General features: G+C 42.2%; 7 protein-coding genes across 10 annotated transcripts in view; 4 read left to right on the top strand and 3 right to left on the bottom strand.

Annotated features, from left to right (window-relative positions):
* Nucleotides 1-956, top strand: part of fis1 (fission, mitochondrial 1) — a 5578-nt gene extending 4622 nt beyond the window's left edge. The window contains exons 4-5 of the mRNA XM_015946834.3: nt 77-182; nt 268-956. Of these exons, the coding sequence (XP_015802320.1) occupies nt 77-182; nt 268-371 (210 nt within the window). The 3' untranslated portion in view covers nt 372-956. The remainder of the gene's footprint in view (nt 1-76; nt 183-267) is intronic.
* Nucleotides 957-22407: 21451 nt separating this feature from the next.
* cldn15a (claudin 15a) lies at nt 22408-26355 on the top strand. Its single transcript, XM_015976289.3, has 5 exons — nt 22408-22771; nt 22982-23146; nt 23369-23450; nt 23528-23635; nt 25941-26355. The coding sequence occupies exons 1-5, from the start codon at nt 22555-22557 to the stop codon at nt 26035-26037; spliced, it is 669 nt and encodes a 222-aa protein (XP_015831775.1). The 5' UTR covers nt 22408-22554; the 3' UTR covers nt 26038-26355.
* Nucleotides 26356-29465: 3110 nt separating this feature from the next.
* On the top strand, nt 29466-35720 carry dnajc3b (DnaJ (Hsp40) homolog, subfamily C, member 3b). Its single transcript, XM_015976284.3, has 13 exons — nt 29466-29604; nt 29779-29915; nt 30719-30829; nt 30953-31077; nt 31161-31235; nt 31313-31456; nt 31528-31709; nt 31799-31918; nt 33778-33883; nt 34022-34142; nt 34219-34351; nt 34437-34585; nt 35056-35720. Exons 2-13 carry the CDS (start codon nt 29828-29830, stop codon nt 35193-35195), a joined length of 1494 nt encoding a protein of 497 aa, XP_015831770.3. The 5' UTR covers nt 29466-29604; nt 29779-29827; the 3' UTR covers nt 35196-35720.
* Nucleotides 35721-36304: 584 nt separating this feature from the next.
* On the bottom strand, nt 36305-37729 carry naa38 (N-alpha-acetyltransferase 38, NatC auxiliary subunit). The gene is made up of 3 exons (XM_015976285.3): nt 37613-37729; nt 37007-37196; nt 36305-36666 (listed from the first exon to the last, which is right to left on the bottom strand). Exons 1-3 carry the CDS (start codon nt 37649-37651, stop codon nt 36542-36544), a joined length of 354 nt encoding a protein of 117 aa, XP_015831771.3. The 5' UTR covers nt 37652-37729; the 3' UTR covers nt 36305-36541.
* A 3935-nt stretch (nt 37730-41664) lies between these two features.
* chd3 (chromodomain helicase DNA binding protein 3) lies at nt 41665-97526 on the top strand. Of its 2 annotated transcripts, none has more exons than XM_054747743.2 (40): nt 41665-41988; nt 48175-48299; nt 48376-48570; nt 48638-48762; nt 48897-49135; nt 49238-49371; nt 49473-49602; nt 52165-52340; nt 56771-57040; nt 57150-57353; nt 57435-57655; nt 57739-57870; nt 58443-58539; nt 58647-58838; nt 58913-59110; nt 59210-59347; nt 61420-61541; nt 61645-61818; nt 61912-62053; nt 62370-62501; nt 62592-62709; nt 65309-65433; nt 65516-65747; nt 65828-66012; nt 68991-69168; nt 69255-69341; nt 69656-69741; nt 72992-73125; nt 73200-73344; nt 74536-74701; nt 74775-74902; nt 74986-75157; nt 75238-75342; nt 75423-75560; nt 77741-77849; nt 84943-85075; nt 87969-88164; nt 90094-90257; nt 90565-90691; nt 97108-97526. In XM_054747743.2, exons 1-40 carry the CDS (start codon nt 41820-41822, stop codon nt 97368-97370), a joined length of 6306 nt encoding a protein of 2101 aa, XP_054603718.2. In that variant the 5' UTR covers nt 41665-41819; the 3' UTR covers nt 97371-97526. The 2 variants fall into 2 exon arrangements, with proteins under 2 accessions (XP_054603718.2, XP_054603717.2); XM_054747742.2 differs by having other exon boundaries at nt 48635-48762.
* A 22569-nt stretch (nt 97527-120095) lies between these two features.
* On the bottom strand, nt 120096-128742 carry tnfsf12 (TNF superfamily member 12). Of its 2 annotated transcripts, none has more exons than XM_015946837.3 (6): nt 128373-128742; nt 126232-126310; nt 124681-124737; nt 124509-124532; nt 124284-124414; nt 120096-120507 (listed from the first exon to the last, which is right to left on the bottom strand). In XM_015946837.3, exons 1-6 carry the CDS (start codon nt 128577-128579, stop codon nt 120247-120249), a joined length of 759 nt encoding a protein of 252 aa, XP_015802323.1. In that variant the 5' UTR covers nt 128580-128742; the 3' UTR covers nt 120096-120246. The 2 variants fall into 2 exon arrangements, with proteins under 2 accessions (XP_015802323.1, XP_015802324.1); XM_015946838.3 differs by having other exon boundaries at nt 124284-124411.
* Nucleotides 128743-132527: 3785 nt separating this feature from the next.
* LOC107377312 (thialysine N-epsilon-acetyltransferase) lies at nt 132528-139008 on the bottom strand. Of its 2 annotated transcripts, XM_054747748.2 has the most exons (5): nt 138926-139008; nt 137647-137709; nt 135038-135139; nt 133220-133260; nt 132528-133097 (listed from the first exon to the last, which is right to left on the bottom strand). In XM_054747748.2, the coding sequence occupies exons 3-5, from the start codon at nt 135087-135089 to the stop codon at nt 132930-132932; spliced, it is 261 nt and encodes an 86-aa protein (XP_054603723.1). In that variant the 5' UTR covers nt 135090-135139; nt 137647-137709; nt 138926-139008; the 3' UTR covers nt 132528-132929. The 2 variants fall into 2 exon arrangements, with proteins under 2 accessions (XP_054603723.1, XP_070402876.1); XM_070546775.1 differs by lacking the exons at nt 137647-137709; nt 138926-139008 and having other exon boundaries at nt 135038-135313.
* Between the last annotated feature and the right edge of the window lie 3800 nt (nt 139009-142808).

Raw genomic sequence — 142808 nt, 5'->3', positions numbered from 1 at the left:
ATTACCGTGAACTATCTCAGTGACACGCTTCATCCAATCTGCTCCAAGTTTAAATCGAGTCTCATTCATTTTCCAGGAGTACGAAAAGGCCTTGAAGTACATCCGGACTCTCCTGAAGAACGAGCCGGGAAACAAGCAGGCTCTGGAGCTGGAGAAGCTCATCGACAAGGCTATGAAGAAAGGTAAACAGGGAGGAATGTAGAGCCACTAGATGGAAAACTGCTTCTTGAAGCCGATGTCTGACTGTTTTTGTTTTATTGTCTTCAGATGGTTTGGTTGGCATGGCGATCGTCGGGGGGATCGGTCTCGGCGTGGTTGGCTTAGCGGGCCTCATCGGCTTGGCGGTGTCAAGGGGAGCAGCCAAATCCTAACCAGGACTGGTGCTTCATGCTGGACTTATATACTGAGCTGCACAAAACACACATAAAGTATTAAAAGTGCTAAAAACAAACCTAATGGGTTCTGGTTTGGAGTTCACAGATTTTATTTTGGATTCTGGTCACCCACTAAAAGCTTTTTCTACTTAAAAACTCAGTAGGAAAGGGACAGGTGTGCTTCTGTAAATGTGACTGAAACGCTGAAGAAAGTCGAGTTAGTCAGCTGGAGCTGGGAAGCTGTTGTCATGGGAACAGTGAGATTTTAGATCTATTATTTGTTTGAAGGAAGATTTACAGGAATGGGAGGCGCTAAGATATTGTCTTTTTGTGTTAAAATCATTCCTAAACATTTACCTTTGTTATATTTAATCACTTTGTTTTACAACTTGTTGAATAAAATAACAGCAAATCTGGGTTTTTGTTAGTGTATTTCACCCTTTTTAATCTCTTCAAGATAAGTGAAACAGTTTTGTTTACTAGTTCTGTGGCAGAACTAGCTGATTGTTGTTTTTTTGCTTTACCAACAATCAGTAATCCAAAGGCAAAATAAATAAATATATCTGCTGCATGGATGCATCATATCTAAAGTGTTGTTTTTATCTAAAATAACTTTAACTTGAATGTTTAAGGGACTTAAAATAAAAATACAGCAAAGGCCTCACGAATAAATTACAGACATGACATCACTGGCAAGACAAAAAATACAGTTCCCTGTTTGAATCCTTACCCGTCAGACTTCTACCAAACAGGATTAGGGGAACTGGAATAAAAACATTTTTAAAAGAAATCTGACTTTATGATAAATGACCCACACTTGCAGTGAGCCAAGGATCAGTGGACTCAGTGGTCTCCTTTAAAAAGCAGCTGAAGACTCACCTGTTCAAGCTGGCCTTTGAATGACCTTCTTCACCACTCTCTTTATTCTGCTCTCCCCACCTATTCCACCTTCCTCAGGATCCACTGATTTCCCTCTTCCCTATTCACTCTACATTTTTAATCACAATTTTCTATTTTTGCTAATTTTAAATACATTTTTAATTATTTTCCAAATTCTTTTTTAAATTTTTTGTTTTTGTGAAGCGCCTCGTGATTTTTATCTTGAGAGGCGCTATTGACATGATATTTTCTTCTAAGAGTCAGAGGACTCCAAAGCGCTTTACACTACAGTGTATCATCCATACACACATTCACACACTGATGGTGACGAGCTACAATGTAGCTACAGCTGCCCTGGGGCGCACTGACAGAGGCGAGGCTGCCGACCACCACCAGCCGGCAAGGTGGGTTAAATGTTTAGCCCAAGGAGCCAGGATCGAACCTGCAACCTTCTGATTACTGGACAACCCGCTCTACCTTCTGAGCTACTACTGTCCCACTAAGATTAATAATTCTGAGAATAAAGTCTGAATTCTCTTTATTTTCAGTGGCCCTAACTCGCCTAAGAAGGTTACTAAAAGTACATTTTAATATCTGCAAGTTTTTTTTCTTTTCATTTATTTTATTTTCTCCTTTTTAATTGTCATATTTTTTTAATTAGAATTTTTTTTACTTTAGTCATTTTCGTATATACCTTGTGATTTCTATCACAAGAGGCACTTTAACTTCTAAAACACATTTATCATAACGGGGTTCTAACTCCCATTAACACAGGCTAAAGTAAACATGTCTGAAGCACAACCTCCAGTTACGTCCAGCAAGCTTTTGGTGTAAAGTCACATGTTCTAACTTTTTCATGTGTAGATTTTTTACTAATATGCCCGCTTTGGGCCTTTTTGGAGGAGTACACGTGGATAAAAATCACCATGAAATCATTAACACATTTTTTTAATTAAAAAATGGGACATTTTTGTGGCCCCTGAGGACCTTTAACTTGATCCTTTTGGCCCTCTTCGCTAAAACTTTGGACATCTCTGTGCTAAAGACTCACTTAACCCTGAAATATGTTTGATATAATAAGTCTGCATTAAAATTTAGCAAAGGTTTTGATTTGACTCTTTAAAGCACTTCTCAAATGAAAACAAAACTAAGTGCTTGAATAAACTGATATAATAATACATAATTATAAAAGGCAATATTAACACGAGACATAAAAACATAGTAAAAACCAAAATTCACAACATATTAGAATAGTAAATATTTACCTTTACGCATTTGAACATCTAGATAAAACACTGCTAAAATAAAAAATTAATAAATATCAACTATTCAAACATATCTAGTAAGTTTAATGTTGTTTTTATATGTAGAAGGTGTTTTCTGTATTATATATATGTTTAAAATCTAAATGAACTAATCAGCTTTAGTCTGGTTGATAAAGGATTTAGTGGAATTTTACTAAATACTTTGAAAATGATTTGATTAGCAGATTTTTTGTGTAAATTTGCCCCCAAAAAAGTACTTTGCATGAAACTGAAATGTGTGCATTTTCATCCAAAGTCTTCAAGGGGGAGGAGGATAAGGATCAGCCTGTCCTCGCGCTGAAGTTCAGAACAACTTGGTACTGATCTGCTGTGTCCTTTTTCTGATAAAGTGACTAGTTTATCATCATCAAAGTGCTCCTGATTGTGTAAAAAACACTGGATTCTTTTGTTTTGCTACAGAAGTTTTATTCTGATTCTTTTATCAGCAGAAAGTGAGAATCCAAAAAGTGGACTTGTTATTATCCCCCTGAGAAACTGCAGCTTAAAGACTATAATTGTTCTTTTTATTTTTAAATTATATCTGTATGATAAAAATACTTGCATTACATGTATTATTTTATTTTCGCCAGAGCTGAGTGACACAAGATAAAAGTGCTATTTAGGGATGCGTTTTGGTGAAATTCTGGCGATACGATACTTATCACGATACAGGGGAGACGATACAATATATCACGATATATTGCGATACATTCAGTCGGACGATATTGGCGATTTTTTAGACTAAAATTAATGTGGGAAAATTCTATAAACGGTCCAAACTGATACTTAACATGATTAACATGAGGTATCTGAACCATAATAGAGGGATTTACATTTCAATGGTGGAAACAAACTCCATTGCACACTACTGCTGACTAGCGGACGGCATTTGATTTGCACCAAAAGAAAAGAAAATACACAAATGTTTGCACGTAAATTCTTCCAGAAAAATCGATACACAGCTTTTGAACATCGATATAATATCACAGGAAAAAATATCGCAATATATTGCTCTATCGATATTTTCTTACATTACTAGTGCTATTGTTTATAAAAGAAATGGAAAATTCCCATTTATCTAACCCAGCTTCCACTCAATTACTATGTAATTCCGGTCATTAGAGCCCTGATGAGTCGAAAGTCCAAGTTATGATTGCTGTTATTGTGTGTAGGCTGAAACGTGTTGGAAAGACTTGAGATCGGGGTGAGTGTGATGGAGAAACATGGCCTCCTGGTCCTGCTGGACGTCCATCAAACACATATCTTGATCCAAGGAGAGATTCAAGCTGCCGGCGGTGCTTTTACAACACGATGGCTATCAGCTGTATGTGGCGTTATCAGCTTCATGAGGCGTTACTCATTAACCAGCGTGACGCGACCGAAACTCCCCACAGAGAGGCTGACCTGGTGAGAAACGTGCCATTAGGACACACCAGTGAAAACCTTATTATTAAACCTTATAGTAACAACAAACCTTCCAACAACTCAGGCCTGAGTGAGTTGTGTAATGCGGATCAGCTCCAGTGAGTCAGAGGTACAGCGCCAACGTTCACTGGCTTTAACCTCCTGTCTGCGGGATATTAATGTGTAATCAGAAGTGGAAAAAACGTCTGAGAACATCGTGTGTTAACTAAGTTCTGCCATCACACTGTCATTTAGAGTTACTGTGTAATCCGACAGAGCTTTATTGTGTGTTGCCTCATATGGCTGAGGCTGTCATTTTCATCTTCTCTATGCGTCAGTTCTCCTTTTTTATCTTCTTCTTTGAATCAAATCAAAATAATGATGTTTATAATATTTCAAAAGGGTTTTGCACCAGCTACAAAGGTTGATATCATTGTTGCACTAAGCTAAAACACACACACTTTTATTTTGGATACTATTCATTTTTTGGTATTTTTTCCCCATGTCCTGTCTGGCTGTGAAGCAAACAGAACTGATGTCTGAATGCAGGTGGAGCAACAAAGTTTCTGCTTTTAATGTCATGCCTGATACTTAAAACTTTATTGTTATTGTTTTTTTTGGATTCTTTTTAATTCCGACCAGACACGGCGACAGAGGTGAAAGAGGAAGGAAGAAACAAAAGGAAGGGAAGGGGGGGGGGGGGGGGGTCCACAAAAATAATCAATCACTAATGAACAAGAGTCTGCTTCTAGACCTGCAGAAAGAGAAAAACAAACAAACAAATAACGGGGGACACACAACAATACAACAGGAGCAAGCTATCGCTGCATCACCCTGATGAGGAAATATAAAATCAACATTGTTTTACTGAACAATCAAACAATAGTAAATCACAGTGCATTTAGTGCCAACCACAGCCTTAAGACATGTGTGGAACGTGCCCAAGTCCATACTTATGAGAGCATCATGTGAGCACCTGTGTGTGTACACGTGCTTGTATATGCAGGCGCGTTGCAAGCTTTTCAAAAGTGTGGGGGATGTTGTCTGTGCCTAAAATAATTTCATGTTATTCATCTTGTTAGTTTAATTTCCATAATAGCGAAGCAGGTGCGAATTTTAGACGCATGTCTCAGTTTTAAACATGTTTAAGAATACAAATCCAGGCTCTGTCTCGTTAGATTGGTGTAACTAAAGTTTGTACTGAATGAAACTTTACATTAGACCATGTTGAAAAGAAAAGGATCCGATTAAATTGTTTTCCCCTCATTTTACAGTCACGAAGTACAGCGCAGTGCGCATGGCTCTGGTGTTAATCAAGTTTAGTTGTTTCTCTTTGCAACAATCTTCTGATTTATTTTCTTAAACTTGTCCAGTTGACAGTTTAAGAAGTTTTTGGTAAGAAGGTTGGTATGAAGAATCTGATACTCCTCCTGTTGTGCAGTTTACTGTATTAGATTTATGGTACAACATCTCATTATATTGATTAAAACAACAAGAGATTCTAATCATATTTATTTAGTGCAGTGATGGTGCCCGTGGGGGGGGGGGGGGGGGGGGGGGGCTATAGCTACCCCTGGATTAGTCATAGCACCCCCAAGTAAATATTAGATTTTTTTTTTTACAATTTAATTTTAATTGAATGTGTGGATGTGATAATATTTAACATACAAAACAAAAATAATCAGGAATTTATCATATAGATAGTAAAAACTTAAACCAAAACAGGAAATTGATGTTAACCTTTGACCTCATTTTCCACCTGCGAACGAGTGAAAGGTAGAGCTAGTGGTAAAATGGATCGTTTTTTTTTTGCCCAAATTTCCACGGGTTCAGTCAGAAACGAATGAATGTTTGGAAGTGATCTCAGACCCACAAAAACCTACGAATCTGGATGAAGAGAGTCAACCCTCAACCGCCGCAGCAGTCGAGGGTTTTGCTGCTGGAAATGCTAACACTAACGTTAGCTAACCTTGCAACACTATAGATGGTTTTCTGTGTGGCTGTATGTGTTTATGATTTCATGGAAAAGTCAGCGATTGTTCATATGTTTATGATGTATATTAGTGATTGTTTCAGGTGTTGTTGAGGTTTTGTGCACGCATGTGTACCTGCTAGTGTTGAAGGTGTTTTAGAGAACAATAGGTACACATGACCACTTCCTTCATAGCACCCTCAATAAAAAGACTAGCTCCTTCATAGCACCTGCAGAAAAACATTTCTGGAGCCGCCACTGATTCAGTGGAGAAATTTCACCTTTAAAGTATTGATTACCTTTAATTATGCTGACATAAAATTACCTTAAAAACGTCAAGGCAAGACTCCAATCATTTGGCTGTAGTTATATGCAAGTTCATAGAAGCTGTACTGTCAAAATGAAATGTATCCCTCTGATTTGGTGCTGACTCATAAAATGAGAAAATATATATAATTAGAGCAAAACCATGAACCTATTACAGTCTAAAGCAGCTAAAGTGCTCGTCTCCCTTTTTGCAGACATGACTCGTCAACATGTTTATGTCCAACTAGTGAAGATACAACTCTGAGTTTACATTCAGATGAAACTAAACCTATCACATTGGCCCCAGACACCTCAGATAACTGATATCTATACAACAGATTGTAGTCATCACCTTGACCTGCAGCCCTACATCTGGAAAAACCAAGTGTTTTTTCCTACGTCTGGGTTGATGTCATTGATAATCCTCCTGTTGATCTAAAGGGCTGAGTTTTTTTTAATCTTTTATTTTCATTTATTGACATTAAAATAAAAATACAGTCAGAACTAAATTGCTGCAAGCCAAAATGAAAAAGGGGACAGAAAGAAGAAAAACTTATGTTGTCTGCCCCTTTTAACTAAAATAGTGTAGGAGAAACTGGCTTGGCTCAGCCATATTGTAGTGTTGTGGTTTTAGGCTCTTTTATGAAAGAGGAACCATGCTACGTATTAATTCGGAATATTAATTTTTAATAAATCAATAACCAAATTTTATATTGTTAAGAAGACTCAAAGGTTGTTTTCATCGATAAACTGACGATAATATCTGTGTGTCTGTGTTTCAGTTCAATGAGGAAACCAGTTTGACAATTAAAAGTTTTAATTCTTCAAACTAGACTAATGATTTTGAAATTGACAAACAGGAAATAACAATCAACATTGGCAACTTGTGGGACAATCTTTAACAGTTGATATGATCAAATAGACCTTGTGGTGAATTTATGAAGATTGAGAATGTTGTGATATGAATGCGTGTGTGAGTCTGATTTTGCTTCAGGAAGAAACAGGTGTCTGAGTGAAGTGATGGTTTGGATAAACTTAGGTCTTATCAGAGAACTGCATCAAACGCTAAACACCGTGTTCTGTCTCACCAAACTCTTGTGGACCCTCTTTCGGATCCGGGCCGTGGAGGATGGTGATGGTTCATCCAGATGACACCAGCGGCTGACAGGGGAGACGTAGGTGTCGAACGGAACCGGTCCAGAGTTGCCCTCGGTACACGTTGATGGTAAAGCGTTTTGTCGATGCGCTTGTTAAGTTTAGTTCACTCAGAAATCAAAGACTCTGTATGAGTCTGCGTTAGAAGTTGCGATTCAGCTGTCCTGTCTGGCTGACAGGAACAGCGTGAGAGTGTGTGTGTGGGGGGGGGGGGGACGAGCCAACCGGCTCCCCCCTTTTAGCGTTTATTCAGGTCCTCTCTCTTTCGTTGTCAAGCACAAACTGAAATCATAAGACTGAAACTTACCAAAAACCTTTCTCTTCTCAAAGCAAACGTGTGCGTCAGCAAATGTGTTTTGGAGTTTACTGTGAGAATCTGTGTGTGGGTGTGTTTGAGTGTGTGTGTGAAGGTCAGTAACAAACATCCTCAAACATTATCTAATTAAGTGTGGATTCATTAATCCATTATAATTACCCAAAGCATAAGAACCATTCATTTGATCAAACACATTTATAATGAGCAAAATGATAATGATTACTTTAACATTAAAATCAAGAAAGGACGTTTTAAGACTTGTTATGACTACTTGTCCATGAGAACTCCTTCTTCTGGTACTGCAGGTGGCAGATGTTATGGTTTCCTCCCAGACTCGCTGGCGTTCAGGTCTTAATCTGTGGGTGAAAATTCTCAGCGACCCAGCTTTGACCCAGCTGAGTCCAACACCACCTTTGTGACAGAAAACCCACACTTCCTCACGTTACAATAGCATTAATACAAATGAAATAATCATATGATTCTTAAAGAAATTGAACAATATAGTTCCTGGACCTGTTGGCCGACAAAATCTCAACCCATGAATTTGAGAAAAAAATAGAAAAAGAAAACAATTTACACAGAAAGAAGCATTAAGTTATTGATCTATATACATTCATATATACACATACAAATACATCCTAGGTTCTTTTTTTTTCCTTTCACCCCCCCACCCCCACCCCCTCCCCTCACACATTTATGTAACAGATAAGTTACATATAACTATAACTATATAAGTTAATCGTTTTATTTTTCATCTCTTTTTTGAAAGTCAATATTGTTTTTGCATTCTTGAGTTCAGTATTCAATTTATTCCACAATTTAACTCCATATATGGAGACACAATGTTCCTTTACGAGTATCCGATGTCTAGGTATGTTAAATAATTCATGTCCCTTTAAATCATATTTGCTATGTCTTTTTGAAAATCGTTTAATTAATCCTGCAGGTACGTTCTTTTTGTTTGCATTATACATAAATTTTAAAATATTGTAGTCCACCAGATCATAGAATTTTAGTGTTTTTAATTTAATAAATAATGGATTGGACGGATCTCTGTAGTTGCTCCTTTTGATTATTCTTATTGCTTTTTTCTGTAAGATGTAGATCGAATTTGTGTAAGTTTTATATGTTGTTCCCCAGATTTCAATGCAGTAGTTCCGGTATGGTATGATCAGTGAGTTATATAACAAATATAATGAATTATTATCAAGCAACCCTTTTGCTCTATGTAACAGTGCAATAGTTTTAGATATTTTAGTTTTGACACTGTTTATATGCAGTTTCCAAGACATTTTTTCCCAGATACTTGACTTCTTTAACTCTTTTAATATTATTCTCATCTATATTTAATAAAATTTCATCATTTGAATTTGTATTACTAAATATCATAAAACAGGATTTATCACTGTTTAATGATAGTTTGTTTCCATCAAGCCATAGTTTAATTTTTTTCATCTCTGTTTGTATCACTTCTATCATCTACTCAACACTATCTCCTGAATAGTAAAAAGTTGTATCATCTGCAAATAAGGTGCATTTTAATATTTTGGATGCCTCAACAATGTCATTTATATAAATGATAAATAGTTTAGGGCCCAATACAAACCCTTGTGGTACACCACAAGTAATGTTATTTATATGTGATTTTGTGTTGTTTATTTGAACATACTGCTGCCTATTGGTAAGATAACTAGTTATACATTTTAGGGCCATCCCTGTGATGCCATATTTACAAAGTTTTTTAATAAGAATTTTATGATCCACTGTATCGAATGCTTTTTTTTAAATCAATAAAGATACTTATGAGATGATTTTTTTGTCAAGGGCTTCCGATATTTCTTCTGTTAAATCCATTAATGCCATGGATGTTGAATGATTTGTTCTAAAACCATACTGACTGTCATTTAATATCTCTTCTTTGATCAGGAATCGGTCCAGCCTAGCAATATATAATTTTTCTAATATTTTTGAGAATTGTGACAATAAAGATATTGGTCTGTAGTTAGAAAAGATATGTTTGTCTCCACTTTTATGAAGTGGTATGACTTTTGCAATTTTCATCCTGTTAGGAAATGTCCCTGCTGCAAAAGATAAATTACATATGTAAGTCAATGGATGAATAATACTTTCTATTATATTTTTTATTAATGTTATGTATAAACTGTCACAGTCAGTACTTCTTTTGTTGATGCATTTAGCTCTTTGTGTAACAAAGAATATTAAGTAATCTGAACTAACTTTAAAGAGATAGCTCAGATATCCTCAAGTAGGGTTCTGGAGTTGTAATCAGCTGTCAGTATCTTGCCTGCAGTAGACTACGGTGGCCTAGAAGGTTCAGTGAAATACAAAAGCCACATCACAACAAAACCTACAATAGAAGTAATGATAAAACTGAAGTAAAAACTAAAATAAAATGGGATTAGTGGAATTTATGCAAAAACAGAAGCTATTCTCATACCATGATCTTGCCAAAACTAAATTAGTAAATACTGTTCGTAGTTGTGTTTGTGGTGTAATTACGGTGTTAGCATAACTTTTGTTTGAGCATAAGGGCCAGCTGGTGACAGCTTCAGTTTTATGCTGTTTTAGTTTGGATTTTTTATTTATTACATTGTAAATATTATTACTTCTATTGTGTTTTTTTGCTCTGTGGCTTTTTGAATTCGTTTTGTACTTTTTACATTTCTCTGAACCTCCTGGACCACCATAGTGGACAGAAGTCAGAAAGATCTCACTTTAGAGAGGACATTCATGGTTAGTGGGAGGCGATGTTAATTTAAGCAGAAACAAACTACGTTGCTATCATCTCCAGTCTCAAATATAAGTTTGCAAACATTTTCCCTGCTGTGAATTTTGCATTGTAACGGGGCCTTTCCACCACACATGTAAGCGTGGCGTACCATCCACTAAGCACACTACCCAGCCATTAGCTACCGTTCTACTAGATGGGTGGGTTTCAACTGACCACAAAGCGCTGCTTTAAGGATGCGCCCCAGAAGCGTAGTGTTGTGCTGTTCTACTAAACTTTTGCTTCGTGTCTGTTTTTTACGAGCTACGCATCATGCGTCAGGCTCAGCAGTTCAGATCAGAACAGACAGGAAGTCAAATATGAATGCTGCGTTAAACATGCGGAAACTTTCGAAACAAAAACACATGCCGATGTATTGTTACATATATGAAAACAACATAACATGAGCATAATAGTAGTGAGAGAATGTGTTTTCACTGTTTGTTTGTTTTTTTTTTGGCTAGAGGAGCCCATTCATGAAGAAGAGGCGTTGCTTTCGGCTGCAAATACGGAAGTGAAAGTAAGTCAAGATGTGACACGCGTGTCAGCCACTAGATGGTGCCATCAGATAAAAGAAATAATCTGGACAGCGACTTTAACTAAATAAATATGTAGTTACTTGGGATGCATTCGTAACTGAGGAAAACAGAACAGAAAATAAACCACAACTTTATATAGTGTCCTGTTTTTGTAAAGCATCTTCCTAGGGTTCTACAACCTCCCAAGGTGCTTTACAAAACAATCAATCATTCACCAATTCACCCACTCATTCCTATGCTGGTGGTGATGAGCTACGATGTAGCCACAGCAGCCCTGGGGCGCACTGATGGAAGCGAGACTGCGAACACTGGTGCCACCGGTTCCTCCAAGCACCACCAGCAGGTTAGGTGAGTAAAACGTCTTACCCAAGGACACAAAAGCTGCATCCTCCTGTTTTCACTGAGATGCTGAAATCACTCAAGCTCTTGTAATTCTCTGGTGACTCCGTGACTTTGAGGGACCAGCTGCGCGGCACAATTTTCCCACTGATTCACATCTGAAACACTTGCAGCGGGAAGAGACGCACAAGGGAAAGTGTGTCTTTTACATTACACGCCACTTCCGCATCCCATCAAAAGACCAAACGTGGCTAATTATGCTAAAGTATGAATTGTATTATAAGCTGTTTAACGGCTTCTGTGAAGAGTTTTTAAAAATGAAACATGTTACGGTCAACTTACAGATAAGTTATCTGATGGAAAAGTCACGTGTGACCAGTGAGAAAATAATACAGCTAAGAATCAGGAATGGCAGCAGCAGCAGAAGAAGAAGAAGAAGAAGAGGAAGAGGAGGAAGAAGAAGAAGAGAAAGAAGAAGAAGAAGAGGAAGAAGAAGAAGGAGGAGGAGGAAGAAGAAGAGGAAGAGAAAGAAGAAGAAGGAGGAAGAAGAAGGAGGAAGAAGAAGGAGGAGGAGGAAGAAGAGGAAGAGAAAGAAGAAGGAGGAAGAAGAAGAAGAAGAAGGAGGAGGAGGAAGAAGAAGAAGGAGGAGGAAGAAGAAGAAGGAAGAAGAGGAAGAAGGAGGAAGAAGAAAGAGGAAGAAGAGAAAGAAGGAGAAGGAGGAAGAAGAGGAAGAAAGAGGAAGAAGAGAAAGAAGGAGAAGGAGGAAGAAGAGGAAGAAAGAGGAAGAAGAGAAAGAAGGAGAAGGAGGAAGAAGAGAAAGAAGAGGAAGAAGAAGGAGGAGGAAGAAGAGGAAGAAGAAGAAGAAAGAGGAAGAAGAGGAGAAAGAGGAAGAAGAAGAAGAAAAAAGAAGAAGAGGAAGAAGAAGAAAATATCATTTCTATAGCGCCTCTCAAGTTAAAAATCACGAGGTGCTTCACAAAAAATATGTAAAAATATAAAAAAGAATTTAGAAAATGATTAAAAATATATTTAAAATGAGCAAAAATTGACAATTGTGGTTAAGAATGTAAAGAAAGAGAGAGTGTGAATAGGAAAGAGGGAAATCAGTGGATCCTGAGGAAGGTGGAATAGGTGGGGAGAGCAGAACAAGAAGAGGGTGATGAAGGTCATACCAAAGCCAGCTTGAACAGGTAAGTTTTCAGCTGCTTTTTGAAGGAGTTCACTGAGTCCACTGATCTCAGGCTCAGGGGAAGAGAGTTCCAGAGTCTGGGGGCCACAGCAGCAAATGATCTGTCACCTTTGGTCTTTAGCCTGGTGCTGCACAACCAGTAGGCTTTGATCACTGGACCTCAGGGACCTGCTGGGGGTGTAGGGACTAAGAAGATCACCAATGTAAGATGGTGCTTGTCCATGTAAGGCCCTATAGACCAGAACCAGGATCTTGAAATGAACCCTGACGTTGACTGGCAGCCAGTGAAGCTGGAGGAGAAGCGGGGTGATGTGGGTGTGTTTGGAGGACTTGGTCAGAAGGCGAGAACAGGCATTCTGAACCACCTGTAGACGGTTCAGGGAGGTTCTGCTCAGACACGTGAAAAGAGAGTTGCAGTAGTCTAAGCGTGAGGAGATGAAGGTGTGGAGAACTGTCTCAAGTTCAGAGCGGGGCAGAATGGGACTCAGCTTGGCAATGTTCCTGAGATGGAAGAAGGAAGGTCGAAGAAGAGAACTGACATGAGAATCCAGAGTGAGAGCTGGGTCAAAGGTCACACCAAGATTCCTGACTGAGGGTTTGGTGTGAGAAGCAAGCTGACCAAGAGAGTCTCTGACTTTGGGAACCAGCTTGTCTGGGGCACAGATGAGGACTGACATGAAGAAGAGTTGTGCATTGAAACAAGTGTCATCCAGGTCATCTGTTCTTTATGAATACATTCTTGATTATTTTGCAGACTTTTGGTTTTGTACTATAGAACATAATGAATGATTAATTTAATCCATAGATTTCAACACTACAGGGCAGCTTTAATGCCCTAATCCCATCATGCACGTGTGTGCCTGTAAAAAACGTATCAACACAAATCAGTAAATGTTCCCATCTCTAACACGAGCCGCTATGAAACATCTGCCGGTTTACTAGTGGCTCTTAAATGTAAACTTTCAGGGGGATCCTAAAGTTTAAATTCCTTTGCAGCAACTCATCAGATGTGTAATGTTTAAATGTCAAAGCTCAGATAGTTTAGACCATGTTCAAGTTTCAGTAATGGTTATAAAGCAGCTGATCGCTGTGGGAGTGTTTGGTCAGAGTTGACTGTTGCCTGGTAATATTTATCATGATTTGGAAATTCCTCCAACCTGATTGGTTTATGATTTATGTCCCATCATTTATTTTCCTTGTGTGATCCTCGCGCTGATAAAACCACAGCTCAGACCTTTGAATCCACGTGTCTGAGTTCACTGAATGGGATGAAAACCCAGCTCAGCAAATCCGTTTCTAGGTGTTTCACTTCTTGAACATTGAGTTTGCGTATTATCAAGATTTAGTCTGTCCCGGTGAATGCTCAAGCTGTTACAAAAGCCAACAAGGCTCACTTTTACTGATTTTTATCGTTTCCAAGTCTCCTTGAAGAACGCAGTAAACCTCGTCTGAGTAAATGTCCAAACTCCGAGTTCTTTTCAAACATTCATCTGCTCACACCTCCATGACGAGCCTCATCATTACATGTTGATCTTCTTCCACTTTAATGACCTCTTCCTGGAAGTCTAGTGAAAAACATACGGCTTCTTCCCAAGAAACGGCCCATAAAGCACATACAGTTTGGTTTTCACAGACAAAGGGTCAGTGAAATTTGTGTTTAAAATGCATAAACTAATGAGCAGCCAATCATGCAGCCAAGTGGGCTGTAAAACGGGCTTTGCAAACAGTTTGGCTGTAAAAATGTAGCCTTTACTGCGGGTCAGGATCCAGTTTTCAGGGCTCTTCAGGTGTTGTTGACCCGAGTGAGGTCGTTTATATTGTGACAAATGTCTGCTTTTGTTTTAAATAAAAAAAACGTCGGCAATTTGTTTTAGAAAAGCTGCTGCAAACAAAACAGCACCATCCGTAACTGTATTAAAATATATTTCTGAGGCACATTCATCTGAAGAAAAACATGAAAACTTTCACTGAACCAGTAAAATATATGTAAACGCAAATAAAACACTTTCTAGAAATAAAACAATAATAAAAAATAACAGAACACTTTGAATAAAATAGTGTTTAATTTCTGTTTGATGTTTTTGTAGTTTTGTTTTTTTATTGTTTATTTTTCTGTTTATGTTTATTTATTTGGCAGACGCTTTTATCCAAAGCGACTTACCATTTATAACCTACAGGGCATGTTGTGATCTGTGGGGGAAACCGGAGTACCCAGAGGAAACCCACGCATGCATGGGGAGAACACGCAACTCTACGTAGAAAGGCCGCAGCTGAGTTTCGAACCTGCAACCTTCGTGCTGCGAGGCAACAGTGCTAACCACTGCGCCACCATGCGGCCCAGTTTATCTTCCTAACCATGATTTTTAGAAACCGAAAGGGAACTTTTGTTTGGATTTCAGCTGCAGATTACGTAATATTCTAACTTAAATAAAAAGCAAATGTCTTTCATCCCCAGGACTTTAAATTGTATCTTTAGTTACTATTACTGTCTTTGGTTTGCCATAATATCTAGAATTAAAGTCACTGCAGGTGAGAATACTCGAATTATAAGAAGGGTGAACATGTGTGAAAAGTGAGTTAACAGGAGTGAAGGATTAACAGATGAACAGGTGAGAACAGGGAACAGTTGCAAAGAGTGAACATGTGCAAAAGGTGAACAAGTGAAAACAGTGTAAACGGTAACAGTGACGGGTAGACGGGTAACAGTGATCAAAAAGGTTTGTATGAAAGAAGGGTGCGCAAGTGTGAGTGAACTGGTGAACAAGTGAAAGAATGAATAGGTGTGAAGAGTGAACATGTGCAAAAGGTGAACAAGGGAAAAAAGTGAACAGATGGAAAGGGTGAATTGGTAGATGGGTAACAGTGATCAAAAGGTTTGTATGAAAGAAGGGTGCACAGGTGTGCAGAGTGAACAGGTGAATGAATGCATGAAAAGGACAAACTGAAGAAGGGTGAACAGGTGAGAAGCACTAACATGTATATGGGGTTAACAGGCAAGAAGGGTGAACATTTCATAAAATACATAATAAAAAACAATGTCAAGATGATTTTTTGGTGATTCACAAAAAATGAATTGAACAGTTTTTGATTCATAGGTGCAGGCGCGTTGCAAGCTTTTCAAAAGTGTGGTGGATGTTGTCTGTGCCTAAAATAATGTTATGTTATTCATCTTGTTAGTTTAAGACTCAAGACAACTTTATCAGTCCCCAAGGGGCAATTCCAGACAGCATTGTGAAGCAGCCGGCACTAAAATCTCTAAATTCTAAAAACACAACCAATTTACACATTTGTAAAACCCATAAAACCTATATACGCATTCATTTAATTTCCATAATAGCGGAGCAGGTGCGAATTTTGGACGTGTCACGCATGTCTCCGTTTTAAACATGTTTAAACTGTTCAGAATGCAAATCCAGGCTCTGTCTCGTTAGATCGGTGTAACTAAAGTTTGTACTGAATGAAACTTTACATTAAACCATGTTGAAAAGAAAAGGATCCGATTAAATCATTTCCCCTCATTTACAGTCACGAAGTACAGCTTAGTACAAGTGGCTCTGGGGTTAATCAAGTTTAGTTGTTTCTCTTTGCAACAATCTTCACAAGATGGCAAAACATGGCAGGTTACAGATATTTCCATTTGACTGTTTATTTTTATGTTTATGTGCTTAGCAGACGCTTTTACCCAAAGCGACTTACAATTTATTTATTTTTTTAACCTATAGGGCATGTTGTGATCTGTGGGGGAAACCGGAGTACCCGGAGAAAACCCACGCATGCATGGGGAGAACACGCAACTCCACGCAGAAAGGCAAGTTTTGAACCTGCGACCTTCGTGCTGCGAGGCAACAGTGCTAACCACTGCGCCACCATGCAGCCCACGGATAAACTCAAGGATGTTGGTTGTTTTGAAAGAATTACCCCGACACACACTGATGCGCACACAGATGAGCTGACATTTTAATCGTTACGCACATCGCGGAGGTAACTAAATAAATCAAGAAAGGATTCCCATCAGAACATCAGAGCTTTATACTGGACACTGTGTTCAGTGTGGCTCAGAGCGCCCACGGTGGACAGTGAGCTGAAGATCTGCAGAGGGGTTTGCAGCGCAGAACCACGGTGCATGCGGTAAGATTTCCTCCCACTGAAGCGGTCTGAAAACCCGGTCTCTCTGAGGGATGTGTCACTTGGAAAAATGTTCTCTGATTATGAAACTTTGGCTGAACAGCGCTTGTTCCTGTCTCTAATATGGAGACGCATGATGCGTAGAGACATTTGGTCACGCACAAAGTTTATGTGGAGCAGAAGCGGCCGGGCCACGGCAGGTGAAACGTTCCTAGCCTACATGAAGTGAAACTGTTTAATTGTAACATTAATATGTTACTGGACACGCTGGTCTGGTTGGTTAGACCAGTGTTTGATGTGGAAAACACACAAACACACACACACACGCACACACACACACACACACACACACACACACACACCAATTAAAATAATGCTGATAGCGTGGACTAGAAGACAGGTGAGGGTTTATGTATTTAAATGATGATCAGGCTGCTGTAAAATGTAATCTCCATCCACATCCAGACAGAATTATCCTCTATTCTTTCTCTGTTTGCTCTGCTCTTGTCTGGGCTGACGTAGCTGATGGTGCGCGCGGCACGCCTAACTAGCGGCTGATGCACATTTTACGCATTTGGAGAGGTGGGCTGGATGCTTTGCTTTTACTGGAAGATGGTCCACTTAACGCACGGGTGTAGACTACATATTAATGACAAATGAATGAAAATTAAATTGTGAGTTTTTACTTCATATTTTAGAAATAAAAATGACGGGGGAAAACATTTATGACATCTTTTTAAACTAAATTTTCTAGCGCGACCTGCCTGCTTCACTTAAGTCACTGCTTATTAAGGTCCGTCCAGAATTACCGTGGCCCACCCGAAAATGAAAAACTGGCGCCGCGCCAGTTATAACCTCTGCAAATTGTTGTTCTTCACTTTATCAAACTCAGACTTTGTACAGCTAATGTCAAAATGTAAAATTATGAATTCAGTCGAGCTCTTCCGTCCCTCCCTCTCCTGCTCTCCTTGAACCCGACATTGGCTGTCAGAAGCGGGAGGGGAAGAAGGAGATGAGGCAAACAGAGTGAGTGCGACATAGAGAAACCAGACTGGTGTGGAGGTGAGCAAAACAGCTGGAAAAGTGTGGGTGTTGAATCCCCCACATCCCCCACGGGTGCGACGCCCATGCATAGGTGCACCACATATTTTAAGATAAAAGTCTATAAATTTGAGTAGGAAAAGAGTTTCACAATATGTGATTAATGTGGCATTTTCATTAAATTGGAGCAACTTCCTGAAACTTTTAGCTGAGTCATGTTCACCACTGCTCTGTTCTTCCAGCTCGATGACTGACCTTTAACCAAATGAGTTTGCTAGATTATACATTTTCCACCTTTACAAGTTTTGGCTACACGATGGTTTTGTCTAAAATTCAGATTGCAATTTATCTTAATATTGTCAGCTGGGTAAACCTGCTCTTGTTGGCACTGAGCCAGAAGTCATCATGAGCCCAAACATAAAATACCAGATGAACCAAGTTAGTAACTTTGGACCTTTGTGTCTGATTATTTTTGTGCCTTTAAAGGGACATTACGGACTTTTGAATTTTTATGCTTGCGATTGCCCCCTCAGGCCAAAAGCGTAACGGCAGCTTCAATAGTAGGCTCGTGCACGAGGCGCACATGCTGTACGTACACACTCCTTAACGACAATAACAGCTGAGACAGTCCTGTGTGTGTGTGTGTGTGTGTGTGTGTGTGTGTGTGTGTGTGTGTGTGTGTGTGTGTGTGTGTGTGTGTGTGTGTGTGTGTGTGGCCGGGAGGACAGGAGAACGTGCAGCTAATTAATTAAATAATTTGGTTCTGTACCTTTCTCTTCAGCACAGCCGACAAAGGTTTATGATGGGTCAGTCCTCCTGCATGCTCAGATCATTCCCTTCCCTTGCTTGAAAAATTGTTCCAAAATGAAAGTTGAACCCACATCTTTTTTATCTGTGAATTCAATGCCGTTCGGCGAGTCTCAAATAAAAATTTGGGCATCTTACTGTAAAAAAATATACCATTAATGTAAAAAAGAAACTCCAAATGACAAATTATGTTCCAATCCAATCCAATCCAATCCAATCCAATTTTATTTATAAAGCGCATTCACAAGGCATTACAACCAAACAAGGCGCTGTACACTAAAAATGTTGGTTAATTAAACAGGCGTTATATAAACATGTCGAACACAGATAAAAGATAAAAAGGAAATACAAGAAAATTCCCAAAAATAACAGGTAAAAATCATTAAGACACAGGGTGAAGTAAAAATAGGGAAAAAAAAAACATTTTACAAAGAACCTCAATAATACGGAAGTCGATAATTGTGGAGTCAGTTTATAAACAGTGCAGATGTCAGTGAGGTTCATAATGTTCACACCTGGAGTTAAACCCAGGTCTTCAGCATGGGAGGCGGACATCTTACAAGGTGAGCTAAAGCACCAGTAACATTCACAGTATCTGTAACTTTTATATCCTTGATGACACCTGAAACAACGTCAATCCAAAGAACGGTTCGGAGCGAAAATGGCTATTTTGTTGCTAATTTGCAGGAAATATCTAGAAGAAAGTTCTACAGAAAGTAGCTAAGGGTCCTCAGAAATGTAGCTAGGTTCATCACTAGGTGTTAGGAACAGCGACAAAGTCGCTGAGTTGGCACTACCTCACTCTCTGCTGCTAAAGCTACGGATAGCAAATGCTACGAGCTATGCCTGAGCGTGAACGCGCGTGAAGCAGCCTGCTCGACCCGAGCATCTCTCTTTTTCTGTGATTTTACAGAAAAACAGGCAATCACAGTAAAAATGCCAGGACTCATTCTACAGGACCAGGGCATTGCAGGAGAATGTATGAAGAAGAAATGTATTATTTCTATACATGTTTTGGCTGTCAAACTTCCTTAAAGAGCAAGACACCCCCAAATAAACTTTTTTTTGCTGATAAACTAAATAAATGAGTGTCTAATCGTGCTGCAGACTCGTGTCGCCAATAATTTGGCACTTCAGTGCATCTTAGTTAAAATTTAAATATTCTGCCTAAAACTGGCAGTGTTGTGCCGTTGTCAGGTAAAAACTCTGCACTGTATTCTAATTTAAATCAGCCACTGCTATTGGCTAAGAGGTATGATATGATGTCATCTGGTACATTATGATGTCACAATGCTGTCGTGAGCCTGTGTGTGTGTGTGTATTTGTTAGCAGCTCCGCCCTCTCGGTCTGCCAGGCAACAGCATTTGTTGCATTTTTCAAACATGAAGTGAGAGTGGAGTTAGAATCTGGTAGGGGTTGACTTGCTCTTTAAAGTTCCTTTAAAATAAATCAACTTGTGTTCATATTGTTCCATTAAACTGGGCTTGACAAGAAGTGATTGTCCTTGTGTCCTTCAAATATTCAAATCACAACAATAAAAGCAAGTTTGCAGTGATATTTAACTCCTCGTAAAGGTAAAATAGCAACATGTGTTCTTTTTTCTGTATATGTCACAACAACAGGCCATCTGTTTTTGTTATTTATTTTTCTATAAAAATTTCTATAAAAAGAGCAGATAACATACATTTTTCTTCTTTCTGTCCCCTTTTCATTTTGGTTTTTACTCAGTTTTGTTTTTGATTTTAATGTCAATAAATGAAAATAAATTGATAAAAAATAATAATAAATTAAATCTCAGATTTCTATTTGCTAGATTTATTTCAGCTCATTTTGGGGAAATGTGAAGTTAGGTTCTAACCAATCTGAAACTAACAGGAAGTCTGAGCTAATAGCTTGTCTGTGAGTTTGGGTTCGGGTTAGTATGAGTCACTTGGATTAGCTAAAACTTATTTCAGCATAAAAAATGTCGGCGGTTCATGTAAACAATTTACAATGTTTACATGGTTGTCCCTTCTGTATGACATGATTAGTTACATGTTTACATTATTTAGTTAGCAAGGCTGTAGCTGTTCCTTTGGCACTTCAAAAAGAAACATAAGATTTCTGCCTGAATGACAATGAAAAACACTCAGATTTGTTAAGCGATACTTTGCAACTTTTTCATATGTTTTAATCATTTTCTTGAGCCAGTATGAGATAAAATGACCCTTTACATGGTTATTCAAATGTCACTCAGACCCCCACCGCCCTCTGTGACTAGAACACTGCATTTGCAACTTCAGAGTGCCAGTCTGATCTGTTGGACTGTTGAGCTGACATACCTGGTGCTGCAGTCTGCTTCCAGCACGTTTTTGATCATGAACACAGCTGATTTGTTTAATGTACTGATGAATCACTCCTGTAGACACTAATGAAGGCTGTGGAGACCTTTCAGCTGTTAGATTAAGGTGTCAAAGAGCGAGTCACCCCCAAATCAACTTTTTTCTGATAAACTATATAAATGCGTGTCTAATCGTGCTGCAGACATGTGTAGTTAATAGTTTTGCACTTTCGTGGATTTTAGTTCAAATTAAAATTTTCTGCCTAAAACTGTCAGTGTTGTGCCGTTGTCAGGTAAAAACTCTGCACTGCATTTGAATTTAAATCTGCCATCGTTATTGGCCGAGAGGTACCCTAGAACGTTAGCTGGCACCATATGATGTCACAATGTCGTTGTGAGCCTGTGTGTGTGTGTGTGTGTGTGTGTGTGTGTGTGTGTGTGTGTGTGTGTGTGTGTGTGTGTGTGTGTGTGTGTGTGTGTGTGTGTGTGTGTGTTTGTTAGCGACTCTGCCCTCTCTGCCTGCTAGGCAACAGCATTTGTTGCAATTTTCAAACAGGAAGTGGGAGTTGAGTAAGAATCTGGTAGGGGGTGACTTGCTCTTTAAAAAGACAAACACACAGTGAGGAGATAAATTTCCCTTTGGTTATACTAAACAGACACTAGGAGGTGCTAAAAGTGCCTAGTCTCCCATTAACATCCTCATTACATGGCACTATTCGGAAGAAGGATTGTTTGTTTAACATATACTGCATGTTGCATTCATTCTGCAAACATGTTCTTGATCCGCATCTTTAAATTTTGAACAAATAACAGCTTGTTAGACGAGATTAAAAAAGTGCACTTATTTCTTTGCCTTTAGATGAAATGCTGGATAAAAAATTTGGGTTCACCTGTCAAGACAGTTAGTTTTTATTATTTTGCAGTTACAAAAGTCAAGAATGGGTAGTTGTACAACAATGTGGTGAAAACCAAGTGAATTCTGACAAACTAAAAACACGTAGTTTGATAAATACACAACGATAAATGTATGATAATAAAAAGAGGGGAAGGACATGTTCTGTTGATTGTTTAAAATTTTTAAATGACAACTATGGGTTAAATATAGTGGTGCTAAATGAAGTCCAACTGCCTCTAGAATAACTCAACAATACAAAATTTTCAATGGTACAACAAAGACGTGAAAGTGGTGTTTTGTAATCCACTTTGGCTTTTTACTAGCCATTAGCTTATCAATCCTATCGAAAGTAAACTATATCTGTGAAATGATGTCCTCCATAGGTGTTTACAATCAAAGATAAGTATTAAATCTTCTGAATGTTTCCACAGAACCCGCTTTAAAAGATCTGAACTATCCCTTTGAGGCTGGCAGGCGACCATTGGACCCTGAGAGTGAGCCGATAAACACCTGTTCCGTTTCGGAGGAGTAAAATTAGAGAGAGAAAAAAAACCAGAAGATAAAGTGTGTGAAAGGGAAAGAAGTAGGAAGACAAGAGGATAGGGGGAGGAGAAACAGCGAGTCGTATAAATCATTATACATATCCGGACAGCCGGGCACTCCCCGTTGTGCTGCAGGAGACAACACGCGCTCACATCCCCAGATGGTCCAACTTCCATAACAAACTTCCCAGATTTGGAGGATATAAGAAAATTCAGGATATTCTTGTTCTTGTTCTAACCACTGGACCAAGAAGAGGTCATGGATCCAGTTGTGGAAGTAGTAGCTCTGGTTTTGGGGTTCGTTGGCTGGGTGATGGTTGGGATTGCTCTGCCAAATCGCTACTGGAAGACCTCCACTGTGGACGGGAACGTCATCACCACCTCCACCATTTATGAAAACCTGTGGATGTCCTGTGCTACGGATTCAACCGGAGTCCACAACTGCAGGGAGTTTCCGTCACTGTTGGCTTTGAACGGTAGGCTAAACGTCTCTACTGGCATGCACAGAACAGCACATTTAAATAGAGTTTTTCTTATTTAATCCATCAGTTGCCATTCTTGTCTACTTTAAGGTCAGAACAATAAAGGAATCCTGTCATTAAAATCCAAGATGAAAGGGCGGTTTGATGATTTCAAGGACCTCCTTAAAAACAAATGTAGGCTCATTTTTGGGTTTCTCGCTCCAGGTTACATCCAGGCCTCCCGCGCTTTGATGATTGTCTCCATCGTGTTGGGCTCCTTTGGGTTGATGGGGGCTCTGATAGGAGTCCAGTGTTCCAAAGCTGGGGGAGAAAACTACACCCTGAAGGGGAGGATCGCAGGCACTGCTGGGGTCCTCTTTTTACTCCAGGGTAACAAAAGCACACATTTACTTTAAGTCATCCAGAGGCATTTTTACTTTCAGAGCTCTCATAATCATCACCTGCTGATACCCATAAAACCAGGAGATAAAGGAACGTTTCCAGAAAGATAATAAATCATGTTTTATTGCACATTTTAAATCAGCCCCACATAAATTTCTCTTGTTGCCGTCTCAGCCTGTGAAGAACACGCTTTTATTTCTCTAAAAAAAGGTTTGTGCACGATGATCTCAGTGTCCTGGTACGCCTTCAACATCACCCGCGACTTCTTTGACCCTTTGTATCCCGGCATAAGGTGAGTGTGTGTCCCATGCAGGTGTGTTGAGAGCCTTAAGCGAGATGTTGGCTGACTCTTACGGCTCTGTGCGGCAGGTATGAGATCGGAGAAGGACTTTACATCGGCTGGTGCTCTGCTGTGCTCGCCATCGCAGGAGGAGCGTGCCTCACCTGCTCCTGCAAAATGGCCAAAAAGGAAAAATAGTGAGTCCTCATTGCTGTTTAGCAGAGATTTGAAGGGAGTATCCAGGACTAGGAAGTTACTATTTGACTAAGTCGCCCACGGATGTGTTGCTGATTCACTCCATTTAATCAAAGCTTCATTTCTTTGATATGTATATAACATATGGATAGGGGTGAGTTCAGGTCATTCCCAGATAAACATGATTCCTTCTTCCAAGTGGAGAAAGAGATGGAGTGTGTGGTATCTGAAAGCATCTGGGAAACAGTGCCATCTAGTGGTCAATTTTTTAAACAGCTTAAAATATAAGGGAAGCCTGATAATGCCAAAATTTAAAAAAATCATTAAAATATTTAAATAAAAAATGAATGATTAAATAAATTCCTAATAAATAGATGAGGATATAAAACTAAATAAATGAGACAAATACAACTAAATAAATTGACTGGATTTATTTCCAAAACAAACAATAGTCAAATACAAAACAAAAAAAAAAAAGTGACCCAGAAGTAGTAAGTAGAATATAAAACTTAACCCCATTAGAGCTCGTTAGCTATTTACTCCAAAACATTTTATGAGTTTGTGTCACAAAAATGTTGATGCAGTTCAGATTAGTGGTGACTCTTTGGACCTCGTTCTACCAAAACTCTACATGGATCGTTTCCACACCTCCATCATGGAAATGAAAGGAAACATTTTATATTTAATGGGGAACCGTGAAAATATACAATTAGATTTTATTTGGATATACAGTATATATATATATATATATATATATATATATATATATATATATATATATATATATATATATAGATAGATAGATAGATAGATAGATAGATAGATAGATAGATAGATAGATAGATAGATAGATAGATAGATAGATAGATTGATTGATTGATGATAGATAGATAGATAGATAGATAGATAGATAGATAGATAGATAGATAGATAGATAGATAGATAGATAGATAGATAGATAGATAGATAGATAGATAGATAGATAGATAGATAGATAGATAGATAGATAGATTGATAGATTGATTGATTGATTGATTGATTGATTGATTGATTGATTGATTGATTGATTGATTGATTGATGATAGAGAGAGAGAGAGATAGATAGATAGATAGATAGATAGATAGATAGATAGATAGATAGATAGATAGATAGATAGATAGATAGATAGATAGATAGATAGATAGATAGATAGATAGATAGATAGATAGATAGATAGATAGATAGATAGATAGATAGATAGATAGATAGATAGATAGATAGATAGATAGATAGATAGATAGATAGATAGATAGATAGATAGATAGATAGATAGATAGATAGATAGATAGATAGATAGATAGATAGATAGATAGATAGATAGATAGATAGATAGATAGATAGATAGATAGATAGATAGATAGATAGATAGATCAATCCTCTACCAAATTCCTGGGGGCTTGAGGGTTCTGCAGTATCTTAGCTGTTCCTAGATCTGCACTTTTCTGGACTGAGATGTCTGATGTGTTTTCTGGGATCTGCTTCAGCCGCTCCTCCAGTTTGGGGATTATTGCCCTGACTGCCCCTTGTCTGGTGTGGTAGATCTTGTTGCTCTGGTTTTCAGGGTCTGTTCCTTGACAGCCATGACAAGTGTCTCTGTGCAGTCCTTCAGCTCTTTCTAGACATTGATAGGATTTCTTGATATCAGCCACTTCAGTTACCTGTCGGTGGTACATCCCATGTAGGGAGTTGTCCTCCCATGATGACATTTCCAGCATCTTCTCCTCTGTTCGTTATTGTCTGAAACATTCACTGACCACGTCATCTGTTGGGGCCTTGTCCTTGATGTACTTATGGATCTTGGATGTTTCATCCTGGACAGTGGCTCTCACACTCACTAGTCCTCGTCCTCCTTCCGTACAACTAGTGTACAGTCCCAGGGTGCTGCATTTAGGATGGAACCATCTATGCATGGTTAGGAGCTTCTGTGTCTTAACATCTGTGGTCTGTATTTCTTCCTTTGGCCAGCTTATTATTCCAGCAGGATATCTTATTTCTGGCAGAACATAGCTGTTTATTGGCCAGATTTTATTTTTTGCCATTGAGCTGACCTCTTAGGACTTGCCTTACTCATGGTCACACCAAAGTGGAGATGTATGACCGTGTCTGATAGGAACCTGTCAGCATGGTAATGGAGGGCTGATGGTTTGGGCTTGTTTTTGCAGTCACTAGAGACCAGTCGACCATCTGTCACATCTTACAACAGAATGGCTGAAAACAAAAGTTGCTGACCGAACCTTTGTCTCACGATGGTCTCTTTTTCTTTGCAGTCCAGTGACTTATCAAACCAGGGGGACAGCGTACTCCGGAGCAGCACCGAGCAGAAGTGCCGCCGCCAGCACTTATGGACGAAATGCTTACGTCTGAAGTGCTGGAAGTGCCCCAGTACCTTTGCACCACCAGTGTTTCCTGTTGATACTGTAAATATTGTACACAGCTTTTCTGTGCATCGCTGCACAGACTGAAATCCGTCAGTAATTCTGTTCACATTCCACTTACATCGCTTATTTTCTTAGGAAAAAAAAAGAGAGAGAAGGTAATCATGCGATGATCTGTGTAAACACGGATGGACATTTCTGAGGTCAAAGATTGTTTTGTACAGTTTCTTAGAACAGGATGATGGGTTTTTATTGTTTCAATTGTCTTTTTTATACTACTGAACACAATAAAATGTAAAATGCTAAACACTGTGTTTACACATTACACTTCTATATCAACCACATGATCTTGAGAATTGTACAGGTTTATTTAGGCTGCTTATCAGAAAGTGTACAAATGTCTGATTTTAATCAGATTACACAATTTTCTTTCAGGATTGGGTTTTTAATTACAGTCTCTCAACAAAGTTTAAAATCTAAACTTGCTGCAAAAAGAATAAGTGTTTGTGTGGCAAGCCATTTCATTACATAATACTAAAACAATTGTAAAAAGTTTTTATTGACAACACATCATGATCTGTCTTGTCTTAAACTTCAGTAGTTGTATTTTTTTTTTTTATTAATTATGTCCATTGCTCATAGAGTTACAAGTGTCATTACAAACACCCCAAATTAAAACTTTCTGGACATAAATTATTTCAATTTGAACAATAAAAATCACTTTAGAACGATTTAAAATGTCCTTAGGAAGCTTGTGAAATCTTGAAATTAAAATAATTACAAATAACAACAAATACCTACCTCAAGTGGAGGAGTTGAAGTATCTCGGGGTCTTGTTCACGAGTGAGGGTAGGAGGGATCAGGAGGTCGACTGGCGGATTGGTTCGGCGTCTGCAGTGATGCGGACGCTGAGCCAATCTGTCGTGGTGAAGAGGGAGCTGAGCCAGAAAGCCAGGCTCTCGATTTACCGGTCGATCTACGTCCCAATCCTCACCTATGGTCATGAGCTTTGGGTAATGACCGAAAGAACGAGATTGCGGACACAAGCGGCCGAAATGAGTTTCCTCCGTAGGGTGGCCGGGCTCAGCCTTAGAGACAGGGTGAGGAGCTCGAACATTCGGGAGGGACTCGGAGTAGAACCGCTGCTCCTCCGGATCGAAAGGAGCCAGTTGAGGTGGTTTGGGCATCTGGTCAGGATGCCTCCTGGACGCCTCCCCGGGGAGGTGTTTCAGGCATGTCCTGCCGGCAGGAGGCCCCTAGGTCAACCCAGGACACGTTGGAGAGGTTACATCTCCAATCTGGTCCGGGAACGCCTTGGGGTCCTGCCGGAGGAGCTGGTGGAGGTGGCCGGGGAGAGGACGGTCTGGAGCTCCCTAGTTGGGATGCTGCCCCCGCGACCCGGACCCGGATAAGCGGAGGAAGACGACGACGAGACGAGACAAATAACAAGTTAGCACATGTGACGTCACCACACAATACCTCCCCTCCATCCCTTCAGGGATATTATGTGTTAAATCCAGTTCACAGAAGCAGAATCAGAAATAACTTTTATTGGCCTATAGACTCCCATTCATTTTTTGAGGGCAGTAGTGGACCCCTGGAGTAGAAGTAGATGGGAATGACTTAAGTTCCCTATTTTGTGTTATTCTTGCAATGCATTGTGGGTAGCAAAAAACATCAGCTTATGTTGATCAACACATAGGCCCAATCTCAATAATATACAAAAAAAGTACACTTGGAGGATGTGCACGATAAGGATCACGATCGTGGTACACAAGTGTGCCAAAATGGGACGTGGAGCATTGCGTCATCAACTGCAACGTATGCCAGGATGCTGGTTGCTGTTTGTGCAACTTTTTGAAAAAATGTTTATTAGCAAATTTCAAACAAATATTTGAGAACATTTACATTAAGTGCTGGCCACATAAAATCTTAGTCTAAAACATTCACAGCATGATTAAATATCATTGATTGTTCTAAAACGAACTTCCTTCATTTGAAAATACATATTTTCTGAAAGGACATTTGAGCCATTGCTCCTTCATCTTATCAAAACTCCCACGCAGAAATGGATTGTGGGTAATACCCTTCGCCAAAGTCCGTGTTAATGCAGACTTGGGCAAAGTGCGGATCAAGGGTGCAAAAGGGACGTGGTCAACTTCCAAAGCAGGACATCCAACGCACCCGTAGATGGGATTGCACAATTGAACTGGAAGGATGGAAGTGTGAGTATTAAGATAGGGCCATAGAAATGAATACATAGATGCCCCATTGGGCATTGAAGAGCGTAACAGCGTCGCCACCATATTGGATGGGTCCCTCACTCTCCAAACCCAACTAGACTCAATGCAGAAGAGCAACTATACCTGTTTTTGTTTTGTGCAGCCTATGGTTGAAACCGCCAGTGTACTATTGAAAGCAGGTCATGTGGGATTACTATTGACTTTTCTAGCCTACCTGTTGGATTTTTACTTTTATTTAATTTTATTAGATTTATACTTTAATTATCATGCCATACCATGTGTATGATTTTGTGAAAAATCATAATAAAATGTGTTTTAGTTGGGTAAACACCTTCTTCAGTAGAAATAAAGGCACTGGGGGCAAATGGTGACCCACCCAAGTTGGCGGCCGGCCAGCCAACGGCATCTCCAATAGGCATTGGTGGTCCACAGGGTGTCTACATAAATGATCTGTGGATCAACATTCATTACTCATTTTGTTATTAGTTAAAGAGCAAGTCACCCCTTACAAGAAGCGTACTTCACTCCCACTTCATGTTTGAAAAATGCAACAAATGCTGTTGCCTAGCAGACCGAGAGGGTGGAGCCACTAACAAATACACACACTCACGACATTGTGACATCATAATGTACCAGTTTACATCATAGCATGCCTCTTAGCCAATAGCGGTGGCAGATTTAAATTCAAATGTAGTGAAGAGTTTTTACCTGACAACTGCACAACATTGACAGTTTCAGGCAGAAAATTTAAATTTTACCTAAAATGCACTAAAGTGCAAATCTATTGACTACACGTGTCTGCAGCACAATTAGACACGCATTTATTTAGTTTATCAGAAAAAAATAGTTGATTTGGGGGTGACTTGCTCTTTAAAATGCTAGCTATTCCAGTAAATAACCAGTAAAAGTGTAACAATAAATAAAATATTGTGAATTTCTCTCAAGACCTTGTTAGTACTACATTTATTGTAAAACTGGTAAATTTTAAATTATTACTGAATACAATTAGATTACAATATTATTTCAAATCAGTATTTTGCAACGACTGTGGAAAAGGTTATTATGTATGTGATATTTATGTTACAACGGCATGCCACATGAAACTAGAGCCGGAGTTAAAACGGTCCACCCAATCAGAGTGCCCCACGCCTGTTGACGAAACCGGATGTTGGCTGTCTCGACCAACCACAGAATGTAGGCCAGATAGGAAGGATACGACTAGACGGGACAGATAGGTTTCAACTTTGGGAGTATATCACCTGTCTCTGCTTTAGATTATTAAGTTAGGCGAGAAGACACGGATTTATCACAAAGTACGTAATTGTTTACGTTATTTTTTTAGGAACCTTTCAGTGAATCCTCATTTCCCACACGGAATTCTGTAGGAATGGGACCGTAAATGTACCCGTCGCGTCTCTCTGTTCCTTCGGTCTTCCGGAGCGGATTCAGACATTTTCGATTAAACAATTGATTTTCTGTCGACGCAGTGGCGTGAAGCTGCTCCGTTTTTGGGTCCCGGTGTGAGAGAGTTCGGAGATGGAGTGGTGTCGGCGGGCAGGAGGAGCCAGCGGGTTGCTGTGCTCCATGTCTCTGCTCTGTGTCCTCCTGGACATTCAGCTGGACGGTAAGACACCACTCAGCTGTTTAAAAAGCGTATACAAACAGCAGCCTGGAAATCAACACACTGTCGCTGAATAATTATCCTCACGTGGGTTACTTTTTTGTATTTGTTTAAAACAGCATTAGATTTTTGCTAAATGTGGCAAACACAAATAACCCCAATAAAATAAACTATTGCATTTCAGTAAGTGTTGGAGGAGTCCTTGAGGTTACCCTCGGCTACGGGGGCTCTAAAGTGTCAATTTAAAAAAATATCAGAAAACGTAAACAAATATTTTGCTAAAAGCAACAAAAATATAGTTAGCCTGCTAGCTAAATGTAAGAGATTAAAGCATCATTTATGGAACCATAACAATATGTAACTTTTTTCTGTATTGTGTTTCCAGAAAATTTTGATTTCATAAATAATTTTATTCTGCTAAAACTAAAGTTTCTTTAATACCAGTGATTATTTTTCAAATATACAGTGAACAGGTTTTTTTTTTTTTTTACATTTCTGGCACTAGTTTAATATATTCTGGGTATATGAACGTGTTCAGAAAAATTCCACAAATAAGCAAAAATTTTTTAAATTATAAAAATGTTTTTTAATGCATTTAACAACAATCTTCTTATTTTGGATTTCTAAAAGTACTTAATAGATTAAGCCGAACACTTAATCTTCAAACTTTGTAACTGAGCAGCTTGTTGTTGTAACTTAGATTTTAAAATGATTTGATGATCAGTTCCAACGCTTCAGAAGGAGCACAGGTTTTGCTCCTTTGTGTTTTCGGAATTGTGTTTCCAGGTTCAGCTTTGTCTTTTCAGGTGTTCTGGGGGCGACTCAAGCCGAGATCGAGCACCATTTGGAGATGGGTCGCAAACTGTTGGCCGCCGGTCAGCTGGCCGAAGCCTTGTCTCACTACCACTCAGCTGTGGGTAAGATCTCTCTGACTGATGCATGTTTCAGGGATCTAAATCACCATTAAATGGTTGACTGGAAGGCGTGTTTTCGTTCTGTTTTTAAGTCACATATAATAACTAAAGATGGCTGTTTTCCAGAGGGAGACTCTAAGAATTACTTGACCTACTACAAGCGAGCTGCGGTGTTCCTGGCAATGGGAAAGTCCAAATCTGCGCTGCCTGATCTGACCCGAGCAATCCAGCTGAAGCCGGACTTCCTTCCTGTAAGATTCTCTCCAACCGCAGAGGAGCTAAATCCTCTTCAGTGAGGTTTCTCACCTCTTCCATCCACGTTTTGACTTTCCAGGCCCGATTGCAGAGAGGAAACATCCTGTTGAAGCAGGGAAACACACATGAGGCCAGAGAGGACTTTGAAACAGTGGTAAGACTTCACATCATGTGGGGTTTTAGAGCTTTAGAGGATATTCCACGTCATTAAAGGACTGTTTCTTTTTGTAGCTGCAGCGCTCTTTGGATCACAAAGAAGCTGAGGAGCAGCTGATGAAGGCGAATGAGCTGGAGGAGCTGCAGGAGGAGGCGCACGCTGCCTATCACCAAGGAGACTACAGCGCCACCATCTCTGTGCTGGAGAGGGTGATAGAGGTAGGTGGTTAAAAAGAATCGCATCATTTAAAAAACAAGTTAGTTGGCTTAGAATCGTCTCTGTGTCTCAGATCTCTCCGTGGGATCCGGAGTCCCGGGAGCTCCGTGCAGAGTGTTACATCCGAATGGGGGATCCCCAAAAGGCCATCCTGGACCTTTCGCCAGCAGCAAGGCTGCGGAACGACAACCGTGCCGCGTTCCTGAAGCTCAGCGTGCTGCAGTACAGCCTTGGAGAGCACCACGAGTCTCTCAAGTGAGCGTCGGGCCAACACCAATGTCCACATGCAAACATTTCCCTCCCCGAACTGGACTTATGTGTCCCTCCTTGTTGTTTTTGCACAGTCACGTCCGAGAGTGTCTGAAGCTGGACCAGGATGACAAAGACTGTTTCAGCCACTACAAGCAGGTGAAAAAGCTCAGCAAGCAGCTGGACTCTGCAGAGGAGCACATTCAGCAGGAGAGGTCAGTTCAGGGGACGTTTTATAACGTCACACACCTTTTAAATAAAGCTTCTGCTGCTTTCATCTCTACTTCATAGGTAAACATTTATAGTTTTTTTTTTATCAGAAAGAAACGCAAGAAATATCAGAATGAGTCAAAGTCTTGTTCTTCAGCTGCTCTGTCTCCTCCAAACAGACTCGCATGCTTGCTGCCCGTCAGCAGTTTTAATTAGCTTTCTAAGTTTGGAGCACTCTCCAGGCACGTGTGTGTGTTGGGGTTAGAGAAAAAACGCCGTTATTTAGTTGTTTTCGCGTGTGATCGAGAAGTAATCTAGTCTAATCAACCTGATTTTAAGGGATGTTTGATCATTTTAAGGTTTGTTCCTGTGGGGAAAGAAAGTGTAGCTGACTTCCTGAGCAGTATGGTAAATGCAACACCCTGCCCGACATGGTTATCTGCGATGCCTGCAGCAGGGTTGTTGGTGACGGGTGGAATTCCACTTTCAACCAGTAGGGGGAGAAGTGGGACACTTAAGTGTTTGCACTGGAAATGCCATATTTTTTGCTTGACATTTGAGCTTGTTAGTAATCATAGTATTCCACGTAAATAAACCAGGTACAGCAGTGTTTTGATATTTCTATGAACTGAGGCTGTTCAGGTGGCTGTTTGAAACACTTTAAAGGGGCTATATGTAAGAATTCTACAGTGAAATAATCGCAAAACACTCTGAATCATGTTGGACGGAAGGTTACACTGAAACAGATGTCATTTTCAGTCAGCTGGGGGGGGGGGTTCCTTTAAAATGATCAAATAGAGACATTGTTACAGTTTACCGCTAATGCTGCAGCACCAGCAAAACCCAGCTGTTTTAAAAAAAGCCTGTAAAAGGAGCGGTCCTTGTGCGTCTAAAGCCTAATTTATACTTCTTCGTCAATTCGAGTGTGCAGTCATGCACACGCGTCGACGGATCTGTTTTCCTCCAGACCTCTTCTTCACCTGAGTAGCGTTGAAAAGTAATTCCCCACCAGGACAACAGAGGGCGTAGCACTCTTCCGGGGTATCCTGCCACCCTTACAGTTGTGTATCTGGCCCATGATTGTGTTTATAGTGTTTTCGCACCTCTAACCTACGTTTCTCATCATTTCCGTCTACGAAGAAAATTCTTGCTGCGTGTCTTTGTGCAGATGGGAACCCAGAGTCCAAAAGTTAAAGGAAGCGGTGTCGTGACCAATCACGGGTTGCGCGTGTCGGAGAGCCCTTACGCAGGGGCACAATGGCGTTGGGAGTCTCCGTACCAACGCAGACAAAGAAGGCTCAAGTCACAGCCTCTTTATGTTTTACTCTAACATTGGGTGAAGCGTGCTGGAGGCTAACATCAAGCTAACTATGCTAATTGTGAATGTGAAGCACGTAATCAGCTGTAAAATATCTCAAGCTGCATTTTAAAATACCAACAAGTCTAAATTACAGTGAAATGTATTTCTTTATCAACTTACTGTGCACGAGTCCTCTTCACTCGTCATCTAGAATCTTCTGATGCCGACCCGTAGCCGGCTACAGCCATTCAACTCTGTCGTCAGCAAGTTATCTGTGTGCTTGAAAATGGGCTTCGGCACCCAAAACTGACCACAGGTCATTCTCACTCCGTTCTTGCATAATCCATCTTTTAAAACGGCTCAACTTTCCTTTTTAAGAGAACAAACTGAACCTTTTCGTCCCGTCTGACTTCTGTGTTCCAACATTGAAATGTATCCAAATGAGGAGCGAATCGAACCTGCGGCTCGCCCCGCTGCAGCTCCACCTGTACACCTGAACTCCAGCACCTGCCGCATCGTTCAGTTCCACATTAAACTCGTTTTTCCATTTCTGCTCACCGTCAGGTATCGGGAAGCCATCGATAAATATAAGTCAGTGATGACAACAGATCCAAATGTCCTGTTCTACACCAACCTGGCTAAGGAGAGGATCTGCCACTGTTTGGTCAAGGTGAGGGAACAAAAACGCATCCGATTCAAGTTTTTATTCACGACGCGCTCCGTTTTGTGCTTTCAAGGCGTCAGATGTTTATTTTAAGCTTGTTTTAATATGTTGAGGTAACTTATGCTCGTTCTTCATCCGTCCCAGCTCGGGTTGGCTTTGGAGGCGATAGATTCGTGTTCAGAGGCGCACCAGAGGGACCCTCGTAACACCAACGTCCTCCGAGACCGAGCGGAGGCCTACATCCTCAACCAGGACTACGAGAAAGGTAAGGAAGCAAAACGAAGGAAGAAACAGTTACACGGTCGATGGGCTTCATCTTTTCGATTTATCTTCTATTGCAGCTGTGGAGGACTACCAGGAGGCGCGGGAGTTTGACAGCGACAGCAGCACCATCAGAGAGGGGCTGGAACGAGCGCAGAAGCTGCTCAAAGTCTCCCGGAAGAGGGACTACTACAAGATCCTGGGTGTTGGCAGGTAGCCGGTCCAGCTGAGCTCGTCACATTCGGACTCTGCTGAGATCGAAGGTGTTCTCTAAAACCTTTGTCCCACTCTTCCTCAGGAGCGCTAACAAACAGGAGATCATCAAGGCATACAGGAAGCTGGCGCAGCAGTGGCACCCCGACAACTTCCAGTCCGAAGCTGATAAAAAGGAGGCGGAGAAGAAATTTATTGACATCGCATCAGCAAAGGAAGTCCTTACCGACCCAGGTCAGGAGCACCTGAAATCTATGTGTTGTAGTAGCTGTTTATTTACTATCTCATCAGCTTCCTAAACAGCCTCAGTTCAGAGAAATGACAGACTAGTGGCTTCCGTCCCCAGAATTCCTCGGCGAGTTTATTCAGAATCGTTTTATAAATGATCCATTTGGCGTTTCAGCTTAAATATTAACGAGTTCCTTCTGAACTAGCAGCAGAGGTGCTACGCTTTGCTGATGATGGTGATGTTTTCACTCCTAAATAACCACAAAAGGATAAATCAACAGTGGTGTAAAGGACAAAGTTCATGAATTGTGATTAAATTTAGATTAGAGCTGTTTTTAAGGTGGCAGCAGTGTACTCCAACTAGCCGTTAGCTTATCAGTCCTTCAGCAGCTGATCAAAAAGGTATTTTAGGCTAATTTTTTATGGAGAAATGAGTATTTGTGTGAATAGTTGTTCTTTAATGTGTCCTCCAATAGAAATGAGGCAGAAGTTCGACGCCGGCGAGGACCCTCTGGACCCGGAGAACCAGCAGGGCGGCGGACAGAGAGCCTGGCCTTTCCACTTTAACCCCTTTGAGTCTGGAGGCAGCTTCCACTTCAAGTTCGAGCAAAATTAAGAGACCCGACGGAGACCGTGTCAGGGAATATTTATACACGTCTTCCCCAGAACTCGTACGTCAACCCGGACTCCTTTTCTTTAAATAACCGGGGACTTTTCGCCACAAGCTCACGCTCCGACGGATGAAAGTGAAGAACCGCGTTGTGGCTGCAGCTCTTTGGGTGTCGTCTGGAAGCGGTGGAGGTTTCTAATTTATTTGTGCCATTTTTTTAACCTACACTTCTTATTAAGGACATTAAAGAATGTTTTTCCTGCAGTATTCAGAGGATCTCTGTTTCTGATTAAAGTAGAAGTTGTGACTAAAGCTGAAAACAGCGAGCAGATGTTCGCAGAATAACGGCGAGCAGCTGGTGGATGTACGCTGAATGAAATCTTTAATTTGATCCTTTAAGTAGGAAATTAGCTTCAAATCAAAAACGTGTTAAACACCGAACCAAATTTGGTTTCCTAGATGAAAATGAAGCACGTCATAACTGAACTTTTCCTTTATTTTGTTGAAGTTGCACCTTTTTTTGGCTCCACAGCTTCTCCTCTCCTGAAACGCTACTGTAGGCCGTTACTTGTTAAAGCTGTTCTACAAACCAAGCGTCTTCCGCAGCGATCCGAGAGCCTCGTTTATAAATAAACGCTCTAGGCTGAGCTGGAGCTTGGGTTTCAGCATCATGAGTAGAATGTTTGGATAATATTTATCTGAAGTGTGGAACCAAACCACAGAGCAACACCTAAAGTAATAAACTGCTGTCTGTAAACGAGATTCGGGCATTGCGGCCGTGTGAGACACATATTTTCTGTTATGCTATTTTACGTTCTTCTTTGCACAAACTTAAGTTATTTTATAACTAACAGCCTTAAGACTGTAATAGCTTGTGTGTGAACCAAAATGTGACGGGTTCTTTGTTTTTAACTTGAAAAGATTTTGTTTTCTTTTTTTCCTTTGTGGCAAAAACATTTGTGGCCAAACTAAATCAGCTGATGTGCTCAAATGTATTAAAGTACAGAAACAATCCAGCTTAGCTTCTTTCTTTAAAGTAAATAAATCATTCTTGTTTATTTAGCTTTTTCCCTGATCTAAACTGACTTTTACACAAGCTTCACAGCAACAAAAACTTCAAGTAAACGTTTATTTTAAAATACTGCAACAAAACAAGACATTTATGCAAACACATACTTTCCCCCAGAGGCCTTTTCCACTTTTCCACTGTTCCTGTCAAATTTCTTTCAGTCATTATGGGAATGGCTAAATCCAGAGTGCAGTCAGGTTAAAATCCTGCAAACATGTCCCGATTTCTCCAGAACTCGCCTGACTAGGCAGGACCCAGTGAGTCCCAAGAGATTGCCAAACTGTCAGTGTGTGGCTCCGAATCCCTGTGTGTCCTCTAGAGTATCCACCTCTACCTCGATGGACACAACATGGTGACCGGGAATCATGGCTAGACCCAGGACTCTGGGTTCCCCCTGGGAGAATGTGTCTGAGAGGTAAACAAAGCAGGAAAAGATTATACTTGTGTAATAATATCATTATGCGGTTGTTGATCAACGTTGAGGCTTTTTCTGATGCTGTAAAACCTGAAATTTCTTAAGAGGTCACATTTTAACATGTTACCAGTTAACATCAAAGGGCGACCAAGTTCAGCTTGTTTGGTTACTAAAATAAAGAGAAAAACTGCTTTAGATGCTGGGATGAGCAAACAAAGTGAGTAAACAAATCAAGTTTGTGCATTTCAGAGGAACAGAGATGCTATTCCCAGGTTTTGGAATGATCAAAGTCTATAAACGTGTGCCCTAATTGGAGGAAACCCTAATTCATACCTGTAGATTTGAGAAATTCCTGAGCAGAACCCAGGATGACGTTACAGTCCCGATCTGTACAGAGGAAAAGGCCCACCAGAGTCCTTCCGTCTGTCATCCGGATCCTCATGTTCTTGTTGAGGAGTCCCTCTAGTTTCTGCCTAGCCTGGGAGGAGGATGACGAGGATGAGGAAGACACTTCAGATTGCTCCTGGGTGAGGGCAAAAATAAAAACACGGATAACTATTAAATCAGTTTAATTTTATCAAGAGCGTCAGAATTGTGTTATGTGCATTTAACCGTCTAAAAGCTTGCTGGTAACGACACTCATGATAACTCGGTAGCTAATCTAATATTTTATGTCGTTAGTTAACGACACTTAATTATTAATTATGTTCAGGTAAAATAATCAGTATTATGTTAATATCTGATAACGTTAAAACGATTTAACCAAATAAATTAGCTAGTAACGATAACGTGTGTTAGCTGCCAGCTAACATTTAGCTCCATTCGAAGCTCTAAAATAGATGCACTTTCTCTGTTTATAACCTTTTTGTTCCTCAATAAATTAAATAGAGAGCGGCAAAAACATCAGTGTGAAAAATAAAAGCTTCTTTGGAAACATACACGAGTTGAAGGTCCATTTTCCTCAATCATTGTTGCCATAACCTCGTCTCCTGCTGCTGTTGTTTACGGAGCGGTTTTACTGACGGACAAGCTTAACCGGAAGTTGCCGTACTTTTGTTTCTTTTTTTCTGAAACTGTTTACGGTTTGGTTTTAGGAAATAAAATCAATGCATGAAATAGGATTAGTCGTGTATTGTTTAAATAAAAATATATATCATTTTGGGGTTTTAATTGAAACGGAAACAAATTGGCATGAATTTCAAAATAAAACTCAAACTACAGCCTGTGAAAGTCCACGGTGATTTTTGATCACTTTGGTTTTTCTGTATTTTAGGGAAAAATTGACGTTTTCAAACAACTTGACTTTCAAAATGTTGTCTACCAAATATATCAAATAAACAGTTTATGAGTAACAGGGTCACACAAATAAATATGTTGCTCACTGAGGAAGTAAAGGCTTTAAAACTTTTAAAATTAGAATTTCAACGGGAAAATGACTTGTAGTTAATTTTAATATAAAAACAGGAACATTCAAGTGTTTAATATCAGCATGAATATCAGTGATATTTGTAAACTACGGGACACCTGAATGAACATTTACAAATGTTCTTGCAATATTTACCACAAGAGGGCGATGTAACATAGTTTAAAAGTCAAGCCTAGTGATGCGTCCACTGCCAGGTTTAATTCTACTTTCATCACTCGCTTCACAGTCTGGACCAGATTCAAATCCAACGTTGTTGAGTCCAATTCAGTATTATTAACTTAACTTTTTTAATATTTATTTTCATAATTTCAGTTCAGTAATTTTTGCTTTTCAATTTCAATTCAAGTCATTTTGGTCAAACTATTTAATTTTTTTTCTTCATTTTATTTAAAATAAAAAAAAATTGAACGTTTTATTTATTAATTTATTGATCTGATCCAATTCAAATCACTTTTGTTAAATATGATTTCATTTAGTTTAGTTTCCATCCATGCATTTTCCGCCGCTTATCCGGAGTCGGGTTGCGGGAGCAGTAGCCTAAGCAGGAAGGCCCAGACTTCCCTCTCCCAAGCCGCATGGGCCAGCACCTCCGGGGCATCCTAAGGTGTTCCCTGGCCGGCTGAGAGACACAGTCTCACCAGCGTGTCCTGGGTCATCCTTTAGGTCTTCTCCCAAGAGAGGAGTTTAAGTATCTTGGGGTCTTGTTTACGTGAGGGAAAGATGGAGCAAAAGATCCACAAGTGGATCGATTCTGCGTCTGCAGTGATGCGGGCGTTGTACCGGTCTGTCGTGGTGAAGAGAGAGCTGAGCCAGAAGGCAAAGTTCTCGATTTACCGGTCGATCTATGTTCCTGCCCTCACTTATGGTCACGAGCTTTAGGTAGTGACAGAAAGAACGAGATCACAGATACAAGCGGCTGAAATGAGTTTTCTCCGCAGGGTGTCTGGGCCCTCCTTTAGAGATAGGGTGAGAAGCTCGGTCATCCGGGAGGGGCTCGGAGTAGAGCAGCTCCTCCTCCACACCAACAGGAGCCAGTTGAGGTGGCTTAGGCATCTAGTTAGGATGCCCACCCTACATCTGTGCTGAGTGGGAGAGAACTTCCGTGGGAAGGAGGTTCAGGGATGTAGCTTAGCATCTGGGCCATGGTGGGATAGGCCAGGCCCAGGGAACACCTTGGGATTCCCCAGAGGAGCTGGCCCAAGTGGATAGGGAGAAGGAAGTCTGGGCCTCTGCTTGGGCGTCCGTCTCCGCGACCCGACCCAGGATAAGTAGAAGATGATGGATGAGTGTGTAGGTGATTCCCAGCCTGCCCCCCTCTCTGCTGTTATCTAATCAGGACCTGCTCCCTGGGCCGCCTCGGCTCAGACAGCCAGTGTCTTCCTCTGTGTGTCACACTGCATAAAATCTGGGTTAGCTGGAGCTCAGCACCCAGGGGAGGCACTTTTCCTCTCTCATCCCCGACACGTCTCCCTGCCAAACGGACACGGGGAGGAGGAGGGAGGCGGCAGAGGGTAAGTCTCTAAACTCGCAGCATCTCTCTCTCTCTTTGCTCCGGTCACAGTTATGACTGCAGTGAAGAAAAGAAGAAGAAAATATCATTTCTATGGCACCTCTCAAGATAAAAAATCACGAGGCGCTTGTGGGCGAGGGGCATACAAGCTGCTCACTAAGCGAGGTCGTCTCGCCAGCCTCTCAGTTTGGCACCGGCTGACACCTCCGTGGCCAGAGGCTCAGTGAGGAAGGGAGGGGGAGGGAACGGGGTCTTCCTCTTCACAAACGTCTGCTCTCCTCACGCGCCTTGTCGTGCACAGTTCCTCTCTCTTGGCAGATGTGGAGGTTGGATCAGACGCCAGCAAATTCCTCAGCCGAGCCGGAGCAGCTCAGGCACCTGTTGCTGCAGCAGGCGGGGCAGGGTGATGCAGAAATGAGCTGTCAGAGAGGTCACACCTAAGGTCGCCTTTCATCTTTTGCTAGACTGATGGATTCTCTAAACTCACCAGGCGTTTTAGGTCTCTATGGGATTATTTGTAACCTGTACCGGTTAAAAGCCCGTCGACTCTTCACCCTCCTTCCTTCAGGCGAGACTGTTGATCAGCCTCTGACTGAAAAGTTGTTTCATGCTTTTTATTTTCACTTCCATCTGTTTATCGCTCACTAATTCTGCCACTTATAGCCAACACGTTACCATAGTAACCGCTACTTTTCAGCTTGCGGCTGGAGCACGGTTAAATCTGACCTGAAGTCAGTCCAGCATCCAGTACAGTATGCTGTTAATAAAGCAAATATGAAGCACTTTTTACTTCTGTTGTTGTCCTAGACATGAACAGTTTTAGCAATATTTCAAAATAAAAGACTCTGCAGATTGATTTAAATGTATAGAAATTAGATGTGTTGTTTTTAAAGGCGGTTTTTGTTATTTCTATGTGGTTTGCACAAGTTTTTGCCTGTTTTTGTTGTTTCTGGTTCATTCTCTACATAAACTTGCCAACAACAACAACAACAACAAAAGAATAAAAATAAAATGTTAAATTTTTGTGTTTTTTGAATTTGAATGTTACGGAAGAAGATCTGGGCCACTGAAAAGAAAAATTGAAAAGAGAAAATTCTGACTCCCCCCCCGAACTCTGAGAAAAAAGTCAGAATTTTATCTTTTCAGTTTTTTCCATGTGTTTTCTTTAAGATTCAGGAGGTTAGCGTGAAGATTGATTTAAAAAACTGCCCAGAGCCTGCATCAGTCCATCTAGGGACGGATTTATTCCCATGGCCTTACCGCTATCCAGCTGCTAATGAGAGTTCAGAATAAAGTGTTCAAATTTAAATAAAAAACAAACACAAATCTCGACTCTTTGCTGTCAAGTCTCATCCTGATGTTTAGTGTTTTTGAGTCCATGGGGATGGAGAAGCCTAGTTAGCATTTTGCTCAATTGTTTTCATCCTCACCACAAGTGGTTAATTTTTAAGCAATACAATCTGATGTAAGTCTGGGCATGGCTGCGGCAGATTTTCCCAACCCCCCTTCCCTCTCTCTCTCTCTCTCTCTCTCTCTCTGGATCCCTCCCCAGCACTCAAAATGCTCCTGCTCCAAACAAAAAAAAAGGAAAAGAAAAATGTTGTATTTATCCAGCAGTTGGGGGCTCTGGAGAGTTAAAGGTGGCCATATTTGATATATTTGTGTCGGGCTCTGCAATGCAGACAGACAGAGCTGTTGCTGTGTGTGATCGCGGCACCGACAGTGACACCAAAGGCTGCACAGTCTGTCGGATTTGGAGAAAACAGAGAGGAGGGGGCGACTGAAAAGAAACAAACAACTAACAATGCAACTTACATGCACTCACACACCCCTTCGTCTTGTAACAATGTGTAGGTTTTTTAAGGAGGGAGGGGGGCGCGCGGAGGCAGAGACACGGAGAGAGAGAGAGAGATAGAGAAAGGGAGGAGGGGGGTGCGTTCTGAAATAATATAGTCAGCCATTTTTATGTAAGGGGATTTTTTTTCTTATTGGGGGGGTTGTTAAAAAATAAATATAAGAGGGCGGCCATCTTTGTTGCTCAGCCTTAGTGTAAAATATTCCAAAACGCCCCCCACTTTTTCTCCCCCTTCCTCGTGCCGATTTGAATATTAAATAAATATAATTTTCGCGCCAGTTTTTATTTAACTGTTATTTTTTTTAATTTTGAGATGTATATTTTTTAAGAGGACGCGTCCGATGACGGGAGTATAATGTCCTCTCCTCTCCGCTCCTGCGAGGAAGAAGAGGGCATGGTGGTGGTTAATTCCGAGGGAGGAGATTTTGATGAAGAAGAGGACGACGACGGAGACCTAGACGAGAACGCAAGCGACATAAACTCGCCGGCGGCGCTAAGGGAAACTGCAACACCGGCCGCGCCAGGTACGGTAAAACAGCGGTGGACAGTTCGGGAGCGCGCGCTCGATTAGGGAAAAAAAATCACTTTTTGACTCGCAGAAACCGCGCAGGTTAGATTAAAGGGCAGCATAAACTGTGTCACGATGTCCAGGCCGGTACAGAGTGTGCGCAAACATTAAAAAAAAAAACATTCAAAGTAGTTTGGCTCGCGCGCTCCATATTGCAACAGAATGTGTTTTTTTTAAAAGCGACATCGCGTGCCCAAATTATGTCCTCAGTTCACTTCCTCCTCACCTCTTCACCTCTCCTCAAAGTTCACACTGACTTCCCTCGACCATCACCAAAAAAGTAGCTCCATTCTTTTGCCCTTTCCCATTAACCCCCCGACAGCTCACAGACATGGCAGGACTCATGCTGATACCCCCAGGGAGGTAATTAGGTCGCCCTGGAGGGGCAGAAAAGCACACAGCGGACTCCCCCGCCGGAGGCTACATGTATCTGATAAGCCCAGCTGGGGAGGAGAGAGGAGATGGTGTCAAAGCCGGTGTCACCACCCTCCTTTGGTGGCTTTATGAACAGACAGGTCAACCCTTCTCACCTGCGGCTTTAATGGACTGTTATTAAGAGGGACCTCCTCCCTCGCAGGTGTTTTACTGTTACATCAGGAGTGGTTTTGTCCCACGGTCCCTGAACGTGACATTCTGGAACTTTCCGTGGCAGTGAACTTGCCCCGGGGTGCAGTGAAAGTGAACGGGGAAAAAAGTGGTTAACCGCACTGTAAACAGCACACATTACACTAACAGGGTCAATGTTAAAGTTCACAGCTTTATTATAAAGCGTTACTGTCACTATCTGAGTTTAAATGAGAGGTGATTGTGAGGGAAACACGAAAGGGGGCTAAATCAGCCATAATGCTTTGTGAAAATCAGAGGTAGCAAGCTAGCTCCGGCTCCCCGCTGACTGAGACGAGCTAGACAGATAAATCAGTGTGCCTGTTGTGGGCTTTGACCCGCTCTCGACCTCTCAGAGGTGGTCTCGGTCACCCCCCGTGTGGGACCAGAGGAAGTCGTTCTAGTTCACAGCACCGGCGGCGGCCTCCGAATCACCGAGCCCCGCGTGCGTGCCGCTTCCGCCCCCGGCATGCCTTCGGCGGTTGCACTGACTTGTGGGAAGCGGTGGGGTTCTGGCTGGGTGGGTGGGAGAGAAGAGGAGGAGGAGGTTGTATGGCTGTATCGATGAAGAGGGAGGTGGCTGTTGCTGCTGCGGGTGGGAGTGAGCACCAACAAAGGCAGAGAGACAATAAAAGTCCGACAAAATTTAATATCTTAAATGATTGTCTGGCGGAAGCTGCAGCCCGCATTTGGGCTTCATGCTTTAATGCTTTGCTGCCCTCCTTAAGCTCCCATCAGCACCAAGCCAGGTCAGGCTGCAGGTTCAACTGTGTTCCCTGTGGAACTGGCCTGACATTTTCACATAATTTACCCTCTCAGACGAAAGATGTTTAGTCTCAGTAGTTCACAGTGGCTTGTCCCAACAGGAGTTGTTTTAATGAGCTAATCCCTGGGAGCCACCACTATTTTCTCCTCTTATACTAATAAATATGCATGGATGAATTCCAGACATTTCCCAGAACGGCATCGACTAACTCAGTTATTGTATAAGGCAACTTTAATTTATGAACCGTATCAGAAATGTAAAGAGGGCTGGCAACTTTATCAACAAAAATGTTAAAGGCGCTGCTTTTGGACCATTTCCACTATCCAGCATGGCTCATCTTGACTCTGCTCTATACAGTTTGTGTGGTTTTCCATTACAACTTACCCCTACTTTTCACTGGAGGCATCAGCTGCGCGAAACGGCAGTGGAACATCACTGCTTCAAATACAATTCATTATAGTCTATCTGGGTGATTCAAACAGGCTGCAACGCAGAAATTTTTGCTTGCCAGAAGCTGTCTGCCATGCCATAACCCATTCACTGCCATTTGCATTTTTTACTGTGTGGGCGTTGGACGAGCCCCCGCACCGTGAGAACAAACATCTCAGCTCTAAAGCCGATCTTCATCCGCATACGTCACATGTCACGTGACCAGGAAGCAGAAAATCCATGTGTTAGGAGATCGTTTTGGGCCGTTGCTGTAAAAAAAAAAAGCGAGGCGCGAACCGGAAAAGCTTCTGCCGATCACAATTCATCAACGGATTATGTAAGAACGGATAACGCTCGAAATGCTCGGATTCTTCCTGATGTAAGAGGTGAGTCTCCTCTTTGTTTTGGCCGTTTTGGCGTCAACATCATCCTAGCGCGCAACGTTCTGTGACTCTTAAAAAAAATGTAAAAACGGTGAGAAGCGCTGGCAGGGCTTTACCGATCAGGAAACGTCTGGCAGCGAATGAGTTAAAGATAGGTTTGGGTTCTAGTTTTGCCGTGAGCTGTTTCTGGGACACATTAATTTCCACAGTTAACATAGAGCTTGACAGGAAATCAGACATGGTTTCAGTGTGAAACATCTGGCAATTTTCAAAATAGGAGAGTATTGCAGCAATGCGATTTCATATCTATGTAGATTACGTCAATACAAGTGACCTAACGACCTATTTGCTCCCAGCATCATTCCAGATGTGCAACTGTGTGTTTTTATGGTTTTATTCCTGGCTGTGGAGAGGAACATCATATATGACATCAAACAATGATATCAAATGTGATTTCCTTCTTTTTGGTTTAATGGCAGATGGCATTAACAAACAGTGACCTTTGAAATCTCGAGGGATTTTGTGATCTCGCGAGTCCAGCGCGGAGCACGGCAGAGAAGCCGTTCTGCGGTTGAGATTCTACTGATGTGTACTGGCACTCAGCAGATCTCGCGAGTAAACTGTTCCGCTGCCGTTCCAAGATGCTGATGCCTCCGATGTGAAGTAGGAGTTAGAAACGGCTCTAATAGGTGGGCCTCTCATAGCAACACTGCAACCCAACTCAAAAGTAGCTCGAGGTGAACTGTGCCTGACACAAACGTAGTGCGTGGGGATCTGTATGCGACACAAAAACACAACGCAACAATGGCATGTTGTTGAATATTCTGCTTAGTCTTGGGCTTTTTTAAAAACTCTAAAAATTAAGAACCTGGAAAAGGCTTCGGGCAGCCATGCTGAATCTCAGTAGCAACCAGTGAGTCCGCCCGCTCCCTAGCCAGCCAGTGACCAACACTCTGAGATGTAACATTGTCTACCAGGATTGATACGCTTGGAACCAGATCAAAGCTGGTACTGGAAAAGGGACGAGAACCATGGACATGTTTTCTAATGGGCGGGACTTGAAACAAAGCCAAGTCGAGCTGCACCGAGTAGGTTCTATTGGAAAAGGCCCATAAAGTCACCATGGTAATAACACACCTGTTTTACTTTCTACCAGCAAACGAAAGGTGCACAGTCAGGGACACAGACTGACATTTAACCTCAGACGAACAGTTTTTGTTGCCAAAAGAAAGTTAAAAACTTTATACGTTAAATGTGAATTTTTATTACAGTTTTTCTTGATTGCTTAAACACATTTCTTGAAACTGTGCCTCGTATTCTCAAACCAGTTAACACAAATCCATAACGTCCCACCGAATTTCCCAAACATTGTATTTTCAGGTGAAGATGAAGCTCTACACTCAAAACCATTCACTCTTGCGGTAAAACCAAACTTTGCCCACAGACATCACACACAAGGTCTCATAAACACACACACACTACAATAGTCTTACACATTGGTGCAATAAATTAGGGACAAGATTTGCAAAACTGGCCAATAAGTCCTCTTCCACCTCCTCTTGCACTATCTCCACCTCCTCCATTCTGGTGTCTAGCTTGCTGGTGGCCTGCCTTTTTTCAGGGTGCAACAAGACTGTTTTTCAGCCCTCTTTCTGAGGTGGTCTGCTTCAGGCTGACCAGGGCCAACACACCCACTGCTGACTGATATGCCGGCTTATCAGTCAGCAAATTCACACCTTCCACGCTAGAGGTGGGACTGTGAACCTAGCCCTAGACCCCCTTTTCCTCCTCTTCCACCTACTCTCACCACCTCCACTCTGGTGTCCTAGACCTCCTCCTCCTCTTCCACCTCCTCCACCCTGGTGTCCTAGACCTCCTCCTCTTCCACCTCTTCTTTTGCATCTCTTTGGATCCATTGTTTCAAACCTGAATGCGCCGACTTTAAATTTTGATATATAATTTGTATTCATAATAAATTTGGGGGTAAGAAGAGACTTGGAAAGCTTAGATGGCTCAAACTGTCTGTTGAACATTCAGCAGAAAATCCTAAAAGTCACCAAACTAAAACTGTAATTGTCTGAATTCAGTTAAAGATGTAAAAATGTCACTTCAGTCATGTTTTTGTACATTGTCTCTACTATTAAGTCTAACTGAGCTATCCCCCCTGCGCACCTGTGTTACCAGATCATCTGGGTCCATCATGAAGGATGGCAAAAGCATAGTAAAACGTGAGCGAAACAAGTTGAAAGGAAAAGTAGCGCCAAAGATTGGTTTTTATTTTTGTTGTTGTTGTTTTTTGGAATGTTTAGCATGGCTTCAAGTAGTTTTTTCCCCAGTTTAGCTTAGTTTCTACTGGTTTAAAACCAGATCACTTGTGGGAAGCTAGGCGGGGCTCATACAGAGTGGCATTTACAAAAGTTAAGCGTTAGCTAGCTTACGAATATTAGCTTAAGTTCTCCGCGCTGCTGTTCACTAATGCAAACAATGCCAGAATTTATTCCACTGAATTTATAACATTACATCATAAACAGCGTTCACTTTACATTGGAATCGATTAAAAAAATAAAAAATAAAAAAACAAAAGAAAGAAAGAAAAATCCAGAACTTTAGCAGTTTTTTTTCTGGTGGGGTCATCAGGTTCAGCTTCTTCTCTAACACCGGGGCGAGACAAGATATCGCATAACGTTGACGCTCATCATGCCAAATACATAATATCATAGAACATTTTTATTACAATAAATAATTATCTCGCAATTCACCATAGTGGACAGTTATTGATAGCCTACTAAACAAGTTGTATAAACACATCACATTTGCCATTTCCTGTCTGAAATATATCAATGTTAATCTTAAACAGCGCAACGTGTTCCCTGCAAATTTGAAATTACTTTGAGGGCTGCTAGTCTGTAACTGCTACAGTTCACCTCCGTCCTCAGTCTCCATCAAAGTTATTAACCCTCTCAGGCTCAAAATAAGTTTTGATAAAAAGACGAACAACTAAGTCCTTCAGGGGTACTTCTGAGTTAACAAATGCTCATGAAATACGTATGTGGAGTAACCAGGTAGGTAGGTTTTAACGTTGCAAATCTGCAACGCCTGCCTCCAGGGGGTTAACCCTCCCACTGTCCTAATGGGTGTGTGAGGAGTGAGCACCACCTCACCCCTGCCACGTGGACCTCAAGGGCTAAACCATCAATCCTGCTCAATGGTCAACTTTCCTCGTGGGGTCACACCCATTAGGACAGTGGGAGGGTTAAAAAAAGACAAGCTGAGTTTCCACACTTGTCTGCTAGTGCAGCCACTACGCAGCACACTTTACTCTGAAATCAAAGAAATAAAAGTGATAAAGGCTACAAACTGGCTTGTTTTGACTAGCTTCCCAGGAGTTTTAATGTGTGTAAACAGTCTTCCTGCCATCTATCATGGCAAAGGGGGCGTTTCCATGAACGTCACGCGCAAACGGTCCAAAGCTCTAGAGAAGGCGGAGTTTCCTCACCAGTTTCACCAAAATCCCATTGTTGTGTACATACAATATTTTCTGCTACCTTCCTCTACGTAGTACAATGTACCCCTATCTAAAGTCATAGGACACTAATTCCAAATTAACTGCTTAATTCAGGGTTGTTATTTTAAGCTGTGGGGTTAGAAAACTCACAAAAATGTCTGAATCACAAACTAGGCAGTTGTTGCTGACATCGTCACTCACTGGCACTCTTAATTATCCCTTTTTTCCTGTAGCATCACTAACAGCAGCTGTCATATCCACTCAAAGCCCTACTGCAGCACATGTCACAATACAGATGGGATCAGAGGTCACTGACACCTCCATGGCTGTCATTCAGCTCTTGTTGAATGTATTTAGGTTCAGCAGGGAATTAGCCGTCCTGTCGAGAAGCGTTTTGACAAGATTAGTCAGCATGGTTTGATGGCCTTTTGTCATCCGTGCTCTCTTTAACCCCAGAAGATGAAGTGGAGCTATCAGAGAGAGAGGTCCCGTGCCGGAAGAAAGGCAGACCCAAGAAGAAAGACACAAAGAAGAAAGAGAAAGAGGGGAAGCCGGTCAAAGCAAAAAAACGGAAGAAGATTGTAAGTTTAATGGGTTTTCTGTCCGCATCATTTTCCGTCTGATGACTGAGGTCCCTGTCTGAACCTGTTGTGTCAGTCCACTGTGCAGGACAGCGATGTAGAGCGAAACTCGGACAGAGACTATGGCGGGAACTCGGACAGTGCAGCCAGCGACTATGGCTCTGGAGAGAAGAAGAAAAAGAAGAAACACAAAGAAAGGAAAGAGAAGAAAACCAAGAGGAAGAAAAAAGACAACAGAGACAGAGATAGCAGTCAGGAGGAAACAGCAAAGGTAAGAATTAAGAGTTTGGTTGTCATATAAGTTCTTGGAAAAGCCCGACCTGGTATCTTCTCAGCAGCCTGTGGAGCAGAAGACCTCTGCCCAGCTGGCGAAGGAGTGGGGACTGGAGGACGTTGATCATACCTTCACGGAGGAGGACTACAGGGAACTCACAAACTACAAAGCCTTCAGCCAGTTTATGAGGTACTTTGTTTTTAATATGATATTAAAGTTTGCAAACATCGAGGGTGCTTTGCCACTTCAGGAGGTGTTTAGTAGAGCTTTTCCAGCTTGGAAACCTTGCCATTTTCTTGAGTTTGACCTTCTGCTGGTCCCAGGCCGATGATAGCCAAGAAGAACCCTAAGATCCCCATGTCAAAGATGATGACCATCCTAGGGGCCAAGTGGAGGGAGTTCAGCTCCAACAACCCCTTCAAAGGCAACGCCGCTGCTGTAGCAGCGGCTGCCGCCGCCGCCGCCATCGCTGTTGCCGAGCAGGTTTCTGCAGCGACTGCCTCCCCCGAGCCGCCTCCTCAACCGCCGCCGATCAGAAAGGCCAAGACGAAAGAGGGCAAAGGTCAGTGGTGAGCTTTGGCTCTGTCTGTGTACTGTTTGCCTTTGATCCTGTTTAGATAATCGTCAGAAACAGAGGTGGCAGAGAACCTTCTTCTCTTTCCAGGTCCAGGATACAAGAAACGCAGTAAAAGTCCTCGAGTAGCAGACAAGAAAAAAGCTGTGGCCAAGGCCAAGAAGATGGCGCCCATTCGTATTAAACTATTAGCCATTGGAGCCAAGAGGAAGAAGAGTTGCTCTGTGAGTCCAACCTTCACACGGTGCAGGAAACTCTTCATCTCGGGCGATCAGTAACCAGTGTGTTATTAGTGAATTTGTGTTTGTTGTGATTTGTGCTTCAGAGCGACGACATGGATGAGGAGGAGTCTGAGCAGGAGGACTCCAGCGTTCACAGCTCCTCGGTTCGCTCGGACAGCTCTGGACGGGCGAAGAAGAACAAGAGAGGACGGCCCGCCAAGAAGAAGAAAAAGAGTAAGACAGTTCTGCTTGTGCATTATATTTTACTGGTATAACTGGATATATTGGCACCGAAATGTGAAATGGGAAATGACCAGTATCAGCTTTTGTTCTTTTAATGTCACAACTTCTCCACACTAACACATTTATGCATCCAAGTCTTCAGCTACTTCTTCTCTCACTCAAAGTCAAAATCTGACAGATCTGAGGTTTAGATTTTGAGTTGTTTTTGTTTGTTTGGCACAAAAGGCCCAACCTAAAATGAAGTAGTTGGCATATTTTGCACTGTTACATGCATGATATGCGATAGGCGATGTTACGTAATATGATATTAGTTTGGAGAAATAAAGTTTCATTCTGACTTGACTGACAGGCAAACGGTTAGTTTGAGTAGAGACAAACCCACCCTGGTTCACATTTAAAGTGATTCTTTGAAGCTTTTTCATATTTTCATATGCTTTTCTTGAGCCAGTGTGTGCTAAAATGACCCGTTACGGGGTTATTGAAATGTCACAAAGACCCCCACCGCCCTCTGTGGCCAGAATAGCGTAGAAGCGGAACAGTTTACCCGCGAAAATCGTAGCGAAGCGGCTTCTCTGCTGCGCTCCTCGCTCGACTCGCAGGAACACACGATCCCTCGAGACTTCAAAGGTTACGGTCTGTTTATGCAATCCGCCGTTGAACCAAAATGAAGGAAATCCCGTTGTTATTGCTGTTTGATGTCATATAAGATGTTGTCCCTCTCCAGTGCCAGGATTAAAGCCATGAAAAACACACCGCTGCACTTCAGGAACGATGCTGGGAGTAAATACGTCGTTGGGTCACACGTAAGCCTCATATATATGAATCCCATTGCTGCAGTACTTTTATTTTGAAAATTACTGGGGATTTCACACTGAAACTGTGTGTGATTTCCTGTCTTGCTCTATGTTAACTGTGGAAATTGACGCATCCCAAAAGCGGCTTGTGGAAAATATAGAGCCCGGTCCAATCTTTCCGTGTTTGTTTTGAATCTCGTACAGCGCTTTGATTTGCACTTGCTGTATGAAAAGTGCTTCATAAATAAAGTTTGATTTGATTTGATCTTTAGTGGCGCAGGGTGCCATTTCTGGGACACATCTGAAAATTGCAGCGTCGTGACTGGTTTGTGACACTCCATAGACTTTAATGGATTCTATTTGAAGCAGTGCCGTTCCGCGCCGCTGATGCTTCCAGTGTGCAGCAGGGGTGAAGCCTGATTTATACTTCTCCGTGTGTCAGCACGAAGAAAAGCAATGCCATTATCCGTTGTGGCAACGGCTCTCCAACAGGCTCGCAAGGATGAACAGAGTAGAGCCCTCTTTTCTAACTATCTGTTGAAAGCGACGGAGACCGCAAGCCTGTGATTGGTCAGGACGCCACTTCCTTTAACTTCTCCAACAGCACCGCCATACCTCCTCAAAAACATAAAACGAGAACCAAACATATTAGCTTCAGAGACTGAAGAAAGTCTTGTGCAAAAAGTCCATCGATATAAACATTACACCCGTGACTGAAGGAGTACAAAGAAAGGCTGCAAGCTTTTTATTTGTGTCAGGAAATTATAGGAAAGGTGAGTTTAGAGGTGGTGACTTGATGATGATGATGAGGTGAAGGACAAATTAGTCCACGTTAAACCGTCTCTGAAACATAAACAGAGACGTGACCGCATTGGTGGCAGGAAGCAACAGAAAAGCGCTACGCCCTCTGCTGCACTGGTGGAGAATTGCTTTACAACTAACTAACTTGTTTTTATTTGACTATTTTTTCTGTCCTGTCTGTTTATTATCTTCCTGCATCTCCTCTCAATCCTAAAGAAAAACTGCTACCTGGGTTCATATATATTCACCTCATGAGTTACCTTTGTACTGCAGTTCTAAAAGATCCACCGACCGCAAAAACAGCGGAGTGCGCACTGACCGCACCGGTGAGATGAAATCACCGGAGGACAAAACATGTGATGCACTCCCGCTCCACAGCAGCGAAACGCATCAGGCACAAATAAATGACAGAAAACATAAAAGGAAATGAGCCGACATGAACAATCGCGTGTTAAATTTGTTTTTGAGGTGGCGACACCTGATTTGATAATGTTACTGTGGCCGTGCTCAGGACGCAGATGTCTGGAGCGCGTCAACAATCAGAGCTTTGCATGTGCAAGCTGTTTAAAGTTAGGATGGGGGTGAGGGGAAGGTTAAATTGCAAAAGAGGGTAAAGGTCACAATTCGGTCAAATGTCCATTTTACCACGGGCGTCAGACACCGACACACAGGGGCTCGTCACCTGCTCTCTTTTCCAAGGACTGCATCTTGTCGGTCATTATCACGTGACAGCGACTAGTCGATGAAAGGCATAAAAAGTCACTACAGAGCAGTGAAGCCGACTAGTTGATACAACCCCTAGTAGACACTAATGAAGACTGAGGAGACATTTCAGCTGTTAGATTAAGGTGTTAAAAAGACGAGCGCAAATTGAGGAGATTCCCTTTTGGTTTCACTAACGGAACACTAGGGGTGCTTAAAGCAAGCCAAAATTGCACTTTTATGTCGTTAATACCAGTTCCAGGTGAGGAGGAAGGCGATGGCTATGAGACGGATCACCAGGACTACTGCGAGGTGTGTCAGCAGGGCGGTGAGATCATCCTGTGTGACACGTGTCCTAGAGCGTATCACCTTGTTTGCCTGGAGCCTGAACTGGACAAGGCTCCAGAGGGGAAGTGGAGCTGCCCTCACTGTGTGAGTACAAGCTGTTTCTGTCCATGGTATGCAAATGTGGCCCTCATTTATACCTCTGTGACTGAGTTGGATTCAAAAGTGCTCTTTTTATAGACGTGTAACTGAAAAGTTACTCTAAAAACACGGGCTTTATTTAAATTCAATTCAATTCAAGTTTATTTATATAGCGCCAAATCACGACAAGAGTCGTCTCAAGGCACTTCACATAATAAAAATTCCAATTCAGGTCAGTTCATTAAGCCAATCAGAAATAATTTTTCCTATATAAGGAACCCAGCAAATTGCATCAAGTCACTGACTGGTGTCAGTGACTATACAGCAATCCTCATACCAAGCAAGCATAAAGCGACAGTGGAGAGGAAAACTCCCTTTTAACAGGAAGAAACCTCCAGAGAATCCTGGCTCAGTATAAGCAGCCATCCTCCACGACTCACTGGGGATCGAGAAGACAGAGCACACACACACACACACACACACACACACACACACACACACACACACACACACACACACACACACACACACACACACACACACACACACACACACACACACACACACACACACACACACACACACACACACACACACACACACACACACACACACGGACAAGTAATGTGTCTACATTTGAATGTAGCACAAGTACAACAACATTTTCCAAGCAGCAAGCATTTCTTAAGGGAGTTTTTCTAAAGAGTCCTAATAACTCATTTTATACTTTTCATTTAAACATCTAAAAATGATCATCACCATCTCACTTTAGGATTTCCTTTCGTCTGGAGAAACATCTGCCAATTTGTTGGCCAAGTTCACTGAGAAACTGTTTTGTTGTTATTTTTGATATAGGGTCAGTCACTCTGAGTTTAACATGCAGGCTGGCTGTGAAAATACTCTTCTACCCCTACTTCCTGTATTAGCTGTCAAAAGCCAATATATTTGCCCGTCGTAATGTCAAGCATTCATGGACTCGCCCATCTTGACTCACGACAGGGAAGGCTGTTGTTAGTTTAATGTCCAGGAGACACCAGAGAACGTCTCGACTAGTAGAAGCTAATCGTTAGCATTAGCAACTCCACCACACAGCAGAATTCCTCCAGACGTGTTATTTGTGGAGATAAATCATCACTGTGATGGACTGGCAGCCTACAGGGTGTATTCCGCCTGCTTGCCCAGAGACAACTGGAGATAGGCCCCAGCCCCTCTGCGAACTTGAGCGGATAGGCGGGTAAAGAAAGTGAATGAATGTGTAAAACATGAACATTTCAAAGCAAATGGAGTCGGTGTTATCCAATCAGAGGAGGGATGTCCAAACATCAGGAAATAAAACTAAATCCTGCTGTCTTTAGCTCAATTCATCTATGGCTCATTTCTGGTTCCTGAAAAAGGAGCGCAAGGGCATTTGTTCATTCTAGAGACCACTGCAGACACGTTGAAAAAAGGAGTGAATGAAAAAAGAAAACCACACATTTCCAATTGGAAAGAAATTCAATATTTTTGAGACGATTTAAATGGCCTGTATTTGATATAGCGCCTTCTAGAGTCCTGGAACCCCCCAAGGCGCTTTACAACACAATCAGTCATTCACCCATTCACACACACATTCACACACTAGTGGGGATGAGCTACAATGTAGCCACAGCTGCCCTGGGGCGCACTGACAGATGCGAGGCTGCCGAGCACTGGCGCCACCGGTCCCTCCGACCACCACTAGCAGGCAAGCTGGGTTAAGTGTCTTGCCCAAGGACACAACGACAGCGACAGACTGAGCGGGGCTCGAACCTGCATCCTTCCGATTACAGGGCGAGCACTTAACTCCTGTGCCACCGTCGCCCCTTAATGAAGATGTGTAGTCTGAGAATCAGCTCCTCTAAATCTGAGACCATGGTCTTGATTCAGAAAAGGGTAGAACGCCTTCTCCGGGTCAGGGATGAGGTCCTGCCCCAAGTGGAGGAGTTTAAGTATCTCGGGGTCTTGTTCACGAGTGAGGGAAAGATGGAGCGTGAGATCGTTAGGCGGATTGGAGCTGCATCTGCAGTGATGCGGGCGTTGTACCGGTCTGTCGTGGTGAAGAGAGAGCTGAGTCAGAAGGCAAAGCTCTCGATTTACCGGTCGATCTACGTTCCTACCCTCACCTATGGTCATGAGCTTTGGGTAGTGACCGAAAGCACGAGATCGCGGATACAAGCGGCCGAAATGAGTTTTCTCCGAAGAGTGGCTGGGCTCTCCCTTAGAGATAGGGTGAGAAGCTTGGTCATTCGGGAGGGGCTCGGAGTAGATTTGCTGCTCCTCAACATCGAGAGGAGCCAGTTGAGGTGGCTCGGGCATCTGGTTAGGATACCTCCTGGACGCCTCCCTGGTGACGTTTTCCGGGCACTTCCAACCAGGAGGAGACCTAAAGGTAGACCCAGGACACGGTGGATGGACTATGTCTCTCACCTGGCCAGGGAACGCCTTGGGATTCCCCGGAGGAGCTGGCTCAAGTGGCTGGGGAGAGGGAAGTCTATCTACCTACCTACCTGCCTACTCACCCGCCTACCTACCTACCTACCTACCTACATACCCACCCGCCCACCTACCTACCTACCTACCTACCTGCCTGCCTGCCTGCCCGCCCGCCCGCCCGCCCACCCACCTACCTACCTACCTACCTACCTACCTACCTGTCTACCCACCCACCTACCTACCTACCTACCTACCTACCTACCTACCTACCTGTCTACCCACCCACCTACCTACCTACCTACCTACCTACCTACCTGTCTATCCACCCACACACCCACCCACCAACCTACCTACCTACCTACCTACCTACCTACCTACCCACCTACCTACCTACCTACCTACCTACCTACCTACCTACCTACCTACCTGTCTACCCACCCACCTACCTACCTACCTACCTACCTGTCTACCCACCCACCTACCTACCTACCTACCTACCTGTCTACCCACCCACCTACCTACCTACCTACCTACCTACCTACCTGTCTACCCACCCACCTACCTACCTACCTACCTACCCACCCACCTACCTACCTACCTACCTACCGTCCTACATACCTACCTACCTACTTACCTACCTACCTACCTGTCTACCCACCCACCTACCTACCTACCTACTTACCTACCCACCTACCCACCCACCCACCTACCTACCTACCTACCTACCCACCTACCTACCTACCCGCCTACCTATCTACCTACCTACCCACCCACCTACCTACCTACCTACCTACCTACCTACCTACCTACCTACCTACCTACCTACCCACCCACCTACCTACCTACCCACCCACCCACCTACCCACCTACCTACCTACCTGTCTACCTACCTACCTACCTGTCTACCCACCTACCTACCTACCTACCTACCTACCTACCTACCTACGTACCTACCTACCTACCTACCTACCTACCTACCTACCTACCTACCTACCTACCTACCTGTCTACCCACCTACCTACCTACCTACCTACCTACCTGTCTACCCACCTACCTACCTACCTACCTACCTACCTGTCTACCCACCTACCTACCTACCTACCTACCTACCTACCTACCCACCCACCTACCTACCCACCCACCCACCTACCCACCTACCTACCTACCTGTCTACCTACCTACCTACCTACCTACCTACCTACCTACCTGTCTACCTACCTGTCTACCCACCTACCTGTCTACCCACCCACCCACCCACCTACCCACCTACCTACCTGCCTACCTACCTACCCACCTACCTACCTACCTACCTACCCACCTACCCACCTACCCACCTACCTACACCTGTGGCCCCGACAGGGACATAGGCCACCTCTCAGCTCCCTCCAGGCATCTCGGTTCTGGGCTAGTCTCTCCAGCTGTCCCTATGTCTTACCCATCTCCTTGACATCTGCCTCCACATCACCTTCTCATTACAATGACTTTAAAAACCAAAGTTTAAAACACAAGTAGGAATTATAAAGAATATTTAGATGTCAATATGTGAAATTAAGTTTATGTAGAGGCTAAATGTGGTGAAATGTTACTGTAAATTCTTAATTATTAACAATCAGCACCCTCAGATGTGATGGATAATAGTTTGTGTTCATTTATCTGTTAGAGACGTTGCTGTGGAGCCTTTATAATGGGTCACAGAAAGCAGCTGGGTCTCTTTTTAACCTTTGGAGTAGAAATCTATATTTTATGAGCTCCATTCTTCTTCCTTCCAAACGTGGCTCAGCAGCTTGACTGAAGGTCTCCTGAGTCCTGCTCTCTCACATCTCAAGTCTCTCAGTCACTTTCACTCCAAACAGAAGAAGAAATCACGACTCTAGCCTGGATTCTCTTATTTCTAAGTCCCAGTACGCTCTCTGGTATCATTTTCACCGCCAACCTCAAATAAAGACATAAAATGGTGAGAAAAGCTGTTTTTTCTGCTTCCTCAGGAAAAAGAGGGAATCCAGTGGGAAGCAAAAGACGAAGACTTTGAGGATTTTGAAGAAGACAGTGAGGACAGAGTGATATCAGAGGTCAGCGTGGGGGTCCCCACTGGTGTAGAGGAGGAAGAAGATGACCACATGGAGTTCTGTCGGGTGTGCAAAGATGGCGGAGAGCTGCTGTGCTGCGACACATGCACGTCCTCCTATCACATTCACTGTCTGAACCCGCCGCTGCCAGAGATCCCCAACGGAGAGTGGCTGTGTCCGCGCTGCATGGTCGGTTTATTTCACACTATGGATCTGATTGGTTCACTGCCACGGTTTATCAACTCAACAAAGTGTCAGCACTTGTTGGATCTGGTTTTGAAATATTTTCTTGCCCTAGTGTCCGACAATCAAAGGACGGGTGCAAAAGATTCTTCACTGGCGATGGGGTGAGCCGCCGCCTCCCATTCCTGTGCCGCCTCCGCCCGATGCTCCTCCTGATGCCCCTCCACCGCCGCCCATGAAGGGCAGGGCTGAGAGGGAGTTCTTCGTGAAACTGGCGAACCAGTCGTACTGGCACTGCACCTGGATCACCGAGCTACAGGTGAGACATTACCATCTGTTCTTACACTCTTGACACCTTTAGGAGGAATTCTTCCCATCAACCAACTTCTCACTCTTTCAGCTGGAGATCTTCCACTCAGTGATGTACAGGAACTACCAGAGGAAGACTGACATGGACGAGCCGCCCAGCCTGGATTACGGCTCCGGCGAGGACGAGAATGGAGTGGGAAAGAGTGAGAAGAGGAGGGCCAAAGACCCCCAGTACGCCTTGCTGGAGGACAAATACTACAAGTATGGCATCAAGCCTGAATGGATGATCATCCAACGCATCATAAACCATAGGTACAAGTGGCCGCATGTCTAAAGCAGGTGCAACGCAAGTTTCTGTCCCAGTGCTCACTGTCCATCATTACTTCCTCTGTCAGCGTGGACAAGAAGGGGATGTACCACTACCTGGTGAAGTGGAAAGACCTGACCTATGACCAGTGTACCTGGGAGGGAGACAACATGGACATCCCCGACTTTGAAATCCACAAAGCCGGCTACTGGAGACACAGGTAGGATGGACTTTGGTAACATTTTTGTTAGCTTTTATACTTATGAGTATATAGTCTGGCCATGACCCATAAACAGAGCTCAGGTGTGGGGCAGAATCTATGGTTGTCTGTCAAATTGTCTCACAATTTCCAGTTTGACAGTGTTAGGACCAATCAGACGTATGCATAGAAACAAACATAAGTCTAGTAGGCGGTCCGCTAGTCACCTTCAAAGAAGCACCTCTATCTACTCATGTTTCAGCGAAGTCTGAGTCGTCCAAAGTGGATGCCAAAGGCGTTTCCAATGAGCGCCATTCCTGAGGCGTCACCATTTTTATGTTCTTGCTTCGTTGCAGTTCTGTCGTCATCGTAAATGCTGTAATGGTACTAAGCCCGCCCAATGTCTCATTACAAGCAACAAGTGCTGTGATAGGCCAGGCCTACTTAGCCAAGCCAGTGGTAGACCTAATGAGGCTACAATGGAGCGTAGCTAGACCAACATTCAGAGCTACATCTTTTGCAACTGCTACGGATTTCTAGATTTTTAGGCTAGTTTTCCTTAGCATCCATGAACCTTTTTCCTATTTTAACAGGGACACCATCTTGAAAGACGACATGGACAAACCCAGGAAGATGATGATCAAAGATGGAGAGGGTGAAGAAGGGTCTCCAGCCTCACCGCTCACTGATGTAGGCCAACTGGAGCATTGTTTTTTTAATCCTTTTGATACACACCATCCCTACTTTTGGAACCTTTAGTTTAAATTTTGTGTTGTGCCACTTTTTTACTGCTCCAGCCTACGATAAAATACGACGAGCAGCCCGACTTTGTCACAGCAACGGGTGGCACGCTGCATCTGTACCAGCTGGAGGGTCTGAACTGGCTCCGGTTCTCCTGGGCTCAGGGTACTGACACCATCCTGGCAGATGAAATGGGTCTGGGCAAAACCATCCAGACCATCGTCTTTCTGTATTCGCTTTTCAAGGAGGTACCGTTTCGATTTGTGTCATATTATTAGAGTCGCTGTAGGTCCCAAAGTGTGACACGTTTTTTTGTTCTCAGGGTCACACCAAGGGTCCGTTCCTGGTCAGCGCACCCCTCTCCACCATCATAAACTGGGAGAGGGAGTTTGAGATGTGGGCGCCGGACTTCTACGTGGTGACGTACACAGGGGACAAAGATAGCCGAGCCATCATCAGAGAGAACGAGTTCACCTTCGACGACCCCATCAAAACGGGGAAAAAGGCCTTCAGACTGAGAGTGAGGGGGGGGGGGGGGGACTCGAACAGCATCAAACATATGTTGCTCTGTTAAAAAAACAAAAATAAGCACAAGCCCATCCGTCTTGCTTTTCTGCAGCGAGAAGCAACGATTAAATTCCACGTGCTGCTGACCTCCTACGAGCTGGTGACCATCGATCAGACGGCGCTCAAGTCCATCGACTGGGCCTGTCTGGTGGTAGACGAGGCTCACCGCCTGAAGAACAACCAGTCCAAGGTACTGCTGCTGGTCTCTGTTAAAGCTCATCAACTCCCCCTAGAGGACAAATTCGATAATAATCTAAATCAGGCATCTCAAACTCATCATATTCACACAGGGCCAAAAATATCACTCTGTCCAAAGTGAGGGCCGACTATAGTCGATATTTTTCACCCCAAGTTTTCCATGTTTTTACACACATCTCATACTGAAATGTTAGTACATCCATCCATCCATCCATCCATCCATTTTCATCCACTTATCCGGAGTCGGGTCGCAGGGGCAGTAGCCTAAGGTGAGAGGCCCAGACTTCCCTCTCCCCAGCCACTTGGGCCAGCTCCTGCGGGGGAATCCCAAGACGTCCAGGAGGCATCCTGACCAGATGCCAGAGCCACCTCAACTGGCTCCTCTCGATGTGGAGGAGCAGCGGGTCTACTCCGAGCCCCTCCCGGATGACCGAGCTTCTCACCCTATCTCTAAGGGAGAGCCCAGCCACTCTTCGGAGAAAACTAATTTCGGCCGCTTGTGTCCATGATCTCGTTCTTTCGGTCACTACCCAAAGCTCGTGACCATAGGTGAGGGTAGGAACGTAGATCGACCGGTAAATTGAGAGCTTCGCCTTCTGACTCAGCTCTCTCTTCACCATGACAGACCGGTACAACGCCCGCATCACTGCGGATGCAGCACCAAACCACCTATCGATCTCACGCTCCAGTTTTCCCTCACTCGTGAACAAGACCCCGAGATACTTAAACTCCTCCACTTGGGGCAGGACCTCCTCCCTGACCCGGAGAAGGCATTCTACCCTTTTCCAAATCAAGACCATGGTCTCAGATTTAGAGGAGCTGATTCTCATCCCAGCTGCTTCACACTCGGCTGTGAACTGCTCCATCAAAAGCTGAAGATCACGTTCTGATGAAGCCAACAGGACCACGTCATCTGCAAAAAGCACCAAAACGGATGCCCTCCACACCTTGGCTGCACCTAGAAATCCTGTCCATAAAGGTTATGAACAGAATCGGTGACAAAGGGCAGCCTTGGCAGGGTCCAACTCTCATCGGGAGCAAGCCCGACTTACTGCCGGCAATGGGGACCAAACTCTGGCACCGGTCATACAGGGACCTAACAGCCCGTGTCAGAGGGCCTGGTACCCCATACTCCTGGAGTACCCCCCATGGTGCCCCCCGAGGGACGCGGTCAAACGCCTTCTCCAAATCCACAAAACACATGTAGACTGGTTGGGCAAATTCCCACGCACCCTCCAGGATCCCCCTAAAGCTTGGTTTATGCTTGACGCATCCGCGAGGTTCGCACAGCTCCGCACGGGAAAGTTGCGTCATTTTAACAACCGCGCCTCAGCACGGCCCAGACTTTCCGCACCGCGCACCTAGGAAATTTTCTAACCACACGGACGGTCGGACGTGGAAAAACATGGCGGACTGGCAAGAACTAGTATGGCAGAGTTCGTAAATACAGACATTTGTATGATTCAGCTCTCAGAGATCACCGTGATCATCATGTTGTTTATAATTCTTGGAGAGAAATAGCTCGCACTGTCGGAAAAGACGAGAACGCTGTTAAAAAATGCTGGAATGCCATGTTGTAAACAACAGTGATTTCTACTTCTACTATGGTGTAGTGTTGGATGCATGCCGTAGAGCTCCATGCTGCCCCCTACAGTTTGGGAGAATATTGGCTCACCGCAGAGACAAGCCGCATGAACCATAAACGCTGCAAGTTGTGAAGCGCGTTCCATCCGTGAGCCGCATCACCAAGCGGAAAGTGAATGCGTCAAGCATAAACCAAGCCTAAGGAGCTGATCCAGTGTTCCACGGCTAGGACGAAAACCACATTACTCCTCCTGAATCTGAGGTTCAACAATCCGACGGGCCCTCCTCTCCAGAACCCCTGAATAGACCTCACCAGGAAGGCTCAGACACATAAAATTAGAGCCAATACTGCAGCCTGCCACTAGGGGCTGCATCAGCTCCATGTTGCTGCAATAAATTCCTACATCTACCTTCTGTAGCTGCCCTTTTCTATTAAAACAAAACAAAGCTTAATGTTTACTGGTTTGATTTTCTTCTCAGTTTTTCAGGCGTCTGAATGACTACAAGATCGACTACAAGCTGCTGCTGACGGGAACTCCTCTGCAGAACAACCTCGAGGAGCTGTTCCACCTTCTCAACTTTCTCACACCCAATCGCTTCAAGTACGACTTCCCTCCGTCTAATCTACACGCCGAAGAAAGAAAACGATTTGCCTAGTTCAGAGCGACCTTGCTTCTTTTTCACCCGATGTCTCTTTCTCTGCAGTAACCTGGAGGGTTTCCTGGAAGAGTTTGCTGACATCTCCAAAGAGGACCAGATCAAAAAGCTCCACGACCTGCTGGGTCCCCACATGCTGCGGAGGCTCAAAGCCGACGTCTTTAAGAACATGCCTGCCAAGACGGAGCTGATTGTTCGAGTGGAGCTGAGCCCCATGCAGAAGTACGACCCTGGCACGTCTCTGTATAAGGATTCAAACATCTCCAGTGCTTTCTGATTCCACCATCTTATCTTTGTGTGTATTTCTTTAACTAGGAAGTACTATAAGCTGATTTTGACCAAGAACTTTGAGGCTCTGAACTCTAAAGGTGGAGGAAACCAGGTGTCTCTGCTCAACATCATGATGGACCTGAAGAAGTGCTGCAACCACCCATATCTGTTCCCCGTCGCCTCAATGGTGAGGGCAGATTAACTCACTGATGCACCAATGCTGAAGGAAAATCATCCCTCTCTGTCAAATCGCACTAAAAATGTCACTTGGTGTAACAGTGACACCTCGTGGTCTCTTGTGGTTGTGCTCCAATTATTTTATGTGTGTTTTTGTTCATTTAGAGTCTATTGGTGGTCACCTTGTGTCTGTTTTGTTACGATGTTAAACGTGTGTCTGTTTTGCTCCATGTGCATCCCTCTTTGTGTTCATGTTTGCACCAAATCTCTTAGAAGAAATATTCACAGTCACCAGTATTGAGTCTGTGGGGCCTTCTTGCGTACAGGAAGCCCAGAAAAGCCCCAGTGGTGCGTACGAAGGGTCGGCCCTCACAAAAGCCTCTGGGAAACTGATGCTGCTGCAGAAGATGCTGAGGAAGCTGAAGGAGCAGGGGCACCGAGTGCTTGTCTTCTCACAGGTTCCCCAGCACACAGAAAGCAGCACAAGCACCAGATGACAGGTGACGTTAGCCAGCAGAAGGCTCTGATGATGTTTCTGTGGTCTTTAGATGACTAAAATGTTGGACTTACTGGAGGATTTTCTGGACCATGAGGGCTACAAGTATGAGAGAATCGACGGAGGCATCACAGGAGCACTGAGACAAGAAGCCATCGACAGATTCAACGGTGAGAAAAAACACACTTTAACAGAGACAGAGTTTTGCGGATTAAAGAGGAGTTTAAAAATAAAATAGCAAAGTAAAGACACATCCCAAAGACACTAAAGGGATGCTGCGGCGTGGCTTTTCACAATAAGAGCATTAAAGTATGGTTGTTTTCATCTGAGTAATTACCTTTAGGAATCTGGTTTTACCCATTTATGTCAGCAGGTGGCAGAGGTGAGTTATGTTTGGGTGAACCAAAGATGAAATGTGTGCTCTATTTTTAAAATAAGATGGGATTGCAATTCAAAGAGTAAAAGAAACTAAATTTCTTGGAGTTCTTATTGATGAAGACTTGTCATAGAAATCCCAAATTAGTTACATAAAAGGTCAAATTGCCAAATCCTTAGGAGTATCACATAGAGTCAAGTTTTTACTGACTAGTTCTGGTTTGTTGGCATTGTACAATTCACTGATTGTTCCATACTTGACTTATTGTGTAGATATCTGTGGAGCAGCATACAAAAACTATACACAACCCTTATTTATTTTACAGAAAAGAGCTCTGAGAATCATCAATTATAGTGGCTGTAGAGATCCATCGAACCCATTTAAAAAGCACCTCAAACTACATCTTAAAGGCTCCCAGACATGTTTGCATCTTTAGTTATTCTTATTTTTTGTTGCCTATTTTAATGGAATGTTTCTATCTGACTGTTTTTAAATTGTATAGTGTTACTTGTTTTACTTAGTTATCTTGTTGAAGGACTACAGATGCAAATGAGCAACTATGCTATATAATTTGGCCCATTTACGATCGATACAATGTATTTGATTGTTTATTAATGTGCATTGTCCTGAATAAATAATTGAATTGAATTGTTTATTAAATATAAATTACTGAAATTTCATGATTTAAAAAGACTGGAAAATCTTACAAACCATGTATGAAGCCAATTTAGGTACTCTGCCAACAAACATTCAGGGGATATTTGAAAAGAGAACTAGTAATTATATGCTGAAAGATACTGATGTGTTTGCAAAACCTAGATTTAGAACTAAAATTAAGGAGTGGAATACATCTGTAAATGGTGTTAAATTATTAATAACCTTAAAAGGGAAATTAAAAAAACTCTGTCATTTAATATATTAAAAAAATGTACCAAATTGAGTGTACTAAATAATTATGAAAATGTTAATTAAATCAGTGATCATGATCGCACTGGAATTTAGAACAGGAAAAAGTTTAAAATGAATCTCTGTGTGTGTGTGTGTCTGACAAATGGAAATTATATATAAATTATTTCTTCTGGAATAGGGGGCAGAAATTATAAGATGTTTTTCTTCATTCTGCTCCTTTTCGTTCAAATTTGATTTTTTGTTATGAATATCTTATTGTTTATATGTTTTATTTGTTTTTATTTTGAATGAAATAAAAAAGAGAGAAAAAAACTTGACTTTTAAAACAGATGCACATGAATTAAGCCTTCAGAAGGCGTGGAAGTTTATGACAAGCCATTTCAATTCAATTCAATTCAAAAAAACTTTATTAATCCCAGAGGGAAATTGATTAATTGATTTCACTCTAAATATAAACGATTAAAAACTGTTATCAATAGATACTTAAAAGTATTCTATCAAATAAATAAATGTTTCAATAAAAATTATTAACAGGAAGCTAATTTAGTCAATTAGAATTTTATATTATATTATATTATTTATTTATTTTATGATTGTCTTTTTTGTGATGCTTTAATATTTTTAAATAAATATTTCATGGATTTTTTTCTCTCCATTTTGTTCAGGTTCTATTTATTTTATGCTTGTATATTCAAATGAGTGGGCGGGGTTTTCTCTGAGGGGCGGGGTTTTCTCTGCTCACCTACGGAGCACAGTGGAGCGTATTCCCGCTGAGCCCTTTTTGGACTCTTGCTAGTGTCAGTATGACAGACGAGTGGGCGACGCCCTTTAGTAATGACGATTCATTGTTAGCAACAACATAATAACAGGATTTCTTTTAAAACATTTGACCATAATGGCTTTCCATACAGGTGAGTGTCCATTGAAAAGAAAGACAAAATAAAAGCATTACAATAAATAATTATTTTAAAAAATTTATGTTTTATAAATCTGAAATTTTCTCTGATCAACTCAAGAAAAAAACTTCTTAAACCTAAAAATGTAAAACCAGCCCTCATAAACAGACCTGTCGACTGGAATAAATACCGCAGAAATACGCGATGCCAACTAATAAAGTGGGAAATAAACAGGCAGAAACAGAAGTGACCGTTTGTTCAACGTTTTAACAAAAACAGGATGTTAGTAAATTACAGGCTCCTGATTATTCCCAGATCTGCTTGCTCCAGGTAGAAATTCCTGTTTATCACTGGAATGAGCTTGTTTTGCGTGGACCGTGACCAGACTTTTACAAAACGGTCTCAGTCAGAGTAAATCCAGCTGAAGCGAGGTAAATCAGTCTGGCACTTTTGAGTTTTAAAGCTAAACAGTGTTTTAGGGAAGCAAAGCATTAATGAGCGTTGGAAGTTAAAGTTTCCCGCGTTACTTCCACGAGGATTAGATTTTTGTGTCAGGGTGGATAATCACACCGTCTCCCTCGTCTCCAGCTCCTGGAGCTTGTCAGTTCTGCTTCCTGCTCTCCACCAGAGCTGGAGGTCTGGGCATCAACCTGGCCACGGCGGACACCGTCATCATCTTCGACTCTGACTGGAACCCCCACAACGACATACAGGTACAGCCTCTGATGGAATAAACCGTCGTCTGTCTAACTTCTGTTCTGCTTTATCTGAAGCAGCCTCTCTCTTGCCGCTCAGGCGTTCAGTAGAGCTCATCGGATCGGGCAGGCCAACAAGGTGATGATCTACCGCTTTGTGACGCGAGCCAGCGTGGAGGAGCGCATCACCCAGGTAGCGAAGAGGAAGATGATGCTGACCCACCTGGTGGTGCGGCCCGGTTTGGGATCCAAGGCGGGCTCCATGACAAAACAGGAGCTGGACGATATCCTCAAGTTTGGGACGGAGGAGCTCTTTAAGGACGAGGGAGAAGGTGACTGATGGTTCTGGCTGTGGCCATTTTTATTTGTTGGATTATTCTGAAAAGAAAAAAAAAAACAAATATGCTGGCAGGTATGAAGAATAATTCTGGGGATAAAGTGGAGGACGAAGGCAACGTGATTCATTACGACAGCACCGCCATCGAGAGGCTCCTGGACCGGAGCCAGGACGACACCGACGACTCGGACGTCCAGAACATGAACGAGTACCTCAGCTCCTTTAAGGTGGCCCAGTACATGGTCCGAGAGGAGGACAAGGTACGGTGAGGTCAAACAGGAAGTGGGGGAGGACGTAGACAGAGTGGAGAGCGAGAGGGAGGAAAAATAGATAAAGTTTCCTGTGAATAAACTCTTGAATCATTTTGGCTTGAGGCCCATAAAATGTTCAAATCACGAGAGCTTTCCGTGCAGAGGATTCATTTGTAAATGATCCTTTTGATTCCTGAGCATGTCGGGAAACTGAACTACGCCCAGTTTATCTCGTGTGTGATCCAACATTTTATTCGTGTATCGCAATGACAGTAAAATCAACCTGAAACCCCACTTTCAACACTATTCAAATAGAATCAACAAAGAAACATGAAAAATCTAAACAAAAACTAAAGGTAAAGAAATCCACACAATCCCAAATGTACCATGTTCTTTTGTTAGAGCTCTTTCTCTACAAATAGGCATAGTTTAGTCAGAAAACGTTAGAAACCAAGGAAGCTTCTAAACCCTGACCCTATAGAACAAATGAGACAGAAAAACGAGTCTGACAATGTGGACATGGGAGACTACGGAAGCATATTGCCGTCAGTCCGAAGAAAAAAATATAGGAGCAATATCTCTTAATAACAAAAACCATTCTCAGTATGACGTATAAGTCTTGTTTTGATGAGAGACATTCTCATGATGATGACTAGTTGTTTCAAAGTAACGTGTTTAATATCTTGTAATATTGAGAAAGGTGATAGGTAGTAATGTAAGAAAATATCGATATAGCAATATTTCGCGATATTTTTTCCTGCGATATTATATCGATGTTCAAAAGCTGTGTATCGATTTTTTTGGAAGAATTTACGTGCAAACATTTGTGTATTTTCTTTTCTTTCGGTGCAAATCAAATGCCGTCCGCTAGTCAGCAGTAGTGTGCAATGGAGTTTGTTTCCACCATTGAAATGTAAATCCCTCTATTATGGTTCAGATACCTCATGTTAATCACTTTAAGTATCAGTTTGGACCGTTTATTGAATTTTCCTACAATAATTTTAGTCTAAAAAAAATCTCTAATATCGTCCAACTGAATGCATCGCAATATATCGTGATAAGTATCGTATCGCCAGAATTTCACCAATACACATCCCTAGTCATAAGTGGCGGTTTTGTGTCGTGGCGTTCTTCTCAGAGGGAACAATCTTTCAGTTTTGGTTCTTTAACTTTTAGGAGATATACTGTAGCTGCAGCAGTGTCACAAAAACGGGGGCAAAACCACCAAACAGCGGTGCACAATTGAACAAACTACACTCGCTAGCTCTCTTCTCTGCCAGCTTCGCCACACACGCTCGTGGCCAAGGCAACTCACTGGCATCTCTCATCCTGAGAGGCTGTGTTTAAGTGTAACAGGTGCATGACACCAAAAACACCCATAGGTTTCTCACACAAAGGGAACATGTCTGATTTAACATCAGGACAGATTTTTTTTTATGCATATCCATCCATCCATTCTCTTCCGCTAACCCGGAGTCGGGTCGCGGGGGCAGCAGCCTAAGCCCAGACACTCTGCGGAGAAAAGTCATTTCAGTCAATTCTGTCCGTGATCTCGTTCTTTCGGTCACTACCCAAAGCTCATGACCATAGGTGAGGGTAGGAACGTAAATCGAGAGCTTTGCCTTCTGACTCAGCTCTCTCTTCACCGTGACAGACCGGTACAACGCCCACATCACTGCAGATGCAGCACCAATCCACCTATCGATCTCACGCTCCAGTTTTCCCTCACTCGTGAACAAGACCCCGAGATACTTAAGCTCCTCCACTTGGGGCAGGACCTCATCCCTGACCCGGAGAAGGCATTCTTCCAGTTCAAGACCATGATCTTGGATTTAGAGGAGCTCATTCTCATCCCAGCTGCTTCACACTTGGCTGTCAACCACTCCAGTGAAAGCCAGAAATCACGTTCTAATGAAGCCAACAGGACCACATCGTCTGCAAAAAGCAGAGACCCGATCGTCAGGCCACCAAAACAGGTCCCCTCAACACCTTTGCCTGCACCTAGAAATCCTGTTCATAAAGGTTATGGACAGAATCGGTGACAAAGGGCAGCCTTGGCGGGGTCCAACTCTCATCGGGAGCAAGCCCAACTTACTGCCGGCAATGCAGACCAAGCTCTGACACCGATCATACAGAGACCAAACAGAGGGCCTGGTACCCCATACTCCTGAAGTACTCCCCACAGGGCTCCCCGAGGGACGCGGTGAAACGCATTCTCCAAATCCACAAAACACATGTAGACTGGTTGGGTGACCTCCCACGCACCCTCCAGGACCCCACTAAGGGTAAAGAGCTGGTCCAGTGTTCCACGGTCAGAACAAAAACCACATCGCTCCTCCTGAATCCTATCTGATGGACCCTTCTCTCCACAACCTCCAAATACACCTTACCAGGGAGGCTCAGATAAAAATTATAGCAAGTGGATGTCAGTGCATATCCTTTTATTAAACTATAAAATGTTTTTTAATGTGAAGGGCTGTTGTTTTTGAAGTGGTGGTGCAGCCTGGCCGAAGTCTAGCTGCTTCTTATGAAGCCACAAAGAAGCTCCCCCTGACTCCATCTTCTCCCTTTGTTTCTTCTGGACGACATCCTGTAGGAAGTCAGGGTTTTATCATTGTAAGCTTTCTCATTATTACCAAATATTGAACGTGTTTTTTTTAAAACATTTCCATTAAAATTACTTTTACCTGTTATGAGAATGTTTCTCATTAAAAAACAAGATTTATATCACGTAATACCGAGGAATGTTCTTGTTTTGTTTATCCCCACCCCACCACGCTGGCAGCAATAGCCATCCGTAGGACAGGAACAGCAAAACTGTGGATTGAACCGAGACGTCAAACAAACTAAGAAATATCACAAACTTTATGACTAACATCTAGTTAGGCTAATTAGGCTAACTGATGACAGGCTGCTAAGATGACAAGAGTTTGGAGATTTCAACTAAATTATTCAGTAATATTCACCTTATCGATTTTTCCCAACAGATTGAGGAGATCGAGCGGGAGATCATCAAACAGGAGGAGAATGTGGATCCGGATTACTGGGAGAAACTGTTGAGGCATCACTACGAGCAGCAGCAGGAGGACCTGGCCAGCAAGCTGGGTAAAGGCAAGAGGAACCGCAAACCCGTCAACTATAATGACGCCGCACAGGAAGACCAAGGTAGGGACTGGGTTTAGGACACGGGGTTTAAATGAGAAGTGTGTCCACCGTGGGGCCTACTCACACAGCGCCATGTGCTGTTCCAGAGTGGCACGCTGACATTTCAGACAACCAGTCTGAGTACTCCGTTGGGTCTGAAGAGGAGGATGAAGACTTCGACGATCGGCCAGAGGGTAAGGGAGAGATTTTCGAAAGAAAGGGAAAGGAGAAAAAAGACGAACCAAGGAGAACTTCTGAGGTCTGTGTTGAATTAGAGTTTGATTTAGCTGTTGTAGTTTTCTGGCAGAACTGCTCAGGTTAGACCGCCAAGAATGCAAACCCCCCTCCAACTCCCACTCCAGAGCTTTTCAAGTAACAAATTCAAGCGTATCCGAAGTTTTTTTTTTAATTGCTTATCACTGAAATCCAGTTGCTATACATTTGAGAAGAAATCCAAAACATTATCTTGATGATATCCTTGACATTCTTTTCTCTTGACTGCTGTCAGGTCGAAGGCAGTCCCGCCGTCAGCTGAGGAACGAGAAGGATAAACCCCTGCCTCCTCTCCTGGCCAGAGTGGGAGGAAACCTGGAGGTCTGCATACATTTAAAACTGATCTATGGGGTGCTGATTGTAAAACTATACATTTAAAATGAGATGGCTTTATTTGTTTACATTCAGCTTCAAATATTTAAAATAAACGTTTAGAATCAAATCAAAGTATATTAAGTTAAACCTGATCATTTAGACAATTTATTTTATTGGTTTGATGTTAAAACTGTAAAAATAAAGTTTAACAATTTATCCTGTGACCATGTGAAATGAAAACCCAGGCACATACATTAACTCATTCGCTGCCAGCCGTTTCCTGATCAGTAAAGCCCTTCGCTGCCAGCGTTTTTCAGCATTTTCACTGTTTTTTTAAGAGTCACAGAACATTGCGTGCTAGGATGATGTCGACGCCAAAACAAAGAGGAGACTCACCTCTTACATCAGGAAGAATCCGCGCGTTTCGAGTGTTATCCGTTCTTTCATAATCCGTTGTTGAATTGTGATCGGCAGAAGCTTTTCCGGTTCGCACCTCGCTTGTTTTACAGCAGCGGCCCAAAACGATCTCCTAACACATGGATGTTCTGCTTCCTGATCACGTGACGTGTGACGTACGCAGTTGAAGATCGGCTTTAGAGCTGAGATGTTTGTTCTCACGGTGCGGGGGCTTGTTCCGACGCCCACTCATTAAAAATATGCAAGTAAACGGTTAGATTTAAAATAACGACTTTTGTCGTCAGTGGCAGTGAATGAGTTAATGATTGTTCTATAGCTGAACAGATTCCCTCTGGTTTACCAATAAAAGCACTCTGACATGTTAGGAGATCTATTCACGCTGTTTTTAATTACCGTATTTTCCGGAGTATGAGGCGCTCCGGAATATAAGTCGCACCAGCCATGAAATGTATAATGAAGAAGAAAAAAACATATGTAAGTCACACTGGACTATAAGTCGCATTTTGGGGGGGAATTTTATTATTTTTCTTACAAAATCTGAGACCAAACATTTCACATTGCAAGACAAGTACCGGTAACAATAACAGAATAAACAATCAGGGCGCAGCAGCGCACCACGGTCTCCAGCAGAGGATGGCGGTGTTTCAAACCCTCCTAGCGGGTGGGGAAAGCGCCTGCAGTACCCCGCCACAGGCTGCAGCAGGTGATGGCGGTGTTTGAAACCCTCCCAGCGGGACAGAGGAGCTGAAACCTGGACCGGAACCGGCCCGCAGCAGCACGAAACGGTCTCCAGCAGGTGATGGCGGGGCAGGGGAGCTCATTCCTGGTCCGGAGCCGGCCCGCAGCATCGCAGTATACATAATTTGGTATATAAGTCGCAAGACCAGCCAGACTATGAAAAAAAGTGTGACTTATAGTCTGGAAAATACGGTAATTGGCAATTTTAATTTTATGGAGGTCTGATTTAGCACATTAGCTAAATATTTAGTTTAACACTAAACATTTCAAATAGTTTTTTTTACAGTAATTGTTTTGTTTTGGCTTCATGATAAATTCACTGTACTTACATAGCGCCTTCTAGGGTTCTACAATGCCCCGAGGTGCTTCACTACACAACCAGTCATTCACCCACGCACACACACGTTCACATGCTGGTATTTAGGTTTGATTCTAAATATTGAAATTTAACTTTATTGGTCTGATTTTGAATATTTGTTTAACTTTATCTATATTTAGATTTAATTATTTAATTCATATTTCTCACTACATTAAAATATTTTTTTATGTACTGTATGTCAATGTTATTTGCTTTTATACTTGAAAATGTAGACATCACATTGTGATTTTCTAAATATATCCAACTAAACAGTGGCTAATCCTTTCAGTCTCCATATGTGAGGCTAATAGTGGCAAAATTTAGCAGTTTTCTTTTAAATGTATTAGTCTTTTTTCTCGTTATTTGTTTAATTCAAAGTGTTAAAAAAATATATACAACCAACAAAAAAACATACATAAACATGAACACCAAACAGTTTGAATGAAAAGGGGCAGAAGGAAGAAATATATTATCTGCCCCTATTTACAAACCAAACTTTTTAATAATGCTTCCATACAATTCTCAATAAACAACAACAAAACACAGATTCATTTTATATTCTTGTAACTTACAGACCTAATCAGACTCCAACTGAATTTAGGTTGTTGTAGTTCTGTAATACACTTGATTTTATACATTTTTTAAATATATTTAGTGACTTTGATTCTTTTATGTCTTTGCTAAGGTTGTTCCATATTCTCACACCATTTACAGAGATAGTCATCTCCTTCATTCTGGTTCTAAATTTCATTTTTTTAAATACGTCAGTTCCTTTTAAGAAATAATTACTGACTCTTTTTTCAAATATTTTCTGAATGTTGGTGGGTAAAGTATTGGTTTTAGCTTTATACATTGTTTGCAATATTTTCATATTCACTAGATCATAAAATTTCAGTAGTTTATATGTGATGAATAACGGATTGGATGGATCTCTATAGTGATTGTTATTAATGATTCTCAATGCTCTTTTCTGTAGAATAAACAGTGGTTGTGTGTGAGTTTTACATGTGGATCCCCATATTTCTACACAGTACGTCAAGTATGGAACAATTAGTGAGTTATACAATGTCAGCAATCCAGAACTATTCAGTAAAAACTTAACTTTATGTAGTACTGCAATGGCTTTGGCTATTTTACCTCTGATATAACCTATTTGTGACTTCCAGGTGATAGCTTCATCAAACATGACTCCTAAAAATTTGGTTTCTTTCACCCTTTGAATGTCTAGTCCATTTATTTTTATTGTTATATCTTTGTTGTCTCTGTCATTAAACAATATAAAATTTGTTTTATTACGATTCAGTGAAAGTCTGTTTATGTCAAACCAGTTGATAACTTTTATCAGTTCGTCATTTATCACTCTAGTTACTTCATTAATATCTGACCCTGAATAGAACAATGTTGTGTCATCAGCAAATAAAACAGTACCGAGTAGCTTAGATACAGCTACAAGATAATTAATAAATAGTATGAACAGTTTAGGTCCAAGGACCGACCCTTGTGGCACACCATACTTAATCTCCCGCAGTTCTGATTTAGTGTTGTTTAGTTGGACAAATTGTTTTCTATTCTCTAAATAACTGCTAACCCATTGGTGCGCCACACTATACAATATTCCATGCTGATGTAATTTCTGAAGTAACCTCGCGTGATCGATAACATCAAAAGCTTTCTTCAAGCTTTAAATCGTGCTCCATGTAATCTTGCTAAAGAAGCACTGAGAACGTGGTTTTTCTGTGATAGGTGCTGGGCTTCAACACGCGGCAGCGCAAGGCTTTCCTGAATGCGGTGATGCGATGGGGCATGCCATCTCAGGACGCCTTCTCCTCTCAGTGGCTGGTCCGAGACCTCAGGGGAAAATCGGAGAAAGAGTTTAAGTAAGTTACAAAACTTTTGGTGTATTTACCCTCATTTGGTAACAGTCATCTGTTTGTATCTTCTTCCTCATCAGAGCATACGTGTCTCTCTTCATGCGTCACCTTTGTGAACCGGTCGCCGACGGGGCCGAGACGTTCGCCGATGGCGTCCCGAGGGAGGGCTTGTGTCGCCAGCTGGTCCTGACTCGTATTGGTGTCATGTCGCTGGTCAAGAAGAAGGTCAGAACGAAGCAGGAGGACTTTGTTAGGTCACAGAAAGGGCAAATAAATAGGTTTAAGGCAAAGAAAGGACAAAAATGTTTCAAAAATCCGTCGTATTTAAAGAAAGGAGAATAAATCCTCTGGGTAACGAGTCACTGCGAGTACAGCATGACCACCTGAAAGTTCATTACAGTGCAAGAAGGTTTTTGTGGTTTCTGATGTTTATTCTAACTCATCAGCTGTTCGAATCACGTTTCAGATGGCAGGTGGCATGTTCTTAGCCCTTTCAGGGCTTTTCCTTTTCAGGTCAGGTGGAACATATTTTAGTCTCCAAATGTAAAATGTTTACTATAGGAATCTGGTAAAAAAAAAAAAAAACAACAACAACTAAAGTAAAAAAAAAAATCTAAAAATATGGGACGTTTGAAGAAAAACGTGATGATTATTCTACATCATTATTTCACGTTATTATTAATAAAATTCCTTTTAGTGATTTTTTTAATAACTTTTTATTGCCACAAATTAGTTTAAAGGTTTTTGCTATGGACATTGAATGGCTTAGAAGGAAATACTTTTTTTAATACTTATTATAAATAATAAAAAAGCAAAGTTTTGATTGATTAAATTATAAGATTAACTACGTAAGTCAGCTGTTTCCTCGGGGAGTTTACTGCTCTGATTCCATTTTGTCTGTTTATATGATAAATGACCCGCACTTGTGTAGCGCCTCTCACAGTAAGGACTCCAAAGCGCTTTACACTACAGTGTATCATTCATCCATTCACACACACATTCACACACTGATGGTGATGAGCTACGATGTAGCCACAGCTGCCCTGGGGTGCACTGACAGAGGCGAGGCTGCCGAGCACAGGCGCCACCAGTCCCTCCGACCACTACCAGCAGGCAAGGTGGGTTAAGTGTCTTGCCCAAGGACACAACAGCAGAATTCTCTGTCCGGAGCCGGGATCAAACCTGCAACCTTCCGATTACTGGACAACCCGCTCAACCTGCTGAGCTACTGCTGCCATCCATTTTTTCCATCCTGTCGTCTTCCAGCCAGTTTTCGGTCCAACTTATTCAAACCTGCAGGCATCCCGATATCCTGATCTGTGCCACGGGTGGATGTTTGATTCTCTGCCAGCCCAAGTTGGCATGCGGGTGTTGAGTTTAAAGAGCTGCATTTGATAAAACTCCTTTGATTTTCAGATCCAGGAGTTTGAGCACATCAACGGGAGGTGGAGCATCCCGGAGCTCAAACCTGAGATCAGCGTGGATAAATCCTACTCCTCGCGGGCGTCCTCCCCTGCCGCTAAGACCGCCACTCCCACCCCGGACGCCAGCTTCAACAACACGCCGTGCACGTCCACGCCAGGTAACCATGATGTGTGCTGCACGTCCAGCAGGGGGTGCTCCTAGTCTGTTATAAACTGTGTCTGTGTGGACAGCTACTCCTGCTCCATCAGAGAAGCTGGAAAAGAATGGGAAGGAGGAGGAAAAGGAGGAAGCTGATGCTGCTGTGGATAAGGAGAAGGTGAAGGAGGTGGAGGGGAGCAAGCATGGGGGTGCTGAGGAGGTGAGCCATGGTCAAATATAAATTCATCATGAAATGTCCAAGAAGTTTTTTATATTAACAGAAAGTGACTCTACTGTCTTTAGTTCTCCTCCTCAGCAAAAGGAGCATCACAAAAGTCGTCACCTGGTCAGAAGCCTGAGGGCAAAGAAGAGAGTGATGCTAAAGAGGACGACAGGAAGGAGGACCCAGCTGAAGATGTGCCGACTGCCTCGGTGGAGGAAAGAAAAGTACACGAGGTCAAAGAGGAGAATTCAGGTGAAGTAATAAAACGTAAAGGCAAATTTAGCTTTTCAGTGATTGTAGAGTCATCAAAAAACAGCTGTTTGCGTTTACAGAAGGAGATAAAACCGGCGAGGAGAAGGAAAAACGAGAACAAGAGGAAACGAGAACAGAAGCGTCAGAAGCCAAAGATAAAACCGAGGCGACCGTTGGGAAAAAAGGTGCCTCTCAACCTCGAGTCAGAATAATAAAAGCTTGTTTGTTGATTTAATCTCCTAAAAATATGATTTGTCTCTCTTAGTTGCAGAGGAGGTCAAAGGTGAAAGGGATGTTGGGAAAGAAATCAAGGCAGCTAAGGAGGAGGCGCCTAAGGGGAACGGGAGGCCTCCGACTGAGCGGCCACGCTTCATGTTCAACATCGCAGATGGAGGATTCACAGGTTGAGTTTATCTACACTAATAATGAAACAGAACATGATGCTTTCGTTACCTATATCCCTAAAACGCTTATGGGGTAGTTGAAACGTTTTAAATTCAGTAGAACAACCTCTGCTACGAGGAAAGATTAGTTATGATTGGATTGACAAGCTAACGGCTAGTCCAGGGACTTCTAAACTTGTCAGCTCTCAACTCAAAAACTCACAGCGTCAAAGACCAGCTGCTTCATATATTGCTGGATGCACCTTAGAAAAGATGCTAAGCTAAAAATGTTCAATTAAAAACAGCTTCATGGCTATCATTTTAGCTTTTATAACAAACATAGTGACATTATGATTTTAAGACATATTATTCTTTCTTTTCTTGATTCTAGAAATCATCTAATGCCTGAAATAAATCTTGTTTATTTGACACTGTCTAAAATGATGGAGAACATGGTTAAAGTTAAACACGCTGGATGTGAACACTTTCTTCAGCCCTTATCGCCTGCGTTAGCCTCAAAAAGAAAACGGACTAGGAAACAGAAAAAGACAGTTTCTTCTATGTTACAGTGATAATTAGTATTCATGGCCCCACCCACCTTGACTCACGAGATCAGAGCGCGTCTCGGCTAGTAGAAGCTAACCATTAGCAACTCCACAACACGGTGGAGCTTTCTGGCTAGGTTTACTTGCGGAGATAAAACATTAACGTTGAACTTTCTACCCGAGAGAGAGGAGCGAGCCGAGGCAGCAGAAGAGTTGTGTGGCTGTTCACCTTGATTATTAATGAGTGGTTTCCTACCGCCCCACTCCTCCGAAAAACCTCTACCCCTGAAACGGGAGTGCCAGAGTTATTTTCTCCCACAGAAAACAACTCATAAGGCATTTATTCACAATAAAACCCCAATTCATCCATCCAGTTTCTTCCGCTTATCTGGAGTCGGGTCGCAGGGGAAGCAGCCTAAGTTGAGAGTCCCAGATTTCCCTCTCCCAGCCACTTGGGAATCCCAAGGTGTTCCCTGGCCAGGTGAGAGACACAGTTCATCCAGCATGTCCTGAGTTTCCCTTTAGGTCTCCTCCCTGTTGGACGTGCCCGGAAAACCTCACGAGGCAGGCAGCTAGACGCCAGAGCCACCTCAACTGGCTCCTCTCGATGTGGAGGAGCAGCAGATCTACTCCGAGCCCCTCCCGGATGACCGAGCTTCTCACCCTATCTCTAAGGGAGAGCCCAGCCACTCTGCAGAGAAAACTAATTTCGGCCACTTGTATCCGCGATCTCGTTCTTTCGGTCACTACCCAAAGCTCGAGACCATAGGTGAGGGTAGGAACGTAGATCGACTGGTAAATCAAGAGCTTTGCCTTCTGGCTCAGCTCTCTCTTCACCACGATAGATCGGTACAATGCCCGCATCGCTGCAGACGCACCGATTCATCAATTCACCTTTCAGTCTCGCTCTCCATCTTTCCCTCACTCGTGAACAAGACCCTGAGATATTTAAACTCCTCCACTTGGGGCAGGACCTCATCCCTGACATAGAAACCCCAGTCATGATGAGTAAATCAAACTTTTAAAGTAGCAGTCATCCGGTTTGAATTAGCTTTGACTAGCCATTAGCTCATCAATCCTACAGGATCTGATCTCCACAGCAGATAATGTATTCGTTACATTTTCACAGAAACTAAAAGATCAGAGCTGTTTCTCGTTGAGGTTCAGAGCTAGACACGACTTCCTGACAGATTGTTGTTTCATTTCCTCACCAGTGTGACTCAAGCCATTTACACCCAACACTAATAGAGAGCCATGAGGTAATGGAGTAGTTTGTCTTTGGTTAGACAACATTTCACAGGAAACACCACAACACAATGTCGTGCTTAAGGAACCGTGTGGTCGGAAAAATATAAAAGTTCAAATTGAGCAAAACACAACTTTCCTCACTTCCTAAAAAACTTCCTCAGAAAAAAAGCCAAAGAGAAGATTTTAAATAAGTCCCACCAACTTAAATGGCTGGTTTTAGGTGTTTTGTAATAGAGCAACATCAAACGAACCACTTCTGCAAACAAATTAAACGTCACACTTACTTTAAGAACTTCTGTGCAAAACCACAGCAGTGGGACAAATTTATCCCCAACCCCAGAAAAGCTGTGGTTAACACCTGCAGTCAGGTTTCAGCCAGCTAAGCAGTTTCTACCTCCGTCCCACAGAGCTGCACACTCTCTGGCAGAACGAGGAGCGGGCCGCCATCTCCTCAGGGAAGATGAACGAGATCTGGCATCGCCGACACGACTTCTGGCTGCTGGCGGGAATCGTGGTGTATCCTTGACAGCGGTTGCCCGGGCGATGAACCCTGTTGTGTTTATTTTTCTGTCAGAGGAGCTCGGTGTAATATAAGGCAACACGCCAGCCAGAGCTTTCTGAACAGCACTCTGTCTGCTGGAGCTCTGTAGCGGACTGTTTAGCTTGTTCTGCTCACTTCGTTGTAATTATTAGCCACAATATTTATTATAATGCAAAATAGTCCTCTAGACCAGGGATCGTCAACCAAATTTGTTCAAGGGCTGGAAGTTTTTTCTAGATGCTCTTCTAAAATAAAGTTAAATTATTAGTGTATCTTAATTTATTAATATTTAAAATGACTTTGTTTTCCATCGAAACTGTTTTGATTGTAGTTTTAGTTGTGTTTAGAGAACTTAAACAACTATTGATATTTGAGACATGAATTTTGCTGCTGAACTACTAGGGTTGTCACGGTGTGAAAATTTAACCTCACGGTTATTGAGACCAAAATTATCACGGTTTTCGGTATTATCACGGTATTTTTTTAAACGTGCTACATTTTCACACAGCTAAAAAAACCCTGTATGTCAGGAAAATATTGTCCTCAGTAGGGGTTGTACGAAATAGTCGACTTCACGGCTCTGTAGTGACTTTTCATGCCTGTCATCAACTAGTCGCTGTCACATGATAATGACTGACAAGATGCAGTCCTCGGAAAAGACAGCAGGTGATGAGCCCCTGCGCGTCTGGATCGAGGCGGAGGCGACGCGCTGTGCGGTACTGACACCGGCGGTAAAACGGACATTTAACCAAACTGTGACCTTTTCCCTCTTGCAGTTTAACCTTCCCGTCACCCCCATCCTAATCTTAACCAGTTTGTGCATGCAAAGCTCTGATCGTTGACGTGCGCTCCAGACATTGCGTCCTGAGCACCGCCAAATCAGGTGTCACCACCTCAAAAACAAATTAAACACGCGATCGTTCATGTCGGCTCATTTCCTTTCATGTTTTCTGTCTGTTATTTGTGCCTGATGCATTTCGCTGCTGCGGAGCGAGGCACATCACCTGTTGTCCTCCGGTGACGCACCCCCAAGATTCCACTATCTCCACTCCGCTCCGCTCCGGCATGAACTCCTCAGCAAAAACGGTCCCGTTGTAGTCGGCCGGCGAGCAGCGGCACTCCGCTGTTTTAGCGGTCGGTAGATCTTTGAGAACTGCAGTTCAAAGGTAACTCATGAGGTGAATATAAATGAACCCAGGTAGCAGTTTTTCTTTAGGACTGAGAGGAGATGCAGGAAGATAATAAACAGAGACAGGACAGGAAAATAGTCAAATAAAAACAAGTTTGTTTTTGTACCTGGTGGTTGCAACAAACAGACACCATTGAAGGTAATCAGAAGTGAGGAACAGAAAATGAAATAATTATTTTAATGTTTAGAGCAGCAGGAAAGGCTGCAGGCGCATTGGTGAGTTTGCGGCCGCTGCGCAGGGGGAGGGGGGAGAGGATTGAAGTAGGATGCAGAAACTACCGTAGTTAAAAGACATATGTTAACTTAGAAAATGTGGGCGCAGTTTTAATTGTCAAAAACTCCAGCGAACCTACCAACCCCCCCCCCCCACCCCCCACCCCCCACCCCCCGCTTCCGGCGTATGACGTCATCAACGACTAGTCGAAGTCGACTCGACTTTCATTACTTGACTGTCGACTTTTAAAAAAATAAAGTCGTGCAGGCCCTAGTCCTCAGTTTGTATCTAAATTTTGCCTAAAATGTGTTATTTTGTAATTATGTTGTTTATTTGTTTACATTTTTTCCCTTTAGTCTTTAAAATACCAATATTTGCCCATAACTTCTTATTTTTCGTCTGTTTGATGTCATCATTTAAAAAATATTAGATCAGATGATACTCAGTACTCAAGTAGCCTTCTAATCAGATACTTTTTTTACCCTTACTTGAGTAATAAACCCTATATCAGGAAAATATTGTCCTCGGTTTGTGTCCTTCCAGTGAGCTTTGCAGATGTGGGAAAATGTCATCAGGCAGTAATCATTGTTAAATTCATAATTATTCTCGGAGAGAGACCAACTCTTATCTGCCCCTGGGAGCCCCGTAATGCATAGCATCATTTCAACATGGGGGTGTCCGCGACACGGTTTATATGCAGGTAGCGGCGCTGCGGCTGCTTTATATAGCGACTCGTTGCATTCTCCCTCAACCCAAATCCTCGGATCACGCATTTGAGCTAAAACGCTAACGTTAACTTGCCTTGCGTTGACTGTAGAGTTGTGGGTGATGGTCAGGCAGATGTGTCATGAGATTTGAAGCGTTGCTGCCTTTCACAGACACTTTTTCTGCACGTGCTGCAAACAGGATAGCCGTCTTCTATCAACTGTCCCTCGGCGTTCTTCAGATATCCAAAAAACGCCCGTACTTCTGACTTTGTCTTCTTTGAGGGATAATAAATGTCCTGAGCGCTGCCGTCTCCTCCTTTGGCCATTATTTCAGCTTTAGCTTAAAGAAAGTTTTGGTTGTAAACAACAAAGTGCGCATGTGCCGCCGGCAACTTCAGCAGATGATACAGTGGCTGGTAAGGGTCACCGCGCCTACACCGCAGCCACGGTAATCCACCGAGATAATATATATTTTTAAAAACAAGGTGGTTATTATTATTGTCAATTTTTTACCGGGAATTACCACTACACCGGTTACCGTGACATCCCTATTAACTACAAAGTCCCCCAACTGCAGGGCGTTAGGGCCCAAACGGTTGGGGGGCCGGGTGGAAAGGTGTGGCAGGCCGGATGTGGCCTGTGGGCTGCCAGTTGAGGTTCACTGCTCTATACCCGTTAAGCTGACAGGAGATTGACTTTATGTTCAAGTGAATGTAGTTTATTTTATTTTAAAAAAAAAAGAATAAATATGAATATTAGCCTAAACCCAACTACACTGTAATTTTCTTAACCAAGTTATGTAAACTGTTTTGACTCAGTGTAAACTTTTACCATAGCCAATAACAATGTATATTACTCTTTACAGTTAAGCAGCTAGATTCAGTGGAACCAGCCAACAAAACTTGGTTAAGTTAATTTAACATTTAATTTTTTACAGTGTACATCCATGATTTTAGCTATTTAACCCGATGCACATTTATCACGAGTTGACTTTTTATCATTTTGAAATAGCCAAGCTTGTTTTTTGTCATTATCTGGAATAAATGATGTAATTTCTCATGATTACAAAATAGTCTGTGCCAAAAAAATGTGTCTCTCTCGTAAAGAATGAGTTGTTTACATCTTATTTATGAACCATAAAATGTGAGATTCCATAGAAACATGAAATATCAATCTGATGGATCTTTGAATATTTTAACCAGAAGATCAGAACTTTTTATTGCAGGGATTAAGCGACACTTCGTATTAACTCCAAGGAAAGAGAGAGAGTCAGGTTTAAAATAGTTAAGAAATGTATTTCTACACAATTTAAACAAGACTAACTTTAACACTCTGTGTACTGATGGAACTAAGGTGGAGTGAGACGTGTGATGATGGTGTGTGTGTGGAGTTTTATTCAGAACCAGCAGATCCAGAGAAGCAGTTAGTTCTGAGTGGGAATGAATGTTTTGCTCTAAACTTTAGTAGGAGATTTATAACACACACGAAACGCCATCTGTCGGTCTACGTACCCCAGGGGAAGCCTCCGTTAGATCCAGAATGTCGAGGTCCTCTTGGACCCTCCTTGGTACCGAAGCCGGTAGAAAAGCAGCGGTGCCGACCAAACTAGTCTTGGAATGCTTCCAGGTCACGACAGGTTATCATTGGCGTTTCCGAGACCCTGAAGGGGTCGTGAGGTTCAGCTTTTATTCTGAAGGAACCGTTGCGGTCAGGTGTAACTTGCAACAGATTTTATCCAGCTTGTCGAGGTTCTTTTGGCTGAAGAGGAAGTCCGGATGGCCTGTCCGAGACTTCTCTAGAACGCTTTAACTAAAGAAAAGGTGGCGTGGAATAGTTTTTATAATTGTCATATTTTGGTTTACTGGCGAATCAGAATTTGACATGCAAAAGAGGGCAAGTAATAACATTGTCATTTCCCAGATTGATTGAAAATTGGGCTCACATTATTATTGGTAATTAACAAAGTTGCTGATTATGCCCATCCATCCATCTTCTGAACCCGCTTTGTCCACGCAGGGTCGCCGGGGTGGGTGGGGGTGGGGGTGGACTGGTGCCTATCTCCAGCAGTCAACGGGCAAGTAGGCGGGGTACACCCTGGACAGAGAGCCAGTCCATTGCAGGGCAACACAGAGACACACAGGACAAACAACCATGCTCATACACACTCACACATCACAAAATGCCCTATAGGTTATAAATTGTAAGTCGCTTTGGATAAAAAGCGTCTGCTAAAAAAAAATAAACATAAACATCACACCTAAGGACAGTTTAGACAGACCACTCAACCTAACAGTCATGTTTTTGGGCGGTGGGAGGAAGCCGGAGTACCCGGAGAGAACCCACGCATGCACAGGGAGAACATGCATCCTCCATGCAGAAAGATCCCAGGCCGGGAAGCAAACCCAGGACTTTCTTGCTGCAAGGCAACAGCTCTAACCAATGCGCCACTGCGCAGCCTTGTTGATTACGTATTTATCAAAATAGTTCTTGTCTTCGCTTGGTAACAAAGGTGAAGCAGTTCAGATGAGCAGAGTGCATGAAAGACCTTGGCCACTATCTCATGTAGATTAGGCTGTCAGAGACTTTATGTCTCTGCTCGAGCAGACACAGCAGATCATGACCTTTAGGTGAAAAACAGGACATTCATGACGCTACACTCTTTTGCGACACCAGTTCATCATTTACTATCGTTGTCATGAGGCTTTGAGGAGGTCATTAACGGTAAGCCAAGTTGTGTTGCAAAATGTTCGCTGGTACATTTAAGAAGGAATAATTTATATCAAAGACTTCCTTCATGTCCATTTAAAAAACTGGGTTTATTGTGGTTTTTAACTATTTCTAGTTTTTTATAAATAATCAGATAAATTACTCTGTTGTCTTGAGAAAATAAGCTTTGACTTTTAGAAAAAAGATATTTTAGCCCATGTTGCTGCAAAACTAGCTTTGTCATCACAAGAACAACGAATTATGTAAAATCTGAATTAAACTGTGCTGCCAAAATAGCCTGACAAGCCATCTTATATATATATGTAAGTATGTTTTATTTATGTAGCACTCATCACAGATAAACAATCACAAAGTGCTTCACAAACAAAACAAGTCATAAAATCATAATGATCTTAAAACAGAAATTAATTAAAACAAAAACACATAAAATTAGAAAATATCATAACACAAATGAAAGATTATTACAAATTTAAATATAAAGTTAAATATAAGAAAACAAAATATTTAGGTAAAAGCAGCTTTAAATAAAAGGATCTTCAGCTGTTTTTAAAAGTGTCCAGACTGTTAATACTACCTAAGGATGAAGGAAGTTCATTTCAAAGTTGGGGTGCAACCAGGGGTGGACTGGGACCTAAACTTGGCCCTGGCATTTTTACGAACCGTCGGCCCTCAGAGTGAGGATGGGGGTGCGTTGAATATGAGAGTGGGTGGGGTGGGAGTGGGAGGGTTCTGTTGGCCCAAGCCGGGCAAGCGGCCCACCGGGACAGTGCCAGAAAGCCACATAGGCCAGTCCACCCCTGGGTGCAACAGTCTGGAAGGAGCAATCATCTCGACTTTTATGTATGTAATCTGTACACACCTAATGGATTATAGGAACACCACACTAATATGTGTTTGACCCTCTTTCGCCTTCAGAACTACCTTAATTCTACAAGGTGCTGAAAGCATTCTTTAGAAATGTTGGCCCACATTGATAGGATAGCATCTTGCAGTTGATGGAGATGTGTGGGATGCACATCCAGGGCACGAAGCTCCCGTTCCACCACATCCCAAAGATGCTCTATCGGGTTGAGGTCTGGTGACTGTGGGGGCCGTTGTAGTACAGTGAACTCATCGTCATGTTCAAGAAACCAGTTTGAAATGATTGGAGCTTTATGATATGGTGCATTATCCTGCTGGAAGTAGCCATCAGAGGATGGGCACATGGTGGTCATGAAGGGATGGACGTGGTCAGAAACAATGCTCAGGTAGCCCGTGGCATTTAAACCATGCCCAGTTGGCACTAAGGGGCCTAAAGTGTGCCAAGTAAACACCCCCACACAATTACACCTCCACCACAACCAGCCTGTTCAGTGGTAACGAGGCATGATGGATCCATGCTCTCATTCTGTTTACGCCAAATTCTGACTCTAACACACAACAGCAGAAATCGAGGCTCATCAGACCAGGCAACATTTTTCCAGTCTTCAACTGTCCAGTTTTGGTGAGCTCGTGCAAACTGTAGCCTCTTTTTCCTATTTGTAGTGGAGACGAGTGGTACCTGGTGGGGTCTTCTGCTGTTGTGGCCCATCCGCCTCAAGGTTGTGCGTGTTGTGGCTTCACAAATGCTTTGCTGCATTCATCGGTTGTAACGAGTGATATTTCAGTCAAAGTTGCTCTTCTATCAGCTTGAATCAGTCGGCCCATTCTCCTCTGACCTCTAGCATCAACAAGGCATTTTCGCCCACAGGACTGCCGCATACTGGGTGCTTTTCCCTTTTCACACCATTCTTTGTAGTTAAATTAGTTCTGTAGTACCAGTTAGCTAGCTAAGGTCAGAAATGCTCACAAATGATTGATCAACACACTGTGTGGAGTCACATGACCATATTGGTGCCACATTAGGCTTGTTTCCACTACAAGAACTTCAGGGTAGGTTTACAGGAACCTTCCGACATGCGCATGTCTCCACCTGACCGGGCGTCCGAACGGCCGTTTTCAGAGTACCTGCTCTGGGGTAGGTACTCAGAACGACCCGGTGGAGTAGCTGAGCAGAACCTTGAATGGAGACACAACAGCTGAGAGGACTGGGACATCCTATCTCCTGGTCAAGTTCCCCATCCCAGGAACTACCCTGGAGTTCTGGTAATGGAAACATGACTATTGTTGGAGGTGCAAACACACCAGTTGCAGTCACAACAGTAAAATCAGAGGACAGCTCAGATCGTTATCCTTGACCCACCTGGTCCCAGACATGGCTACGCCCGATGGCAGGACATCCAGAACGATCTGCAATTCGCCATCGTCAACGAGCCTTTCAAGTCCCAGGCGAACAAAGGCAACTTCTTAGAGATGAAGAATAAGTTTCTGGCTCGACGCTTCAAGGTAAGACTAAGTTCTGGAGCCTTTTATCATTGTTTGGATTTTACAAACAGAAGCTCAAGCTCCCAAATGTCCTCAGTGTTCCTTTACTTCACAGTCCAGCATCACCTGATACACTCCGTGATCCGATGACAGATACCCCTAGACACACTTATTTTTTGGCTCAATGGTATTGCTGACCACTGCACTTCTAGAGGTGCTCATCCTGTTTTTGAGCAGGTCACATGTTTCAGATCCTTCCCTCAACATCCCCATTTACTGTATACCTCACTCCCATTGCTTCTTGTTATCGCTCTTGCCAAATTGTGTGGTTTGGTTTCTTTAGTATATATATATATATATATTTTGCAAATCTGACATCAAAAATTGCATGGATTTTTTAAAATATATGTTTTGGGCTTGAATGAGGTTTTGCAACACGACTCCTGTGTCGCAACACATTTACTATGACTACTTGTTCTTTTTCCTAGACACTCAGTGATTCACTGTGAAAAGCTAATGAATGACCCATAAAAAGCCTGTAATTCTGTTGCAATACAAACACAGATTGCAGAAAAATATGTAGAAAAATAATTCTTTTCTTATAATTTTGCATCTTGACATGTATAACCTGGTTTTTATTTTAAGAAGAAACCACCAGGAAGTGTAAATGCAGTCAGATTTTGCAGTCAGATGCTGCAGCTGCTTGTTGTGCTTTTGTTGTGCGTTTTAGCTGTCAGAGTACAGCACACTTTTGCCATTTTATTATTTGTTTCGGCTTAAAACTTTTTAATTAATGCCTTCTTGGACAGAGTAAACCTTCCTAAATGCCCTTTGTTTGGAAGAATAGAGATTATATCCTGCAGGATTGATGGGCTAATGGCTAGTCCGAATCAACTCAGACCAAAGTGTATTTTAGCCATTTTTAAACCCTCTTATACACCATTACAATTCAATAAACTTAATAATACACAGTTACTAGAGCAGAAATAGAAATGTCTGGATTCATAGAAAATGCTACAGTTAACTAGCCCTGAAATATAGACAAACCATAGTAGTAGTAGCAAAACTTTATTCTCTGCAGGTTTGTCTAGCTAGGCTTCATTGTAGCCCCAGTAGTTCGACCATTAGCTTGGCTAAGTGTAGGCCAGGCAAATCACAGCACTCTCTCTGTAGAGAGACGTTTGAGACAGGAGCAGGTAGAAGTTGTTCTTTGGCGGTTTATGACGGACCGTCCAGGTTTTCTGTAGTGATGAATATGTCACATTGTACGTGGCTCTGATTGGTTCTAGCGTTGTCCAGTCGCATGCAGAGACAGTTTGAAAGACAACCATAGATTCCACTCCAAGACTGAGCTCTGTCTATGGGTTGTGGCCAGACTTATATTCATATATGTAGAATTGATTGCCAGGCTAACAGTTAAAACTGTAACATTTAAATTTTTAAACCACTATGACATTTTTTTTAGATTAGAGTTGTTTAAAGATGGCAGCAATTCATTTTGGTTTTAATTGCAGTCAGACTAGCCTTTAGCTCATCAGTCCTGCTGTCAGCATTTCTCCAAACGGAGGCTGTTCAGGAAGCTATCTACATCAAAATGGCCGTCAAATCACTTAACCTTGGAACCTTAGAAAGTTCAGAGCACATTATGCAGAAGAAGCTCAAGATACCTTGTAAAAGTTGCGTAATTATATTAATAATGTGTTTATTATTATTATTTAGGGCAAACAAATGTTCAAATAATCACGTTGCGGTAGGATTTTTGTCTCTTCACCAGCAGCAGCCTGACACATTATGTCCTCCGCTTGTTCACTTAGTGGTCAGATACCAGAACCAGACTGAAAATATGTGAGAAAAACAAGAAATTCTATCAATGTTTATAGAAAAGGTTGTAAAAATGTAACAATCTATTGTTTCAGAGTTTGGTTTTGTTTAGTCTTCATGGTTTTTGTGTTCAGGTTTTGTTTTAAGCTCGTCTGGGTTTAGTTTTGGGCTGGAACCTCCCGGTTTGACGAATGTTGATTTCATGCTTGTGACGTTTTTTTTTTTTATTTCACTCATTGCTTCTGTGATTTTCTTTTAAAACCCAAGCTTTGTCTTTGTGTTTTGCCTCTCTTCCTGTTTTATTTTGAAAATCCAGCAACTTTAGTTAATAATTTTTCACCTAAATTATTCTCTTGTTATCACCTGGTTCCTAAATATCTACGTTTTCCTTCATTTCCCATTTGACCGTGGATGTTTGGTAACAAGCCACATCTTTCAGACACAGTCATGTGGATATCCTTGAGCTGAACTGACCCACGTTATTAAAACCCATCATTACTGAACCACAGCTCGGTAATGAAACAACCCAACCGGATGTTTAAAACATCAAAATCTGTCGTGCAGCAGCTCCATAAACCCTGGGCTTTATTCTGGTTTCATTCCTCGGGGGCTTTAGAGACTGATATTAGGAAACACTGCTCTGATGAGCTCACATAAAAAAAAAGACATTTTTTATTTTTGCTGCTGTTAATGTTTGGTTCAGTGTGTAAAATAAAAGGAAATTATAGAATTTTTCATTTCTGGCTGTAAGTTAAGTTTAAAAACAACCCCAAAAAAGTCACTTTTTTGTGTCTGGATACATTAAAAAGAGTTAAAATACACCTAAAATACATTTAGATGTTTCGTTACTGAAGTTAAATTAAAAATTGTAGTTTTGATGGCAGGTTGTTGGCAGAAAACAAGCAACAATAAAGCAAAAAAAGATAGAGAATAAGCCAAATTTTCACGTCTTTTTTGTGATTTTTTTTTGTGGCCAATATGATTTTATGTTTCCACTGCAAGTAAAAAATAATCAAATCTCCCATTTTTTTTAAATTGGAAGTATTTAATGAGCTCTTTCCTTGCCTGCTGTCACTTGACCCTTGACCTTTAGTTGTTGGAGCAGGCGTTGGTCATAGAGGAGCAGCTGCGGCGGGCGGCGTACCTGAACATGACCCAGGACCCGAGCCACCCAGCCATGGCGCTCAACGCCCGCTTTGCAGAGGTGGAGTGTTTGGCGGAGTCACACCAGCACCTCAGCAAGGAGTCGCTGGCAGGAAACAAGCCAGCCAACGCTGTCCTGCACAAAGGTTAGCAACCACGCAAGCTGGGACGATGACTATGGAACTTCATGGCAGATGGTGGATGATGTAAAAAAACTGGGCTTGAACGGCTCATCTATAGCAACAGCTCGTTTCCACAGAGCTCTTCGTCAAAGTCTGAACTAAGAGCGAAACTTTGATTTATTTCTGGATTTAGAGAAAAGTGTTGGAGATCAAATAAATCAACCAGTTTGTTTCTATCCTGCTGCTTTGACCTCGTTTGGACCTGGATTTGACTTTGGTAATCATGCAACATTAATTGATAAATTCAAACATTTCCTCGCTGGCCGTGTTTATTTTTGTCTGCTGGGAGACCAACAAGCTCAGAACGGCACCAGCTTTAGTAATGTTATAACACCTAATGATTGATTCTACACTGTACACAATAAAATGTTGAATTAACTTAACCAAATGATGTCAGCTGGTTCCACTAAACCTAGTTGCTTAAATATAAAAAAGCAACATGCCATTTTCAAAACTATTTATAACCACTCTTTACATTTAAAGGGACTATAAGGAAGTTTGACAGCCAAAGCATGTATAGAAATAATAAATTTCTTCTTCATACATTCTCCTGCAATGCCCTGGTCCTGTAGAATGAGCCCTGGCATTTTTACTGTGATTGCCTGTTTTTCTGTAAAATCACAGAAAAAGAGAGCTGCTCGGGTTGAGCAGGCTGCTTCATGCGCGTTCACGCTCAGGCATAGCCCGTAGCATTTGCTATCCGTAGCTTTAGCAGCAGAGAGTGAGGTAGTGCTCCTAACGCTGTTCCTAACGCCTAGTGATGAACCTAGCTACTTTCTGTAGAACTTTCTTCTAGATATTTCCTGCAAATTAGCAACAAAATAGCCATTTTCTCTCCGAACCGTTCCTTGGTTTGACGTTGTTTCAGGTGTCATCAAGGATATAAATGTTATAAATACTGTGAATGTTACTAGTGTAGCTCACCTTGTAAGATGTCTGACTCCCATGCAGGAGACTTGGGTTCGATTCTGGATGTGAACATAGTTTATTTAGAGTTTCTTTTTTACATTAATGGTATATTTTTTTACAGTAAGATGCCCAAATTTTTGGGTTAAACTTTCATTTTGGAACAATTTTTCAAGCAAGGGAAGGGAATGATTAGAGCATGCAGGAGGACTGACCCATCATACACCTTTGTCGCCTGTGCTGAAGAGAAAGGTACAGAACCAAATAATTTAATTGATTAGCTGCGCATTCTCCTGTCCTCTGTCCTCCAGGCCACACACACACACACACACACACACACGGTACTGTTTCAGCTGTTATTTTCGTTAAGGAGTGTGCACGTACAGCATGCGCGCCTCGTGCACGAGCCTACTATTGAAGCTGCCGTTACGTTTTTGGCCTGAGGGGGCAATCACAAGCATTAAAATTCAAAAGTTTGTAAAGTCCCTTTAAGCAACTAGGTTTAGTGTAACCAGCTGACATAACATGGTTAAGTTAATTCAACATTTTATTATTTATGACCATCATTCACCTGCCACCTTTCATGTTAGGCGATCTCAAGCAATATGGCGCCATTATTGGTCATCTATAACATAATTAACTACAATCTACACAAAATAAACGAGATATTTGAGCCAAAATAAAATTTTTACCTTAAATTTTATTCTATGTATATGAATAAAAATTTGCTGTGATTTCTTGCGTGCGTGTGAGTCAAAATGAAGCCAGTGGTTCGTGAGTTATTAGCCTAACAAACGTTTAGACAAAAAATATAATAACTGTTAAAACAATGTGGCTCAAATTGGGTATGTTGGTTGTAAGATTATTTTCTTCAGTATTGCTGCAACGTTGAGTTTAAATTTGAACTCATCTGTGTTTAAAAAAATCTTATTGGTTTGCTAGTTTATAGACTTTGATGGGAGCGTGCTTTTATTGTTGTCATTATAGTGTTGAACCAGTTGGAGGAGCTGCTGAGCGACATGAAAGCTGACGTGACGCGGCTACCGGCCACGCTGTCCAGAGTCCCGCCCATTGCCGCTCGCCTGCAGATGTCCGAGAGGAGCATTCTCAGCCGGCTCGCCAGCAAGGGCACTGAGATGCACACTCCCCCGGTCAGCACACACACACACACACACACACACACACACACACGCGTGCACACACACACACACACACACACACACATGCGTGCGCACACACACACACACACACGGCCACAAGCTGAAACCTGCTAAAGCTGCCAGGGGGGGAATAATAGATGGATGGCGTCCAATGAATACACACAAGCTTTTAAAGTGTCCAAACCTGTGATTCCTAACCTCACAACTACTTAGTCAGCAGCTTTTACATTTTTTTTCTGTTTCAGCTTACATAAAGCACCATAGCAGTGTTTTATCTCATATCCTGCTCTTGTTTCAGCCCATCCCTCCAGGACCATACGCCACCCCTCAAAACTATGGAGCTCCCTTTACCCCCGCACCCCCAAGCACCCTCCACATGGGAGGAGCCAACTACAGTCAGATGCCGCCCGGATCCTTCATATCAGGTCGGTGACTGAAGCTTTGTTGTTTGGATGTTTAAAGAGTTAGAAAAAGGTGGAGCAAAGCACCTTTGTGGATCTTAAAACAGTTGAAAAAAAAAACCAACAAGAACTTTTGAGGTACTTATAAAGATCACGAGGGTTTTGATAATTATAGTAGTCCGGATAATTTACCGAAGGAAGAAATCCAGCTCCGTTTGATCTGTTTGACACTTGGCAAGTTAATGATTTAAGCCAGATTTATGCTTCTTTCTTTGCTTCACTGCCTCAAGCAAACCAACTGATTAAATCTCAGCTCGGAGTTAAAGCTGGTGACTGGAATAAAAAAACAGTACACTTAGATAATTCTGAGCCAAATCCAGCCCCTGATCGCCCTCTTTTCTTTAAATGATGAATACATTTGCTGATGAGGATTTAGCTTAGAGCGCCATCATTTTAACCTGGCAGTCCATACTATACATCAGGGGTCCTGAAATAAATGTGTTCAAGGGCCAGAGGTTTTTCCAGCAGACACCGTAAGATGCTCTTCTAGTTAGTTTTATTGTATTTTAACTTATTTATAATATAAAAGGCTTTGTTTTCCATCCAGACTGTTTTGATTGTAGTTTTAGTTGTGTTTAGAGAACATACACAATTACTGAAATGTGGGACATGAATTTTGCTGCTAAACTTCAAAGTCCCCTAATTGGGGGTGCTGGTTGGGGGGCCTTGTGGAAAGGTGTGGCACGCTGGATGTGGGCCGCAAGTTCAAGTTCGCTCCTGTACATGTAAATATATATTCTGGCCATGACCCATCAGTTGTAGGAGCGAAATCAACAAATGTCTTTCAAACTGTTTCTGCTTGCTATTGGACAGCGCTAGGACCAATCAGAGCTACAAACATCATGATGTATTCATCTCTATGACAATCAGTCAATGGGGCAGGCCGCCAGTCACCATCGTAGAAGAAAAATCCTGAATCTGGACCCAAAGTTGAGTCCAAATTACAACTAAAGTGCAGGGTTTTTCCTGGCTCAAACTGAGGCAGAGGTGGTACCTTCCTGACCGTGCACCAGCACATGCACACTCTGTGCATTCAACTGCCTCACTTTTTTAAAGGCAAAATATTTTTTCGTTAAGTGTTTTAATCTAAGTTTCTGTTGATTACCAGTAGTTGAATATTCCATTTGACGTTTCAAGTGAAACAAAACTGGTTTGCTGCTAAAAAATATGAAATAAATCAAAGTTATCAGGCTGAAATAACAGACTCTTATTATGAAAGGCTCAATCATATGCATTAGATTGGTGTTTAGTTCCTTTTTACCATCTGATATTTGTAGTTAAAATATTTTTAAATATTTGACCTACAGTTCAGTAACATTTTAGGTTTGTAATAATGACACTCATCTTAGTCAAAATAACACAAATATATGCAGTAAAATATAATGCATTTCATTAACATGCATTTGACCCATCCCTGTGGGGAGCGGTGAGCTGCAGCAGTGGCTGTGATCGGGAACTATTAACCCTCCAATCCAACCCCAAAGCTGAATATCAAGCAGGGGAGGCATTGGGTTCCATTATTAAAGTCTTTGTATGACCCGACTGGGATTTGAACCCCGATCTCCCAGTCGCAGGGCGGACACTCTACCACTAGGCCAGTGAGATTCTCATACATCATTGAAGTAAAAGAAGAGACTAAGTCTAAGTTGATGCCAAAGCTGTTTCAAATGAGTGCCACTCCTGAGTCACCGCCATTTTTGTTGTTTTGCTTCAGCAAAGCTCTTCCATCGTCATAAAGAGACAGTTCAGCCATAGTGGTTCTAAGCCCCACCCCCCAATGTCCCTCTACAAACATAGTGCGCTGTGACTGGCGTGGCCTACATGTAACCAAGCCAACGGCAGACCTGCTGAGGCTACAATGGAGCGAAGCTGGACCGAGCCCGCAGAGCTACTTATCTGCTACTGCTACGGTGTGTCTAGGTTTCAAGACTACCAAAATTTGGACTAAAATCTCAGATTTAAAGAATATCTTGGATAAAAGTCACTCTTTCTTTCCATTTTTTTGAGTTTTAGTTTCCATCAGCAATAATTCGGGGTTTTCGAAAACATGCATGAAAACGGAAGCAAACCAATTTCTCCGGTCACAAATCTCCAGGTTTTATTATGACATATCCGTAGCCTCAGAGTTAGTGGCATAACCCAAACCAACCCTCCACCCCCACCCCTTCCTCTTCCTGACGGAGAAGCTGAGATCTGGTTAGAGATCGGGATTTGATTACTTGGTAACTTGAACTGTTTATGGGCAGGAAGAAAGAATCTGCAAAATGCTGCCTCTATCATTAAAGAAATCATCTCTGGAATTCTGTCTTTGTGTAGTTTTGTTGTTGTGGAAAAATCGTTTAGCAAGGAAAATGGGAAAAACATGTCCCGGCCTTGTGATGAAAAAAAAAACCCCAAAAAAACCCAGGCTGTTTATGGGAAACGTGAATTTCAGGGTTTCTGTGCCCTCTCACATCCTTAAATGTGTATCATAAAGAAACGCCCGGTGGCCTCTTAAGCAACACTTTGTCACCTTCAGCAGCTTAAAGTTGTAATATCCTGGGGAAAAAATCCATTACAGTGAGTTGGGGAAAGAAAAAAAAACGTGTAGAAGGGTTTGTGATGTGGCTGCCAGACAGTCACCTGAAACAGACATTACCAAAAATCAAACCCAAACGAGTAGCGCTGCTAAATTAAAACATTCCCATCACTTTGCACCAGCTCAGCAGTTACAGGATCTAAATAAGTAAAGCGCGCAATCTGGACTGCAGAGTTGGGAGTCCGTACCCCCCTCCCCCGGAAGTCTGATTTTAACGCTCACTGTTCACTCAGAAATAGTCGTTAACAAGCCGTGGTTTCTTCTGCTTTTCAAATAAAATAGCTAAAGACTCAAAAACAAAACGTTCCCCCCTTTTCAGGCTCCCGTCCCAATATTCTCTGCCTGTGTTCTGTCAGAGCTCGCTGTGAATTTATTTTCTCCTAATTAGTTTGGTACCAGCACATGCTCTCCAGACGCTCGCTCTGCCCTGCATGCGTGTTCGTGTTCAGAGATGTTTGGAGGAGATAACTGGTACAACCTGATATTCCCCCAGTAGCTTAGCCCCAAAAACATTTAAAATAAAATAAAAAAAAACACAACACCCAGCTCTGTCTGAGCTACTCCTGCCCGCTCACTCACTTTATCTTGATTATTTATATTTTCTTTTGTAATTGTAGACTGAGACATCTGTCAGAAACATTGCGTTTTAGAGAGCCGGGGCCTATCGCTGAAAATGTCATTATCCTCGGGCCGCCTGAGTCCAAACGTGCCAAGAAAACGTTCAGACTTTGTACCAAGGTATTTTGAGAGGGACAGAAACCACAGCAGCTTGGTTGTGTAAACGTTGTTGTGACTTGTGAACTGGCACAGGGCTGGGCCCAGCGCTGGCTGTTCAGAAATAGTCGTTAACAAGCCGTGGTTTCTTCTCACCAGGGCGCCGTGCCTGAGCTGAACCGCGCCGAGCCGGGCTCAAAGGTGTACAGAGTTGGGTTCATGGTCCTGGTTGGGGTCATTCTGGTCTTTCACCCCTTCACGTTCACACACGATGAGAGAAGGAACGACAACATGTGGCTTAAAGGCCAGAAGTGACTCTTCGTCCACTCCTTAACTCATTCACTGCCAGCTGTTTTCTGATCAGAAAGCCGCTGAATGCAAGCATTTTTAAGCATTTTTTCTGTTTTTTGAAGAGTCACGGAATACTGAGCTCTGTGAACACGTAAAATACCAAAAGAAAGAGTAGACTCACTTCTTACATCAGGAAGAATCAGCGTGTTTCTAGCTTTTTCCGTTCTTTCAGAATCCGTTGTTGAAGTGTGAGCTGCAGAAGCTTTTCCGGTTTGTGCCTCGCTTTAGGCATCGTGGCCTCCCAAAACGATCCCCTAATTCATGAATTGTCAGCTTCATGATCACATGACATGTGACACACACAGATGAAAATCAACTTTAGAGCCACAATGTTTACTCTCAAGGTGCGCAAGCTCGTTTCTAGGCCCGCCCTTGGATTGACGACTTTAGCAGTCAATGGAAGTGAATGAGTTAAAGGTCTTCACTGAGAAACCATGTGATACTTTTCTTTTTGAAGTACATTCAGTCGTTCTGTGTTGCATAATTTTGCTTAATGTGAAATTCTTCAACCCCTATCACCCGCATTAACTGCAGAAACTAAACAGAGCAAAAAAATTGGGTCAATAAAAGCCAGTCTCTTCTATGTCATGGAAAATTTGCATTCATGACCCCACCCACCTTAGCTTACAACCGTGGGAAAGTGAGAGTAGAGCGCATCTCAGCCAGCAAAAGCTAGCTACCTATTAGCAACTCCACAACATGGCGGAACACATTTGAGCATGTGTTATTTTTGGAGATAACACATCAATGTTGGCGTTTTACTCAAGACAGAAGTGCTGTACTGTTAGCCAATCAGATGCAACACGTTTGCATTTAATGAGTAGGACTGCAAACCTCACAGATATCGTATACGTAGACACCCCATGGCTATAGTACCAGTGGGCCGCCATCTTGGATGGGTCTCCTGTCGTCCTCAGTGCATTCTTTTCAACTGAGGAAGGTGTTTAACCAACTAAAAAACGCATAGCATTATGCTTTTTCAAAAAATCTGACATGATAGTTAAATTATGAATATTTTTACACAAAATAACTAAAAATATAAAATCCCAGCAGGTAGGCCAGAAAAGTCAACAGTAACCCCACGTGATCTGTTTTTAATAGTACACCGGTTGCTGCTACTGTAGGGTGCACAACAAACAGGCATAGTTGTGTTGACTCCTGTTGAACTTAGAGAGTGAGGAACTCACCCAACATGGCGCGGTTACGCTCTGCAGCGCCCAATGGGTCGTCTACGTATTAATGTCTATGGTAAACCTTGGCGCCCGCCCATTTTTATGAATGACATCTCTTCTCTGATTGGCCAACACTTCCACTGCCTCTGCTACATCCATTCATTCATAGGGAAAAATGTGATGTGTTAACTCCACAAATATAACAAGCCCGGATGTGTTCCGCCATGTTGTGGTGGTTGCTAATGCACGGTTAGCTTCTGCAAACCAAGACACGCTCTGCTTTCTTCTGACTACTAAACCAGTTAAACCTTCTGCGGTTGCAATCCAAGGTGGGCAAGGTTTTCTCTGACCCTATCGCTTTTCCGTCTATCTTCTTTAGACAGCCAATGCAGGAAATAGAGGTAGGACTATTTTCACATTCTGCATTCATGCGAAACCCAAAGTGACTGGTGGCATTCCATAAAGAACAAGTTTTACAAGGTTTCCCAGTGAATGAGAACATTAAAATGTATCCATGTTAGCTTAGAGAAAGACAAAACAAACTGAATTAGTCTTTAGATTTAAGTGTACAGGCATCCGTGTTGTTTTCCGTAAAAGTAAGATGTTCTGTAGTTAAATATCCTCTAAAAATGAACTAAATAAACTAGGTTTTGGCTTTTGTACCACATATTGTTAAAGGAGTTCTCCAAGGAGTTTCCAAAATGTCTCCAAATGTTCTCGAGCGAGAGGCAGGGCCTTGCATTTGTCACTTAAAAAAAATCTAAAATATTTAGCCCAACAATTTTCCTCACAGGTGTTCTCAGTCCAGTTCCTGTGAGAAAGAGCTAGTGACCAAGTTTTCTTACATGACCCAAACTTATAACGACGCATTGTTATTAAATCTGATTCCAGCTGAAATGTCTCAGACCAGTGAGAAACTGGCTTCAGTGTAATGTCCGGGTCAACTTTCTTTGGGTTTGTTGGTGTTGCTCTGAAAAATGTACCTCGTAATGAAAATGCATCCTAGTCACAAGAGAATCACTAGGTTCATTGCTCCCAGGCTTTGATCAATTATGGCTAACTGTGCTTCACACTTCTTATTGCTGAAAAATGACGAAAGTGTCTTCCAACGTTTTACAGGTCAGTTTGTGGCTGTTTGGTTGTTTTTGTTGGCCGAAATTAGCCTCTCCGTGAAGGTATCACATCATCTTCTGATGTAGCATTTTCAGTGAAGTGCAACAATGCACTGAACGCTCCGCAGAAACACTGTCTTGTGTTGGGTATCACAAAATCTGCAGACAAGTTTTGGAAACCCCATTTCTGCCATCAGGAAGTAATGTATCTGCCTTGAAGGAGTCCCACACTTTTTTTAGACAAAGCTTCGTCTTTTAGAGGTGCTTAAATTAAAGTGATGGAGTGAAGCGCATGGGTCTGCAAGCACCTGCCCCCACCAGCTCCGGTAGCTCTATCTCTGACCTCCCTGCAGAGGGACTAAATCTCTACAGGAGCCTGTAAAGTGTCTCATTATCCTGCTGCCTCCACTCTCCCAGCCTCCACTACAGTCTGCCGCTTGTCTGCCCCCACAGAAGCCGCTGCTGGGGCCACCGGGGGAGCTGCAGGTGGAGCCGCCGGGGGCCAGTTCACCGCTGGGGTTTTCCAGAAGACCAAGGAGCATGATGTGGTGCAGCGGCAGCGGGTGGTGGACCTCTGGAAAGACGGCAAGTCAGAGGGGGCCATTGGGCTGGAGCTGAGAATGCCCAAGTCCACGGTGCACAGCATCATTGTAAAGTACCGGCTCAGCAACACGGTGGAGAATCTGCCGCGCAATGGGAGACCAAAGAAACCCTGAAAGAAATCGGGAATGTAGCAAAACTGTAAAAAAGAAGGAATTGGATCGACAAACGAGGCACTTAGACACTCCTGGAATGAGAAGAGCATAAAAGGAGGACAGCTTGATGTGAGAGGGCATGAAATGCCAATCAGTTAAAAGATCCAAAGAAAAAAACTGGAAAAGGTGCTGCCGAAAAGAGGCTCTGAGAAAGAAAACGATACGTTAATGCATTCACGGGTTTTTATAACAAATGCAGCAAAGGAGCACTTTTCTCTCCACAGATTTCTAAGACTTCTTTTGTTTTTTTTCTGTTTCTCCGTCTGAGCCAAAAGACCCCCCCCCCCCCCCCCCCCCCCCCCCCGGATCAATTCTTCATCCTGAGGCTGACTGAACAAGCCTGTCCCCTCGCCCTGACCCCGTACTCCCTCATTCCTCCACACTCCTCCATCTCCACACACGCACACGCTTTTGGATCTCACACACAAAATAAAGCCCTGCAACAAACGTCGTCAATGTGCCGAGAGCAGGGAGACGAAACCCGGAAAGAACAAAGCCGGATCGAGATCATCAGAAAGAAAAAAAAGAAAAGTCTTCCAAATTTAAAGCACTTCTCCCCGTGGACTCTCGCTGTAGCATTCCTAAGCTCAACCAAGCGTAGATGCAAGATGTTAGAAAGTGGTGTGTTGCTTAATTACCAGCAACTCTGCTCTGTTCCAAACTGACAAACTGCCAGTGACGTAATGTATTACAATTAAAACATTTCTTACTGTTGCACCTTTTCCAGGGAGAATTTTCCCTTAAAGGGAGATATCACTCCTCTAGCGTTTACATTTCCTGTTCTTAAACCCCGTCTTCACTGAAGGGAGTATTTATGAGCTCTTCCTCAAAGATGAAGCCTGTAATTTGTCACTGAAAGAGAAAAACGAAATAGAGGAGAGACTCTCTTTGAAGCCATAAGAGGCTTTTTTTTTTTTGTTCCTCGATCGTCTTTATTGTGACAGAGTGATGGATTCCACGCTGTGGAAAATGTCCCCTGATCCCAGAGAAAATAAAACACTCTGGACTGTATCTTTGGTGTTTCCTGCTCGTTGTGTGAGCAGTAGAGCTGTACATCACCATGACATGCTGAGTGAAGAAACGGGACTAAATTATCAGTTTCGCATTCAAGCCTTATGAACGTTTTGGAGCTAAAAGTGAGTGGTATTTCTCTTTGAGTTTGACCGTAAAGGTGTGGCCAGCAATGACAAGATGGTCTGATTGGGTAGGAGTGATGTGTGTGTGTGTGTGTGTGTGTGTGTGTGTGTGTGTGTGTGTGTGTGTGTTTGTATTTTTTTTGTGTCAGTATAGCATTAAAGGGACTATAAGGAAGTTTGACAGCCAAAACATGTATAGAAATAATAAATTTCTTCTTCATACATTCTCCTGCAATGCCCTGGTCCTGTAGAATGAGCCCTAGCATTTTTACTGTTATTGCCTGTTTTTCTGTAAAATCACAGAAAAAGAGAGCTGATCGGGTCGAGCAGGCTGCTTCATGCGCATTCACGCTCAGGCATCGCCCGTAGCATTTGCTATCCGTAGCTTTAGTCTCTGTCGCTGTTCCTAACGCCTAGTGATAAACCTAGCTACATTTCTGAGGTCCCTTAGCTACTTTCTTCTAGATATTTCCTGCAAATTAGCAACAAAATAACCATTTTCGCTTCAAACCGTTCTTTGGTTTGACGTTGTTTCAGGTGTCATCAAGGATATAAATGTACAGTACTTTAAATGTAAATGTACTGTAAATTTACAGTAAGACGCCCAATTTTTTTTGAGACTCACCGATCGGCATTGAATTCACAGATAAAAAAGATGTGGGTTCAACTTTCATTTTGGAACAATTTTTCAAGCAAGGGAAGGGAATGATCTGAGCATGCAGGAGGACTGACTCATCATAAACCTTTGTCGGCTGTGCTGAAGAGAAAGGTACAGAACCAAATAATTTAATTGATTAGCTGTGCGTTCTCCTGTCCTCTGTCCTCCGGGCCACACACACACACATGACTGTCTCGTTAAGGAGTGTGCACGTACAGCATGTGCGCCTCGTGCACGAGCCTACTATTGAAGCTGCCGTTACGCTTTTGGCCTGAGGGGGCAATCGCAAGCTTAAAAATTCAAAAGTCCGTAAAGTCCCTTTAACAATTAAATTTCAAAACAACAGAAAGGTGATAATAAATACATTTCTAGTTTCCATATTTAAAGTTGGGGTTTTATGGACACGTTATAAACAATATCTTACCTGTTAAACTACAACCTCAGTTTGGCTTTACCTCATTTTCAGATTGATAAGCTAATGACTAGTTACAAAGTGTCTTATTTCAATTCCAATGTTAAGAAAATGTATGCAACAGTTTATGCAAATGCGGTTTTATTCCCCTTAATGTAAATTCACGATGTAAAAAAAATGCTACAATAGCTAGCTCCTCGGCTAACCTCTGTAGCAACTAACTACTGATTTAAATGTAAACAACCAGATGATGTCAAATTTATGGTTATGTTACATCTTATGAATCCACTTTTGCATGAACTGTTGTGAAATTTAGGAGATAAGAGTTGTTTTAGGCAGCAGAAACAACACAGCCTATCCATTAGCCCATCAATTCAGCCAGAATTGATGTTTGTTTCTCCAAACTTTTTACAACAGATAAAATATTATTTATCCACAGAACCCACCAGGAATCATCTGAACTAATTTTTTAACCCGTTTAACCAAAATTCAAAAGTCTGAATTTAACAAAAAATTATTACATTGAAAAAAAAAAGAAGATAACATAAATTTTCATATAACTTTGCAGATACCCAATGTCGTGTTTTAGCATTCAGCTAATGTTCCGTCAGGGTTTAGTATCAGTTTCCCACTTTTACTGGTGAATATGCTGAAGCATCAAAACAGACCTAAAAGAACGTAATGTAACATTTAACCAGACCTGCTACCTCGTGAATATCTAAAGCAGTAGTTCCCAAACTTATTTAGCCGCGCACCCCCTTCTATGTCCCGACCATGTCGACGCCCCCCCCCCCCCCCCAGCCCCCACATCAGGGCATGGCTATATATATATATATATATATATATTAGATGTCAAGCTAAACAGACAGGGTTAAAAAAATTCCCCATCACTTTCATTTTTTAAATAGTAATTAATAAACATTCGATACCTTTAACAATTTCCTTTGATTTCATTTTAAATAAATATTTAGAGTGCCCAGGTAGCACATAAACAATGCAATTTAACGGTTTTCTTAAAGTAGGAACGTTTAACCTGTGCAGCCAGAGCGATTTCCTTCCTTCTGTTCTGCGTAAACCTGAACTGATCACCTACTTGTGCGTAATCAAATGTCAATAGGGGACAAGATATAGCCATGATGTTCACTTTTACCTCAGACCGACTTATTGCTGTTTTATGGTGTGGCTGAATCTGCGATCCGCTGCCACGCGGACTGGAACAACAAATGCTGCAGTAACATGAGTTGTAGTCAGGTTCATGAGGAGTCACTGGCTGGAACGGACCCGACTCATCCCAGAAGCTAATATCTTAATTTGACCTTGAATGAAAAATAACCTCTTAAAATTTTTTATCACGGTGGAGGCAGCGTTCATTTCTGCCTTCAGTCTGACGGCGCGCCGGAGTTAAAGCAGCGTGCGCGCTTATTGAATCTGTGTGTGTGTGCGCGCGCACGCGGCACAGCCGCTCAAGTCACCGCGTCTCGTTATTGGCGCTATTTAAACCAATGTTGTAAAATGACTTCTGCCCAGCCCAGATGTGCTCACATGTGCACCCGTGAGCCGTGGTTCTGCTGGAACGCGTCTGACCTCTGACAGACGCACTCTGAACTTCAGATCTTCAGCGCGCTGTTAATAGCCTGAATGGAAATCATTTCTTGATTTATTTAGTTACATCCACAATGTTCTGTGTGTGAGGTTTACAACGTCAGAACACCTGCATGAGGCAGGGTGTTAATTACAATCTGCCAGAATGACTCACCACCTTCAGATTTCTCCAACATTGTTAAAAATGATCAAATACGGAACATATCGGCGTGCGCAGGCCAGAGTGCTGAAGCTCGGCGCATTGTTATTATGAAGCTAGGGCACATGTGGAGGACACACGCGCAAAAATATACTTGTTTTCAATTACATTTATTGGGCCCACTTACTTTTTCTTTGGCCCACCCACAAATGAGTTTCTACGCTAATGGTGACATATGACAGACTTCTCTGAGCTCCGCAGCCATTACACTTTTCACCTCGCGCACCCCCTAGCGGCATCTCGCGCACCCCCAGGGGTGCGTGCACTAGGGCTGGGCGATATGACGATTTTAGACCGTTTTACGGTCTACACATCTGACGGTCTGTCATTTTTGAGAGACCGTTTTATCACGATTCACAGCTCTGGAGTGCACCACACTTTGGGAATCCCTGATCTAAAGAAACTCAGTAAACATGGAGGCCACATTGTTTCTTTTTGTAGTTAAAGGGTGTTTCTCAATGTCAAGGCACCAGGCCTTGCGAGGACACTGTCCTTCCTTGGTCAAAGAAAACGGTTAAATGGAACAGACTTGCATTACGTGACCTCGGCTTCCACGGCGGTCATGTAACGTCATGTGACACGGGAGATAGCGTTATATTTTATATGTATTAGTTTCAATATAAATATATAACGATACTTTTACTTTTTAAATTGTGTATATGTTTATTAAATTAAATAAATAAGCGAGTTACTTCCCACTAGCCACCGAAGCTGCAACTACTAAGCAACTAACCAACCATAGATAACTTCTTTGGATCTAAATAAACATTTTAAATTAGATGACTTACTTTTAAACTTGAAAATTGTCCCCAAAGTAGCTGCCGGCTTCTGATCCGCCGTCTTTTTGAAAATACCGCTGTGTATTGTGGGTAATTTTTGACCAAGGCTAGGCTACAAGACACCTCCCGTGTATCCTCGCTCAGCTAGCTAAACGGCTAACAAATGGAGAACACACGCCTCGGTAGAACATGAACATTGAAACCGATTGGAACACGTCTTGGCGGCTCCTGATGACGCATCTCCTAGACAACCGGGGCGGGGCCAAGACATCAAGGCAAGGCTCCTTGGCATTGAGAAACACCCAATGATAGCTTAAAGCTTCATGAGTCCCAGAGCTTCGAGGAGGAATCTGCTGAATCTTCTCCTGAAGGAAGGAGAACGACTAGTTCGTAGGTTAGATCAAACTGGCGTAAAGGTCTGAAAACTTTTGGACCACAATGATTGGGTGAAGCTTTATTGATTTAAAGAAAAAAAAAGAAAACGTTTTTTGATGTTTTTATACTCAGCAAAAGCCTGTGACATCATGTTTGTATGTTTTATGTGGAATCAGTTTCTACGGTTTTAAGGTAAACATAAAATGTGTTGATTCACTCCTCGAGAACTAAACTTACTTTCAACGCTTGTTGTGAAGCTCCTTCAAGACACAAATTCATCAAGCATTTGTTTCTGCTTGAATAGACATTTTATTCTGAAAATAATTCTTCTAAATGCCTGACAATTCAGAGACAACGAGGTGCTCTTGAGCGGTTTTGGTGCTTTTTCTCAGCAAGTTGCGCCAAGATGGCAACCTTCACTTCTATCAGATAGTACTCGGGGTCTAGAGGGGAGGGATGAAGAGTTGGCCAGGAGTTGGGGCTTGATCTTCACATGCTCCATCACGTGTAGTTTTGAGTTTCAGGTCTTGGAGGGATGATTGTAGTTTGAGAGCTTTTAGCTTTGCTCTTTTGAGAAATGTTGTGTTTAACACACTTTAACGATAGAAATCACCGACAACAGGACCTAAGAAGAGAACGTTCTAATTTCTCAGTATCTGATGACACCAGTTCAATAGGAGGACATGTGGAAAGGGTGTTTTTGTGGTAGGGTTTTTCAAGTGATGATTGTTTTACTTTAAAAGTGACATTTTTAAAGTGTAAACTGACTTTGAACTGTTAAGTGTCATGGTTCTGTTACATGTTGTGCCTAACAAACATGTTTGGATGTGTTTGCATCTCCTACAATCAAACTGGGCTTTTAGTGGTAAATGCAACATTTCAATAATCAATTCTAATCTGAGATTTTGCCAAAACAGTGATGATTATCTTACTTGGCATGTTACGACTGAAAACACAACAACCATAGTCCCTTTCCATAGCTAGCTGTTGCCATTAAATGTCAGTTATATCCTAAAAACCTTAAATATTACAATCAAATTGGGATATAAATCAACAAAGAAGCAAGTAACTGTGGTTTTGGGAGAACTTTAGCCAGTCTCAGAGCGTTCTTCCTTTAGATGTTGATATGATTGTTGGCTGATTAGAAATCCAGCATCTTCTGCTGCCTTGGGGGCTGCTCCCCGAATGGAGAGGGGCCTCTGCTGCTTGGCCCCCCAATTTTTGGGGCCAAGCTCAAACCACCATCCTCGCCATCCCAATGGGTTGGGGGGTTGGCGCTCACTCCGCCGGGGGGCAGGGCCGGAGTGGCTTGGTTGCCCCATGCTGGCTTTCCCTTGCGGCGTGTTAGAGGTGGGCCCTCGGGGCTTGAGGTCGTCTCTCTCTGGGTTGGTCTGTAATGGTTGGGGTGACGGTGTGCTGGGCTGGGGGCTCCAGCCTTGGTGGCCCCTAATGAGCTCTCTATGAGGGCTGGTGCCCTGATGTCCTCTGGCTGGTCCCCCTTCTTCCATGAGCTCAGGTCTGCCCTTTGAGCTGGCCTTTTGGTGTCCATACGCTGCCCTGGACTCTGGCGATGGTGGGCCCTGGGCTACTGTGGACAGCCCCTCCCTCATCACACACACTGGTGGCCAAATTCTTTCCCAAAATCGTCCTGACCTTTTGTGAACTTTGTGACTCGTGGAAACTAAGCTGATAGGGGTTGCATAAACCCAGGACAGCTCTGGGACTGTTTCATCTAACATTTCAAGCTTGTTCAAACTTACTAGAACACAAGAGTGAGGCCAACAGCTTGCTGCCCTGTGAGATTGTGGCTTTACAAAACCAGAAACCCTCTCATCAGCACCTTCCGCTAGACTAAATAAAAGTCTCAAAGACATCTTGAGGATTCCTGGGTTCTGGATCGCTGCTTATTCCTGATGCTCTGTCCTCGGTTAACTTCTTTTTAAAGCCATTTTTATTGTCCGTCTGTTCCATAGATCTGTCAGCTGCCTCTGCAGCGCTTTCTCCTGTTAAAGCCTTCTTGCTCTTTCACCCAGTCTTTACCTTGATTTTTATCCTCTAATCAGATTTTGTCTGTAGCCCTCCACCGTGTATACACTCTCTCTCTCTCTCTCTCTCTCTCTCTCTCTCTCTTAGTAACAGGCTCATTCTCTATCTCCTCCGCTGGCCTCTACTGGCAAAATGCCATACCCTTTCCCTTTAAGTGGAGCTTTTTCTCTCTCTCTCTCTCTCTCTCTCTCTCTCTCTCTCTCTCTCTCTCTCTCTCTCTCTCTCTCTCTCTCTCCTTTTTTATATTTTGCTCAAACACACAGTCTCACCTTCTCCTCAAACATATCCTGCTCACTTCACACCTTATCACGTCTTAGATCTACGCAGGGGTGCTACGGCAGTTTATCTTACCCCGTTGAGAGAGAGCAGTGCTCCGTTGGTCTATTTCTGGCTTTGTTAAACTGGCCCTTTCACTCCCAGAGCACTTTTATGATAGCACTTCGATGCGGGAAGCACACATCCCGTTTGTTGGCCAGCTGTGCTGCTCTGCAGAAAGATGTTAGTTTTCAAGCATGTGCTTGTGTGCGTGTGTGTGTGTGTGTGCGTGTGTGTGTGTGTGTGTGTGTGTGTGTGTGTGTGTGTGTGTGTGTGTGTGTGTGTGTGTGAGTCCCCTCATGTGCCTGTTTGGAGAAAAAAAAAGTGTTTACTCATTGCTGGCCTCACTTTCTCCCAGTTAGCAGTTATGCATTTTGAGGTTCTTGTAAACATGATATTGTATATATAATGTGATACTTTGATGTATAATGCCAGTTTTCTCATTAAAAAAGCACTATCATGTACACTTGGGATGGGTCTAATTCATGGAACTACAATGAGATGATCCATTTTCCAAGTTGCTTATTGTCGTATTTTGAAACATTAACATACCAACACAAAGTTTTGGAAGAGTTAACATCAGTAAACAAATCCAAGATGGAGAACATTGAAAGAAGCGTCCATCTCAAACCACATTTACCACAAGCTTTATTTTACAAAACAGTGTTGCATCTAGCTATTCTCCTCAGCTCTTGAACTAAATAATCTAGATTAACATCTTGGAGCGGTTGTTTGCCGACAGTCATTACAGCTGATTTGCTGCTTTTTATGTGCCAAAAACTTAAAGGGACTTTACGGAGTTTTGAATTTTTATGCTTGCGATTGCCCCCTCAGGCCAAAAGTGTAACGGCAGCTTCAATAGGAGGCTCGTGCACGAGGCGCACATGCTGTACATGCACACTCCTTAACGAAAATAACAGCTGAGACTAAGCTCTGTGAAGCTGACCCCCGTCAGCTTCACAGAGCTCTGAGAGCTGACAGTCCCTTGTGTGTGCGTGTGTGTGCATGTATGTGTGTGAGTGGCCCGGAGGACAGGAGAACGCGCAGCTAATTAATTAAATAATTTGGTTCTGTACCTTTCTCTTCAGCACAGCCAACAAAGGTTTAAGATGGGTCAGTCCTTCTGCATGCTCAGATCATTCCCTTCCCTTGCTTGAAAAATTGTTCCAAAATGAAAGTTGAACCCACATCTTTTTAATCTGTGAATGCAATGCCGTTCGGTGAGTCTCAAATAAAAATTTGGGCATCTTACTGTAAAACAATATATCATTAATGTTAAAAAGAAACTCTAAAACAACCATGTTCACATCCAGAATCGAACCGGGGTGTTCTGCCTGAGAGCCCAAAACTTTACAAGGTGAGCTAAACCACCAGTGGTGTCTTCAGTATCTGTAACATTTATATCCTTGATCACAGCTGAAACAACGTTCAGATAACGGTTCGGAGGGCTATGCCTGAGCGTGAACGCGCATGAAGCAGCCTGCTCGACCCGAGCAGCTCTCTTTTTCTGTGATTTTACAGAAAAACAGGCAATCACATTAAAAATGCCAGGGCTCATTCTACAGGACCAGGGCATTGCAGGAGAATGTATGAAGAATAAATTTATTATTTCTATACATGTTTTGGCTGTCACACTTCCATAATGCCCCTTTAACGTTAATTTTAAGGTACCTTTTGCCAAATTTCTTGTTCCCCAACCAACTAAAATGTCCAGTTTAAAAAGAGGACATTCAGTCGCACAGAAACTTTGCAGCTACAACGAACACTGCTTTAGAGATAAAATAACTAATTCAAGAGCAAATAGAAATCCAGTTTCCCTAATCGGCACCCAATGGCAAGATAATACAGTTAGAAGTTTGAGAATATTTATATTGAAGTATTTTGCTTTAAAGGTGTGGAACACTTGTTTAATCAACACATTTACAGTGGTCTAGTAGGAATGAATGCCTTGGGGAAAAAGAACAAAACAATGGTGCACCTGTTTCAGGAACTAGAAAACTGCCCACCAGCTGCTGCACTTCTTCCCTGTATGCAGACTCATTTTCCTGGCTGATTAGACCCACCACTGTTGTATCATCAGCAAATGTAATGATTGGTGTTGTGGTTGGGCTTGCAGTCATGTGTGCGGGGAGTACAGGAAGGGACTCAGCACGCATCCTTTTGGGGCTCCCGAGCTGAGGAACGGTGGTGACCTAACGTAACAGACTGTAGACAAACAGCAGCCTTGCATATTTACCTGGTTGTTCCAGGTGTGCCAGAACAGTGTACAAGTCCATCATTTCTCAACATCTTAGTTTAAAGGCATGTCGTACCTTTAGTTTTCGACATAAACTACTGGGAGTCTTTTTTCTCAGTGTGCTTTTTGGAAACCTTGTTTTTATGCAGAGGGTGTTTTTAGGTTCGACGTAATGAATTTTGTTAGTAATTTTTGAAAGAATAACATTTTGATGACTTTAAAGATGTCATGCACTATCTTTTGGAGCTTTTGACCATGTTTTATTGTTATTTCCTCATGAAAAACACCCCCAAAGTGTTTTTTGGCTACAAACACACATTTCCTTGTCTCAGCTGCTTCTTTCCTTCAGTTCTGCACATTTATGATAAGCTAATGCATTTAGCTGGATGGGTTGCCTGCTCCTCCCCATCCAGATAGTCCCTTGAGTCCAGATTCTTCCCCCTCGGACTGTAAACACTAACACCCAGTCTATCTGTGTAACTAGCAGGGAGTTTATTCTCTACAGTTGTGAAGAAGTGATTTATTTCTTATCTAATTTGCATTTTAAATAAGTCCGAGAAACAGAAAATAGATTTTGCCCGCAACAGAACAGAAATCCTGTTCGGTCTTCCTAAAGAAGAGTTTAATCTGCAGATTTCACAGACTGCTTGTTAAACCTTCGCTACCTGAGTGGGCTATCTGATGGATTACTTCTTTAAACTGCCGCCATTTCAACATGTGCGTATGTGTGCACACGCGTGCGTGCGACCCGCCGGCCGAGATTTCTCCAGGAGGGAGGGGTTACTCGGCAATTGCTGAGTGGGACGTTGTGAATCTGCGGTCTGTAGGTCTGCAACTGTGTCTTATTGTGGAATTCACATGGGGGAGTTATGGGTTTCATTTAATCCAAAGTAACTTATACTTCATAATAAATAATCTCAATAGCGCCAACTGTAATACTTTATCATTCAGTGTGCCTATCTTTGCTGTGGAAGGTGTGAAATAGCTTGATGCAGGTCTTTTAAAGGGGTTCTTTCAACCTCTCTATAACAGGAAGCTCTGTTAGGATTCAAAATGGTCCAGAAGCCAGAACAGTCTTCATTGCCGTTTCCTTCATTGGCAGTCTGGGGATGGCATTGTTCTGCGGTTAGCATTACATTAACATGTAGCCAACGTTGTAGTGAGGAGATGTGTCTACGTCTCTGGTGTGTTTTACCAGTTTGTCTCACGAGACAAAATAAATGCCCAAATAAATGAGACACCAGACCTTTTGGCAAATTACATTAGACACCCCAAACTGCCTATAGAGCTCCGGGAGTTGACGTCACTTCTCCCAGCACGCAACAGTTCAAATCGAAAGGCGCCATCTTGGCTGGCAGAAGCCCGCAGCTAGGCTGTTTGTTATTTGCAGAAAACCCAAACTAGAAACGGGAAATATGGTAGATACCTGTTTTGCCCCAGGATGCCACAATAGACGCGGACGAGGTGAGGGAAGAACCGAATTCCAAGATCCGGAACACAGCAAACATTGGATCATTGCAATAAAACGTGTTAGTGACCGGGCTAAAATGAAGCTGTGGGATCCCGGGAGCAAAGGTTTTTGCGTACTCAGCAACCGCTTCATATCAGGTAGTTAAACCAGCATTTCCTCAACTGTATATGGTATTTATTTTAAATGCTTTTATTACTATTCTTAGTGGGCTTCCTCATCTTATTTTGACATGACATTTTCTGTCTCGTTGCTCATAGCAATAAGTAAATATCACGTAAAACTTTGCCTAATCATTCGTGATACGTGTACATAACCCTGCTTGATTCAGTTTGTATCCCTCCTGGCTTTTGTATGTTCTTAGCGATGCTCCGGAGTAGGACGAGGGAAAACTAATAAGGAAATTTTAGATGTCAGGGTATCTCAAATCCGGTAAAAGGTCCACTCCGACAGCTTCTGGAGTTTTAAAAAGTGTCCCAGGGGCACGGTAAGGGTCGGAGATGTTTAGTCTATTTAATTTCTGAGTGCATAATATGATCTCTTTGGTTTTAAAATGTGAAGTAAACTCCGACTGAGTAAAATCCATGCCGGTCCCATTCATTTTGTTTACATTGATGCCTGCCAGCATGGTGTCTACACCGGATCTATCTATCCGGAGCTCTACAACGCAAAAATACCAGGACGGCTTTAAAAGAATAAAATAATTCAATAATTTTTTGTGAAGTAGGCCAGCTTAACCGTTTTACACGTCTAGTAGCACCAGAAACAGTGCTTCTTTATCTGCTTTGATGAGCTGCGAATATTTAGAAAATATCTACACTGGGTGTTTGTGATTAGATTTATTAGTTGTAAAAATAATCCCTCCTCCACAGTCTTTGGATGGACAGAAAGCAGAGACGTGTTGAACTGCCTGAACTGAAGTTTGTGTTTCTTTTTCCCCCTCCCCTGCAGTCCTCAACGGGCCTCCCATGTCTGTGAAAAAAGAACTGGAAGCAGAGCTGCTAGTCAACCGACGGGAGCAGCGCAGCGGAGAGATCATCTACATCGACGACTAGACAACACACACGTGCGCATACACGAAACAAAGTCATTTCTCGCAAAGACATCTTTGATTTCTCTCCAAGAGAGTTCAGAGGTCTAGCTGACGAGGTCCGCCCCTTCGAAACGCACTTTCAGTATTACAGCTAACTGGCTGAAGATGCGTTCAGACTCTAGTGATTGTAGTGTCCTCATGTGACACACAGGAGTCTTCTAAAATGTATTTTTGTTTCCTTGGCTGACTGGTAGCTACAATTAAACACACATCAGCACTCACACACGTCTGTAGACACGCAGACACCACACACAGTCCAGCTTTCCACCTCTAACTTTCTTATGACCATTTCTCTTTGTCTGCCTCAAACCATTATACTCCTCATAAACTCCTTCCCCAGGGATGCTTCAAACCTCGCTTACACAAACACACCAAACCCTCCTCTACCTTTCAGATCTCTCATATAACCCTTTTCTTCCTCCTCACACCCCCAACAGAAAGCTGCATGTGAGACTATAGTCATCTCCTCCATTGCACTCCATCCCCCAAAGCATGCTCTAATCACAAAAATGCTGTCTTGTGGAAAGAAGAAAAAAAATGGTATCAAGCTGTGCCTACACTTGTTTTTTTATTACTATTTCTATTTCTCAGAAAGAGCCTGAATCCCCTGTTTCAGTCATAGCAGCTCCGAGCACAGCTCCAGCTTTTATTTGACTTCTTTCACCTTTTTTGCTTTTTTTAACGGTACGTGTTTTGATAAAAATCACTTGTGGAAAGGTATATAATATGAGAAATATATCCAGGACTTGTTTGTCCATAAAAGTATTTCCCAGCATCCCGTTCTGCTCTTCAGACTCTAGGTAATGTACAGAGTTTTAGGTATTTTAAGGGGGTTTGTTTCAGAAAAGGCCTCGCAACGACGCTATTTTTCGGAAGCCCCCTATGAATGTTTATAACCTTTCATAATCAAGTCAGTATTATCAAAGCCTGTCAAACACTCTCAACACTCCTTTTGTCTTTCCTGACCTCACATTTCATTTTTTTATTCCAAGTTTGTTCCTTTCTACAAATTCCTGTGATCTACTTTAGCGTATTTAAACAACTCATTCTTGTTCTCTTGTATTGTTCTCGCTGTTGCTATTCGAGAACGAGCTTCTACCAAAAGAGACTTTTTTGTAACTTAAATGAATAAAGAAAACAACACTATGTGTGACATATGATGCACCCTTTTGCCAACTTGGTCCTCATGCAACAGAATTCATCTGACTTTAGAATAACATAAAAAGAAAACACTTTTCTTGCCTACATCATAAGACATAGATCATAAGTGACTAAATGCTTCTATAAACACCTCAGCTCTACAAAAATACGCAGTTCTTATGTGAAAAATCAGAGGGACTTTTATGCATTTCATTGCTTCAAAATGCCTTAATTACCACAACTGAACAGATGTAAAGTCATCAAGAATCGTTTAGAAAATGATTCAACCTGTGCATCAACTCAGAAACTAAAAAAAAGATATTCCCCAGAATAAAGTTTGTTGTTTAAAAATGTTTTAGTTTTAAACATAAACAATACCTCTGAACAAAAGTCTAGAAGAAATGTTCCCCCTTTTAAAATAATATGTCCTTTCCAGGATGTTCTGTTGATTTCTGGATTGTGTCACCGTGTAGTGGTGTCGATTAAACGACGAGTGGCAGCGAAAACATGTAAATGATAACACATCTCCTTTTTTGATTTGTAATAAAACTGAATAAAATTATGAAAACTGAGGTTTCTGTGTGGTTTTTGTTTCAGTTGTGCAATCCTAGTTGGTGTATTGACGTATTTTCATCAATGGGTTTGCTCTCCATTTTCCGTTAAATAGCTAACATGAACTACCTTGCACAGTTAGAAATTAAGCTACTCTTCGTATTACAGGATTAGGGACACTAGACAGAGGAAAAGTAAAAGAGAAAATTCTAATTTTAATCTCTGAAATCTGACTTTCATCTTTGAAATCTGGCTTTAAGAATCCTGACTTCAATCTCTGAAATCTGACTTTAATCTAACCCCCAAATTCCACTACCTCCGCTCCGACACGGACGCCGGAGCAAAATCGGTCCCGTAGTCAATCAGAGCAATTCCACTACTGCGGCCGTGCTCCGGCAGTGCGGCGCCATGCGCCGCCCTCTGTTCTGGCGTCCGGCAAAAATAGAATCGATCCTATTTTCGCCGGACGCCGGAGCACCTCCGCAGTAAATGGACAGAAATCACAACTGCCCAACAGGAAAAGGAGCAAACACAACTTCCGTTTTTCACAATAAATCGATAAACAAAATGCGTTTTTTGTCTCATATGCACAGGTTTAACAACTTTTAACAACTATCAATGGCGGCTGAAGTTTAAATGCACAAAAGTAAGCCATAAATACAGTTTCTACTGTCAAAGTAGTCACACTTTGTTGACCAAACACTGCTGATCTCTCAACACAAATGATGGGCAGATTAAACAGTTCATGCCGATGTTTCTCCCACACAACGGGTGTTTGGATCTAACTTCCGCGTTTATTGCTCGGACTGTATCGCAAGATCTTGAAAATCCTGTGCATGCTTGTTTGCGCACCTCAGGTCTCCGCACCAGAGCGGAGCCGTTGTAGAGCGGGTACCAGTAAAAATTGAATTCGGAAGTGAGCGGCTGCGGGGGCGGACCGGAGCGGAGCGGAGGTAGTGGAATTTGGGGGTAAGAATCCTTACTTCAGGCCATGTCCACTCGTAGCCGGGGATCTGCCAAAACGTAGATATTTTTCTACGTTTTGGCCTGTCATCCACACGAAAACTGAGTTTTTTCACACGAAAACGGATCTTTTTAAAAACTCCAGCCAAAGTGAAGATCTGCGTTTTCTCCGTTTTGGGTGTCTGCGTGTGGACGGACAAAACCGGAGTTTTAAGGTCCGCAACGTCACTTTCCACGACAAAAAAATGCTGACATCACGTGTGCGACCTGTGTTTACACTAGCCGACAGCATGGATGCCCTCAGAGCTGCACTCGCTTTACCAATTGTCCAAGCGCTTTTTGCTTGTTTGTTGTTGCAAGCAGAATTACTGCTCCTTGCGGAAGACCACAGACGAAGGACGAGGTTAAGAACGGGGGAAGTACTGCTGCCTACAGGTCTGGCATGTCCTTAACAACGTATTTATCCGGGTACGTGTGGACAGAGTTTTGTTTTAAAACGAGGTGGTGTGGATGCAAGTTTTTGGAGGGGTGGATATTCATTTAAAAAACCCGGCTACGTGTGGACTAGGCCTCAGTCTCTTAAATCTGACTTTAAGAATCCTGACTTCAATCTCTGAAATCTGACTTTAAGAATCCTGACTTCAATCTCTGAAATCTGACTTTAATCTTAGAATCCTGGATTCAATCTCTGAAATCTGACTTTCATCTAAGAATTCTGACTTTCGACTCACACTTCTGACATTTTTTCAGAATTGGAAAAGTGGAAAAGTGCGACTTTTCCACTCGTAGCACTCAGCTTCAGCTCAAACTGTACGACTTCCTCTCAGGGCAGATCTCACGAGTCATGCACTCACACTGCACGACCCAGTTCTCGGATGCGACCTGACTGCTCACACTGTACATCTGGTAGCAACACGTCGGACCTAAAAATATGCTAAAAATAGCAGTTTTTACTCAACACGTCAGACTTTTATGTCTTGTTTAGCCTGTTGTCCTTCGGGAGAGCTGCAGGAGGACACACAGGGATTTATGGGGGTTGGATGAGGAAAACAAAATAAAGAAAGTAAATCTGTGTTTTGTGATCAGTTTAATTTGACATGAACACGACAAACACACTTTCTTGACAATCTTTGTGAGTGAAAACGTGTAGAAATAAAAACGAACAACGTGTGTTATTAGGGAAATAGCGGGCGAGCGGTGTTGATGCAGGATTGCGCATGCGCCGTGAGCAGTTCTGGTACTTTTTGGGTCGCAGCTGCTCGCAGCGCCGCTTCAACAGTGCGATACCGTCACGAGGGACGAGCAAAATTTCAAACACGCCAGAAGTTTGTGCGAGCTCACGATTGCTGATCGGTAGCTGGTCACGTGGTGTTAATCGCCTCTCGTAACCCCCTGTACACTACACAACGCTCAGCGCAAAACTCGCCCCGATCTTGTGGATTCTTGCACGAGTGGAAAATCGGCTCAAAAAAGTGAAAAAGTCGCACAGTGTACACCTGGTTTAAGAATCCTGACTTCAATCTCTGAAATCTGACTTTAATCTTAGAATCCTGGATTCGATCTCTGAAATCTGACTTTCATCTAAGAATCCTTACTTCAGTCTCTGAAATCTGACTTTAATCTAAGAATCCTTACTTCACTCTCTGAAATCTGACTTCAGTCTCTGAAATCTGACTTCAATCTCTGAAATCTGACTTTAATCTCTGAAATCTGACTTCATTCTCTGAAATCTGACTTTAATCTAAGAATCCTGACGTCAATCTCTGAAATCTGACTTCAGTCTCTGAAATCTGACTTCAGTCTCTGAAATCTGACTTTAATCTCTGAAATCTGACTTCAATCTCTGAAATCTGACTTTAATCTAAGAATCCTTACTTCACTCTCTGAAATCTGACTTCAGTCTCTGAAATCTGACTTCAATCTCTGAAATCTGACTTTAATCTCTGAAATCTGACTTCATTCTCTGAAATCTGACTTTAATCTTAGAATCCTGACGTCAATCTCTGAAATCTGACTTCAGTCTCTGAAATCTGACTTTAATCTCTGAAATCTGACTTCAATCTCTGAAATCTGACTTTAATCTAAGAATCCTGACGTCAATCTCTGAAATCTGACATCAATCTCTGAAATCTGACTTTAATATAAGAATCCTTACTTCAATCTCTGAAATCTGACTTTAATCTAAGAATCCTGACTTCAAACTCTGAAATCTGACTTTAATCTAAGAATCCTGACTTCAGTCTCTGAAATCTGACTTTAATCTAAGAATCCTGATGTCAATCTCTGAAATCTGACTTCAGTCTCTGAAATCTGACTTTAATCTAAGAATCCTTACTTCAGTCTCTGAAATCTGATTTTAATCTAAGAATCCTGACTTCAATCTCTGAAACCTGACTTTTTTTCTAAGAATCGTGACTTCAGTCTCTGAAATCTGACTTCAGTGTCTGAAATCTGACTTTAATATAAGAATCCTGACTTCAGTCTCTGACATCTGACTTTAATCTAAGAATCCTGAATTCAATCTCTGAAATCTGGCTTTAAGAATCCTGACTTCATTCTCTGAAATCTGACTTTAATCTCTGAAATCTGACTTTAAGAATCCTGACTTCAATCTCTGAAATCTGACTTTAATCTCTGAAATCTGACTTCAATCTCTGAAATCTGACTTTCATCTAAGAATCCTGACTTCAATCTCTGAAATCTGACTTTATTTTTAGAATCCTGACTTCAATCTCTGAAATCTGACTTTAATCTCTGAAATCTGATTTAAATCTAAGAATCCTGACGTCAATCTCTGAAATCTGACTTTATTCTTAGAATCCTGACTTTAATCTCTTAAATCTGATTTCAATCTCTGAAATCTGACTTTAATCTCTGAAATCTGACTTCAATCTCTGAAATCTGACTTTCATCTCACACTTCTGACATTTTTCTGAGATTAAACTTTATCTGAGATTAAAGTTTAATCTCAGATAAAAAAGAAGTTGGAATTCTGAGAATAAAGTCAGATTTCCCTTCTCTTTTTTTAATTTTCGGTGACCCTAATCCTCTTCTGTACTACCTTTACTAAACTATGTTTCAAGTAAAAATAATTATTCAATACCAGAAATTTGCAAACTTTACAATCTAAAGAGCCATTTCCCCTCGGTTCACCAGAATAAACTTTTTTATGGTAAATGACCTGTAAATGTACTGTGCCTTCTAGAGTCCTACAACCCCCCAAGGACCTTCACAAAACAATCAGTCAGTCACACACTGGTGATGATGAGCTACAATGTAGCTACAGCTGCCCTGGGGTGCACTGACGATTTAGAGTTGTAACAGTTTCAGGATTATTTAGCAACAAAGATGATGAGTTTCATTTTATTCTTATTACAGGGGACAGCTTTTTAAAACTAAATGATCGGAATATAATTGTGTTTGTTTTCAATTATTTGCTAATTGTTTTGCAGATCAAGCTGAAATGTATATAGTTCTCTGCTTGATTTTTACCCCAATATGTACCATAAAAAACTGAGTATCCTGTGAAAGTCTGTAGGAAAAAAACAAAATTCACTAACAGAAAAGATTACAACTAAAGATCATTCTCATTACAGGGTAAAAACTTTGTGTGTTTTAAAATAGAAATATTGTTTTTATATTTTTTTCCATACAGTTGTGCAGATCTAGCTGAAAATTGAGACGGTTCTGTGATTGATTTTTACCAGATACCCTTGTTTTGTCCTACGATACCAGTGGGCAACTCTTCAGCAAGCATATCTAGCTTGGGGAAATTCATCAGAGCATACGGAGAAATTCTGCTGGAAAACAATCAAACTCTGCATTCACTGGCCATTTTCCTCCAGGCTTTTTATTCATTTTTTATTAAAAATACAATAATATATAAATAAGTAGTAAAATCATTTGCTTACCATCCATGACAAAGTTAAAACAATACATAAGTTATTATTTAACAATCAAATTTTTGAGAACACTTCAGAAGATACTTTGAGGTGGTGGGCTAATGAACTTTGACAACTATAAAGGGAGGGGAAATGTGTGTGTGTGTGTGTGTGTGTGTGTGTGTGTGTGTGTGTGTGTGTGTGTGTGTGTGTGTGTGTGTGGTGGGGGAGGAACATGGCATGTTTTTCCTCAACTATGTGGTTCAGGTTCAGATGCAGAAAGTGAAAATTTAGATTGTGTGTGTGTGTGTGTGTGTGTGTGTGTGTGTGTGTGTGTGTGTGTGTGTGTGTGGAGGGAAGGGGTGAGGGTGGTGAGTCACGAAGGGGTGGGAGGAAAGTGAGGAGGAAATGTTAACAATATGTATCGTTTACTTCTTTTAAAAGTATGGAAATATTCCCTTTTTGAAAACATGAATGCTAGAGTCCAATTAAGAACACAAGTTTCGCTGAAATAAAGTGCTGAGGAGAAACCAGTGCGGTCCGGCCACAAAAACGTCATAAACAAGACTGGGAGCGCTGGAACCCACTGCTAGAAATACTCACTGGTCTAGTGGGGAATATTACAGAAAACCACAGCAAAGGAGACATAGAAAAAACTTTTATTTACAAAAAATAATAATAATAATTACAAACAAATGTCAGGGCTTTATGTTTTCATGGAATTGTTTATAATAGTTTAAACATGAATATTAATTTTCATGTTCCGTTTGATGTTCAACCTTGAAAACTTTAAACTTAGTTAGATTCTGTTTGTTGTTTGCAAACCATGGAGGTAAACGCTTTGTGTCTGATGTGGATAAATTAAATGTAACGTAGGGTAGACCCGGCCTATATGCTTACGTCTGAGTGGCCCATAAGTCACAAATAGCATTAACCAACTTTAAGGATGAATTAGCATGCTTAAACGTTAAATTAGCACTAAAATACAGTTTTATGCATCAAATAGTCAGAGGACTGATTATTGTGCAGATTGTTTTTATTTCTTAATAGACCAACCCAAACAGACACGAGCTGTGACCAGATGAGAAGTATCAAATGCTGAGTCATGGTCTGCCTGCAGAAAATAAAGCTGCTTTCATAGAGGGAGTCTGTAGCGTAAGACTACAGATTAGCTTAGAAGAACACCAGTACATGTCTGAGAACATAAATGTGTCCTGTATTACTTGGTTCTTTTTTTTAACTCAGAAAAGGGTTGTTTTACCTTCATTCTGCTGAGGTTTTGACTACTCCTGCAGTCTTCTTCAGTGCTTGCTTCAGAGCGCTGAAGAAGACATTATTTTAGGTTTTTGGTGAAAACACATCCAAGACTACAAATGGGCAACACCAAATTGACGTCACCAAACTAGAGTGTTTAACTCCTCAGTTTAACTAGTACTGGCATTATCCTGTTACACAATAACATCAATGCAATACTCGGTATGTGTTCAATATTTGTGCAATACCAGATTTACACAGTATGTCTGCGTCCAGTATGCTGCATAGTTCTGGAACCCAAGTGAATTTTTTATTCATGATTTTTGTGGTCGAAGGATACAATACTAACCTACTGCCTATGTACCTTTGTTATTATTTTTCTTCATATTATTCTAAAGTGTTGGTGCTGCCGTAACAAGTGAATTTCCCCACTGTGGGATCAATAAAGACTATTCTATTTTATTCAGACACGGAGGAAAGCAAAGGGAAAATGGCTGTAAGTTCAGCAAACTTTAAATATTTCCTTCAGGAGGAAAGAACCACCATAAATCTGGTCATGTGGTAAGTAGCAGCTACGCTAGGGGAGAGGAGATTCTGTGGTGACGTCACATATGCGACGTGTCGATTTCTGGTGTGTAGTCATGCTAATTACAAACTTTTACAAGACGATAAATCTCAAAGTACATGACAGGCGTGGTCGAAACAAACATCATTACTTTTCATTTAAATCGAAGTACAACATATGTGCGATCCAGGGTGTAAGGCAAAGCAGATTAGAAAATGGCTCTTTTAGCCCCGTTGACTTGTATTCATTTTTCCGTTCTTCCGGGGACCCATGAGCCGACTGGAAAGGGAGAAGACTTAGACTTCCTATTGGCATTGTCCGTATGGGGTGACAAATGTTTTTTAAGTGAACCTACAATTGAATTGTTTGAGATTTGTAGCAGAGTAACAATCCTCTGACTTGGAAATCTAGGATAAAAACATACAATTTGGCTAGATAAAAATAAAATTAGCAGATTTTTCAAGTGCATTTAACTTAAGAAGATATTAGTAAAGGTAAAGTTAAACAAAATAATTCAGTTTAATTGGTACCAGACCAAAAACTAGTGGCAATTGCTTAATAAGTGCTAGTTTATCACCCCATCAGATATTGTGACAAAATATATATTGTGCACCCTAAAGTGACAATGTGTACTTTTACCATTAATATTTGAACATATCCATCAAAATGTTGTTAAAAATGAATCAAAAGCTGTCAGGTTGTTGGAAAATATTGGCAGCTTCATAACATATAACCATAAAAATTGGGTCTAAAGCACATGGGTTGTGGGTCTAGTGCCATTGCAAGACGCCATATTAGTCGCAATGTTCCCTTCAGGTCGGCTCGAGGTCCTGCGCCTGTTGATGGCGTCACACTAGATGATTGGCTGGACGTACGACTTAAGGACGATATCACGTATGAATACATTTAGGCAGTTAGAAACATTAATTTAATAACAAAACTGCTAAACTCTTTCCAAAACATAGATGAAAGAACAAAATTGAAAAAGAGTTGCAATATATTTTGACCTAGAGGTGTTGCCGTAGTACAATGTCATCAGCAGACGCAGGACCCCAAGCAGATCTGGAAACTACAGCACCAGAGAACAACAATCGGTATTGCATTCTCTCAATGGAATTAACCGAAGGACCATCGTAATCTGAGGAGTCACGCCAAGGTTGCATGCCTTCTGCTCCACAGGTAACAACATTTAACATAATGTTTTTTAAACTACTGATGATATGGTGTAAAACTACCCTGAAATGTAAACATGTACTGCCACCTGGCACCAGGAAACTACACACTGTCACTTTAATAATTATTGATTTGCATTAGATCATCAAATGGACAAGAAACAGCTCTGGCAAAGCAGACAAAGGTGTATTTAAAGTTTTATACTTTGCCATTAATACCTTGCGCCTTGACTTTTGTACCATACAATCATTTGACCGTAGAAAAATAATAAATTCACATCCACGTTACTTAAAACACTCCACTTTCTGGAACAGCTCCTTACTTGATGCATATTCTGTAAAATGTCTGGACTTATGTACAAAATATTTGAAGGGAAAAATAGTTTGCATTAAATTCACATAGATACATTGCATTGTCACGATCATAAAATCAGTACAAAGTCTTCCCCTGCACACAAATGCAACATTATTCCAGCCAGAGTGAGATGTTATAGTGTCGAGATGTTCGTAGCCGTGGAAGATGCATGCACAGCTTTAACTTGTCAGTTTTATAACGAGTGTAGGCAGACTTTATTGCATTATACAAAGGCTAAAACATCTGAGGAACTTTCTTTTTCTGTGAATCTCTTTAATTTACAGAGCAGCTTCCATCACATCTGTTTTCTCTGCAAGAATTCATCAAGGAACTTTGTTCACTGTGGGTCTTGGTTTAAATCCAGAACTGCATTCCCAAACAGACCCGCAGTCCAGAGAAGAGTTCCACAACAGCTTCCACAAATGTCAGGTTTGTTTTTCAGATGAACAAATGTGGGAATTACTGGGAAAAAAAAATTGCAGCATTCTGTAATTCCTTGTGACAATTCCCCACGTAGAAAAAAAGCCATCATCCATGCAAATGAAACAAAACAAAAAAAAAAGCATTCTGGTGTCTTTCTGATAAGTCAGTGTACTTGAGAAAAGTTTCCAGCACAGATCAGGGGAGCACTGAGCTTCAGTTGACTTTGAAGATGCTGAAGACATGATTGGCGACTGGATGAAGACTAAAAGACGGGCCTGTGATGGCCTGCAGCTCCGTGTTTTTGTCCAGCCGCAGCAGGCCAGAGACCTGACACGGCTTCACAAAGTGGAAAGCGTGCGGTCCTGCAGAAGGAGTGGTCCCGTAGCCCTCCATACACTGCAGCTTCTGGGGTCTCAGGCCATTGGTCACCACGTCCAGCTTCACATACTGAGACTGCTGCTCGTTGAACAACACCTGAGGAGGCAGAAAAGAGCGTGTCTAATCAAGACAAGTCAGCAGAGATGCAGAAATTCTTCTTTTGTTAGGTAAAAGAAAACCAATCACACATGGGATTGTAATTGTCCCACTTTTATGCCTTCTTTCCCCTAAGATAAGAGTTTCTCCAGATTTCTGTAAGCCTATACAGCATGAATGACTGAACACAACTGAGCCTGCTTTTTTTATATGCATAACTTTGATTCTCCAGATGCCTTATTTCAAATGTCAGCATTTTAAATGTAAAATACCGTTTCTTTTTTTTTAATTTCAGGCCACCTACTCGTCGATGGCTGCCATTATGCAGGTTTTAAATGACTTATGAAGTGATTTAATCATCTCCTGTAAACCAGCAGAAATCTTGTTAATAACTCATTCATTAATCGGGTGTGTTGGGGGGTCGGTAGCCCTTGGCAACCCCTGTTTTAACTCTATCTCTTTGCAACTTAGAATTAAGAACCTTTAAAAAGGGCAGACATCAGTTTATGGGTAAAGGCAATAGGCATTGCATCTGTATAAATTAAAGGACTTGAAAACTGATGGTGCATTGACTTCTTGAATGGACGTCCCAAATAACAATGGGAGTATTTTGACTGGTACTCTTTAAGGCTTTGAATGAGGCACTATGGAACAATGGTGGTCCACTGGTGAGAACAGCAGTTGTCATTAGAATGTGTTTGGTTATGTCAAAGGCACTGATGCCTGACGTCACATTGACTTCTTGAATGTTGCAAATAAATATTTTAACCGCCACTATTTGCCACTTCTATTGAAGGGCCAAGGGATGTGGGTATTGCCATTAGAATGTTCTGACATATTGATAATGTCTACATCAAAGGGACAGATGAGGCCTGGTGGCATCTTGACTTCTTGGAGTGGAGTGCAACATCATAACGAAATTAATGAAACCACTACTCTTTGTGACTTTAAGTTGAGGATCAAAATATGAGGCTGGACATACACCGACATAATGGCATGTCTGTTTTACATCTAAAGAATTGGGGACTGTTGGTATGTCTTTAAATACTACTCTTTCCTACTTAAAACTTAAGGACCGATGAATATGGGTAGACCTGTGAGTAAGGGCAAAACTGGGGAATGGGCCCAACCATAGCAAGCTTAACCCCTTAATGCCAGAAATACTGTTTTAATAATGATTTTAAACTTAGTTTACAGTAAAGTTAATTAAACCATATATTAATCAGTTTTATATAAGTATACAATAGAAATAAACAAATAAAACTGGCCATTTCCCCGATAGATCCTTCACCAGAGGGTAGTAGACATGTATAGGATTAGATATGGAAGGCTTTTGATGAAGTCACTAATTCTGATACCTAATATTCCTTATGTGCCCAAATTCAGGGCCTGCATCGTTCAACGTCTTTCCACAGTGAATGTTGCAAGGGTTTTCAAATTCAAAGGGACACTAAACACAAATGTGTCCTTTTTTTCCATGATTTCAAGGAATGGTCTGATGTATCCTTATTGGCAAAGGTTACCCCAGGATTCAATGTTAGTCAAACAGGAGAAAGAGGACTTCAGTTTTGAATGTAAGCATTATTATGTGATGGAGGTACAAGAAGCACTTGTGTTGTTAGGCTGTTTTTGTTTGTATAGTTGTTTTTTTTTTACAGGTGTTTCTTGGTTAGGGTTAGGGTTAGGTTGGACATATTAATCTTCTCCGGGTTCTGTTCCACCACGGGAAACTTCTGCATGACAAGTGCTGCACTGAGCCAAACTGTCTTTTTCAGGCTTTAACGAAAAATGCTACCAGATGGCCGCCATTGTTCCTTGCTATTTATCTAGCACACGCTGTTCTGATCATGTGGACGTTGCATGCTGGATCTGGGTGCTGCTGGATAGAATTGCTGGAATGGAATTTAAAGCGGAACGTACTGCTAATATCAGAGATTTTTGATGCAGTCCGATATAATCCGATACAGTGTTTTTGGGCCGATATCCGATATCAATATCGGAACGGGACATCCCTAGTCTTAACGCTCCTTTCCACCAGATGTGAAAGTGTTGCAAAACTGCTGCAAAACGTACATTGCGGCAATTAGCCGCCGTTATACAACAGTTAGTTCCGACCGAGTAATTTGATTGGTCAAGAGACTTTCCAAGAGTGCTGATATTGGACTATAACAGCACTGGGACTGTTTACAAACAGTATCACTCCGCTGTGCACAGGTGTTCTCAGTTAATCATTAACGTTACTGCCGTTAACCCTTGGATTTTGACCGACTTCGCACAGCAAAGATGGACATATTTCCTCAGATAACATTCGATCTACAATATGAATGGTCATCAGAATCTGACACTGAAGGGAAGGAAAGTGGATCGAATACATCAGCGCAAATCAGGTGTGCTGACATGTCAACAGCGGACCTCGACGAATTAGAGAAGAGCAAAAAGGAAGTCAACACTGTGAGGCAGACAGCCTGGGCTCTGAACTGCTTTAAGACTTGGCTCAATCTCAAAAATATCCAGGTGAACTTTCAGCAAGTTAAGAAGACTGAACACAATGTTAAGGGAGTTTTATGGATCGATCCAGACAGCTAAAGGGGAGCTCTACAGCATCAGCAGCTACCTCGGACTTCGGGCGGGACTGGAGCCGCCGGTGAGCCGCTCATGGAATTTAATGCAGGACCCAGAGTTTATACCAGCTAACAATGTTTTCAAAGGAGTCACACGGAAACATTCAGATAATCGTAAATGATACAAAGTAAAGTTACAGTGCTTTGTAGAAAATGTTTGTGTTGCCTAGCAACAGCCTTGTCTGAGTCTCCGTTTCGTGTTGGGACTATTTATGTTGGCGGAGCCTGATAAATGATTAAATAAATGAACAAATCATAATCTGTTGTTGCTTATTGTTGTTATTACATAAAATGAGTAGGTAGAACTGTTGTGTAACAGCAATATCACACGAGAGGGAGTGCGTTGTTGCTGAATATCAGTACTGGTGTGATTATCTACGGCACTCGGCCTCGTGCCTACGACTGAATCACACCAGTGTCGATATTCAGCAACAACGCACTCCCTCTCGTGTGATATTGCTTAATTATAGTGGACAAGTACCTTTCCACTGTCAAAAAAGTGTAACATGTTGGACGCATCCCAGAAGCGAAGGGACGCTATCATTACCCATGAGCTCCCTTCCAACCGGGAGCATTTCAGACGCAAAATGCGAGCAAAAGTGTCACAAAAGAAGGGGAGAATTGCAACAACACACATAATTTCAGAAGTCAACACAAAAACAAGCCAGGAAAAAGACAGCTGCATCTATCCAAAAAGGTCTATGGCTTGTTTTGTGTTCTGTTTACATCGGTAACAGGAAATGAAGTACGTTGATCTGCATGTGACTTGTTTTGAAGTTTCCGGACGTTGTACACTGCTCTCGTGTTTGAATTCCTGTCTGGCCCGATCTAAACTGTAGAGACTGACATATTTCGGAAGCACAGCACGTAAAAAATCCTCTCAAAACGTAATGATTGTGCTTCTGAAAGGAGTCCAAAACGTTACACTTTGCCGCCGGTGGGAAGGGACCCGCCCATTATAATGGCAACTAATTGCAGTGACGTACATTTCACGACCGTTTCGTGACACTTTCACATCTGGTGGAAAGGAGAGGTTGGTGGTTGACAAAGGACCCAGCCTATGTTGACTAGGTAGGACATGTCCTTACAAGGATGCTGGCCCTGAATTAGGATACTTCTTTCACGTTCCAGTAAACAACTCCAGTGGAAACTCACCTGACAGAACAGGAAGTAGACACCTGTCCTCTCCACAGTGAAGGTACCTTGCTCCTTGTTGTACCTCACGGCTTTACTCATATTCAACGTCCTCTCCTCCCAGCCTTTTATCACACCACCTTCTCCCACTGCTAAAGTACACACAAATCATCTTTCGATATTTGTCACAAGTAGGGGAAAAATGTCAAACGTCCATCTTCCATTCTTCATTTTAACGACCCTTACCTTGCTGAGAGGAGAGTTGGGTTACTGTTGGAAAGTAAGAGACAATGATGGAGACAGAAAAGGGAAAGTCAATTAGGATTTTATGCGTGCAATCGTATAGGGGTGTATGATTCAAAAACACTTCAGCAGATGCTACACGAGACAGCCATGAAGGGTCTGCCAAGCCACTTACTCTCAAAATGAGACGCCGCCTTCCTTCCATTTACACTTCTCCCTCGCGCCGTTCCCCCTTTCAAATTCAGAGACAAAGTTTGAATGCACAGAAAATAACCTCTGTGGGTTCTTTTTGATAAAACAATCATTACCATCTGTATGACTCTAATAACACGTTGGGTTAATTTTGCTGCCGTTTGCATTCAACCTGGCCACTTTTAATGTGATTAACAGACGGGCAAGGGATTTCCTTTCACGTGCTTCAATTTATTTCCTCAAACTGTTATTTTCTAGGAAAAATGTGTGCCGCTTTTCTTTCCCCCCACCTCGTGTGGCTAATCTTAGTGCCAGCTGGCGTCAGTCAACTCGAACAAAGTGAAAGAATACAAAAAGTGTGTCTGGAGAGTGGGGAGCAATAAAAACAAGATAGACAGGGGAAAACTGAATAAAAAACATTGAAAACAGCCATTTAGAGGGCTAGAAGACTAAATGAGAGAAGCCTCAGAAAAGGTCTTTGATAAGTCCTTGACCTTAGACTGTTAAGAAAAGCTACAACCCCTCTCTCAAACAAACACGATCACTGAAAAGAAAATTCAGCTCTTGTTGCTTGCTAATAGTTTATTTTAGATTCCCAATCTGGCCCTGAAGGGATTTCAACACGAATGGTCTCGGCATGAAAGGAGAAGAAGAACGTACTTTATGTTTCAGGATGGAGCAGCCAGCCACCTGACTGCTGCCATTATTCAAGACTATTAAATCCCAGCTAAAATAACTCACAGGTGGGTGACCCTGTAGACTTTGGATTTGTGATTAAGGCGAGCATAAAGCCCTCAGGCGGGCCAGACTTTCCTGACTCGAGCTGTCAGTCATGAGGAGAAAACATAACAGTCGTGTCTTTCTGAAACGTTGGACTGCTGCGATCAACTTTCCACAAACTAGAAAAATCTGTTTTTTTTGGGGGTTTTTTTCACTGATATCCATGAATTTCTGGATGGAACCTGATGTAGAACAAATACAAGAAGCTCTTTCTTATCAGTGTTTTTGTCACTTTTTAAAGATCCAAGACGGAACTAAGTGAAGGTTCGCTCTTGGGCGAGCAACAAACCGCGCTGTCCCATGATGGTGATGCAAGCAAATGCTATAAATAATACTGCAATGATAGGTCATCAAATATCACTGCTTTCACAACAAAATCATAGCTGTGTCAATCGTGTGTTCAAGGCGGGGGAAAAGAATCAGTTTCGTTGCCCAGAAGCGTGCAGCCGGACCTCTCTCTCTTTGCCAGCTGGGTTTTCTGGGCTTCAAGGCCGGCCGCGGTCAGACCTGTAATTTCTGAGAGGCTAATCCAGCTGCCTACTTTTTCCTGCCTGTGTCAACTTTTAGCAGCGGTAGCGCATGCGGCTCGCGAGATCTGACCAAAGTGGCATGTGGGCCGAGGCGGGCCGGCGTTTGTGTTAAATGTTCGTGCCCCCAAAGAAAATAAGAAAGCACACGGCAGCTTTCAGCCAGTATGTGCACTGAGTATGGTGGTGGTGATCAAGTCAAGTCAGCTCTGGCAGATCTGAAATACCGTCTCTCTTCACTCGCTCCAGTAGCAGCTCTCTCTTCTCCAGGATGAGCTGAACAATGGCCTTCCTCTGTGTGTTGACCTGTCGGGAGGGGGGAGAGGAGAAAACCCCACATTAGTAACAAAAAGTCCAGTTATAGTTTCTCATAACTTCTCTGTGGCAAAGAAACCACACAGCCACAGACGGCTTCCAGCAGCCACACAAGAAGGCTCTCCTTTTTCCAGAGTCCTGACCCTGCTGCCATGCTTTGCTTTAGAGCAACCACTTCCTCTGAGCGGTTGCGACACCTAATGCGTGTTTTCAATCCTTTACATTCCTCACAAGTCTGAGAAGAAATGATTTTTGTCAAGCCAGCAAAGTTGGAAATCCTTGGCTGGGGGCCCGTCGAGGGACTGAAGGAAGGAGGCCTTCATTGAGTTTGAGTAGAAGTTGCTCGAGGATATGAGGGGGTGGGGGGTGAATTTCCAGCTACTGTGGAAATGGAGGCAGAGAGTTACACTTCAGTCTCCAGACGTTCACTTGCTGGCTCAGATCAAGAGAAGGCAAATGCTCAAATGGACAGAGTGGGGCCCCTTGGGAAAGACTCCAGCATCAACACTCCACGTGTCCAACGTGTGTGTGTGTGTGTGTGTGTGTGTGTGTGTGTGTGTGTGTGTGTGTGTGTGTGTGTGTGTGTGTGAGAGAGAGAGAGAGAGAGTTCAGATTTGTCAACACGACACACGGCCAACTTGATCTGAAATCCAGAGCAATCTGAAGTCAAAAAACAGACGAATTTCCATCAGCTCCGTTTTGGCTCCTCTTTAGAAAACAATCTGCATCCTGATGCAACCTTATGGGGCGCTGACTGTAAAGTTTTACAGTAAAAATGTAAATAAATGACCCCATTTAGTCTCAAATAACGACAACTACATAAATTTAATTAAATTTCATAATAAAAATAAAATCTAAATGTTTTGATTCACACTTATATTCATGAAATGAAACCTAAATATTCAGAAATTAACCTAAATATATAAAGTTGCATCCCAGTTATGAAATTTAAACTTATATGATGCAATTTTTAGCTAAATATTTAGCTAGCATGCACATTCAGACTGTTAAAACAATCTCACCAAAATGAAAGAAGGGTAAAAAGGTCCCGTGTCTAACACCTCCGAATTTACTTAAACATAATTAATGTATCAATCTCCATTAGAACCCAGGCAAGAACATTGGTAAATTGTCAAAGTAAAAAATACTTGATTCTGAGATTTTAGATAAGAGGTCTCTTCATCTTTGTTTTATTTTGGTAGGTTACTTCAAACTTCCAACTCTTAATCTGCTAAATATTTAGTTTAAAACTGCCAAATTTTATTTAGATTACAACATTTAAATGTAACCTTACAGATTCAGTTTAATGTAAAATATCTGGATTTAAACTTGTACATTTAGATTTGAATCTAAGTATTTATTTCAACATTTCTATTTAAATTTGTTTGAAATTTTTGACATAAAATATGTTTTCCTAAAGGAGTGTTACCTTAAACTTTTCACACTCAACTTTTCATTGTTATGAGAAGCTAAATTTGACCAAACAACAGTTGATTTTTAAAAGTACTACTTATACATTTGGCGCCCCATACCTCCTTGGCTTGAACCGAACATTTAGTGCATCACTATAAAAAGAATAAAAACCTAAACTTTTCTGCCAGTTTAACTCAAAACTGACTTTATTCTGAGACGTGCAAGTGATTTACACTTGTTGTACCGCACCAGGCAGCCTTGGACCTCTGGCTCAGTGCAGGCATCTCACTGCACGAGCCAAATATTTGAGGCTTTCCAGTAAATTGAGATAAAACTGGAGCGTAACTGGCACCAGGGCAATTAAACATGGCGTGCAGTGAATGGAGGGGGGTGGGGGGCAGACTAACTTCTGCACTTTTTGAAGTTAAATGCAGCAAAGGAGCTAAAGTGTTATTGCTTTTAACCATAACACCCCCGCAAAGACCCCCGCCGCCGCCAAATAAGTTACATAATGCGGTAATGTCGGTCAGTTGGAGTCGAGTAAATATTGATGAACAAACATCCATGCATGCATTTCTTTCTCTTTTTTTCTACAGAAAAGCAGAGTTTGGAGGCTTGTTTTTTTTTAAGTGATAAATACCTGCTCAAGTCTATCCTGCAGGACCTGGAAGGACTGAGACAAGTCCCGCGTCTGTCGCCAAGTCCACGCCGTGAACAGTGCGCTGCATGCGGCCAGGGCCAGAGCCACCAGCGCCAGAGAAGCCCAGACGACCCGCAGCTTGCGCACTCTCCTCCTCTGCAGAATCCGATGCATATTGGGCTGCACTCCGCCTTCACAGGCTACCATTCACCGCCGCAGACCATCAGAAATTCACACACTAACTCCATTCCTGCAGAGCATGAAGTCCCTGCGAATGCGTTCCACTCCAGATGTCCATTTTTAGGTGCAAGGGAGAAAGGCGGACAGGATCCTGGTAAAACTGCAGATCTGCTGTTTTAATGATCGGATTGAAATCTCACAGAATGACTCGGACTCGGAGCAACCCAACATCCCCACAGATCACCGTCCTCCGGGGTGTGTGCGTGTGTGCACACAAATGGCAGAAAAGTGTGCAGCTTGCGCACATCAACTGTTGCATCCTTCTGCTTGCGATTTGTTGACTCAGCTCTCTTGTCTTCCCTTTAAACGGCGAGCTGGGGGGTCAGTCTATTAGGCAGACAGGCAGAGCACACACAAGTGTAATGTCTCCCACTCGCTCACACACACTCGCGCGCACACACTCACACAAGATGCATACATAAACCCTGTTGAGGGGAGAGTGTGTGGGCGCTGGCGTGAGACAATACAAAGGTGTGCGATACAGAAAGCCCAGGAAGTGCACAAATCAAATCACTTCATGCATTAAATGTCATTCATGTCTGAAGCAGTACCTCCTGCAGCCACATGGTGGCGGTAAAAGCCACTCCACACATCTCTCAGGAGATTATTTAAAATTTAGTTCAGTCAGCAGGTGTGTGTGTGTGTGTGTGTGTGTGTGTGTGTGTGTGTGTGTGTGTGTGTATGCTTGCCTTTATATGCTTAAGTGACCAAATTTGACCTTTTAACCTGTAGTGTGTGGAGATTTCCCACATTGTGGGGATATTTTGCTGGTCCACATTGCTGGTAATCATCCTAAAACTTGTTTTTAGCGGAATGGTGGGAATTGTCTTTTAGTTTAGTTTAGTATAGGTTAGGGTTAGGAATAAAACCCTATTGGTTATGGTTAGACATTGTGGAGTCACTAAAATGAATGAAAGCCAATGGAGGGATGTATGTGTGTGTGTGTCGGGGGGCTAAACCAGGCATGGTCATCTTGCAGCCCAGGGGCCATTTCCAGCTCTCAGAATTCATTTGTGCAACCCCCACAGACTGTTGATTACTTCTACATTACTGTATTTCTATGCTCAAATATCCACTAAAATGAGGCCTTTTTTTTCTTTATAATAATAATAATACAAATAATTAAATTAACTAACTAAGGAGGCTGTAAGTTCAGTGAACTTCAAATTCTTCCTTTAGGAGGAAAGAACCACCATAAATCTGGCCATTTGGTGAGTAGCAGCTACACTAGGGAAGAGGAGATTCTGTGGTGACGTCATATATGCGACATGCCGACGTTTGATTTGTAGTCATAATAATCACAAACTTTTACAAGTTGGTAAATCTCAAAGAAAGTGACTGGCGTGGTCGAAACACCCATCAATACTTTTCATTTAAACTGAACATGTGTGATCCATAAGGCATAAAGCTAAGTGGATTAGAAAATAGCTTTTTTAGTCCCGTTGACTTGCATTCATTTTATCGTTTTTACAAGGACCCATGAGCCGACCAGAAAGGGTGGAGACTTAGACTCACTATTTGAAACAACTCTGCTGCCTATAAACCACACTAGATAGTTTTGCGGAGCTAGTAGCGGGGGCTTCTTACCTGCTTTGTGGCTTTTAGCTGTAACTCGGTTAGCATTTTCAGTTCGCTGATCGTCAATAAAATCACAAGAAAGAGAAGAAGTTCGCTTTTCTGTTGGTATCATGGCAAAGCCAGGAAGTAAAATTAAGAGAGTAATGTCTTTGGGGTGAAGCAAATTGCTAAAACTGGAGTGCAGCCTACACTAGTTTCAGCGAGCTGACTTCCATCTTGGAAAAGCCCTCTCACCCTCTGCATTCCACTGAGGAGACCTTGGATAGCTCCTTCAGAGGCAGACTGAGACATCCAAGATGTAAAACACACAGAACGCTACCATAGTTCATTCATCCCCTCTGCAGTAAGAGTGTAACTGGTAAACCAACGAATAGTTCCCGAGCGCAGCCGCAGCTGAAGCTTACCGCCACAGGGATGGGTCAAAAGTGGAGGACAATTTGACCACACCACACCAATGTGTGTGACTACAGTGGGGTTCTATTCTAAAGGAGGCTACAAAATCACCGACTGATAGTGACCTGGCTCTGTTGCTACTTTTTTGTCTGTTTACTTTGTGGTTCATTTTATTATTAGCTGGCTCATGTTGGTGTTAGCTTGTTGTTAGCGCTAGCTACAGCAGGCTGCAGCAGGGTTATTTACGACAGACAGTTGCTATTCCACTTTCAACCCGTTTAGCAGTGGAGCAGGAAACTGTCTAGTGTTACTTTAAATCCAAGAAAACCACTTCCATTTGAGTCAAGTTTGTAAGTGAGTAAAGCCTGGCTCACAGCAGGACAATAGTGCCGATTGTTGACCCAATCCTTCCATTTCGACAATTTTAAAGATGCCCCTAATTAATATAACAGCTTTTACATTGAATGTTGTGTTTAGCCAATGAAAAGTGAGGTGATGGATGCCCGGTACTCTCCTCCTCAGCCATACTAAGTTACTCTGATGCCGTGTTTGATCTAGTGAAGTTTTTCTGTTTCATTGCCATGAGTGGGGTGTCTCACGCTTTGAAAAACATGTGACAATTTAGCGAACCTGCCATGCAAACTGGGCCTATGCTAAACATTTCCTATCAAAGATAAAAAAAAAATGCATTGAATTCAGATGTCAAACATGTTTATTTTACTTTTTCAGTTACCTTAAGATTCATTAACATAATACAGGTTTTCATTGACTTGTTGTTGTGTTTTCTTTTAGTTTAATGGTATCAGCAGATGGATGGAGGATGTCCAAGGGGCCTCTGGTCAGATTCTGGTCCATTCCAGGAAAGTGCTCGGCAAGCCCTCACACCAACAAGACACGCGCATCAAACTGTAACCCCTCTTGGATTGGAAAAGCCTGTGCAGTCATAACGTATTATGTAGATCTCCTCTCTCCAAGAACTTGACAATTTTCTTGCTGTTTAACTTACTTTCCTTTTACTCCTCACATTTATTGGTTTATTGCCACACTTTCTGGCATTTTTCAGACGTAAACATCAGCAGGAAGCTGTCAGCAGGAATCTGTAAAAAGGTAGGCCTGAACCTTCTTGATCACAATCATCTGAGACAGTATGAAGGAAACAGTTGGTTCTCTGGACATGTTCAGACAAGTGAATCTTTGATCCACAATTTGAAGTATGTTCCATTAAATCAGAATTAATGCATGATGGACATTTGCAGTGATTACTCCAAACAAAGAAACCGGATTGGGTCAAATGGGAATAAAACAATCTGCAACAACACCTGCAGCTGTTAGTTTGTGCGCCTATGATCAGAAATTGAGTCAAATATGTACACATTCTCTTTAGGGGTGAACATAGTTTTACTGTCTCTTAAAAACATAGTAAAACTAAAGTTAGACCAAATTAATGCCAACTGACAAAACCAGATGCGTTATGAAGCACGGTGAAAGAGATTATGTACATATGTGATGTTCTTGCTTTAGAGGATCAGGGGTTTAGACTTCCTTTCAGATCAAAATGATTATTTCTTTTGATGTTTTACCATTTTTTGTTGATAGTGTGTTGCACAGTAATCCTGTTGTTGTACAGTGTAGTCAGCTCTATATGTGTATGTTTTAATTATTGAATATTATGGGGGATCAGACCTATGGAACAATAGATTGGGATCAAATTAACAAATTGGGTTATTTCGCCCTCTACAGGTGACATGTCATTATTACTTCTATGGGAGAATTAAAATGCCAATAGAAAAATGAGTTCATATAGAAATGTCTTAAATGTTTAGGCTAAATTATAAAGAAACTAGGCCATTAAAAGTAAAATCACATGTGCTGACACAACAAATGGCCATTTGTGGTTCTGGTTCATTTTCTATGAGAAGAAAAAGATAGAATTTGCGCTTTATGTTGATTTTTGAAAAACTTTATTAGCACTAACTTTAACAACAGTACCATTCAGGAAAAGTACAGGCATTTCTTATGTATGTTCATGTTTGTACCTGTTGTTTGATTAATTAATCCACTAAAACCCATTTCAATAAAGACATTTGCTTATTTGGGCCAAATAATGATTAGTAATTAATCAAGATTAATTAATTGCAAGCCTCAGATTAAATAGATTAAAGTTTCAAAAGTCCCACTCCTAAAGAAGAAGAAAATAAGCCATTTAACCTTTAATTTAAATGGATTTGTGTGAAATAGTAATTTAATCAGTGTGTTTAACTTTTAAAATTATTCCGCTGTCTGTGGGGCACCAGGTGGTGCTCAGTCCCTGCCTTGCTTTGGTTGACCTTGTGGTTTCCAGTTAGATTAAGGCTGTGCCAGGTGCTCCAGTGCCTCTCCCTCACAGCGCATGCAGTGATCACCCTTAGTAGCAGTAATATCAAAGCAGCCTTGGCTGTGGTAAAAGTCCATAGAGGATTTGTTCCAGTCCAGGACGGTGAAGTGGAGCTGGTTGCAGCCAGCAGCTAAACCCAGCTGTAGGACACCAAAAGACAGAAAAAGACGTTAAAACTAGGCTGAAGACATGAAGGATGGACATTTCTACTGATGCATGCAGCAAAAGTTATGTTCCAATAACTTTCTCCCTTGTCACTCACCTGTGCCACTTTGCTAATAAGAGCTTTTCCGATGCCCTTCCCTGAAAGACAAATAGTTTACATTTCTGCACAAACAGAAGCAGAAATAACTGCTGCATGTCCTGGGTATGAATTACACAGAGGCTTCCTGGGGAGCCCATTGAGACCGGGGTGGGGTTGGGTTATAAATGATTGTTATATGAAGTTTAAAACATGTAATGGGATAAATCTGCCAGCATTTTCATTTTCAAGCACTTGGTTTTGTTTTCTTGTTTTTATAGAAAGAAAGAAAATGATCTTTTGCACAGCACCTCTCAAGATAAAAATCACAAATTGCTTCACAAAAACAAAAAATTAAAACATAAAAAAGATTTCAAAAAATGACTAAAAATACTTTTAAATGAGAAAAAATTATAGTAATAAAAATGTAGGGAAAGGGAGAGAGAAAATTAATAGGAAAGAGGGCAGAATAGGTGGGGAGAGCAGAATAAGAAGAGGGTGGTGAAGAAGGTCACACAAAAGCCACTTTGAACAGCTGAGTCTTCAGCTGCTTTTTAAAGGAGACCACTGAGTCCACTGATCTCAGGCTCAGGGGGAGAGAGTTCCAGAGTCTGGGGACCACAGCAGCAAATGATCTGTCACCTTTGGTCTTTAGCCTGGTGCTGCACAACCAGTAGGCTTTAGTCACTGGACCTCAGGGACCTGCTGGGGTGTAGGGACTAAGAAGATCACCAATGTAAGATGGTGCTTGTCCATGTAAGGCCCTATAGACCAGAACCAGGATCTTGAAATTAACCCTGAAGTCAACTGGCAGCCAATGAAGCTGGATGAGAAGTGGGGTGATGTGGGTGTGTTTGGAGGACTTGGTCAGAAGCCGAGCACAGGCATTCTGAACCACCTGTAGACGGTTCAGGGAGGTTCTGCTCAGACACGTGAAAAGAGAGTTACAGTAGTCTAAGCGTGAGGAGATGAAGGTGTGGGTAACGGTCTCAAGTTCAGAGCGGGGCAGAATGGGACTCAGCTTAGCAATGTTCCTGAGATGGAAGAAAGAAGAGCGAACAAGAGAACTGACATGAGAATCCAGGGTGAGAGCTGGGTCAAAGGTCACGCCAAGATTCCTGACGGAAGGTTTGGTGTGGGAAGCAAGCTGACCAAGAGAGTCTCTGACTTTGGGAACCAGCTTGTCTGGGGCACAGATTAGGATCTCAGTCTTATCTTCATTCAGCTGTAGAAAGCTCCCAGCCATCCAGGTTTTGATAGAGTCTAAGCAGGTGTGTAACAGCTGCAGCTTAGACATCTCATGGGGCTTAAAGCAGATTTAAAGTTGAATGTCATCTGAGAAAAGATGGTAGGAGATTCATTTAAAGGAGCTCAGGATGTGCTGGAAAGGAAACAGATAGAGGAGGAAGATTAGAGGCCCCAGCACAGAACCTTGTGGGACACCATGGATGAGGGAGGTGGTGGAGGACCGAAGCTGCGCGGCCAAGCCAGTGAGGTGAAGTTACTGGAGCATGAGTGACGAGTTCCACATCAGGCATGAATAAAATTCAGAAAGTAACAGAGAATATGAGCAGACATGAACAAGCAATCTTTTTTTTAGTGGCATCACTTTGAGAATGTTACTGTGGCAATGTGCTTTTCATCCTGGCCGTGGAACACTGGAGCAACTCTATAGAGGGATCTGTTTTGGTGGCCTAAGGATTGAGTCTCTGCTTTTTGCAAATTATGGGCCCTGTTTGCTTCATAAGAACATGATCTTGGGCTCTCACTGGAGTAGTTCCTTAGCTCCCCTGTAATTTGAACCCTGTGCATGCCTCCATTAGGACAGTTGTGTTTTACCTCTGAACTCTGGCATTACGTACAAGTCATCCATATAAACGGCCCTGCCCATAAATGAGCGGTAGGAATGGATATAAAGTGCGTAGCCAACCGTCGTATGCCCTGAAAGTAAGAACAAATATTAGAAATTAATAGTTAAACTAGTTGTATGGCTCTACAGCTTGTAGTAACTAAAATCATCTTTTGAAAAACATTTTTTTCTTCAATAAAATTAGCCCATCTGTGTCATTCAATGTATGAGCATATGCATGCTAATACTCTTGAAGCCTCTCCCTAATATGGAGTCAGATGGTCAGTGATGACTGTATGGTAGAAGGCCTGCATCATGGGAAGAAAAAGGGCTGTTAATCATGTCAGATCATTTTCTCGATTACTTAAACACTATACCCAGTCTATTGAACTCAGTCCAAAATCATACAACCATTTTTCAAAGGTACACCCATTTCCCTGAACTACACACTATTCCCCTGCTTCAACACAAGTCTGTTTTGATGAACTGTTACTGCAAAACTCTACACACAGATCCCTACATTTTTCAGTGCTGACACCATGTGTTCATTTAGAAAGCACTAGCAGTCAATAATGTTAACTCAAGTCAGCACAGCTTGAGCCCAATTAGCACAAAATTAACCAACTGGAAACACTTTCCATCCATTCATTTTCTTCCACTCATCTGGAATCGGGTCGCGGGGGCAGCAGCCTAAGTCAAGAGGCCCTGAATTCCCTCTCCCCAGCTACTTGGGCTAGCTCTTCCGGGGGGCTCCCAAGTCGTTCCCTGGCAAGCTGAGGGATGTAGTCCCTCCAGCGTGTCCTGGGTCTTCCTTAAGGTCTTCTCCCAGTTGGGCATGCACGGAAACTCTCACCAGGGAGGCTTCCAGGAGGTCTCCTAATCAGATGTCCGAGCCACCTCAACTGGCTCCTCTTGATGTGGAGGAGCAGCGGATTTACTCTAAGCCCCTCCTGGATGACCGAGCTTCTCACCCTATCTCTAAGAGAGAGCCCAGCCACCCTGCAGAGAAAACTAATTTCGGCCGCTTGTTTCCACAATCTCATTCTTTCGGTCACTATCCAAAGCTCATGACCATAGGTGAGGGTAGGAACGTAGATCGACCGGTAAATCGAGAGCTTTGCCTTCTGGCTCAGCTTTCTTATCACCACAACAGACCGGTACAACGCCTGCATCACTGCAGATGCAGCACCAATCCGCCTATCGATCTTGCGCTCCATTTTTCCCTGACTCATTAACAAGACCCCAAGATACTTAAACACCTCCACTTGGGGTAGGACCTCATCCCTGACCCGGAGAAGGCATTCTACCCTTTTCTGACTCAAGACCGTGGTCTCAGATTTAGAGTAGCAGATTCTCGTTCCAGCCACTTTACACTTGGCTGTGAACTGCTCCAGCGAAAGCCGGACTTCACATTCTGATGAAGCCAACAGGACCACACCATCTTCAAAAAGCAGAGACTCAATCTTTAGGCCACCAGAACAGATCTCAACACCTTGGCTGCACCAAGAAAATTCTGTCTATAAATGTAATGAACTGAATCGGTGACAAAGGGTAGCTTTGTCGAAGTCCAACTCTCATCGGGAGCAAGCTCCACTTACTGCTGGCAATGCAGACCAAGCTCTGACACCAGTCATACAGGGACCTAACAGTCCGTATCAGAGGGCCTGGTGCCCCGTACTCCCAAAGTACTCCCCAAAGGGCCTCCCAAGGGACATGGTCAAACGCCTTCTCCAAATCCACAAAACACACATAGATTGATTGGGTATAGAGCTGGTCCAGTGTTCCATGGCCAGAACAAAAACCACATTGCTCCTCATGAATCTGAGCTTCAACATTCTGTCAGACCCTCCTCTCCAGAACCCCTAAAGAGACCTTACCAGGAAGGCTCAGGAGTGTGATCCCCTTGTAGTTGGAACATACCCTGTGGTCCCTCTTTTTAAATAGGGGGACCACCACCCCAGTCTGCCAGTCCAGTGGAACTGCCCCCAATGTCCACTCGATATTGCAGAGCTGCGTCAGCCATCAAAGCCCCACAACATCCAGGGCCTTATGAAACTCTCATCTTATCCACCCCCGGAGCCTTGCCACTGGAGCTTTTTGACAACCTCAGTGACCTCAGCACCAGAAATTGGAGAATCCAACCCAAAGTTCCCGGACTTTGCTTCCTCACTGGAAGACGTGCCGGTGGGATTGAGGAAGTGTTTGAAATACTCCACCCACCGATCCAGTGTCCTGAGTAGAGGTCAGCAGCACACCTTCCCTACTATAAACAATGTTGGTGGTGCACTTTTTTCCCTTCCTGAGGTAACAGATGGTGGACCAGAATCTCCTTAAAGCTGTGCGGAATTTTTGCTCTGTAGTCTCACCAAACTCCTCCCACGCCCGGGTTTTTGCCTCCACGACCACCCAAGCGGCATTGGGCTTGGACTGCTGGTGCCTATCAGCTGCCTCTGGAGTCCTACTGGCCAAAAAGACCTGATAGGACTCTTACTTCAGCTTGATGGCATCCCTAACTGCTGGTGTCCACCACAGATCCTCACAATACATATGGGCCTGCCAGTCTGACCAGCATCCTCCCCCACCATCAAAGCCAACTCACAACCAGGTAGTGGTTAGATGACAGCTCCGCCCCTCTCTTCACCCGAGTGTCCAAGAAATTCAGCTGCAGATCAGACAAAACGACAACAAAGTCGATCATCAAGCTGCGGCCTAAGGTATTCTGATGCGAAGAGGGCCAGGAAACACTAGACGTCACAATTTAACACACATCAATCAGAAACTTTGATGGAAAGATCAAAGGGCCAAAGTCAGCTCATTCAGGTTTGAAAAAATGACATGCAAAGGAAGAGAATGAGGAGGAGGAGGAGTAAAAGGAGAAGGTCTAGGACACCAGTGTGAAGGAGGTAGAAGAGGTGGAGGAGGTGCAAGAGGAGGTGGAAGAGGAGGATAAGGAGGTCTAGGACACCAGGGAGGAGGTGGTGGAGGAGAAGGTTGAGGACGACAGCGACAAGGAAGGGGAAGAGCAAGGGTGAGGAGGCAAGTTGTCTTGGATGAAATTCGAGCCACTTTAGTTGACCGTGTCCTTGTCTGTGGTATGACTATGAGGGAGGCGGGGCAACGAGTCCAGCCAAATGTAAGTCGCTTCACTTTTGCCTCCATCATCAGAAAGCCCCACCTCCACTCTCCTCTGCCTGGCTAGGGCTGATGTAGCCTGTGATGTGAATGAGACTCTCTTGCCTGACCCAGACCAAAGACAGGATGCTGAGGTGGAATACTGTTTTGGTGTGTGTTGTACTGTGGGGTACATGAATAAAAATGTGCCACTGTTTTTACATTGGTTGCATCTTTTGTGTTCATCATGTGAAAAGGTTTATGTGGGGAAGAACCACAAGCAACATAACTTGCAAATATTGTTCTTACTTTATTGCACCAATGTGTAAGACTATGTTGTAGTGTGTGTGTTTTTGAGGCTTTGTGTGTGATGTCTGTGGGCAAAGAGTGTAGAGCTTCACTTTGACCTGAAAATATGATGTTTGGGAAATTGGGGTGAGATGTTATGGATTTTTGTTTACTGTTTTGAAAATATGAGGCATAATTTCAAGTAATGTGTTTAAGCAATTGAGAAAAATTGTAATGACCTCCTTACTGCACTCTAAGGAAAAGCTGAACCTTGTTATGTGAGACGTGAGTCAAGAGAGAGGCGACATCAGCAGGATGCTGCCTCAATAGGTAATGTGTTTTTGGTTTCTAATGTTTAGGGTGATGGGTGAAGACCAGAACAGAGGAATCAGAAATTCCAGATAAATAACTATAAGAAATGTTATGATCAAACAAGAAAAGTGGGAGAATGACTGCATTCAGTGACTTATCTCACTTACCATCTTTGGTTCTGTGCTGATCTGACACCTCGGCAACGATCGCGTGATAGATCGGGTTCTTGGAGAACCGTCTTGCTCCAAGTCTGTGAATAAAATAACAGAGAAGCCGACATGTGGGAGATGTATGGATGGATGTGCTTCTTGAAATCACTCGCCATCGCTTGGACCATTTACAGCGGGGACGGGGAGCTGCTGTTAGTAATTGAATATGTAATCAGGTAGTGGAAGGAATATTTTGAGGAGCTCCTCAAGCCCACCAACATTTATTCAAGTGAGGAACCAGATCTGGAGGATGCATTTGGAGTGGCAGACTGGAGTGATAACCTCATTTTTAAGAAAGGGGACCAATTGCTGTGCTCCAACTATAAAGGTCACACTTCTCATCCGCCCTGGAAAAGGTACCATAGTGAAGGGCCTGATTGATAACTCATTCTTGGATTGAGGGGAAGCAAATTTCTAAGACTTTGTTAGTTAATGACTTGATTTGTGATAATCAGATTTCTTTGCTCTCTCACACAGAATCCTGGCTGCAGCAAGAGGACTATGTTAGTTTAAACAAGTCAACTTCTTCTAATTTAAATCATCATATTGCTCGAAGTACAGGGCGAGGAGGAGAAGTAGCAACCATTTCTCATTCAGACCTATTAATCAATCCCTTACCAATTAGTAGTTACAGTTCTTTTGAACATTTTATTCTTCGCTTTCCTAATCCAGTTTGCAAAACTGTAAAACCACTCTTGTTTGTAGTTTTGTATCGTCCACCAGGCCCTAACTCAGAGTTTTTGGATCAGATCTCTGATTTTTTATCTGATTTGGTGCTAAATACTGATAAGGTCATTGTAGTGGGGGATTTTAACATTCATGTGGACATTGAAAATGATAGCCTCAATGTAGCCTTTAGTAATATCCTAGACTCAATTGATTTTACTCAAAGAATACATAGCTCCACCCACTCCTGCCATCATACATTGGACCTTGTGCTGACTTATGGCATAGAGTGTGAATAAATAATGATCTTTCCACATAATCCAGTCCTCTCGGACCACTTTCTGGTAACCTTTGAGTTTTTTATAGCTGAGTTCTCGAGACATGAAAGTAAATTTCACTATAGTCGGTCTCTATCTGACAGCACAGTTTCATCTTTTAAATAAACTGTTCCATCTTCACTATCTTCAGCATCGCAGAGGAACGTAGAGGAGTGCAATATTTTTATTTCTTGACCTTCACAAGTTGATGCTTTAGTTTATAATGTTACTTCTTCTTTACGTGTGGCATTAGATGATGTAGCCCCTTTAAAAAAGAAGGTAATTAAGCACAGGAAGTTGGCTCCCAGGTTTAATTCTCATTTATGAACTTTAAAATAAAACTTTAGAAATTTGGAGAGAACATGGTGCTCTACACAAGAAGGAGTCCTACTTATACTGGAAAAATAGTCTTGTGCTTTATAAAAAATAAGCTTTGACAAGCTAGAACTGCCTTTTTTCATCGCTGATTGAGAATAAGAATATCCAAAAATTTATTTTCAGTACAGTTGCCAGACTTACACATAATCATAGCTCTGAACCCATAGCCCTCAGCAGCAACAGCTTGATGGGATTTTTCACAAGTAAAATAAATTCTATTAGAAACAAAATCTTTAGCATCCTCCCCAATGCAATTTTTTCTTATTCAGTAAGCGAGGCAGCATCTGAGGTAACTGTAGAACCTCATCTGTGTTTGAACCGTTTTGATCCAGTTGAGTTTTCAAAGTTATCAAAAATATTAGCTTCATCTAAACCTTCAACTTGCATTTTAGATCCAATCCCAACCAAATCATTTAAAGATGCATTTCCTTTGGTTACTGCCCCCATTCTAGATATAATCAATGTATCTTTAGTAAATGGATATGTACCACAGGATTTTAAGGTTGCTGTTATCAAACCTTTACTTAAGAAGCCTTCTCTGGATCCAGATGACCCAATGAATTATAGACCAACATCTAACCATCCATTTTTATCCAAAGTCCTTGAGAAAATAGTGGCCATCCAAGTATGTGAGTATTTAAACACTAATGATCTGTTTGAGGAATTTCAGTCTGGTTTTAGAGAGTATCACAGCACTGTGTAGGGTTTTGTAAATTGAGTGCTTTAAAGGGACTTTACGGAGTTTTGAATTTTTAAGCTCGCGATTGCCCCCTCAGGCCAAAAGCGTAACAGCAGCTTCAATAGTAGGCTCGTGCACGAGGCGCGCATGCTGTATGTGCACACTCCTTAACGAAAATAACAGCTGAGACAGTCCCTTGTGTGTGTGTGTGTGTGTGTGGCCCTGAGGACAGAGGACAGGAGAACGCACAGCTAATTAATTAAATAATTTGGTTCTGTACCTTTCTCTTCAGCACAGCCGGCAAAGGTTTATGATGGGTCAGTCCTCCTGCATGCTCAGATCATGCCCTTCCCTTGCTTGAAAAATTGTTCCAAAATGAAAGTTGAACCCACATCTTTTTTATCTGGTAATTCAATGCCGTTCGGCGAGTCTCAAATTAAAATTTGGGCATCTTACTGTAAAACAATATACCATTAAGGTAAAAAAAGAAACTCTAAATAAACTATGTTGACATCCAGAATCGAATCCGGGTCTTCTGCATGAGAGTCCAACATCGTACTAGGTGAGCTAAAGCACCAGTGATGTCCTTTGTATCTGTAACATTTATATCCTTGATGATAGCTAAAACAACGTTCAAAGAACGGTTCGGAGTGAAAATGGCTATTTTGTTGCTAATTTGCAGGAAATATCTAGGCGAAAGTAGCTAAGAGTCCTCAGAAATGTAGCTAGCTTAGTCACTAGGCGTTAGGAACAGCGACAAAGACTAAAGCTATGGATAGCAAATGCTATGGGCAATGCCTGAGCGTGAATGCGCATGAAGTAGCCTGCTCGACCTGAGCATCTCTCTTTTTCTGTGATTTTACAGAAAAACATGCAATCGCAGTAAAAATGCCAGGGCTCATTCTACAGGACCAGGGCATTGCAGGAGAATGTATGAGGAAGAAATGTATTATTTCTATACATGTTTTGGCTGTCAAACTTCCATAATGCCCCTTTAAGAGCTCAACAGATATATTACCTCTACTTATGACCAATAAGCTGTAATACTCTATCTTAATATAGAATATCACCCTGCCTGGTCTTTATTATGCTTTAATCAGAAGATTCTAGGATTCTTTATTTATTAGGGGATTGTACACACTTCGTTTTGATTAAAAACACAGCCAGTTTTATAAAAGTAAGAATTTATTTTCCAACAATTAAAAACATGACAAGTAATATCACTGTGAGTGGATGAATCTAAAGTGGATGGAATGTGATGTATGGTGACTATGTGTGAATGAGATTTCAGAACCTCTGTATCTAGAAAAACTTGAGTTATGGGTGAAAAGTATTGGTTTGCATAAACTATGAAGTTCTCATCAAAGACACGTCAGACGCAATCTCGCTGTGTTCTACCTCACCCGTTCTGGAGACGCCTGTTTGGATCCGAGATATCAAGGAGCCGACGACCCCAATGCACGTGGTTCGTAAAGAAACCTCGATGCGACCAAATTAGTCCTGAGATGTTTCCGGGTCACAACGATAGATGGATGGAACCGTGCGTCTCTGGTGGACTCTTAAGGAGTCTAAACAATCTCAGCTTATTCTGCAGGAACCGTTTGCTTTATCAGCTTTGCAGGTGCGAAAAGATTTTGACTATGTGTCAAAAGCTTTGGTGGTTAAAGAGGTGTTACTCCAGGAGGCCGGCCTGAAGTTTTCTCTAGAACTGCTGAATAACCCAGAGTGATCCAGTTTTAAGGATCTCATGTTATGATTGTGTAGCCAACCAGAGGTTGACAAGTTTGAGGGATATTACCAA

Source organism: Nothobranchius furzeri, chromosome 2, assembly GCF_043380555.1.
Source record: "Nothobranchius furzeri strain GRZ-AD chromosome 2, NfurGRZ-RIMD1, whole genome shotgun sequence".
Lineage (NCBI taxonomy): Eukaryota > Metazoa > Chordata > Actinopteri > Cyprinodontiformes > Nothobranchiidae > Nothobranchius > Nothobranchius furzeri.
This window is presented reverse-complemented; position numbering and strand designations above follow the sequence as displayed.

Coding starts and splice junctions, on each gene's coding strand:
- dnajc3b (XM_015976284.3), top strand. CDS start 29,828: ATGGAGTGGTGTCGGCGGGCAGGAGGAGCCAGCGGGTTGCTGTGCTCC. Junction 31,236..31,312: donor GAGAGGACTTTGAAACAGTG/GTAAGACTTCAC, acceptor TTCTTTTTGTAG/CTGCAGCGCTCTTTGGATCA. Junction 34,352..34,436: donor AAGATCCTGGGTGTTGGCAG/GTAGCCGGTCCA, acceptor ACTCTTCCTCAG/GAGCGCTAACAAACAGGAGA.
- LOC107377312 (XM_054747748.2), bottom strand. CDS start 135,089: ATGGGCAGGGCCGTTTATATGGATGACTTGTACGTAATGCCAGAGTTC. Junction 133,261..135,037: donor CGTAATGCCAGAGTTCAGAG/GTAAAACACAAC, acceptor TTTGTCTTTCAG/GGAAGGGCATCGGAAAAGCT. Junction 133,098..133,219: donor TTATTAGCAAAGTGGCACAG/GTGAGTGACAAG, acceptor GGTGTCCTACAG/CTGGGTTTAGCTGCTGGCTG.
- naa38 (XM_015976285.3), bottom strand. CDS start 37,651: ATGGCAACAATGATTGAGGAAAATGGACCTTCAACTCGT. Junction 37,197..37,612: donor AAAATGGACCTTCAACTCGT/GTATGTTTCCAA, acceptor GCCCTCACCCAG/GAGCAATCTGAAGTGTCTTC. Junction 36,667..37,006: donor GGAATTTCTCAAATCTACAG/GTATGAATTAGG, acceptor TTTACCTCTCAG/ACACATTCTCCCAGGGGGAA.
- tnfsf12 (XM_015946837.3), bottom strand. CDS start 128,579: ATGGTAGCCTGTGAAGGCGGAGTGCAGCCCAATATGCATCGGATTCTG. Junction 126,311..128,372: donor TGCAGGATAGACTTGAGCAG/GTATTTATCACT, acceptor CCCTCCCGACAG/GTCAACACACAGAGGAAGGC. Junction 124,738..126,231: donor GGAGCGAGTGAAGAGAGACG/GTATTTCAGATC, acceptor TGAATTTGAAAG/GGGGAACGGCGCGAGGGAGA.
- chd3 (XM_054747742.2), top strand. CDS start 41,820: ATGTCCTCTCCTCTCCGCTCCTGCGAGGAAGAAGAGGGCATGGTGGTG. Junction 74,903..74,985: donor AGCATGGGGGTGCTGAGGAG/GTGAGCCATGGT, acceptor TACTGTCTTTAG/TTCTCCTCCTCAGCAAAAGG. Junction 75,561..77,740: donor CGCAGATGGAGGATTCACAG/GTTGAGTTTATC, acceptor TCCGTCCCACAG/AGCTGCACACTCTCTGGCAG.
- cldn15a (XM_015976289.3), top strand. CDS start 22,555: ATGGATCCAGTTGTGGAAGTAGTAGCTCTGGTTTTGGGGTTCGTTGGC. Junction 23,451..23,527: donor CCTTTGTATCCCGGCATAAG/GTGAGTGTGTGT, acceptor TCTGTGCGGCAG/GTATGAGATCGGAGAAGGAC. Junction 23,636..25,940: donor ATGGCCAAAAAGGAAAAATA/GTGAGTCCTCAT, acceptor TTTTCTTTGCAG/TCCAGTGACTTATCAAACCA.